Here is a 144,179-nt window from a genome sequence, read left to right on the forward strand (position 1 = left end):
CAGAGGAGAGGGCTGCCCGGGAGAGGCACTGAGCCCCGTCCCTTTGCCGGGGAGGGTCTACAGGACTATGAGGACGAGATGCCTCGGCAGGGGACATCAGTTTTCCCCACGGGCCTGTCGGGAAGGAGCCAAATGCCTGGGAAGGGAGAATTTTGGGTGAAGTTCAATGAGGACCCCAAACAGCTGTCTTATTTCATTACAAACGTAAGACACTTCATGGAGGATTTTGGGGACCAATTCCCTTCAGAAAGCGCAAAAATCCACACGGTGGGGGCAAACCTGAAAGAAGCAGCTGCAGACTGGCTAATGCAGATGTATGATACCGGTGCCCGGGAGCTGGCCTGCCTGGAGGATTTCCTAAGAGCCCTCCGTGAGAGATTCGAAGACCCTTTGGCAGAGGAGAGGGCGAAGGCCCAGCTCAAAAGGATATACCAGGGAGGAAGGAGAGTGTCAGAATACGCCCTGGAATTTAAAGCCACAGAGGGGAAGATTAGAGACTGGTCAGACACCACCAAACTGGAATATTTCAGGGCTGGTTTACGCTCTGAGGTGCTCGAGTGGGCTCTACACAGAGGAAATCCAAGAGACTTGGAGGACTGGATTTTGCTGGCAGGGTGCGTGGAGGTGGACCAACAGCAAATCTCTCGTCATCCAAGGGAGAGCAGCAGATTCAAACCCCCGACAGCAGCGACACGGCGCTTCTCCCCTCGTCGCGGAAGGTAAACCAGCAGGGAGAGGAGAGCAGGGAGGGGGGCCTGCTTTTCTTGAGGACGCGAGGGACATCGAGCGGCAGAGTGTCCAAAAAGGACAGGCGTGGAGACAAAAGGAGAGAGGTTTCAAAGCCAGAAGCCGCTCCACCAGAACTCCAAACTAGCAAAAGGGAAAGCTGCCATGGCAATGGAAACGGCTTTAGCCCCAGGGCAGCTTCAGGCAGAAGAGATGGAGGAAGCGGAGGACCTGGAGTTACCGGGAAACGACAGAGATCTGTTTTGAACGCCCGGAAACAGATTGAACCACCAGAGGGCGACGGGGGTGAGTTGAGAAGGGTAAATTGTGACATTATGAGAGTTAGAGTGAGACTTTTGAACCCAGAGACAGGGATCCAGATAGAGGCAGATGCTATGTTGGACTGTGCGTGTACGAGATGCCTAATAACTAGCAAACAGGTTGGGAGTGAAGCCAAACCCACTAAAGACACCAGTAGTCTTCGCACAATTAGATGGAACCCCGGTATACGGAGTCCCAGTAACAGAAAAAACGGGGTTTTTAAGAATGACTATGGGTTCTCATGCTGAGACATTGCAATTTGTGATTTCAGCAATGGCACACCAGCCAGTCATCTTGGGTGTTCCTTGGCTGAGATGGCAAAACCCTCAGATTGACTGGAAAAGGGAGACTTTTACTTTCTGGGATGGGAACTGCAATTTTGAAAGTACCCCAAAAGACATAGAGGTACTGGAGCCAGAGGGGGCGATAGCAGCCACATCACAGGGGGTACCATTGGAAAGCGTTCCCAGAGTCTACCATGAATTCGCAGAGGTGTTCAGTGAGAAGGAGTGTGACCAGTTGCCCCCTCATAGGAAGACGGATTGTGCAATTGAAATAGACCCCAATGCCAAACTACCTAAACCAAAACTCTATGCAATGTCGGAACCAGAGAAAAAGGCACTCAGAGAATTTATTGACAAAAATATAGAGAGAGGCTTCATCGAGCCACCGAACGGGTTCAGAAGACCCTTAGCAGTTCCTCCGTTGCTACAGCACGAACCAGCAAGATCAATGGTCCTCGATGTTGCCGCTTGCCGAATATTGCATTAATAATTCGGATCACGCGTCCACTGGGGTCTCTCCGTTTAAAGTTGTGAACAGCAGAGATTTTCTGCCATTCCCCGCACTGCAAAAGGAATTGCCTTCCGACGAGAAGCCGGGGGATTGGGGCGAGAGGATCGCTGCCGCTTGGCCTTCGGTTCAGGAGGCCTTGCGCACAGCCAAACTAGATTACAAGAAATATGCAGATAGAAAGAGACCAGCACCCCCGGACTACAAAGTGGGGGAGTTAGTGTACTTGTCAACAAAGCACCTGAATTCCACACAACCATCCCGGAAGCTGAGCCCACGATATGTTGGTCCCTTTTCCATTTCAGCTGTTGTAAACCCAGTGACAGTACGGTTACAATTGCCTCATAGATGGCGCAAGATGCACTCAAAGTTGATAAAACAGTTTCACACAAAGTTTCCCCATAAACCTGGACCATGATCTCGAAAGGGGGGGGGGGTTGGACTCTCTCTCTTCTTTCCTTCTCCTGTCTTATTCTGCTGTTGTTGTTATTAGCTTGTCAGAACTTTGTCTCTCCCCGCAGGGTCGTCGTCCGAAGGGGGGAGTCATGTCAGGATGCAAGAAAGAACAGCATCCTCAAAGCTGTTTTTTTCACACCTTACTACAAGAAGACAGAGGAAGAAGACCATTTGGCAGGGAAGGCTGATTTATGACAGGGTCTGGTCTTCAAACGTGGGAAAGGAAAAAGGAAAGGGAGGTGTGAATGGAGAAGAAGGGAGGGGAAGAGCGGAAGAGGGGCAGTAGAAGCTTTTGCAGTCATCTTGGCAAGGCGGATTCAAGAAAGTTTTCCATAGCTACCAGCTGTGTGAGCCTATCTTTGTGTCCTACACCTTCCAGGAAAGGACACAGAGATTCTGTGATAGTATATCACAGGGGTGACTGTGGTTTGAAGTCACTGGATAGTCCAAGTTTAAGACTTTGGGAACTAATCGCAACTGGACTCACAGAGATCCATTGAAGTAACAGTTTAGAAAGGAGCAGAGGAAGAAGTTACAACTACTTTAAGTAAAAGAAGTGATACTTTAGAGAGTTTGATTCATCTCATTCTAGTATTGTAAATGTTAATAAGAATACCTCTAAGTGAAACATCTTTTGTAATCACCAAGCTTGTGCCTGAATAAACTTGATATTGTTCTTTTTACATCAAAGCCTCTGCGCTACCATTTTAACACCGAATAAAGTAAAAGGCTTCCTGTGAGCTATTGGGTGGTTGAGCACTTTTATAATCTAAAGGTGTCTCCCCACACAGTGGTGGCTGCATTTCCACTAATTGGTGGCAGTTATCTTTTATTATTTGGGACATCTATTTGTTATTAATTGGGTCTTTTACGCTACCCTCTTTTACAAATTGGTGGCAGCGGTGGAATAAAAAAGATTCCCCCTGCCTGAAAGAGCCCCAGTCGTTAATTGTTCTTTACAATATCCAATACACCCAAATTTGAATACTTGTGGGGTTGGGGGGGGGGGGGTTGATTTTGCTGTTTTGGAGTTGTAGTTGCTGGGATTTATAGTTCACCTACAAAAAAAAAGAACATTCTGAACTCCAAAAACAATGGAACTGAACCAAACTTGGCACACAGAACTCCCATGATCAACAGAAAATACTGGAAGGGTTGGGTGAATTTTGGAGTTGTAGTTCACCTTCATCCAGACAGTACTGTGGACTCAAACAATAATGGATCTGGGCCAAACATGGCATGAATTTCACAATATGCCCAAACTGGTGGAGTTTGGGGGAAATTGACCTTGATATTTGGGTGTTTTAGTTTATAGTTCACCTACAATCAAAGAGCCCCTTGAACCCTACCAATAATAGAATTGGGCCAAACTTCCCACACACAACCCCCATGACCAACAGAAAATACTGGTCTTTGGCGATCCCTCCAACACCCCCTCGTAACCCCCCCCACACACAGGGGTCCCGACTCCCAGGGTGAGAAACACTGCCTTAGTGTAATAAAAGAAAGCGTATCATCCAGTCCAACCGCTGTCATACGTGAAGACATAAACAAAGCATTCTCAACAGATGGTTATCCAGCCTCTACTTAACATCTTATGAAGAAGAAAACTCCACTGGACTCTAGGTAGCTTCCACTATCAAACAGCTCTTACTATTAGGAAATTAGTTCTAATATTTAGTTAGAATCACTTTTTTTTTTAGTTTGAATCCATTGTACCATGTCCTAGTTTCTAAAACAGCAAAAAGCAAGCTTGCTTCTTAGTAAATGTGATATCTTTTCAAATATTTAAACATGGCAATCATATCCCTCTCAGCCTTCTTTTCTCCAAGCTAAACATACCTGACTCCTTCAGCCATTTCTCAAAGGAATGGGTTTCCACACTTTTGATCATTTTGGTTGCTTTTCTCTGGACACATTACAGCTTGTCAATATCCTTCTTGAATTGTGGAACCCAGAACTGGACGCAGGTGAGATCTGACCAAAGCAGAACAGAATGGGACTATGACTTCCCTCAATCTTAACACTGTTCAACAGATCAATGTAGAATTGCATTGGCTTTTTTAGTTGCTACACAACACTGTTGACTCGTGTTCAGCTTGTGATCTACTAAAATTAAAATGTCAATTTCATATGTATTGTTGTCAAGCTAGGTGTCAAACTAGACTTTAAGAGAATGGCATAATCCCTGTGATAAACCATTTATTACTTCAGTAAATGGCATTTCCTCAAAGAGGTAGCTTGTCAACCAGACTTGCAAATTAAGTTACTGTTTTCTTTCCAATGACAAATTACAAAGCAAAGTACACCAAATTCAAGATATGACTGTGAAGGAAGTAATGTGGTACTTCCTTCATACTTGTATCTCACATTAAGTCTACTTTGCTTTGTAATTTTATGTATTTATTTGTTTGTCCTATATGTGAAAAACGTATGGTCTAAGCAATGAATAAACTACTAGTACTACTACCAAACGTAAGATACGAGTGTGAAGGAAGTAATGTGATGTGGCAAACACATTTCAGCATGAGTTGGAGCACCGCTTAGAGGAATACATTTATCTCTCTAGTTTTACTCTTTGACCCAACACTATTGATTGTTATCAGAACCATACAGGAAACAGCTGCCTAGGATATATAGGTTTCACCAAGCTTTTATAAGCTACATGTGCTGTTTTGTGAACCTACAGTTATTGAACGTGTAAATTTTCTCTACCACCATCACAAAATCTCTCTCAAATCTGGAACGACGCTCCAGCTTGCTATAGAGGTAGAGCTGAATTCTCTATATCCATGGGCACCCACTGTGGTACCCACAGTTTCATATATTTATGTCCAACAAAATATATCCTCTCCTCTATTTATTTATTTATTACAATATTTATATCCCGCCCTTCTCACCCAACAGGGGACTCAGGGCGGCTTACAAAAAACACGTATATAAAAATTATACAGTGCAATATAAATCAGTTAAAATTATTATTAACTTACATCAGTATTCATAAAACACATTATAAAATACAGATAGGCGTGTTCAGTTCAAAAAACTGGGTCTGTCGATTGAGTTCCAGCGTACGTGATAATAATTAATGCTGCCAATTAATTATCCTCCGGCATGATTCTATGCTATTCCTGAACTAGAGGGCCTTCATTTCAATGGGATTTCCATGGTTTCATGTATCTCTATGAAATGTCCAAAACATATCCCCTGTGGATACGGAAGCAGTGCCATATTTTAATAATATACAAGATTCTTAATTCTAAATATTGAGACAGGTCTGCATAAAGTTTCTTGAAGTAAAACCATATGTGGACCTTCAAGGGTGTATAAAATATAATTTTGTACAAATAGTTAAGTTTTATTGCATTGAAGAGACACATATGAGTACATGTATGGGTCTGTTGTACCCATGAACAAGAATGTACAATTCCAAATGTTGCTATATTTTTCACTTTCCACTCCACATGGCTATATAAAGTTAGTGATCAATGATAATGATGTCACAGGTATATCCAGATAAGCAAGAACATGATCCGTCCATTCAAAATTATTATGTATGCTGTAGCTTTCAGCTTCACCAAGAATGTACAATAACACATAGGCTGTTAATACTGTTATTACTGGCTTTCTCTGCCACTGCCAGTCAGACTGAGTACTTAAATGTATCCAAGTACACTATCCACTATGTGCCTAACTCTTCCTGAATGGCAAAATAGGTATGCTTGAGGCTGATCTAGATGCCTGCTACATTATTTTATTAGTCACAACATCCTTTTGGATGCATACAACTTGTGACAACCAGTACAATCAACCCTTCATAGCCATAGATTCTACATCTAAGAATTCAACCAATTATAGCTTGAACATACGTTTTTAATACTTTTTTTCATTTTGTCATTTTTATAAGGGGAACCATTTACTATGCCATATAATGGGATTTGAGTACCCACTAATTTTGGATTCTACAAGGAGTTTGGAACCAAACCTCAAAGGGTACCAACAATACACTACTGAGTTTACACGTGTTTAGCAGCAACTGTTGGGTTTCCAGGAATCAAGTTCCTGACACCCAACATTTACAAAATGCAGACTTCCTGAAGCCCGCAGATATCGTATTTTGGTATCAAGGTCTAATATAGAACATATTATAGTAGCGCTGTGGGAACACATATAAACTAAAAATGAAACAAGGTAGAAGAAACAATCAAGCTCCTGTTGCCTAGATCCTTAATAGCACCTAGATCCTTAGTCACATTATGGTGGAATATATTGGAACAAATGCTAGACTTAAAAAAAGTCCAATTAGGGATTTTCCCAGGAAGGGGAGAAAAAGGCTACCAAAACAATATGTAGTATTACTATAAAACTTCTTAGCATTTTGAGAGTTAGATCATACAAAGCAGCAAGGGGAACTGTGGAACTGTGGAACTGTGGCATAGTAAAATGGTTCCCCTTATAAAAATGACAAAATGAAAAAAAGTATTAAAAACGTATTTTCAACCTTTATTACTGTTATTGCATGTAAACCAAATTTACTAAGTTGGTTGTTTCCATTTAGGATCCTCTATATTGATCCTTTAGGATTTCAACCTACAAAACCATTGATACAAGGTGAGCATTCCTTATCCAGAATTCTGAAAACCAAAATACTCCAAAATTGTTCACATAGGTTGCTGAGATTGTGATGCTTCCAGATGTTCCAAGGCACAAAATTACTACAAATATTGTATTTCATTACCTTCAAACTACAAATTAATGTTGTATTTATGTAATGATTTCAGCTAGGTCCACGGTTAAAAGTTACAGTGCCAGGTGAGTATCTGCTAAACCAGATCAGCCAGGACAGAGAAGCAAGCTTCCTAGGTTGAAGCAAAGCCAAGCCACAGAGGTTTATTACGATTCAGCCAAAAAGAATTTAAGTAAAAGCGCTTTTCTTCAAAAGTTACATCCATAAATAAACTCAGAGAAATACATGACATTTTATACAGTTCTGAAAGACTTTCCACTTTCTTCCCTGATTGGTTGAAAAAGAGGCAAGTCCAGATTGGCTGGGAGTTTCCTTTGACATCACAGCCTGCAGGAGAAGATTTCTGTGGTGGGTGGTCAGTTCAAAAAGCCAATCTTTTGCAAGGAGGGCCCAGTCCATGAGGAAATGGTGGTGTGGGTATGCCGATGAGTCCCTGATTAACTCAAATGTTAACTCAAAGGTATAAGAGTCAAAAGACAAAGATGGTGATTTTAGACAATCAAGAGCTTGGCTGCTGGCATAGAGAGTTAATGAATGCATGGGAGCAGCCCCAGGTTGAATGGACAAACACCCTGAGCATATTTTGTGGACAAAGAGGATCATCTATCAACAGAGAGAAAGCTATCTATATTGGGAAATAGCTGGAGGGATCCTGGCCATCATCTCCTTTCCCAAGGGAATATGTAAATTAGGGGCACAGAGACGTGGCTGTCTTCAAAAGACATTTTGATACATCAATTTGATACAGTTCATACAGTTTATACTTTTAGGGATTGACATAGTAAATAAAATATATAAGTTATACAGAAATCACCAAACTGATACATTTTATTAAAAGGTTAGATACAATAGTTTGAAGGGTACAGCAGCAGCTAGGTTCATTCCAAAACCTCTAGTGCAGGGGTTCTCAATTTTTTTTTAGCAGTGGAGCACTTTTTGTAGCAAAAGTTTATTGTGGAGTCCCAATAAATGTTTATATATAAAATGTATATATTATATTATATATGCTGTATATAACGGCGCTCCATGCAGTCATGCTGGCCACATGACCTTGAAGGTATCTACGGACAATGCCGGCTCTTTATCTCTCCTTGCTGTGACATCACATCTTGGCTTCTTCAACTGAGAGTTTCCCATTTGCTTTTGTTCCTTGATAAGATCTTATTTATTTTTCCCCTCTGTGAAATTTCTACTCAGGAAGGGCTTAGCTTGACAGATGGCCCCTCCCTGGTGCCGGAGAATTGGGCACTGATTCATTTTCAATTCAGTTTTGGATTACATCTATATCCAGCTTTTCCTGCAATGAGTCCTTGGCTGACCCTTCCTTCTCCTTACTTTGTCCTATGAGATAGGTTGGACTGTGAGGAAAAAAAGGCAATTAGCAGTGCTAATTTGGTAACCTTATGAAGAGGAAAATAAGCACTCAGATGTTTAAATGTCTTAAGTAGAGTCTCACTTATCCAACATTTGCTTAGCCAATGTTCTGGATTATCCAACACAGTCTGCCTTTTAGTAGTCAATGTTTTTGTAGTCAATGTTTTCAATGCATTGTGATGTTTGGTGCTAAATTGAAAAATACAGTAATTACTACATAGCGTTACCGCGTATTGAACTGGCTTTTCTGTCAAATTTGTTGTAAAACATGATTTTTGGTGCTTAATTTGTAAAATCATAATGTAATTTGATGTTTAATAGATTTTCCTTAATCCCTCCTTATTATCCAACATATTCACTTATCCAATGTTCTGCCTGCACGTTTATATTGGATAAGTGAGATTGTACTGTACTTGTGTGAGGACATCACTCTGATTCTTGAGAGGATACCAGCAAGATCAGAAGATCTTCTCATTTTCCTTCCTTAACCTACTTTCCTCCCTCCCTTCCTCCCTCCCTTCCAAGCCAGGGCTGGTTCTAACAGCCACTCTTCCTTTTTTCTTCCATTTCCCCCAGCATCATCCTCTTCTCCAAGCTTTCCTGTTTTCTCATTATGTGGCCAAAGTACTTCATCTTTGCCTCTAATATCCTTTCCTACAGTGAGCAGTCAGGCATTATTTCTTATGAACTAGTTGGATTTTCTTGCAGTCCAAGGCACTCTCAGAATTTTCCTCCAACATCACAGTTCAAAAGCATCTATTTTCCTTTGCTCAGCCTTCCTTATGGCCCAGCTCTCACATCCATAGGTTACTACGGAGAATACCATTGCTTTCACTATGCGGACCTTCATTGCCAGTGTGATGTCTGTCCTCTTCACTATTTTATCAAGATTGGTCATTGCTCTCCTCCCAAGAAGGAAACGTCTTCTGATTTCCTGGCTGCAGTCTGAGTCTGCATTAATCTTTACAACTAGAAATACAAAGTCTGTCACTACCTCCACGTTTTCTCCCACTATTTGCCAGTTATCAATCAGTCTGGTTGCCATAATCTTGGCTTTCTTGATGTTTAACTGCAACCCAGCTTTTGCACTTTCTTCTTTCACCTTGGTTATAAGTCTCCTCAGCTCCTCCTTGCTTTCAGCCATCAAAGTGGTATTATCTGCATATCTAATGTTGTACTGTTAATGTTAATAGAATAGAATAACTTTATTGTCATTGTATATTGTACAATGAAATTCAATGCTTCCCCCAGCACACATCACAAAACAACACATCCACCCCTCCACTCTCACACTACCACCACACAGCCCCCAATGCCACATCAATGCAAAACCATGGAGTTCAATATAGTTACAGCTCTAGGATCAAAGCTGTCTTTCAGTTTGTTTGTCCTTGCCTTTTTTCACCCTTTGTCGTCTGCCAGATGGTAATAATTCAAAAAAAGAAAAAGAAAAGAAAAGAAAAAAAGAATATGCTGGATGAGATGGATCCCCAAGAATGCTTCAAGCTTTTCTTAAGGGTGTTGGACTTACAATATTTTTCCAAAGAGGGGAGAGGGCAACCAATGATTCTCTGTGCAGAAGCGATGACCCTTTGGAGCACCTTCCTGTCTGCCACTGTGCAGTTACCAAACCACGCACAGATGCAGTAGGTTACGACACTACAGAATAGCAGTAGAATTCCTTCAGTGTCGTGGAGTAAAGGGCGTTCTTATGTGTAGTCTCATACAAGCATTGACATTTATCTCCCAAAATCCTACTTCATGAGCCTGGCATAGTAATTTAAAAAAATTAATTTAATCATTAGGAATACTGCAATTTCCCGATAGCAACACTTTGTTTTTCCTGTCATTTCTCCTTCATAGTAACCCTGGCTTTTGAAATTCTGCTGTTGCTAGCCTTTTCACTTCCTTTTCCATTTTTTTTTAACCAACTACAGTAAGCTCTAATGCCTAGTAGGGTTTGGACTTCCGTGATTATGGAAACTGGAAGGAGCCCATGAAAAGAAATGTTGTCTCCCTTAAGAACAAGGCCTTGTGTCCAGGGCCGGCCCAAAGCGGAGGCCACTTGATGACCGTGGCGCCAGCTTTCAAATTGATTTGAACCCGCAGCGGAGAGTTCCGCAGATCCATCACAAAAGGAACGGAGCGGGACCGCAGCAGACTATTATTAAAAGATCTTTTTTTCTTCACTTTCCCCTTCCCTGAACTATGTAACAAATCCCCCCAATAAAAGTAGCATTCATTTTTAACAGTAACACTCTCTATCTGGTTATTTTGTGTCTTTCCCTGACTCCTTCTTTTGCACGCAATCTCCCCTCTCTCTCTCTCTAACCCGTCCGACCTTCAAACCCTGGCGGAGGCTTCCCCGCCATAGGTTAATACGGCGGACGATACAAATTGGCTCATATCTTTATCAAAATTACCCCTAGCACGCTCCTCTTTTAGTCCTAACCCTTCCTAAGGCTCCTGACCCAAGGACCACCAGCGGAACCAAAATCGGTCCAGTTCTCGGCACCTCATCAGCTGACTGTCAAATGGAACCGACTGCTCTTTTCAAGCCAGACTGCTCTCTTCCAGCCTTTCCTCTCCCCGCGACCCGCGGGATGGTTTTTAAGAGATCACTGGTCCCTTTCTGTGAACTGTGGATGGGGGATCGCTCTCCCGCTGGGGAGACATAGTTCTCCAAGGACCTTCACCCTCTCTACAGCTGCCAGGAGGGTGCCTGGACGGGCGCCCTCCACGTTTCATTCACACCTTCATAATTTTATGAATGAGAAGAACACTCTTCCCAGACCTACCCCTGAATTTATGAAATCCTATATTTCCAAAGACTGCAACCCACATGTACTTCTTCCCCATGCTATCTCTATGAATTCCTTCCACCACAGATGAACTCTTTTCCCAATGTATCCGTGGATTCTCATATTCTATGTACCTGGACACCCTCATGAATCACTGTTGTATGAATTTCTAATCGTTGGGCTAACTTCATGAATTGTAAAATCATGCTGCTAAAACTCCACTTTTATGAATTTCCATATTGGGTTCCCCAGATGTTATGAACTTCGTTCTTATCAAATGTTTTCAATTGTTTATATCATTCATGATTCCCCTTTATGCAGTGTAACCCACCTTTATGGGTTCTCCCTTATTTCCATGAAATCTATCTATCTGCCTATATGTATTTGTACTCTTTGGGATCCCCGGAGAATATGTATTTTTCCCAGCAGGGTTTATATTCCAACTTTATTTTATTTTTCGTTTTATTTCATATAATTGTCAAGTCATGAAATCAAATAGGAAATATTTTGAACTCAACCTGAACCCCAGAACCTATCCCATTTCCTATGACCCAGGCTTCCCTTCCCAAAAACAAAAGGATAATCTGCCACCGCTTAACCCAATCAAATTCAGATTGCATGGACAATATAGGGCTTGAGTCGCCGAATTCGGAGTGTTGTCCTAAAGGTGATTCGCCTCAAGGCAAACATTGTCATATCTCACCCAAAGGAAAATCCAGGACACCTCAGGAAGGCGCCCTGCAGAGCCTGTCAATTATGGCTCATCACCACCCATCTCTACTTCCACCTCTGACACCCCAAGGCATATCTAAAATCTGTGTACGTGACAGAAACCCGGACATCCTTGATTGCTGCCATTAATCCCTTTAGAAATCGGTCTAGCAGGAATTAATCCGATCTTTCCTGCCCTGTCACTTCATTGTTTCAATAACTCCCGCCTTCTCCTTCCTGACTGGCTCGAGTAGCGACAAAAAGCAGCTCCCTATTGGGCCAACAGAGCAAGGTGGGAAACGAAAGCCCGCCTCGTTCAAACTTCTAGCCTATCAGCGATCAGATGGGCGGGGGAGCGGGGCGGGAAATTCAAAGGGCTGTCAGACTGAAACTTTGTATAAATATGGCTTTATTTTGATTATGTGGTACCCTAGTAGACTGAATGATCGCTACTAGAGTCCTCTTCAGCTGAATTGCTCAATAAAGACTCCTTGGCGGAATTTTCCTTCAACTTTGGCGGACCTTCTTCATTTCGGCTTCAGGTTGTATTGCGGCTCATATTTTCCTATTGGCTCCGCCAAGGTCCGTTCTCTCAGGACCGGGTCGGGTCTCTCCTTAAGGGCCCGATCCCCTAAAACGCGGTCGACAACACACTGAGGTGGCCACTTCGGGTGCACAGTCCCCGGGGGCACTGTGGAGGTCCCCCCCCCCGGCGGGGACCATGGGCTCACTCACTGTCCGGCGGCGAGTGAGCTCTGCCGCTGCAGCTTGGCCAGCTGGGCAAAGCCAGCCGGGCCAGGGCACGCGGAGCGGGAGGTGGGACCCCGTCTGGACGGAGCTGCATGAGAGGCGGGGTCAGGGCGAGCCCTCGCCCAGCTGGCCTTGCCCAGCTGGCCAGGCTACAGCGGGAGTCCTTCCAGGTCGCCGTGGCCTGGAGGGACTTTCCCACTGCTTCCTGGCTGGCTGGCCTGGGCCAGGGCGCGTGGGGTGGGAGGCGGGGCCCCGTCTGGGCAGAGCCCCGTCTCCTGCCGCGTGCGCCCTGGCCCCGCCTCCCATGCTGTGTGAGAGGCGGGGTCAGGGCGAGCAGCACGCGACGTGGGGCCAGGATTGGCCCCGCCTCCCTCGCCCAGCTGGCCTTGCCCAGCCGGCCAGGCTGCAGCGGGAGTATTTCCCCCGCTTCCTGGCCGGCTGGCCTGGGCCAGGGCACGCGGGGTGGGAGGCGGGGCCCCGTCTGGGCGGAGCCCTGTCTCCTGTCCCGTGCGCCCTGGCCCCGCCTCCCACACTGCGCAAGAGGTGGGGTCAGGGCGAGCAGCGCAGGAGGCGGGGTCAGGGTGTGGGAGGCAGGGCCAGGTCTGGCCATGCCCCGCCTCCCGTGGCACATGGCCACGCCTCCCGCAGCGTGGGGGGTGCAATCCCCCCCCCGCTTAATAATTATAATTATCTCGGGCCGGCCCTGCTTGTGTCTCCTTGATAGTAAACAGATTGGGAGGGAAATAAGAGGAACCTAGGGTGCATCCAGTGGGGCGTCCAAACGATGCCCCACATAAAATCAAATGCTTTTAGGATAAAGCAGGAAAACTCTGCTTTGCTCCAAAATAATTTGTATCTGGAAAGACTTGGATCTTCTTGAAAAATGTGTGTCTTTCCAGCTGTGGGCAGTGCCTGGATTGCCCCCTCAGAAGTCCTGGGACTTCTGAGGGGGCTGTCTGCACAGCCCTCTCACATTTTCCGGGCTCCAATGCCCTCCCAAATCCCCCAGAAAAGCCTTTAAAAAGGAAACGAACTTACCCTGCCACCATTCCCCCTTTTCTGAAGTTCTCCTGGCATGTAGAAATGACACACCAGGAAAAAGTGTGGGCCAGGAACGATTTTTCTCCTCCATCCCCCCTCCTTTCTCCCAGCACACCATTTCTACGCACCAGGAGGGCTTTGGAGAAGGGGGAATGGCGGCCGAGTATGTTCTTTTTCTTTTTAAAAGCTGGGGTGGGGGGTGTTATTTAGTGTCATGGTGCCCTGGCCGAAAGTCCCACAGCGCATATGGACACCTCCCCCCACCACAGAAAATCATGCGATTTCTGGGGCGTATGTGGACTTTAACCCCTGCACAATCATATTTAACAAACTCGATTGCTCCTGGGTTAAAGAACCACCCCCAGAGGAGAGGTGTCTGCCTTAAGAACAATGCCTTCTGTCTCTATGGATAGTTGAGCTAGAGGCAGGAGTTGGCTATTTTGTGTGATGGGGTAAGTAAATTTTCTGTCTCCTTTAAAGACAGAATCACATGCAAAGAAGATGCTGCATGTAGACGATTTCCCCTGCTTTCCCCAGTTCCATCTGATGAAGTCCTTAATCTTTGCCTGATGAAGAAGCCAGCAAAATTCTAAAAAGTTACTTAATGTATTTTATACTTTGAAGTTGAACCAATAAATGTATCACGGCTTTGTAATATACAACAGCAGCTTTACTATTGGTTTGTTTCCACGTATTTGTTTGTTTGTATTGCATGTGAAAGACCTATGGTCTAAGTATCAAATAAATTTGGAACTATTGGTTTGTTTCCAGGCACACTTCAAATTTCTGGCTATGACTTATAATGCCTCTAAATTCAGACTTTCTGAATGACATTTTCATACAGAATGAGCCTAAAGCTGTTCCCAAGCTGTGGAATTCTCCCCAAGCCAGCTAGCTCCTTTGCTCTCCTTTCACTGTAATCTGTATAAATTCAGCTTAATAAATCCTCATTGAACTGGATTATATAGCAGTGTGGACTCAGATAATCCAGTTCAAAGAAGATATTGTGGATTATCTACCTTGATATCCTGGGTTATATGGCTGTGTGGAAGGGCCCCAAGGCATCTACACCTCCGTATAAAATACAGATTATCTGCTTTGAACTGGATTATATGGAAGTGTTGACTAATATAATCCAGTTCAAAGTAGATAATGTGGATTATATGTTTTGATAATCTAGATTACATGGTAGTATAGATCACTTTTTATTTAAACAGCCTTTTGATGACTAATCAATAGATTGTGTGCAAGGGTAGAGGATATTCTGGAGAATAGACATTCTTGAAGGTAACAACGCTCCATGCAGTCATGCCGGCCACATGACCTTGTAGGTGTCTACGGACAACGCCGGCTCTTTGTCTTAGAAATGGAGATGAGCACCAACCCCCAGAGTCGGTCATGACTGGACTTAACGTTAGGGGAAAACTTTTACCTTTTTAAAACACTGGTTGCAGTAGATCCACAAGGGTTTAATCCACTGTGCTACCAGGGGCTCCATTGTTTGAACTGAATTATATGAATCTACACTGCCAGATAGTCTGGGATAAGACGATAATCTGGGATCACCTCCTGGGATATAAAGCAGTACAGCTCCAGGCGTCATCAATGAGATCTTGGTAAATCAACATTCAAATAAATCTCATTGTTTTAATAGGAGTGGGTGAAGCCCCTGGTGGCGCAGTGGGTGCAGGACTGATGACTTGGTGGCTTCTGCTTCTACTTGGTGAAATATATTTTGGAAATTATTGGCTTCTTTTTTCTCACTAGGCTTAACCCACAGCTGCTTGGATCTCACTATCCAATGCTGCTCTAAATTGTTCAATAACACTGGTATTTAGGATTTCTAAATGCCCAAATTGCTTCTTTGTGCTCAGCTTACTTCAGGCCCCTTCCACAATGCCCCTATATCCTAGGATCTGATCCCAGATTATCTGCTTATCCCAGATTATCTGGCAATGGATACTCATATAATCTAGATTAAATCAAATAATCTAGGGGCCCATCCAGACAGTACCTTTATCCCAGGTGCTCCCGCAGCAATCAGGAAGGTGACCAGATGTCGTTACAATCGCTACAAAAGGCAAAATCGCTACAAAAGGCAAAAAAATGTGAGATTTCCAGGGGTGGGAATATAGCAGTTTTTAGCCAAATATCCAATCTTTGCATGTCTGTATTTCTCTGCAATCGGAAATCACAGAATTTTTTTATCTGGGTTTGTTCCTGGGTCTGTTCCTGATTGGTCCATTCCTAAAAATTATGTGACACTTGAGTAGAAGGCAAAAACTTTGTCCTGGGAAGAGGAATTTTGTATTTCATGTGTTTAATGAAGTTTGTGGCAGAAAAATGAAGTTCCTGGGATGCAACAAGTACTTTCACATTATGTAGTCCACCATGAAACAGGTACAGACACTTTCAAACCAGGAACAGAATGTCATCATTATTGTAATTAGTCAGACCTTGTTGTATGGCCAGGGAACAACCAGATGATGTTGCCGGGTAATACATGTTGGTTCCTCATTGGGTGTATGCTGACAACATTAGTACAGTTTCGTAAATGGCAAAAACTTACTACTGGCTGTTGGGACATGGATGTGTTGGAGAGGAATGTGAATACTGAGAGCCAAGGTCATGAAGAAATAGAAACAGCCATGTATAACCTGGAAACAGCACCCCTTGTTCCATGCCACAAGTATACAACCAAATCTGTCTGGACAGATGGCCAGGCAGCCAGGCTCTAAAAAGTGTCAATAATGACAAAGTTCTGTTCCTGGCTTGGAAGTGTGTGTTCCTGTTTCATTGTGCAGTGTTGACTTGGGAAGAAGTGGTCCTACACCATTAAGCTTGTTTGTGTGGCAGGACACAGATTTTCTGGCCAGGATAAAGAATGGAACTTTTACAGAGATCCACATATCCGTATATCTACATCCCGGGGCTTTTTAAAATAAAAGCTGCTGAAGTTTCCGGCAGAAGTCTCACAGCGGCCATCGCAGGAGTCTCTAAATCTTGGAACAAATTAGCAAGTCTGGACAATGGAGGCAGAAATCCTAGGACTAACAGGTCTGTATCTGGACTTTTTCTGAAGTCCTGGGAATTTTTGACCCTATTTAAAACCTGTGATTTAGTGCTGTCTGGAAGTGCACTAGGATCAGATTCTGGGATATAGAGCAGGGTAGATGGGGCCTCAATTGCTGCAAACGGAGTTCAAAGTGCAAATGAATTTATATCTCATTTAGCTTCAGCTATGGGTGAAATCTCATTGTTAGCAGAGTCAAAAGCAAATTGCTACATCCTCTCCTGGTTCGCATGTTTTCCCTCATTCCATCTTTCACCATCTTGCCCACACTTGGGTGCTGCTTGGTGAGTTATATCCTAGTATTTGTCTGTGAAATATGAAGGATTAATTCGAGGCAGTACATTGTTACCTGCCTTTGGCCTCTGTCAATGTTTTACATCTTGTGAGTTGAAATGTTAGCCCCATTTTAGGAGGCAACCCCTGGCAGTTTTTTTTTTCCGTGTCAGGAGCAACCTGAGTTGCTTCTGGATTGAGAGAATTGGCTGTCTGCAAGGACGTTGCCCAGGGGACGAGCTGATTTTTTTTGATGTTTTACCATCCTTGTGGGAGGTTTCTCTCATGTCCCTGCATGGAGCTGGAGCTGATAGAGGGAGCTCATCCACTCTCTCCCCGGGTGAGATTCGAACCTGGCAGCCTTCAGGTCAGCAACCCAACCTTCAAGTCACAAGGCTTTAATCCCCTAGGCCATCGGGGGCTCTTGGCAGTGAGACCAGGAAGATGCCTGTTGGCAGAAACCCAGGCAAGTGATTTACCTGAGCTGCCCATTTTTAATGAGTCCCTGTTTTGGCGAGCAAACAGATTAGGCCCAATTGAAATTAGCCAGCAAGCAAGGAGAGAAGGTGATTTTCAGCCAAGGAAGATTTTATTATCTGCAGATAAGATGCTAGCTAGTGATACATTCACAACATAGATAGCATACAGAATACAGTTTCATAGCCCTTTTTATACATAGGCTGTAACCAAGCCTCTAATTCTGACCAGTCACAGCCAATGGCCAGCATGGGCTGGGAACAAAGGATGATTAAGTGTCGATGAATGGGGTTCCTTTCACTGAACAGGAAAAATAACAAAGTGATTGAGGGCATCTTTGGCCCTACCCAGGAATGCTATTGTCTTATGAGAGGAACATGACATGGCCCCTTAATAGAGATGGGCTGGAGGTTCTAGCCTCCATAGAAACAAAACATCATATATTAATACAATCATGCAAAAATGACAAGAGGATAGGTTGGATGTAGACATGCGGATTCCTTCCGATGCGAGCGGTCCCGTTCATCAAAGGCACAGGTGGTGAAATTGGTTCTTCCCCAGAGGGGCAGGAAGAGGTGATTGCCCTGCCAGAGTAAGCTATTGTGTTGCAATGTCCAGGTAAAGTCCAAAAGATGGGTGAGGCTGGAAATTGATGAGAAAATTCCCAGCTTGGTTTCGTTCCCCCAGGCTATGCAATTGTGTGGGAGGCAAGACATCTTTGGGTTCAGGAACAAGGTTTCCCATAAAGGGAAGGAACGGGGATCTCAGGCGCATAAAACATTAGGTTAACACAACATATAGGAAAAACATGGAGGATTTAGAGCAAATTATATACATGAGAGACATAGTTTTCCAAAGTACCTTTAACAAGCCAGGCTTCTCAGAGGAAAAAGGGGAAGTAAGGCAGGCAATGTGGAAGAAAAGGAGGAAGGGGGGGATTGAGAAAGGAAGAAAAGGGGAAAAGAAGGAAAAGAGTGAGGAAAGGAGAAAGAAAGGAAGGGAAGGAAGAAGAAAGGAAGGAAAGGAGGGGGAAGGAGGAAGAAAAAAAAAAGAAACAAAGGAGACTTCAGTGAGTGGGGACCTGGCCCAGGTAAACTAGACATCCCAAGGACCTAGGGGTGGTTTTCTCATGCAACACAATGAATATTTGGCCTCTCCTAAAACACTTGCCATCTCGAGTGATTGCTCATTGAGAAAAAAAACACCCAATAAGCACTGCCCCTCAACCCCTTATGCTTGCCGGATGCTTGCTACCAGTTCCCCCTTCAAAAGCTCTTGTAGGTGTAGCAGACTGGGTTTCCGGTTCTCTCGAAACTATTAAAAGCGAAGCTTGTTGCTATCTTCTTGTTTCTTAACCCATTTCCTGTGCTTAAAGGAAATTCCCTGCTCTCCTGCAAAGTTTCCCCACCCAAAGGAAATTCCCTTGTCATAATGGCCTTGTCATAATGGTGATGAGGAACTGGAAAATATAGATTTTTAGACATATATTGTATGCACATTAGAAGCAGTGAAATGTAGAAAAACCAGACTCTCTCTGTGTTAAATTTTGTGTAAATGTACAAGCTGGCAGGACAGGCAGAAAGGGGGCCTGTTATCTATATGTACATTCCATTAGAGGGAAAGCAGACTTTTGACAGGTCTTGATGGATTTCTCTTGGTGTCTGTAACTTTCTACAGGCTTTTAGAGTGCTTAGATAGAAAAATGCTGATTCGTGCATATTTATGCTCATGTATGTAAGCATATGAAGTGATGTACTAATGACGAGATGTATGTAGAAGCATGTTCTTTGTCTGAAAATGTATAAAAGGCAATGTCAACACCTTGATCGGGGATCTGGTTTGCCTTTGGAAAAGATTCCACATCCAGAGTCTTCAGCTGAATATAATAAACTGGACTTTTTGACCTCGCAAAGGATTGCTCTTGGTGTTATCTCTCCTGTCATCTATATCAATGGGAGTGGGGAAAATGGTGTAATTCAGGGTGGCTAGAATAGGAGTTGAAGGAGGTGGGTTTAGCCCTGCTTTGAAGTAGCTATGGACACATTGACATATATACTCAAACACAAACATCTATCTATAATGCATTCCTCTGATTTTTCTCAAACACAATTGTGCCACTGTGTGGACGGGAGAAGAAACACATAGAGAATGTGACATTTTTAAGCTTGGGCTCACATTACAATCTCAAGAAAAAAGGAGCAATGTAGGAGATTTTGTAATTGCTCCTTTTTCCTTCTTACCTCTCTCCTTAGGTAAAAAGGTAAAGGTTTTTCCCTGACGTTGTCCAGTCATGACTGACTCTGGGGGTTGGTGCTCATCTCCATTTCTAAGACAAAGAGCCGGCGTTGTCCATAGACACCTCCAAGGTCATGTGGCCGGCATGACTGCATGGAGCGCCGTTACCTTCTCGCTGGAATGGTACCTATTGATCTACTCACATTTGCATGTTTCCGAACTGCTAGGTTGGCAGGAGCTGGGGCTAACAGCGGGCGTTCATTTCGCTCCTGAGATTTGAACCTGGGACTTTTCGGTCCGCAAATTCAGCAGCTCAGCGCTTTAACACACTGTGCCACCAGGGCCCCCTACCTCTCTCCTTAGTACCTTGAAAAGCCATACCTTGAAAAGCCTGACTTGGCCACGGTAGTCTACGCCTTAGTTAGTTACTTCTAGAATGGATGGGGCTGCCTTTGAAGTTGGCTCAGAAATTGCAATTGGTACAAAGATCAGCAGCCAGGTTACTTAATGGATGTAATTATAGGGAGCATACCATGCACCTGTAGAAGCAGCTCCACTGGCTGTCAATAAGTTTCCAGTCCCAATTCAAAGTGCAGGTTATTTATTACCTATAAAGCCCTACACAGTTCAGGTCCAGCCTATCTTGTGACTACATCTCCCCCTATGAACTGGCATGAGCTCTAAGATCTGCCGGACAGGCCCTCCTCTCAGTCCCGCCTCGATCTTTAGTGTGGTTGGTGGGGACGAGGGAGAGGGCCTTCTCGGTGGTGGTTCCCCTGGCTCTGGAACGCCCTCCCCAGGGAACTTAGACAAGCCCCTACACTACAACACTTTAGGAAAGAGCTATAAACCTGGTTTTTCCATCAGGCATTTGATAAAGTTTAGACAGTAACTCGAACTGATTGCCAATCACTTAGCATTTTATATCTGCATTGTGTGCATTCAGCTGGGCTGCTATATTGGTTATATGGATCTTTTAATGGATTCAATTTTAATAGAGGTTGTTTTATCCAATTTATATATGTAGTTTATGTAAAGTTATTGTTTTCATGTTGATGTAGTTTATTTTATGTATTATGTATTTTATGTATGGCATTTTTGTGTGCTGTTTTGTAAGCCGCTCCAAGTCCCTATGGGAGATGGTGGCAGGGTATAAATAAATAAATAAATAATAATAATAATAATTAGGATATCTGACTAACCCTTGCAGGATGCCACACTGGACAATTATAGCACTTTGATACCAATTTCACTGCCCTTGCTGGTTCTTATGGAATCGTGGGATTGGTAGTTTAGTGAGGCACTAGAGAAGTTCTCAGGATCTTTCAGAATTATAATCCTAGGATTGCACAGGATGGAACCATGGAACGATAGCGGTGTCATGTAAAAGCGCCCCGTGAATCAGGGACTTAGGCTGGATCTACACTGCCCTATAATTTCAGAATGTGGATTAACTGTATTGATCTGGATTATAGGGCAGTGTAGACTGATATAATCCAGTTCATCACAGATAATCCAATTCTGAAACCGGAGTATAGGACAGTGTAGATCAAGCCTTAGAGCGCTTACTAAACGACAACTCCCAGAATCCTGTAGGATGTCCTTGTGACAATTATAGTGTACCAAGGGGCAAGAATTGTGTAGATGAAACCTTAAAGGGCCTAGGCTGTGGCGCAGGCTGTTGAGCAGCCAGCTGCAGCCAGCTGCAACAAATCACTCTGAGCAAGAGGTCATGAGTTCGAGGCCAGCTCGGAGCCTGCGTTTGTCTTCTGTCTTTGTTCTATGTTAAGGCATTGAATGTTTGCCTATATGCAGCTCTTTGAGTGAACTGTTGTGGTTTTCTTACTGCCAAAGTATTAACAAAATATCCTGAACCGACTGGTGCTGAGCAGAAAGAAGGTGGGGAGGCTTGTAATTCCAAATAACATTACATTCAGAAACCTATATAAACTGTGTAAAGTTGAAAAATGACAGTTTCTCTTGATTCGCTAATACGGGGAAGCGAGTAGCCACAAAATTCCTACTTCCAGTATGTGTACCAACCCATATTTAGTCAAGCATGTGTTTTTACAATCATAACGTCTAGAAATTTGATCCCGCCCCCCAAAGTGAAAATTGATTATTTCTGGGAACTGAATTATTTGCTTATTATTGGTCATGCTTGCCAGTTCTCTTGCTTTGGCTTGGTGCACACCAAAGCAGTTATAAAGGCATCCATGAGAGCATGTTCTCTTCCCTTTAGCAGCGGATGAACGGAGAGGAGGTCCTCAAGGGCTGCTGCCTGTTTTCTGGATCAAAGCAAACATTCCCTTTCCCCATTGCTTCTGTTCTGGCCAGTCAAGAAAAGCAACTGGTAGCAGCCAAACCCTTGCTCCAGCATCAGAAAGGAGTCTCAGGCCCGTTGGTTTCCATGTGGACCTTCTCACTTCCTGCAATGATACCAGAAAATGCCTCCAGTGAAGACTACAGCCAACAATGACACAACCACCACAGCTGCGATCCAACTGCGAGACCTCTCTGTAACAGAAAACAAGAGATTGTGTTTGGCAAGAGAGACATAAAGTAAGAGGTTTCTCAGGGCAAGTAACTAAAGATAAATGTGATTAGTGATAACTGTCTTGCCAAGGACAGCTATGGTCCAGTAGTCAATCCCCAAACCAGCTAGCAAGATGTCTATGGGAGGCAAAGCGGACGGCATCTTTTTTTCACCCCAAAGGCCAAATTCAATCTCACATAACTGGTGGGCAGGGCTAAAGGCAAAAGGATCCCCCTTCCCCAAAAAGCCACAATATTTTAGCTGAAAGCTCCCATGGCATTTTGTTAACTTCTCTTTTAAACTATACTGTGAAAGCACTTTGAATCATTTTAACTGCTATAGAATGCATAGTGATGATCTAAAGCAGTGTTTCTCAAACTCTCTCCTCCAAATTTTGTTACATAGTGTTATTGTTGTCTGTTTTCAAATAGGTGACTGCTTTGTGTTGACATCATTTCACTCTCCACAACTCTCCAAAAGATGACCGCATCATCCTCACCTCCAAATTAACTCCAGATGAAATTTTAATTGCAACGCTTCTTTTTTTTCCTATAATTTTTATTGATTTTCCAGAAATTTGGGGAATTACATTACAAAAATTGTGAGGATGGGAAAGAAGAAAGAAGGGAAAAAGAAGAAAAAATAAATAAAAAAATTAAAAATAATTATTACACACAGCTAGCAGACAGCAAAAAAAGAAAAAAAGGGGTTGGGAAGCCAAAAAACAAAAAGCACACCAATAACTTCCGGTCGATTCCACAGGGGCAGTAATTCATTTACATTATGCTATAAATTTTCTCTGCCCATATCCCCATATCATTCTCAGTCTGACTCGTGTCTATCTTTGCTCTGACCAACTATTCAAAATCAATCTGATGTTTCCCTTGTAATTTTTTTTTTTACTGGTGACCAGTCCGTCCTTTGTTTTTTGGTATAATCTTGCAGTAAAAAGGTCATAGTATCCATGTCCATGTATTCCCTCAATTTGGTGATCCATGCGTCTTCCGATGGGATATCTTTTGAATGCCATCTTTGAGCTATTAAAGCTCGAGCAGCTGCTGTTATGTGAAAGAATAATATATCTTCATTTCTTTTTAAGTGAAAGTCGGTAATATTTAACAAATAATATTCAGGTTTAAAATCAAAATTCTTATCTAAGATTCCTTTTGCATAATTATGTATCACTTTCCAGAAACCTTTGACCTCTTTACATTCCCACCATACATGTAAAAAAGTCCCTGTTTTATTATTACATTTCCAACATTCTTTTTTCTGGTTTTTGTAAAATTTAGATAATTTCTGGGGGGTTAGGTACCATCAGAAAAACATTTTGTACCAATTCTCCCTTAATTTGAGTGAACTAGAATATTTCAGTTTAGTTTTCCACAATTTCTCCCAATCTTCAAATTGAATTGGGTGTCCTACATCCTGTGCCCATCTAGTCATAGTGTCTTTTACCCCTTCGGATTCTGTATTCCACTCGAGTAGTTTTTGATATAAAATCTTGATGGTTTTGTTTTCTCTAGACATTATTATGTCCCACACAGTTTCCCGACCCATAAAGTCGAATTTTTTATCTTTTGCGTAACTCTCCGCTATCTGTCTGTGTGGGTACCACGTTAGGCTACTCTGTATCTTCCTCAATTCATCTAATGATTTTAAGTTCCACATATTATCTTTTTTGTGAAGTAGTTGTTTGTAAGTGAACCAGTTTTCTTTAGCTAATTCTCTTTTATGGTGGGCCTCTCCTGGTGAGATCCAGAGTGGTGTTTTGTTGTAGAATCTTTCTTTGTATTTAAGCCACACCTTAAGTAGGGCTGCCCTAACGAAGTGATTTGTAAAATTCTTTTCTACCTTGGCCTTGTTGTACCAAAGGTACGCATGCATCCTCTTCTTAATTCATGGCCTTCCAAATTGAGAATCTTCTTATTAGCTAGAGTAGCCCAATCCTTTACCCATGTTAGGGCGCTTGCTTCAAAGTATAGTTGTAAATTTGGCAGGGATAGACCACCCCTGTCTATCGAATCAGTTAAAATTAAATAACTAATCCTGGGTTTCTTTCTTTCTTTCTTTCCCATATAAATCTTCTGATGTCTCTTTGCCATTCCTTAAATAGATTATTAGTTCTGATAATAGGTATCGATTGGAAAAGGAACTAATCTTGGGAGGACGCTCATTATAGATATTCTGCCAAGTAATGATAGGTTGAGGAATTTCCATTTATCAAATTTCTTTTTAATCTCCTTCCAAGTTTCTTCATAATTATTTTTTAAGAGCTGAGAGTTATGTGCCGTAATTTTAATCCCCAGGTATTTGACTTTATTCGTTATTTCCAGATTAGATATTTCCTGGAGTAAACCTTTCATATTGTTATTTATATTCTTTGTTAGGATTTTTGTTTTGACTCTGTTAATTTTAAAGCCTGCCACTTCCCCAAATTTTCCAATTTTATCCAGCCATTTTGGTAGTGTCTCTAGGGGGTTCTCAACAATGCAGACTACATCGTCAGCAAATGCCTTGATCTTGTATTCGTCCTTTCTCATTTTTGTCCCTTTTAGTTCCTCAACTTTTCTAATTTCCTCTAATAAGATTTCTAGAGTCATTATAAAAAGGAGGGGGGATAGCGGACATCCCTGCCTTGTTCCCTTCTTTATATTTATATATCCTGTATCTCTGCCATTAACTATTATGTTGGCCCTTTGTTTGGAATATATTGATTTAATATCATTAATAAAGTAAAACCCTGTATCCATATCCTTGATCATCTCTAAGAGGAATTCCCAGCTGATATTGTCAAACGCCTTTTCGGCGTCCAGAAATACTAGTCCAACTTCCTTTTGTGGGTTGTTCTCATAATATTCTACAATATTAATTATCGTTCTAATATTATCCCTTAAGTATCTTTGAGGTAAAAATCCCGATTGGTCCTCCTTTATTCTTACTTTAAGTAATTTTTTTAATCTATTAGAGAGAATAGTAGTGAATATTTTATAATCATTATTCAGTAAGGAGATTGGATGATAGTTCCTGAGATCTGCTGGGTCCGTCTTCTCTTTGTGAAGTAAGGTTATATTCGCGTTTTGCCACGAATTGGGGATTATTGCTTTTTTAAAACTATTATTCATTATGTCTTTTAGGTTTCTTATAAGTTCATCCTGGAATGTTTTATAGTATAATGCCGTTAGCCCATCGGGGCCCGGGGCTTTATTGTTAGGGAGCTGTTTTATAGCTTCTTTAATCTCTTCTTCCATGATTAATCTATTTAAAGATTCTCTTTCCTCTTCCGTTAATTTAGTTAACTTTGCTTTTTCTATGTATCTAATTATTTCTTCTTTTTTAATCTGATCTTTTTGGTATAATTTCCCGTAGAATTCTTTAAACTGATTAGCAATAGCTGCGTCTCCCGTATAAACATTCCCTTCTTTAATTATTTGTGATATGTGTTGTTGTCGTCTCCTTTTATTGATTTTTTTTACTAACCATTTACCAGGTTTGTTAGCATTGACGAAATTATTTAGTTTCAACAATTTTAAGTTTTTTGCCATTTTCTCCAGTTGTAATGAGCTTATGCTCTTCTTGATAAGTTCTAGTTGTAGTTTTGTTTTTGTGTCTCTTGGGTTTGTTTTTAGTCTGTTTTCTTTATTTTTTAGTTCAGCGTAAAGATTTAGTTCCTCTTCTTGTCTTTTCCTATTCTTAATCACTCCTTGTTGAATAAAAGACCCCCTTATCACCGCCTTACTGGCATCCCAGATAAATTCTGGTTTGGTTTCCCCATTATTATTTATCACAAAATATTCCCTTAGAATTTTTCTATGTAGTTCTATATCTGTTTCTGATTTTAATAGGTTCTCATTTAACCTCCGGGTGAGGGCAAGATGGAGGCTGCCACAGGTTCCTGAAGCTCCACATACTCAGGTAACCTGCACCCTTCTCAAAATGGGTGGGGGTCCTGGAAGGACTCCCCTAGCCGATGGGACGAGGTCGGTTAGTAGCAAACCCACAGCAGCAATCTCCCGACGGCAGGAAGGTGACCCTCCCTCAAGGAGGATTGCCAGACTCCCCGGCAGACCTACAGAGAGGAAGCTCCCAGAGAAGGGTGAACGTGGTTCGCAAGTTCCACTCTGCAGCCAACCGCTCTCATTTAAGTTAATACAATGATTAAATAACTAAAGCTTAAAGATAACAAGGGAAGAGGAAGCTCATACATTCACTGTGAGGCAGCTCAAGGTTAAAAGACTGACTAAAACTCTCGCTCCAAACAAAAAAAACAAAAACTAGGAGCTACAGATTAGGAACTAAATAAGCAACTAAATCACCTGGCAAGACAGAAGTGATATCAACAAAGCAAAGCAAAGCAAAGTAAAGACAAAACAAACACTGGTGAAACAAACAGCGTCCTTACCTGCGGGCCCTTTAAGAGAGAAGATCAGAGGGGTGATTAAGGAAGCTGGAGTGACGATCTTCCCAAGACGCAACACACAAGCGCCAGGACGCAGAGAAGCAGTGAAGTAAGCGGTGAAGCAAGCAAGTAAGGGAGGAAGAAGGGCATTGGAGGAACAGCTGCTTTAAGCATTTCTATTTGGTTCTCCACTCGTTTTGCCTCTCGATTTCTGGATAGAATACTTAACTCAGACTGATGAGAGAAGGTAAGAGATCCCAAGCTGAACCCCCTAATAAAGGACAGTAATAGAATGATTGGTCAAATAAACAATCTATTGGGGTAAGCTTGGGAAGCTTACATTTAACTGACTTAATTAAAGAAGATCAGAGGACTTAGAGAATTCACAGCGACAGCAAGACAGGATCTTGTCCTATCAACCTCACCTCTCCCAGATCAGGACATACACTGAATAAGCTCAATTATCCAATTTAAGATAAATTGACTTATTCCCTAAGACACAAGAGAAACTACAGCAGAAGATGGTGAAACTGGAAGAGGCTAATGTAAACTTACAGACACAACAAGAATCCCTGGCGGTAAGAGAGGCAGAATTTCAACTTAGATTCAGGAACATTGAAGAAGAGGAAAACCAACAACTTAGAAGTATAATCTTGGAAATAACAGCAGAGATGTTAGACACCTCACAAGAAATGATGGAGCTGAATTTGGACAGAATATACAGGATAAATACAAGGTACGCCCAGAAAAATAGAGTACCTAGGGATATAATAGTCAACTTCAATAGGAAAAAATAAGGGATGACATCCTGGCAAGCAACTTCAAGAACCCACCATCTTATAATGGGAAGAAAGTAATTATCTTGAAAGAATACTAAATGAGACAAGAAACAAGGGAAAAAAATACTACTTTCTCACGGATGAACTGAAAAATCAAGGAATCAAATTTAGATGGGACAAAACAGAAGGTCTAATGGCGACATTTAAGGAAAAGAAGATTTGGATCAGCTCAGTTCAAAAAGCAAAAGACTTTTATACAGAGATTCAAAAGGACAGAGAAAAAGGATCCCACCAAGAATTCAAGAAAAATAAAGGCCAAAAGAAACCTGAACCAGAAACAGAGGATAAAGACAACGCAGATATTAAAAAGAAAGCAGAGAAAAGACTTAGAGTGTTATCCCCAGAAGATTATCAAAAAGCGCCAGGCAAGGCTTTGACAACCATGGAAGGACTATGTGATGAAACACCAAATGTCAGTATCAATTTACTCGATTAACATTAACGGTCTTAATGTTCCTAATAAAAAAGAATTGTATTTAACCACTTAAAAAGGGGGAATTATGACATAATCGCCCTACAGGAGGTGCATATAAAACAGAAATTTGCATCATTACTATCACAAAAATCATTAGGCAAAGAATTTTATTCCTTAAGCTCAGAAAAAAAAGCAGGGTGGTCATATATGTGAAGGACAACTTAGATGCAAAAATAGCCTTCCAAGATCAGGAAGGGCGAATGATAGGTATTAAAGTCAAAATTAATAATCAGGTGACCTTACTTTGTAACATATATGCCCCAGTAGGAGTAAAAACAATGTTTGTAAACCAGCTTAAAAAGAAGATATTAGAACAAGAATATGAAAATTTGATAATCCTGGGTGATTTTAATGGAGTAGTGGAGAATGGAATGGACCGGATAAGGAAACAAAAAAACTCAAATCAGGATAAGGGAGGGAAGCTTCCGAACAACTTTATACAATTAAAAGATGACCTTCATCTATTGGATATATGGAGAACTAGGAATATTTGGACTAACGATTTTACTTATTTCTCTGACCGCTATCAGTCGTGGTCCTGGATCGACATGATCTGGGCCACAAAGACTATTGCAACAAAATTCACCAAGGTACAAATCTTGCCAAGGCTACATTCTCATCATTGCCCCCTAAAAGCAGTAGTGAAAGTTAGTGAGAAAGTAAGAAGATGGAGGTTAAATGAGAATTGCAATGCTTCTGAAGAAGCAACAACGTGGATATGGGTAAAAGAAGAGGAAATGATAAATTAAAGACAAAGCCTAGGAGCCTCTTTCATTACCCTACCTTGAAAGAGGATGTCAATTTGTGCTGACTTCTTGCCATAAATATTACGTGCTAGACATCGATAAGTCCCATTATGGAAGCTTTGAGCTGAATTGATTGTTAAAATCTGGATGTTGCTAGAGAACTCCACACTGCTGTTGGAGGGAAGATCCCACGAAAACTCTGGGAAGGGTTTTCCTTCAGCCTTGCACTTCACCACAATCTTGACATCGGCTTTGTACATCATGGGATTTGCAGAGACACTGACATTGTAAGGGCTTGCTGCAAGAAGAAATGAAGGTGTTAAGGAGTAAGGCTGCATTTCACTGGTCCTTCTCTCACTTAGAATCATAGATGGCCCACATGGGTTACCTAGCCATTTTGAGTCTCCTTATGGAGAGAAAAAGCAGGATATAAATAAACATCATAATCATAATCCCCTGCCATGCAGGAAAAAGCACAAAGTACCCCTGACAGATGGCCAGCCAGCCTCTGCTTAAAAGCCTCCAAGGAAGGAGCTTCCACCACACTCCGAGGCAGGTTCGTAGCTTGGGGGTGATCCTAAATTCATCATTGAGCCTGGAGCCCCAGGTCTCAGCAGGTGCTAGAGAAGCCTTTGCACAGTTAAAACTTGTGCACCAGCTGCGCCCATACCTTGGGAAGCCTGATTTGGCCATGGTGGTCCACGCTCTTGTTGCATCCTGCAATGCATTCTACGTGGGGCTGCCTTTGAAGACTGTTTGCAAGCTCTAGCTAATCCAATGGACAGCAGCCAGGCTGCTAACTGGAGCAGTGTACAGGGAGCATGCCACCTCTCAGCTCCACTGGCTGCCGATCTGCTACCAAGCACAATTCAGAGTGCTGGCTTTAGCCTATAAAGTGCTAAACGGTTCCGGCCCAGCATACTTGACCAAATATGACCAACCTCGCAGTTTAAGATCTTTGGGGGAGGCCCTGCTCTTGATCCCACCACCCTCACAAGCACAACTGGTGGGGATGAGAGATGAGGTGGTGGCCCCTCATCTGTGGAATGCCCTCCCTAATGAGATCAGGCAGGCTCCCTCTCTCTTGTCTTTTCATAAAAAACTTAAAACTTGGTTATGGGACCAGGCTTTTGAGCGACAGATGCAGCATTAACTGTATTGAACATATGACGAAGAACTGACAGACCTGGATTTGATTCGGAATGGGCCTTTAAATGTATATTATGTGGATGTTTTAATTGATGTTACTGCTTAATTGTAATTGTTTTTATATATTCTGTTTTATATTTGGTTGTAAGCCACCCTGAGTCCCCTCCACGGGGGTGAGAAGGGCGGGATTAAAATGTTTGTAATAAATAAACAAACAAATAAATAATGGTTGAACAGCTCTTACAGTCAGAAAGTTCTCCTTAATGTTCAAGTGGAATCTCTTTTCCTGTAATTTGAACCCATTGCTCCAAGTCTATCCACTTTACCTTGCTGGGCTCCAAGAACTGAGCCAACAGCAGCTATGCTGCAATGGAACTCACCCACAATATTCAAGGTCCTTGTTGCACTCTTATTCAACACCTCTGAGCCCACCTCGACCCAGGCCATACAAATGATCGCAGCCCCATCGTCTCGATTAAGGCTGGCCACAAAACTGTATTCCAATGAAGGTTCACCATAGCTGCTATTCAGGAGAGTTGCACCTCTGCTGAGGGAGATGCTGACCTTAGGTGAGATTTCATCTCTCACCCGCAGGCTAGAAATGTTGCAGATTATTTTGTCCAAGCGACCGCTCTCAATCTCAGAAGCCAGGTAGATATCTGGGGTTGAGAATTCTACAGAGGGGCAACAAAGATAGACAATGAACACATTTGTGGAAAAGGTACCGAATCCATCTGAACCATTTTTACAGGAATTGAAAAAAGTGCTGAGGATATGCATGTTTTTGCTATAGAATTCAATTTTCCAAGCCCTGTACCAAAGCAATTTGATAGATTTTGATAATTCTGATCTGTACACAATACTCTTCTCCTAGCCAACAATGTGCTGTCTCCTTTAACGCATTTTTCAATTTTTGTTCAATTTGGTGTCTTTTGGAAACAAACTCCACATTTGGGGAGGCAAGAGCATCCTTGCTGTCAGTGGGGTGTGGAAGATCTCAGACTCCATTGTATATCTGGATCTAGCACTACCTTGAAGATCTTAATGGGTTGACTTTTACAGGCATTGTGAAAGCAGCACAACATTGGCTGGATAGTTTGTTATGAAGGAATTCATAGCATGTGAAGTTAAGAGAGATGACCTGATATATTTTGTTTCTGAGCTAGGAAAGCAAAACATCGTTCTCATTTTGGTTCCTTTTCCTCTTCCTACATGCCATGTGTGTGCTTTGCCCAGGCCAAGGAAAGGAGGTCAAGGGAGAAGCGGGCACAGGAAGAGAAAAAGACACTGGGTCTGAGAAGCCGATGTCCATAGGGCACAAAGCCCTATTTCCCATAACAACTATATCCACGGTGGTACTCTTGCATAGCTTTTGTTCATCTAGGTAAAACAGCAGAGTAATAATGTGAAGTGGATTGCCTCCTATGGATCCTATCTACCTAACCTTTCCACTCACTCACCTGACATGATTGTCAAATCATTCCTCATAAGCATGGGTCCTAAAACTTTTTAAGCCGAGGGCCAGTTCATGGTCCCTCAGACTGCTGGGGGCCGGGCTATAGTTTGCAAAAAAAAAAAAAAAAAAAAAGTGAACAAATTCCTATGCCTACTGCGCATATCTTATTTGTAGTACAAAAAAACCTACAAAAGAACAATACAGTATTTAAAATGAAGAACAATTTTAACTAACATAAATTTACCAGTAATTCAGTGGAAAGTATAGGCCTGCTTTTGGCTGACAATACAGTCAAGTTAATTAAGATTGTTGTGTGCCTTCAAGTCATTTCAGACGTAGGGCGAAGTTAAGTCTAAAGTTTAGGAGCCCCTGGTGGCACAGTGAATTAAACCACTGAGTTGCTGAACTTGCTGACCAAAAGGTTGGTGGTTCGAGTCCAAGGAGTAGGGTGAGCTCCTGCTGTTAGCCCCAGCTTTTGACAACGAGCAGTTTGAAAACATGCAAATGTGCGTAGATCAATAGGTACTGCTCTGGCGGGAAGGAAACGGCGCTCCATATAGTCATGCCAACCACATGACCTTGGAGGTGTCTATGGACAATGCTGGCTCTTTGGTTTAGAAATGGAGATGAGCACCAACCTCCAAAGTTGGACACAACTAGACTTAATGTCAGGGGGAAACCTTTACCTAAGTCTGAAGTTTAGGATGAGCGCCAGGTAGGGCCATAGCCAGAAAAAAAAAAGTGTGTGTGTGTGTGGGGGGGGGGTGGGGGGTGGAACTTTTTTTAGTAAATCATGAAGAGTAGTTCCATTACGCAAAATAATTTAGAAATCAGGCTCCATTGATAAACATCAGTGGACACTCAAGACAGATAAATTTCAGTGGACACTCATGGGGATTTGGTTAAACAATTACAATTTATGATTAAGCCAAGTTTTAAAAAAATGATTTGGAGGTGGGGGTTGAACGCTTCAGGTAAATGACCTTTGAGGGCGACATCTGGCTCACAGGCCTTAGTTTGGAGACCCCTGCTCATAAGACACATGATGCCACTATTATTAATTATCTCAAGTACTGAAAAAAAGCACAGGTACTTTAAAAACATATTCAAATATAGAGAAAAGGGGGCACAGCTTCAGACCAGAATGACTTTTGACACAAGGCTTGCGACGTCCACTACCACATGAATTTGGTTTGACTACACGTACCCCAGTTCTCATCTGTGAAATTTTGGGGCCTATGCACTTTCTCTATTGTTGTTTTAAATCTGAACATAAGTTTCAGTTTTGTTACTAAATTTAATTTAAGAGTCCTGAACTTTTTGGACTTGTGTAAACTTTTTGTCACAAAAATGCAATAAATTAATAAATCAATAAAATTAGATAGTGTCCCTTTCAGCCTCCATTTGGCCCAGGAATTTTTTTACATGACCCCAGGTTTATAGGCATATGGAATAAGTATAAAAATCAAACATTCACTGATAAAAAATCAGCATTTGAAAAGATGTGCTAAATACATTGATTTTCCTTCTTATGAAGTACAGCTGAAGTATCTTCTGGAGAATTCACTGTAAACACTGTACAACTGGTTCATAAAAATGTCCAAAACAACCACTACGTGATGTTCAGAAAACTTTAGGTGTTGCCAAATATTTGAGATCCTAGCATTGAACTAAAGGGACCCCATTTGGGCTTGGGACCCACAGTTTAAGAAGCAGTGCCCTTGACTTTGTTCAGATGAGCAGCACAGGTAAGGAGAGGCATTACAAGTATAGTTGCTGTGTGCCTTCAAGTCATTTTCAACTTATGGTGGCGCAGGTTAAACCACTGAGCTGCTGAACTTGCTGACTGAAAGGTTGGCGGTTCAAATCTGGGGAGCGGAGTGAGCTCCTGCTATTAGCCCCAGCTTCTGCCAACCTAGCAGTTCAAAAACATGAAAATGTAAGTAGATCAATAGGTACTGCTTCTGTGGGAAGGTAACGGCGTTCCATGCAGTCATGCCGATCACATGATCTAGGAGGTGCCTATGGACAACACTGGCTCTTTGGCTTAGAAATGGAGATGAGCACCAACCCCCAGAGTTGGACACGACTAGACTTAATGTCAGGGGAAACCGTTATCATTAAGGGCAACTCCTTAGGCCAGGGGTGTCCAAACGTTTTAAGCAGAGGGCTAGTTCACCTTCCCTCAGCCTATTGGGGGTCAGACTATAGTTTGAAAAATGCATGAATGCATTCCTATGTACACTGCATATGTCTTATCTGTAGTGCAAAAAATTGAAAGAACAATACAATATATAAAACGAATAACAATTTTAACCCACACAAAAGAACCAGTCTTTCAATGGGAAGAGTGGGCCTGCTTTTGGCTGATGAGAGAGTCAAGTTAATTAAGACTATTGTTATTGTGTGCCTTCAAGTCGTTTCAGACAGTGGAGTCTGGTTGGAGTCTCCTTTTCTGGAGGTTTTTCAGTAGAGGCAGCATGGCCATCTGTTGAGAAGGCTTTGATGAGGGGGAGGCTTATAGTGCCCTCTGTCTCTCCCCTTTTCTTCCAAAGGGTAGAGCTTCAGCAAAAGGCAGCCTTGTTGTAAAATGCAAGGTGGCAACATGGGACAAAGGTGGGGCGGCGAAGGAAGGGAGGCTCTTTAAGATAGCTGACTTCCAAAAAATGAAGGAAATACTGAGCGGCATTCCATGGACAAGGGAGTTAAGGATGGATGGGAGTTTTTTAAAAGTGAAATACTCAAGGCGCAAATGCAAACAGTGCCAACAAAGAAAAAAATAAGACAAGTGCGAAGAAGCCAGAATGGATATCCAAAGAACTTCTAAACTAAGTCAAAAGAGACATGCACAAGAAGTGGAAAAGGGGAGAAATCACCAAAGAAGAATTCAAACATATAGCCAACTCCTATAGGGAAAAGATTCGCAAGGCTAAAGCGCAAAATGAGCTCAGGCTTGCCAGGGACATTAAAAACAACAAAAAAGGCTTTTTTGCCTACGTTGGTAGAAAAAGGAAGAACAAGGAGGCAATAGGGCCTCTGCGAGAAGACGGGGTGATGGTGACAAGCGCAGGGAAAAGGCAGAACTACTTAATGCCTTCTTTGCCTCGGTCTTCTCACAAAAAGAAAGCCATCTTCAACCTCAGCAACATGGAATGGATGAAGGATTAGGGGAAATCCAACCCCAAATAGAGAAACAAGTTCTCCAGGAACACTTGGCCTCTCTAAACGAACTCAAGTCCCCAGGGAAAGATCAGCTACATCCAATAGTATTGAAGGAACTAGCTGAGGTTATTTCAGAACCACTGGCAATTATCTTTGAGAGTTCTTGGAGAATGGAAGAAGTGAGGGCGAATGTGGTCCCTATCTTCAAGAAGGGAAAAAAGAACAACCCAAACAATTACCGTCCGGTCAGCCTCACATCGATACCAGGCAAGATCCTGGAAAAGATCATTAAGGAAGTGGTCTGAGAACATCTAGAAACAAATGCAGTCATTGCTAATAGCCAACACGGATTTACAAAAACAAGTCATGCCAGACTAATCTGATCTCTTTTTTCGATAGAATTACGAGTTGGGTTGATACAGGGAACGCTGTGGATGTAGCCTACCTGGATTTCAGTAAGGCCTTCGACAAAGTCCCCCACGACCTTCTGGCAAACAAACCAGTAAAATGTGGGCTAGACAAAACTACGGTTAGGTGGATCTGTAATTGGCTAAACGAACGACCCCAAAGGGTGCTCACCAATGCGTCGACTTCATCTTGGAAAGAAGTGACAAGTGGATTGCCACAGGGTTCCGTCCTGGGCCCGGTTCTGTTCAACATCTTTATTAACGACTTAGAGGAAGGGTTAGAAGGCACGGTCATTAAGTTTGCAGATGACACCAAACTGGGAGGGATAGCCAACACTCCAGAAGATAGGAGCAGAATTCAAAACGATCTTAACAGACTAGAGAGATGCGCCGAAACTAACAAAATGAAGTTCAACAGGGACAAATGCAAGATACTTCACTTCGGCAGAAAAAATGGAATGTAAAGATACAGAATGGGGGAACTCCTGGCTCGACAGCAGTACGTGTGAAAAAGATCTTGGAGTCCTCGTGGACAACAAGTTAAATATGAGCCTACAATGTGATGCAGCTGCTAAAAAAGCTAATGGGATTCTGGCCTGCACAAATAGGGGATAGCATCTAGATCCAGGGAAGTCATGCTACCCCTCTATTCTGCCTTGGTCAGACCACACCTGGAATACTGTGTCAAATTCTGGGCACCACAATTGAAGGTAGATGTTGACAAGCTGGAAAGCGTCCAGAGGAGGGTAACTAAAATGATCAAGGGTCTGGAGAACAAGCCCAACCAGGAGCAGCTTAAAGAACTATATAAGATCATACTTTTTTATATTTAATTCTGAGCTAGTCACATAACATCAGAGTGTGTTGAAGTGGCAAAGGTTAGTAATAGAGAAGAACACAGAAGCCAAAAGACACTTTTGCCCATGTCTGCTGGGCCTCTTCCTCGCCTGCCCTCGCCTCGCTTTCCTCTTGAGATAACTCAGTGCAAATTACTTTTGCATTTTGGAGTCAGTTTGCATCAATGAAAGTAAACAGAGGACAAAGCAAGAAGGTGAAAGGAGGAGTGGAAATGGGGTCGTTTTAAAGGCTGCTAAAAAAATGGGAGGACAGAGGGTTAATGAGGATAATCTGTGCCAAATTGGGACAGCAAGAGTGTGCACAGGGTTTTGCCTAGTGGTCAAAACTGGATCTGCACTGCCATATAAAATCCAGATACTTGGAACTGGATTACATGACAGTGTAGACTCATATAATCCAGTTCAAAGCAGATCACCTGTGATCAGCTACTGGATTATAGGGCAGTGTAGATCTAGCCTAAGATAACTGTCCAGGCTTAGATCTAGTGACAATGAGTAATGACAATCCTATCAACTGTCTAATGGGCCTCACAGAATTGAACATCTTGGTCCCATTAAGTGAAGAGGAAGTGGAAATGAATTACTTATATATAGTAGTTGGAAAGAACTGATTAGTTTTTGGCTTTATGCCAGGAGATTTGTATATGAAAAGTGCGTAAACAGATGTGGGTTAGCCTCACTGCCAGGAAAGCTGGAAGAAGAGATTGGCACCAGGAACTCTTTCCTATATTAAGAAAGATACTTGTAGGAAGTTGTATTGTCTAAAAAACTAAAACATATTATTTGAAACAATGTGTGAGCATTAACAGACATTATCGTCAGCCTAAAATGCTTTGGTTCCTCAGGAAACCCAAAAGGGAAATGGGTTTCGGATAATCGACAATGTGATTCAATATCATTCCGTATGTGGAGGGGTATTATGTTTGTACCAACTCATGTACAGCTCCTATTACTTTTATTTGTATGTGTATGCAAAAAAAAATGCAGCACCTTTGAGGCTGGAAAAAACAAAGTAGTACAGTAGAGTCTCACTTATCCAACATAAACGGGCCGGCAGAATGTTGGATAAGCGAATATGTTGGATAATAAGGAGAGATTAATGAGAAGCCTATTAAACACCAAATTAGGTTATGATTTTACAAATTAAACACCAAAACATCATGTTATACAACAAATTTGACAGAAAAGTAGTTCAATACGCAGTAATGCTTACATAGTAATTACTGTATTTATGAATTTAGCACCAAAATATCACGATGTATTGAAAACATTGACTACAAAAATGCGTTGAATAATCCAGAATGTTGGATAAGCGAGTGTTGGATAAGTGAGACTCTACTGTATGTGCTTTCATAGACTGAGCCAACTTCATCAAATGCATTTAATGAAGTAGATTCACTCTGCAAAAATATGAACTTCTTTCCCTCAAGGGTGCAACAATATCCCTTTGCCCCAGAATAAAACAGCTCTATTTTGTGTGGAGGGGGGATTATAAAAGATAAGAAAATTGTATAAAATATTTTCTTCTAAAAATGCAACCCCTCCAAAAGAAAATCCTGGTGAATAAATCTTACTCATTGTATGGGGGCACTCCACATGTGACAAATGTCTCAAGAGATTGCAATGCTCATTGATGTAGTTCTTGGATTTGGAGGGCAGTTTAAAATATTTAAATGATATTTCTGTTGTCTCTGACTTTCCTGGCAGTAGACTTATGTAGTGTAGTTAATCTGCATTATATGAGTTTCAAACTGCATTATATGGCATGTAGACGAGGCTTCAGTAGTTGAATCAAACTACAGACTTCGTCCCATTGGGGAGGGCAGGATTGGGGGAAATAATCTTCTTAGCATTTTGTTTCATGTTGCTTGTCCCCAAAGGAGAACATTCACTGCATGGGAGAGTAGAACTTCAATTTTCTCTCCCCTTGCTTTTTTTTTTTTTAAAAACTAAAGCATACAGGAAGAACTCTATGATTGCATTTTAAAAGATCAAAAAGAATTTATCCAATCCAAAAGCAACACCCCTTAGCGACTTGGGATGGGCTGAAGAACTAAAGGTTCCCTGGAAAAGGAAACTTTCCAACACAGCAAATTACCTTACTTAGGCATTGCAAAGAGCAGTTAATAAAATAAAATAAAAGTCTGGTGTCTTTAGAGTAATGGGGACAAGTGCACAGGAAAATATCACAAAACAGAAAGAACACAAGTAAAGAAAACAATTCCCATCACACCTAAATTTCAGCATTTGAAACCATCTCTATGTGGAGGAGTCGATTCCCAAGTGGCTTTAAAATCCTTGTCTTTCTACACACTCAAGAAATGGGCTCAAACGGGGAACCCATGGGACGATCTTGCTGTTGTAGATCAGCCTGAGGCTGATGGGTTCACTGATGTTTTAGAGAGGGTTGTGGGATTGCCTGTGGGCACAACGTGATGAGGATTTAAGTCAAGGGAATGATGCTTCTTTCAGTAAGAAAGCTGACTGGGAAAGTACAAGCCTTCAAGGTCAGTCAAAGCAGCCAGAGACATTAGATAAGGAATACTCGAGTGGAGAATTAAGTGATACCGAAGGCTCCCAGGAAAAAGCACCTGGAAATACAGAAATCAACACAGGCCTTCCTTTTACAGATCAGAGTGGACAACAGACATTGCAGGGCAGAGTGTTTGCGTGGGAAAGCTGGGGAGAGATTTCAGGAAGACGAAATGCTGTCATGGGGAGCTTTTAATTGGCAAGTTGTTTATTCAAGTTACTTCAGGCAAGATAGTGTTTAGAGTAAGAAGCTAGGCCTAAGTTCCTGTTCCGTGTTTCAAATCAAACCTTTGGTTTGGGGATTCAAATATATTGGAAGTTTCTATATTCCCGTGTTTATATTCATGATCAGGTTTTTCTAAATATACCTTTTGCTTGTGGACTTATGCTATTTTTGTGATTATTGGCTACTCCTGGACTATATTACCTCTGAATCTATTTGAGACATTTGGACTCCTGTTGAATTATTGCTTATTGCTAAACTCCTTTTTTGGATATACTTCCACTTTCCTGCATTTTTCCTATACTTTTTTATTTTATTTTATAGATTTTTATTGTGAAACCTCTTTTCCAAAAGTAGTACATTAAAAAGTGGGGGAACAATCATAGGGATAGGAAAGTAGGAAAGGATAGGGCTACTCTATGGGTCTATCTATACTATATGTCTAGCACCAGGGATAATGGGGTACGGGGAATCTAGGGGAGGGATAAGGGGTATCGTCTACTTCCAATCTCCTTCTTTGCGGCCTATTCTTTTCGCGTCTTTGATGTTCGCTGTGGCTTCCCCTACTCTTGCCTAGACCTTGTTTTATTTCATTCTTACATTCTCTTCTAGATCGTTATTATCATTTTCATTTTCCTCTGCAACATATATTTCTTTAATGGTGACCAATCTATTTTTTTGCATTTCACTCCTTGGAAGTGTTTTAATGTTTGGGTCAGTACATCCATATTCATAATATCCATTATCTTCAAAATCCATTGGTCTATTGTGGGTTTCTCCTTTGATCTCCAGACTTTGGCATAATTGATCCTGGCCGCTGTTGATAGAAATATATATCAGTGGCGAAACTGGATAGTGAGGGGTTTGATGTCTTATTTTCGGGAGGTAAGGTTAAAATCCTGAAAGGGACTAAATTGTATGGAACAGGGTCAATATGGAAAGGTATGTATGTGCTAGATCCAAAGGATGCAAGTAATGTAAACTTAGTGAGCAAGAATACTCCATTGCATCACAGGTGCATCCATGAATTACATAGAGTGTTAGGGCATCCAAGTTTTAAAGTGCTGTACAAGATGCAGGAGTACAGTGAAGGTCTAATTGGAAGACTGCAAACTTTTTCTAGATTGTACAGTTTGCAAAGGGACAAAAGCCCAGTCTGCACCAGTGAGTAAGAAAAGCTTGAGGAATTCAGAGAAACCTTTTCAATTGGTGCATGCAGATTTGATAGGTCCATTCCATCCTAGCAAAGGAGGGGCAATTTATTGTTTATGTATTCTTGATGACCATTCTAATTTTGCATGGAGCTTTTTGTTAAAGAATAAGAATGAAGTTTTTGAAATTTTTAAGAACTGGATTGCTTATGTGAAAAGACAGTTCGGAGCTGATATAAAGACCTTGCAAACAGACAGAGGAGGTGAATTTGCATCACACAGTTTGCAAAGATTCTTGCAAAGTCAAGGAATCAAACATAGGAAAACGTGCCCATACCAAAGTGCTGAGAATGGTAAAATAGAGAGGTTTGTGAGGAAAATCCAAACGGTCAAGGACTCTCTTTTAAAAGATTCTGGACTTTCCAGGGATTTGTGGGGCGAGGCTATGATCACAGCAAATTATTTGATAAATAGAATATGGTATGAACCTGTTCAAAACACCCCATATTTTCTGTTGTATGGCAAGAAGCCACCCTTAGGACATTTGAGAGCATTTGGGACACAAGCGTGGGTTTTAGTGCCCAAAGCAATTAGGAGGAAGGGGCAGGAGAAGTCGAGGAAGCTAGTCATGGTGGGATATGCTCAAGGAGCAAAGGCATGGAGATTTTTAGACAGGGACGGATCTATAGTGATTTCCAGATCTGCAAATTTTGCCTGTCCACAAAGTTGGGACAAAATTCATGCAAACCATGAGGTGTTTCTCCCAATGTTAAATGAGGGAACTCAAGGGAAAACACAAGCCTCGGAGGAAAATGCTAGTGCAGCAACTCCTATTTCTCCTCAACACATAAAGGGTTAAGAAACCAGAGAATTTAAGAAGTCCGAGTCAGATGAGGATCAGGTAGAGAGTGACCAAGAAGATCCTGGGGAAGGCACAAGTCAAGGCACAGAACTCAGGAGATCCACAAGGGTTAAAAGGATTCCTGAAAAATTGAGAATTGGACATGTTAGACTCAAGTTCTGTTAGTTTATGTAGATGACCTATGTGTTAAGATATTTGAAAGAGACCCTAAATTTCTGTTTAGTTTTGAACCCTGGTAATTCTTTAATTTTAGAAGGCTATGATAGATAGTGACTTTGGAAACAGGCCTGATAGAAATCAACAACAGGAATGTTGTTTAAGCTAAGTGGCGCAGTCATAGACTGGAGATCTAAGAAGCAAAGTTTTGTGGCTCTGAGTTTGAGTGAAGCCGAATTTGGTGCTCTGTCTCAGGCTTACACAGAGTTATGTGTCCTGGAGCAGCTCTTGAGGGACCTGCTGATTCTGGTGGAGGAACCAATTAATATTTTTGAGGACAACCAAACATGTATTTTGATGGCTACTCAGGCAAGAGTAAATCAGAGGAGCAAACATGTAGATATCAAGTACAATTGTGTAAGGGATGCAGTGAAGGATGGTAAAATCTCACTGACCTATTGCGAAACAGCCAAGAACTTAGCAGACATTCTAAGGAAGCCACTTGGGGCCCAAAAGCATAGTCAGTTCCAGAGAGACCTGGGAATATTTGAATTTCAGTTATAAAGATTTCTTTACACAAGGAGGGGTATTGCGCCAAATTGCTATGTGTGTGTGTGTGTGTGTGTAAAGAAATCCTTGCAAAAGTTAGTTTGCAAGGGAACTCTGCAGATGAGCTCTTTTTGCAGAGGCAAGGCCACGCCTAAGACAATGTATCTGTTTCTGGCAGGTGGCTGAGAAATGTCAGTTGGAATTTGAGCTTGCTGGGAGAGCACAGGAAAAAGAAGGCTCTCTAATAGCTACGGTTAAGTAGCTGATTAATATGCTATGCTGTATATATATTGATGCTGATTGATTAGGTTATTGATCTTATGCAACTACATGGACATTGTATGATTGCAGAACTGTTTTGTATTTCACCTCTACAAGCAAGAGTAAAGTTCCTTTGTTCTTTTAAAGTCCTCTGCCTGGTCTGAGTCTTTTGCACATGGTGTTAACTGGATACTACTGATTCCGCTATACTCTCACCTGGTAACAACCATCAGTCAGAAAATATTTATTTATTTATTTATTTACAGCATTTATATTCCGCCCTTCTCAGCCCGAAGGGGACTCAGGGCGGATCACATTACACATACAGGCAAACATTCAATGCCTTTTAACACAGAACAAAGACAAGACAAATATAGGCTCCGAGCGGGCCTCGAACTCATGACCTCCTGGTCAGAGTGATTCATTGCAGTTAATTGCAGCTGGCTTGCTCTCCCGCCTGCGCCACAGCCCGGGCCTTGAAGGAGAAATAACTTGAAGAAGCACAATAACAACATAACAGAAATAATTTACTGCAAGGCGATGTGGAAATGCCGATAACTGTCAACTCTGATAAATTTTTAGAAAGAACATCCTACTGCCTGGACCATGGATTGCTACATACTCATTCCCTCTTTGAAACAACTTTGAAACAATGAATAAGGTTGCCATATTTAAAACTGATGAGCAATCCTTTACCTTTAACGCAGAGTAATCTGGATTAATCAAACACCTGGAAAGATCCAGACCTTACTTAACAGATTTTTCCAGGTGTGGGCCTGTGGGGATTGACTCCTGGGCCCCTGTTCCATGATCCTGGGGGTCAATCTCCATTGCCATCCCAGTCCTTCAGGCTATAAGGGCTTGAAGGAGTAGGATGGTACCCCCACTCTCCCCACTCAGTCCCCCCCCCCAATTCCCCCCAAAACTACTGGAGGGTCCTGACAGGTCCTGGCTGAATCTCCACATTTTCTGAAGTTAAGAGCATAGGGCCTCTGTGAAAATGAAAAACAGCAAATTGTCAGCTCACCACAGCCGCTCCTGAATGAACACACGAGACTCTCTGTGGTATCACCAGGAACTTTTACTGTAGGAAACATGAACATCAGAAAAGCCAAGAATGGGAGGCTCCGGCCAACCTTCCTTTATATACCCTCCCCCTCATTTGAACAGTCTCTTCCCGCTCAGTAAAACCCCGCGCAAATTCCCCGCCAAGTCCATCAGCCGTTTCTCCTCCGAGTCCTGGGACGCAGGTGTCTTATCACTGTCAGTGACCCTGAAACTCAGAGCCACATCCAGGCTCTAGTAGCAGGGTTCTGACATGGCGTCCTCCTCCCCTTCGTCCTGGAAGGAAAAGATTAAACACAACTATTGTTCTCCGCTGTCCAGAGTTCCTTTATACTTTTTTAACAGGCTGCAATGGAATACCGGGTGTACCTTTCCTAGGTCCTTTGGTAGCCTCAGCTCATAGGTCACTTCGTTTATTCTTTTTGCTACCCTGAATGGCCCTATATAGCGTGGAGCCAATTTCTTGGATGGGAACCCCAATTTCAGGTTTTTTGTGCTCAGCCAAACCAGATCTCCTTCGCCCAATTTGTCCCCCTCTCGGCGCCTACGATCCGCAAAGAGCTTGTACTTCTTTTGTGTTTCCCGCAATGCCTCTACCACGGTTTGCCACCCTTGCTTGATTTTGGCCGGCCATTCCTCGTCGGTCTGGCCCTCCCCTTCCTTCCACTCGGGTAGCCTGGGGAAAGGTGCCACCTCCTGTCCGTATACTATTTCGAATGGGGCACGACCTGTGGCCGAATGTACGGCCCCGTTAAAAGCCATCTCAGCAAACGGAAGAAGGTCCGCCCAATCATCCTGTCTATAATTGGTGTACATCCTTAAGAATTGGCACAGTGTCTGTTGGGTACGTTCGACCCCCCCGTTGGTCGCGGGATGAAAGGCCGAGCTCAGGTTCCTTTCTGCTCCTAACAGCTGTAAGAATTTTCCCCAAAATTTTGCAGTAAATTGGACTCCCCGGTCACTAATTATCTTGTCGGGACACCCATGTAGGCGATATACATGCTTCACATACAAATCAGCAAGTTTTTCAGCTGAAGGGAGTTTTGGCAGAGCCACAAAGTGTGCCTGTTTTGAGAATAGGTCCAATATTGTCCAAATGTATCTGTGGCCTCTGCTGGGGGGTAGTTCGCCTACAAAATCCATGGCTACGCATTCCCATGGCCTCATGGGCTCCACCACCTTCTGCAATAGCCCCTGGGGCTTCCCCGGTGGTGTTTTTCCCTCTGCACATAATTCACACTGCGTGACGTATCCCCTGGCGTCTTTCCTCATTCCGGGCCACCAGCATTGTTTGGCCAACAGTTTAATAGTCCTGGTGGGGCCTAGATGACCCGCACCCTTGTTATCATGGTACTTCCTTAACATTTCTCGTCTTAAACATTCAGGAATATACAATTTCTTATTTACAAACACCAAATCCCCACACAATTCTCCCTTTTCTTTGTTTGTTTGTAACCATTTGTCCATTCCATACGCTCGCTTCAACTCTTCCTCCCATATTTCTCCTCCCCCCGTGGAAATGGCAGTACGTTTGTTTTCTTTGGCCGCTTGTGTTCGAGTTAGTACTGCCAGGCCCCATTGCTTATCAAGAAAAATACTCCCTTCAGATTCCTGAATTCCTCCCCCGTGCTGAGGCATCCGAGAGAGAGCGTCAGCGAGTATATTATGTTTCCCCTGGAAGAATCTGAGTCTGAAATCAAAACGGCTGAAATATTGGGCCCATCTAATTTGCTTCGCTGATAGTTTACGAGGGGATCTTAGATACTGTAAATTTCTATGGTCAGTCCACACCTCAAACGGTGTTCCACTTCCTTCCAGAAAGTGTCTCCAGCACTCTAGTGCTTTTAGAATCGCTAAGGCTTCTCTCTCCCAAATCGGCCAGTTTTTTTCTGTATCGCTAAACTTTTTTGACAGATAGCCACATGGCTTCAGGTTCCCCCCCTCGTCTTTCTGTAGCAGAACTGCCCCATATGCCCGGTCTGACGCATCGCAATGTAATACAAAGGCTTTAGACATATCAGGGTGCTGTAGGACAGGCTCCTCAGTAAAACGCTTTTTTAGGGCTTCGAAAGCTTCCTGGCATTCTATTGTCCAGGTCAGTTTGGCCCCTGGGGCCTTCACTTTGGCTGTTTCTCCCCTACCTTTAGTCTTTAACAAATCCGTTAATGGCAAAGTGAGGCGCGCAAAGTCCTTGATAAATGTTCTATAGAAGTTTGCGAACCCTAGGAAGGATTGCAGCTGCTTCCGTGTTTTGGGGGCTTCCCACCCCCTCACGTCTTCTACCTTCGCAGGGTCCATCGCCACTCCCTGGGAGGAAATCCTATACCCCAGAAAGTCTATCTGGTCTTTATTGAACTCGCACTTGGCAAGCTTCGCATACAGTTTTGCTTCTCTCAACTTTTGCAGGACTTCCCTGACTAGTTCTATGTGTTGCTCCTTAGTCCGAGATACTAACAATATGTCATCTAAAAAAACAAAGACTCCCTTGTACAACAATGGATGCAACACTTCGTTGATTAATTGCATGAACGCGGCGCCTCCGCCGCACAAACCGAAAGGGAGCACACGATAATTGAATAATCCGAATGCACAGGAGAAGGCCGTCTTCCACCTGTCCTCTGGTTTAATCTGCAATTTATGGTACGCTTCAATTAAGTCCAATTTAGTGAATATCTGTCCCTCCGATAACTGGGCGATCAAGTCCTTCACTAAAGGTAGGGGGTATTTATTTCCAGAACTGATTGCATTCAGGCCCCTGTAGTCAATGCAGAGCCTCAGCGTTTGGTCCTTTTTGCGCCTGAACAACACAGGCGCCCCTAGAGGGGAATTTGAAGGCTCTATGAAACCCCTCGCTAGGTTTTTATCAATGTATTTTCTCAGTTCCTCCTTTTCCCTAGCCGACATTGGGTATATTTTTGCCTTAGGAAGCTCTGCTCCTGGGACTAGCTCTATCTTCACTTCAACTCTCCGCTTCGGTGGGAAACTGTCTGCTTCCTTCTCATCGAATACGTCCACAAAATCCCGATACTCTGGGGGTAATTTATCTGCCAGTTCTGCTATCCTGATAGAGTCTTCCTCCCCCCTTTTCCCCGGCTCCCTTTCCACTTCCTGGCTCCCTCCTTCCAACTTCATCCTGAAGATCATGCTCTTATCCTCCCAGTTGATTTGCGGGTTGGCCTGCCCCAGCCATGGCATGCCTAGTATAACATTATAGCTGGCTATTTGTGATATCACAAATGACACCTTTCCTTCCCAACTCCCTATCTTACACTTTACATCTTCGGCACTGTACTTAGCTAATGATCCCGATGCTGTGGATCCGTCCAACTGCGAAAAAGCTATTGGGGATTCTAGGTTCGTTCTTTCGCACCCCAATCCCTCGGCTAATTCAGGGGAGATGATGTTCCTGGAACATCCACAATCCACAAATGCTTTGCAAGTTGCTTGTTTGCTGCCACTTTCCAGCTGAATGGGGACCACTATCATGGCTTTGTCCTGACTTACCAACCCCCCCGAGTGGTGCCTCATCGGTGGTTCTTCCTCGGCGCGTTTCCCTGCCACGGCTCTTGGTTTGGGCGGGCCTCCGCCTTCCCCTTTTCTCTGCCAGCACTCGGCAGCCCTGTGGCCCAAACGGCCGCACACGAAGCAGCCCCTCCTGCTGGTGCTCACGTTCCCTGTCGGCTCCGTTCTCCTCCCGGCTGGGGTTGATCCCTCCTTCCGGCTCCCCTCTTTCATCTGCGGCCGCTGCTGTAGCCCTCCTCGGTGCCTCCTCGCCTGGGCCAGCGATGTCTCGATGCGCCCCGCCAGCTGAATCCATCCGCGCAGTGTGTCAGGCTCATCACGATGCACCGCCCAGGAGAGGATCTCCCGCCTGAGCCCCTCTTTGAAGAGTTCTATCTTTGTCACTGCAGACCATTCCGGCACCTTTTCAGCGAGGCATTGGAACTCCTCCGCATACTCAGATACCGACCTCTGCCCCTGGGAGACGGTCTTCAACTCCTCCCTCGCCCGGATCTGCTCCAGTGGATCTCGGAAACGGGTCTCCAGGGCCCCCATAAAGCGTCGGAGTGACCCCAGACATGGGTCGCGCCGCGCGTGTAGTTGAACGTACCAGCTGGCCGCTCCCCTCTTCAACACTGCACCAATGGCCCGTACCCGGCTGGATTCCGTTCTAAAAGTGTGGGCATTGTCCTCCATATAGCCCCTCACCGTGGTCAGGAAAAAATCCAGTTCAGAGGACTCTCCCCCAAACTCGATCCTTAGTTCCTCTCGTCTCGGTAGGGGTCCCTGTGGTGGCAATCCCCAATTCTCCGCCCGTCGCAAGCCCCCTTGCGGGCCAGTGGGCCCCGCTGCTGCTTCCCTTTGTCCTGTGCCACGCCCGGCATTCGCCAGGGGCACCAGGGTCTCAGTTGGGAGCGTAGCCGGGATTCTCGGAGGCTTTTCCCCTTCGTCGTCACTCTCCTCCACCCGCGTCAGGCTCGTTTGGATCTTGGGCCGGGCACCGGGCTCCTTTCGCATTTCCCTTCCCTTCGGTGCTGGGAGGTCTGCAAAGCCCTGGCTGCTTCCCATGCTCACGTCCCACATTGAGCTAGCCCGGAGTTCCCTTCCTCGCTCCGGCTCCGCCAAAACCGCCAGGCGCTCCATCGCCCTCGACATCACTGCCAGGGTGGTCTCCATCGCCGACATCCTCTCCTCCAGGAACACCATCTTTTGCGGGCCTGGGGAAGGTGAACCTTCCTCTCCTCCGGTGCTATCTCCCCGCACCACTCCGCGCCTCTGGGTTACCCCATTTGGCTGGGCATAAGCGGTGGATGACGCCAGGGCCGCCAGCTGGTGGAACTCAGCGTCCGTCTCGGGAGTGGCCCTTTCCGACCTTCCTCCTCCGGCGCCCAAGAGCTCTTCATCCTCCACTTGCATGTTACACCTCACCGCTACAGCGGGATGGTGTCCGTATTCTTGGCTTAGTATCAGCTCACCACAGCCGCTCCTGAATGAACACACGAGACTCTCTGTGGTATCACCAGGAACTTTTACTGTAGGAAACATGAACATCAGAAAAGCCAAGAATGGGAGGCTCCGGCCAACCTTCCTTTATATACCCTCCCCCTCATTTGAACAGTCTCTTCCCGCTCAGTAAAACCCCGCGCAAATTCCCCGCCAAGTCCATCAGCCGTTTCTCCTCCGAGTCCTGGGACGCAGGTGTCTTATCACTGTCAGTGACCCTGAAACTCAGAGCCACATCCAGGCTCTAGTAGCAGGGTTCTGACAGCAAATAATGAAATTGCTAATTTTATTCATTTGAAAGAGCGCCTCTCAAGGATTGTCTAGGTCTTCCAGCTTGACTCTGTCATCAAAGACGGCCTGGAAGCTTCAACTAGTTCAACGAGCAGCAGCCAGATTAATAACTGGAGCGGCATACACGGAGCGCACCACCTCCCTGCTAAGCCAGCTCCTCTGGCTGCCAATATGCTACCAAGCCCAATTCAAAATGCTGGTTTTGACCTATAAAGCCCTAAACGGTTCTGGCCCAAACTACTTGTCCAAACGTATCTCCTCCTATGAACCAACTAGGGTATTAAGATCATCTGGAGAGGCCCTGCTCTTGGTCCCACCTGCCTTGCAGGCATGGCTGGTGGGAACGAGGGACAGGGCCTTCTCGGTGGTGGCTCCCCAGCTGTGGAATGCCCTCCCCAGTAATGTTCGACAAGCTCTGACTCTCCTAGGTTTCAGGAAAGCCGTGAAGACATGGCTATGTACTCAAGCGTTTGAGGGGTAACATCTGAGGTCTATATGGCGTGAATCAAGGCGTATGCGAAGGTGTTAGTGGACGAATTTAACTATATATGCATTTTAAATTTTATAATTTATGGTTTAATAGAGTTTAGTTAGCGTTTTAATTAATGTGGTACTGTTTTATTGTTTATGGATTCTGTTACTGCTTTATTGAATGTATTTTGGGCAATATAATTGCTGACTGTTGTAAGTGTCAGAGTATTTGCAGCACAGTAGTTGTTGGATGGAAGCAGTGGAGCGCAGAACGAAGAGACACTCAGAGACGTTGGTAAAACTATTTACAAAGTTTTACTGTATGCAGCAGTAATCAACACAAACAGACTTGCAGATGACAGACAAACACAGGACTGTTCTGTTCTCCAACAGAACTTGACTCGAACTCTAGGCAGACAGAACTCAACGGAACTGACGCAATCGGTATGCACAAACACTTGTGTCTGGATACTCCCTAGTTCCAGCCACACATCAAGGATATCATAGCTTCTTGACAATTAACTCTTTCCACACTATGGTACATTCTGGATGATGCAATCAGTTGCAATACAAACATGGCACAAATTGCATTTAAACACTATCAATAAACAAATCCCACAAGCCGCCCTGAGTCCCTCCAGGTAAGAAGGACGGGGTAAAAGTGATGTAAATTTAATAAATAAATAAATAAACTTCTGCTGGAAGAAGGCCATAGAATCACATTGAAGGACCTAGAGATTCCTAGAAAGGGTATAGAAGTCTCTAGGTCCTGTAACATGACTGAACGTAGTTCACCATAAAGTTATACTGGATGACCTAGACATTCCTGAAGAGGACAGTTTTAATCAAATCTGCAAATAATCCAATCTGCAAAAGTCAAAAATATAAATGTATAGGGATGATTGTGGTTCTTTGTTACTCGACCAGATAGCTAGCAACAACCGTGAAATTCCTTCTTCCATATACCAGTTTTAAAACCACTTTTTGGACTGGTAACCTTTTAGTGAACATACAGAGAGATGCTTCCAGTAAGTTTATGACTTCTAAGTACAAGAGAATGAAATATGCTGTTGGTAGAAGTGAAATATGCATTAAGAGGTAAAATATGCAGCACCAGCAGATCCCTCCCACCTCCCACATTCTTTCAGTACTTACGGTAAACATAGATTACTGCCCTGGTGTGGATGGAGTCTGATTCCTTGTATCTAGCCACACACAATGGTTGAGTGGTCCATTCTGTCACGTTCTTGATGTTCAGAGAAATCCACCCTTCTCCTTCCTTGACATCTCGTGCAAACGACACCTCCCAGTCCACTTTAGTGTAGTTGGTGCAGGTGGATGTACAGTTGAGTTTTACAGAGCCCCCAAATTCCACAATCGGTGCCTTGGGTTGGATGGCCAACTTACACGGCTCTGCTGCAAGAAGAAAGGGCAAACACCAGTGAGTAATTCAGAGGAGGGCTTTTTAATCAAGTTTGGGCATTGTTCTGAGAATAAACTCTTGATAGCAGAGACCCCCGCTTTTTCATTCATCTGACCTGCAGCGGGGAGTTCCACAGATCTGCCAGAAAAGTGGAAAAATGTTCAGACTGCAACAAATTATTATTTAATTCTTTACTTTCCCCAGCCCTGACACTGTAACAAATCCTTAAATAAAAAAATATCCTCTCCTAAACCTAAAACCCTCTCAAGTGGTTATTTTGTATCCTTTCTTGACTCCCTCGCATGAAATCCTCCCTCCCTTTAACCTTGCCGCGCTCTCCCTGCCATTGAATAACATGGGGGATGGAACAATTTGACCCATAACTTCCTCAAAAATACTCCAAGCATGCCTATCTTTTATATTTAACACTCTTTGGGGCTCCTGGTTCCGGAACAACAAGCAGTGCCAAGATTGATCCATTTTAAAACTTCAAAACAGCTGACTGTCAAAAAGCCGGTTCCAATTGCTCTTTTTGCAGCCCCGTGCCGCTTCTCGGCTCTCGCAGCTGGCGGGCTATTTCCAAAGAACATGGGCTTCTCCCCAGGGCTGCTGGTGGTGGACTGCCACCTTCCCTGAGAGAGAGATGTAGTTTCTTCAAGATCCAGCTGCGATCCCCAAAATGGCAAAGACTCTTGGACGGACTTCTTCGGTTCATTCATTCATTTTTATGAATGAATGGATTCCTCATTCATATACTCTTGCTGGACTCCCAAGGACAGAAATCAACCTGAGCTGCTTATGAACTATATGCTTATATGTTTATGAAATATTGGAATCAATTCTTTATTAACTGTTTAGCCAGATGTAACTTGGTCTATGGGTTCCCTGGAAGACCCCCAGACTCACATATTTCCCTTTTATATATGTTATATTACAGAAAAACCTGGGTTTTTTCCTTCCCTTTAAAACCGGAGGGAATCTGAATTCCCTCCTTGTCCTTAGACAAACCGCGATATGGCTGAATTGCCGATTTGCCCACCCCCAGCATGCACTTTCACTCATAACTCACTCAATTTTGCACCGAGAATTTATTTATTTATTTACAGTATTTATATTCCGCCCTTCTCACCCCGAAGGGGACTCAGGGCGGATTACAATGAACACATATATGGCAAACATTCAATGCCAATAGACAAACAACATTCAGTTTTAGACAGACACAGAGGCATTTTTTTAACATCTTCCAGCTTCATGATTTCCGACCACAGGGGGAGCTGTTGCTTCACCGTCCATTGGTGGCTGTTCTTCCTCTTCTTTTCCTCGTGAGCAGTTTTATGGTGTTGTAGATTAGTTAAATTAGCCTCCCGCATAAAGCGTCCCTAAATTTCCCTAATTGACAGATTCAACTGTCTTTCGGGGCTGCTAGGTCAACAGCAAGCCGGGGCTATTTTATTTTTTTTTATTTATTTTTTTTATGGTCGGAGGCTTAACCCGACCCGGGCTTCGAACTCATGACCTCTTGGTCAGTAGTGATTTGTAGCAGCTGGTTACTAGCTAGCTGCGCCACAGCCCGGCCCTTTTCATATTTATGACTAAAATTGCCTAATCTTTAAAATACAACCAACAGAGATCATTTTTGACCATTTTTCTCTGATCATCAGCTGATTGTCAAACTGCGTTCCTTGCCTAAATAGCCTCCCGCCCTGCGCTATCAGCGTAGGAATGGAAAATAAGCTATAAATGTTAATATTTAGTACTTTTTTCGGTAATTTTGGGTGGAAATTGATCAGATATGATTTTCTATATTCCCTAGTATATTTTAATCAATGAAGGCATAGCCTGAACTCCAGCTAACCCTGAAAATTCCTGCCTTCTCTCATCCTAGATTCTGGGCTTCACACACAAAAGAGGATAAACTGTCACCATAAAGATTGAATCTATGTTACATCTGCATGGCCCATAGCAAGAGATTGACCTACCCCAGATCGGAGCAGTCCCCGGGGTGATAAAATCTCATATGGTAATGTTGTCCACAAACCCATCCGGACCCCTGGGGAGCCAAGGAAGGCTTCCCCGCTGATCCTGCCCTCATAATCCCCTAATGTCAATATTTGCTGTCATCTCCGCCACACCACAGGTGTTCATGAACTGTGTACGTGCGTAAAGAACCCCGGACATTCTAAAATGGCCCTATTCAAAACAGCAATAATCTTAAGATTATCTTGGAAGGCGCTAGCCTCGGGTAATCGCTTTGCATGAGATAACTCCAAATGATTCATTCACCAGAACCCATTGTCTAGCTGACTCCCGCCTTCACCAACCTGATTGGCCCTGACAGAGGCGAAGGTTGTTCTTCACTGGCTAAGGCGCGGGGCGGGAAACGAAGCTCCTGCCTATTGCAGCACCCTCGACCTATCAGAAGCCAGATGGGCGGAGGGACGGGGCGGGAGATTCAAGCAGAAATGTATAAAACGGCTTTATTTTCAATGTATCGTTACATCTTGCATGTCAAATTATCGCTGCCTGATGTCCTTTCAGCTGAATTGCTTAATAAACGCTTTGGCAGTTTTTCCTTCAACTTGGCAGAGTCCTTTTCCTTTCGGTCTCAGGTAAATTTATATTCCGGATTATTTTCTGCTTCCCTAACGGCTCACCAAGGTTCGTTCCCTCATCGGAGGAAGCAATCAGATCTCCCTCACAGGGCAGATCTGGCTAAATTGCGGTCTTGATAACATATAATGAAACCATGATTAATCAGATGCTTCTGCCCTACAACAATGTGTCTATTTATTGTGCAACAACCCACCAACCTGTACTCAGCTGACAAAAGAAATAAAGAAAAAAAAAACCTCCATTCAACACTAGTGGAATGGGTGGGAAATACAGTGAGAACAGCAAAGGCAAAAAAGTAGATTATTTTCTAGATCATAGAATCATAGAATCATAGAGTTGTAAGAGACCTCGTGGGCCATCCAGTCCAACCCCCTGCCAAGAAGCAGGAAAATTGCATTCAAAGCACCCCAATAGATAGCCATCCAGCCTCTGCTTAAAAGTCTCCAAAGAAGGAGCCTCCACCACACCCTGGGGCAGAGAGTTTCACTGCTAAACAGCTCTCACAGTGAGGAAGTTATTCCTGATGTTCAGGTGGAATCTCCTTTCCTGTAGTTTGAAGGCATTATTCCGCGTCCTAGTCTCCAGGGCAGCAGAAAACAAGGTTGCTCCCCCCTCCCTATGATTTCCCCTCACATATTTATACAAGGCTGTCAGAACCCTGCTACTAGAGCCTGGATATGGCGCTGAGTTTCAGGGTCACTGACATTGTGAACCGATAAGACACCTGCATCCTGGGATCCTGAGAAGAAACGGCTGCTGGACTTGGCGGGGAAACTTCGCGGGGTTTTGTTGGGCGGGAAATATATCTTCAAATGAGGGTGAAGGGTATATAAAGGAATGTTGACCGACGCCTCACATTCTTGGCTTTTTCATGTCGATGTGTCCTACAGTAAAGTTTCTTGTGATGCTTCTTCCGGGTATGGCAGCATGGCGACTGGATGGGTGCTCGTGAAGCTTGTGAGCACCGACCTCTGAACAGACCAGGCAGGGCAGCTTTTTTCGCCCCCTCTCCTGGGCGGATCGAGTCCCTGGGAGACTGCGAACCCACCGAGACCCTTATCGCGGATCTTATGGCTGATTTCCCCTCAAGGAGATTAGCGGAAAGATCAGAGAACGGGCGGTGGCAGCGGGTCTGAAGAGGCTGGGGGCAGGAGGGTCCAAAACAGAAGTCTAGCCATACTCCCAAAACCAAAAGGATATAAGATGAATTGTAAAGGAGCGTAAGAGTGGATCGATACACAGATAAACAAAGTGCAGTCAGAAAGACTGAAAATCTGAAGGCAAAAGAAGAAAGAAAGCGAAGAAGCGAAGAACGTCTAAGGTAAACCCCCCTTAAAACTTTGGATGGGAAAACAGAAGGGTATCTAAACATTTATTCTAAGTAAACCCAAACAAGGGAACGTTAACGCAAGGGTTGAAAGGCAAATAGAACTATACCCAAAGGAGTTGCCTTTAAATCGTCCTTAAATCGCCCAAAAAGCCATGTGCACAGGACTGTGAAGGGTTAAATACCGACCTTGAGAGCTTGGTGTTTAGTCTACAGATAGCGAGCGTCACTGAAAGCCTCAAAGACCCGGATGAAAGCAGAAAGCGGAAGAAGGGATAAAGGAAAATCAAGAAGGTCAGCCCTGGAAGACTGGAGGACTTAGCTAAACAAAACAGAATAAAATAAGCAAATAAGCAAATAAATAGCAGAGCCCTGTTAAGAGGAAGGGAGTGAGAAGCGGAGCGCGGGAAATACCAGGCAGATAAAATAAGAAACACGGAAGAGAAACAGGACGAGAATATCCAGCGGCAGAAGGGAAAGACCGGGACGCGAAGCAATCGGAAAGAGGAGAGACGAGGCGGAAGGAGGCGGCACGAGAGAGGTTAAGGAGAAGAACGAGGATGAGAAGCAGACGGAGGTGAGAGGGAAAGACAAGGAGGAGAAGCAGACGAGAGTGAAAGACGGGGGCCACGAGGACGAGAAGCAGACGGACCGAGTGGAGGAGGTAGACGAGGACGAGAAGCAGACGGGGGAGAGGAGGCAACGAAAGAGAGAGGAGTAGACAGAAGAAGGAGAATAAGAAGAGAGAGACAGTGAGAGGGATTAGACGCGACGAGAAGGGGTTGAACGGTGGGGTAGATAGATAGGAGGTAAAAGAATAATAATAAAAAAAGACTGGACTGTAGGGTTTCCAGAAGGTGTGGAAGAGATAACTTAGAAATACTTCAGGAAATGGCAATGAAGAGAGTTAATGCTAAGCAAGTCAAATGCTTGTAAACTTGACAACGATTGGCACAAGATAAGGCGGAAAAGCAGTTCTTAAAAAAAAAAAGTATACGTATATAATTAACAGATTTGTAATATCAGTAATAACACCTAACTTATCTGGAATAAGAATATATATTAAGTGGTTTATTAGTGGTTTAAAACAGACCTTCTATAGACCTCCGTGGGGGAATTTATTACGAGATTGGGAGGAACTGAATAGATAATTACTGGGCGGGGGCAGGTTGAACAGGGGGAGGGGAAAAAGGAAGTGTATTTATACTCATAAGCACTTATTCTGATTAAGTATTAACTAATTAATTATTAACTAATTAATTATTTAACACAGGAACTGCATATCACACTCAACAATATTTAAGAAATAAAGCTAACTGACTGTGGATAGGTATTAACACCCAAAAGGAGGAAATACCCCTTCAACAAAATAAGAAGATTAAACCAAGCAAGTAGACAGATATATAAGAACTCAGAAATAATTAGAGTTCCCTAATTGATCGGGTGAAGAAGCCCGAGTATTATATTCAATCCCTACACCAGAACAAAACAGAGAAGATGTCAACGCAGAAACTCAAGACAGACGAAAAAAAGATAACCGGAAGAAAGGGGTCCCTCTCGGAGGAGGTAAATCTAAAAGATCTGATGAAGGAACTTCAAAAAATCTCGGAAAACCAAAGAACCCTCCAAGAACAGATGACAGACATGAGGAAAGAATTATCAGAAGAATTCATAGAAGTGAAGAGAGAAATAAAAGATCTACAAAAAGAAATGAAAGAGGTAAAAGAAGATAAACAAAAATTGGAAAAAAAGCAAGACAAGTTTCAGGCCAAACTGGAAAGACTAGAAGCTAAGAATAACAAACTAGAGGAAAGACAAGAAAAATTGGAGAGGAAAGAACTAGAATTCCAAGTAAGAATAAGAAACATCGTGGAAGAACCAAAAGAAAATCTGAAGCAAATTACGACCCAAATTTTAGCAGACCTACTACAGATACAAGATGAGGTAATGGAAGACAGTATTGAGAAAGTATATAGAGTAACCACAAATTACTCAAGAAAAAACAAGGTGGCGAGAGACGTAGTCGTACAGTTTGACAGGAGAAAAACAAGAGAAGAAGTGTTAAGAACCGGTAACAAAAACACCATCCGCTTCAAGGGGCAGAAAGTAACGATACTGAAAGAACACCCACCGAGCACAATGCAAAAACGTAAGAAGTATCTATTCCTCACAGAAGAACTAAAAAAACGACATATTAGATTCAGATGGGAATGGAAAGAAGGTCTGATGGCAACATACAATCAGGAAAGGGTCTGGATAACTTCAGAGGAGAAGGCTAAGGAATTCTATAAAAATTTAATGAAGAAAGAAAACGGACCAACCCCACCAGATCTAAACTCGGAGAGACTAAGAAAAAACCCAGAATCACCTCACCTGACAATACCCTTTACGCAACGACCCCACAAACCTCAAACCTAATCTGCCTGGAGGAAGAAGAAGCAGAAAAAGAAGAAGAAGAAGAAACCACCCAGCACTAAATTATGGAAATAAAATGTCACTCAAATAACGTTAACGGTTTGAACTCGTCTAATAAAAGAAATAGTTTATTCAAACATTTGAAAAAATCGAGATTTGATTTAATAGCACTCCAGGAAACCCACATCTGCCATAGACACACCGCATATTTAAGTCAGACAAATCTAGGAAAAGAATTTATATCCTCCGCCTCAGAGAAAAAAAGGGGAGTGGTCTTATATATAAATCAAAAATTAAATCCAGAACTAGCATTTAAAGATGATGATGGAAGGATGGTAGGAGTAAAAATTAAAGTGGGCAACCAGACAACATTAATCTGCAACATCTACGCGCCAAACGGTTCAAAATCAGCCTTCCTGGGAAAATTAAAAGATAAAGTAATAGAGCATGAATTCGATGAATTGATGATCTTGGGTGATTTCAATGGGGTGTCAGATCCAGAATGGGACAAAAAAGGGAATACAAACAAAAAGAACAAGGATACACAATTAGGTAAGCTCCCAAGAAATTTTATCAAGGCACTGCAGGACTGGGATCTTAAGGATGCCTGGAGGGCGCATCACGAAGTAGATAAAGATTTTACATACTTCTCGAATAGACACAATTCATGGTCTAGAATAGACATGGCCTGGATGACCCCTTCATTGATTCTAAAAATATCCAAAATAAAAATTACTCCCAGATACATCTCGGACCATTGCCCATTAGAATTTACGATAAATAAAACAATCAGAAACCCAAATTGGAGATTAAATGGAAATTTAATAAAATCAGAGGAAGATGTCAAAAAGAATAAAAAAATTTTAAAGGAATATTTTGAGCTGAATAATACGGAAGATATCTCAATCCAAACAATCTGGGACGCAAGTAAGGCGGTCATGCGAGGCCATTTTATTCAACAAAAGGCCCAAGAAAATAAAATAAAATATAGAGTTATCAATAACATAGAGGAGGAAATCAAAACAAGGGAAAAAAAATTAAAACTAGAGCCAGACAATATCAAAGTCAAACAAGATTTGGAATTCTTAAGGAAGCAAAAAATTCATATAGAGTTGGAAGAGATAGAGAAAAAATTAAGGTTTATTAAACAGCAACAGTTTCAAAATGCCAATAAGCCAGGCAAATGGCTAGCCTGGAAAATTAGGAAGAAAAAACAAGCACATGTTATTACTGAGATCTCAACAGGAGGAGTCAGTTACAAGACGGATCAGAGCATACTGACTCAATTTAAAAATTTCTACAGCAAGCTGTACTCGAGAGACCAAATAGTCAAAGAAAAAATATCCCAATTCATCAGTAAACAAAAATTGGCAAAAATATCAGAGACACAAAGGGAGCTTCTAAATAAAGAAATAACAGAGAAGGAAATTCAAGCAGCAATAAATAAGCTAGACGGGAATAAGGCCCCGGGTCCAGACGGACTAAGTGGCATCTACTATAAGGTCTTTGCGGAAGAAATAATTCCGTATCTCAAAAAAATTATGAATGGTATTTTAGAAAACCAAAAAATCCCAGATTCGTGGAAATACGCATTAATAACCACGATCCCAAAAGAAGGTCAAGATCTCAAAAGTGTAAAAAATTACAGACCAATCTCCTTATTAAATGTGGACTACAAAATTTTTGCGAATATATTAGCGGAGAGACTGAAGGACTTTCTGAAAGAGTGGATAAAAGAGGAGCAGTCGGGCTTTATTCCAAAGAGACAAATGAAGGACAATGTGAGAGAAATTATAAATATAATTGAATATTATGAATTCACAAGAAAAGAGGAATTGGCATTACTTACTATTGACATGGAAAAAGCATTTGATAACTTAAATTGGGATTTCTTCAAATTATTAATACAAGAATTAGACATGGGATACAAATTCACAAACGCAATCAATCAAATTTACGACAAACAAGAGGCAAAAATAAAAATAAACTCATTAGAATCCAAAAGTTTCAGTATAGGTAAAGGAACTAGACAAGGTTGCCCACTGTCCCCCTTGCTCTTCATCTTCTCTTTGGAAATCCTATTAAATAACATTAGAGAAGACCCCAATTTAAAAGGCGCCAAAATCAAGAAATATAATTATAAAATCAGGGCCTATGCAGATGATCTTATTTGTATAATTGAAGACCCAATTAAGACAATTCCAAATTGGCTATTTAAAATAAGAGAATTTGGAGAAGTTTCGGGTTTAAATTTAAATATGGGTAAGACCATGATTTTGCCAAAAAATATGACTAAAAAAAGGGAAGAAGAACTAACAGCAGTTTCAGGGATACAGACCAGGAAAAAAATAAAATATTTAGGTATAACGTTAACGGCCAGAAATTTTCAACTATTAGAGAATAATTACGTCCCCATATGGAGGGAAATAAAAAAGGACTTAGAAAAATGGAAGTATTTAAATTTATCACTATTAGGAAGAATCTCAGTAATAAAAATGTCTATTCCGCCCAAGATGTTATTTTTATTTCAGAACATCCCTATCGTTAGAAAATCACAAATATTTAAAAATTGGAACAAAGATATTAGCAAATTCGTATGGAAGGGCAAAAAACCTAGAATAAGAAGAAGTTACATGATTGATGAAAAAAAAAGAGGAGGATTAGGGCTCCCAGATCTCCAAATTTATCATGACACATGTGGCCTCATATGGGTGAAGGATTGGGCGACATTGGAGAACACCAAAATTATAACACTGGAAGGTATAGATCTACGGGCAGGTTGGCATGTATACCTATGGTATGGGAAGAAAACAACGGAGAAAAAATTTGGCAACCATTTTATCCGATCCTCACTCATAAAAATCTGGGACAAATATAGGAAGAAACTCTATTGGAAAACACCTAGATGGATCTCTCCATTAGAAGCATGTCAGAGAAGAGAAATAGGTGGAGAAATATGGCCTAGATACAAAGATATCTTAGTGAAAGAAAATGGAAAACATAATTTACAAAGCCAGGAAGAAATAAATCGCAAATTCCCCAATGTCGGCTGGTTCCAATACATGCAATTGAAAGAATATTACAATAAAGACAAAATTTTGGGATTTGAAGAGAGAGATAGCTTTTGGGATAAGGTAATGAAAATGGGAAAAAAACAAGTATCTATAATTTATACAAAATTAATAGAATGGGAGACGGAGGAAGTAACAATAAAAGAGAACATGACCAAATGGGCTAAAAATTTAGGAGAAAAAATCTATTTGGAAGAATGGGAAAAGGCCTGGAATTCCAGACTAAAAGCAACTTATGCCACGGAATTGAAAGAAAATTGGATCAAAATGTTCTACCGCTGGTATTTGACCCCTCAAAAATTATCAAATTATTATAAAAAAACTTCAAACAAATGTTGGAAATGCGGTGACCAAGTGGGGACATTTTTCCACTGTTGGTGGACATGCAAAAAAGCGAAAAAATATTGGAAGGAAATCCATCAAAAAATACAGGAGATGTTGCATATTAAGGTAGAACTGGACCCAAAGTATTTTTTATTGGGTATGCTCAATGTAGAGAATGATAAAAATAAAGAAATTTTGTTTAATTACCTTATCACGGCGGCCAGAATAACATATGCCAAGGACTGGAAAAAGAAAGAAACACCTGAGCTAAGCAGTTGGTTAAATAAAGTTTTAGATATTATGAATATGGACAAATTGACGTATTTACTAAAAAATAATAATGGCATACCAAAGAGGCAAACGGATTGGGGCTTGATAAAGAAGTACTTTAGAGAAAAACAAATAATGATGCTACTGTAAATAAATAATCACTAGAAATAGATCAAATGTAAGAGAATACAAAATATCTGTGTATGAGATGGTAGTCAACTTTTATTTTTGTATTTTTTCAATTTTTTTTCTTTCTCTCTTTTTTTTTTTTTGGTTCCTCTCTCTTTTTTTTAGCGTATTTCTTTCTTTTCTTCGAATCGGCTGTTCTCCGCGGGTTCTTTTGGCTGGATTCTCTGTTCTCTCGCATTCCATTTACCCTTGCACTCACCCCTTTCCCTACCCTTCCCTGTTTGTCTCTATTACTCAGTTGTTAATTTTATCTGAAATGCCAATAAAATTTATTTTAAAAAAAAAAGTTTCTTGTGATAACACAGCGAGTCTCGTGTATACATTCAGGAGCGGCTGTAGTGAGCTGACACAAGGCTATCATAGCTCATCCAGAACAACTCTACAATAACATCCAGCAGAAGTTATTCGTTTCATTTCAACAGTTACCCCAGTCTCATCAGAAATTCCTGGAAAACCTCACATACACACTTCCTTCTGTGAATTTTAAAAATGTCAACTATATAGAACTAGATATTTATGGAAAAGTATCCAAACAGTTAAAATATTTGGGCATTTAAAAAAAATACAATAACAGAGAAGTACAGCCAAATCCCAAACCTTATGGCTATTCTGGAAGAGCACAGCAAAATGACTTTGACTTATGCTGGATTTACACTGCTATATAATCCAGATGATTAAAGCAAATAATCTACATCATCTGCTTTGAATGGAATTATATAAATCTATACTGCCATATAATCCAGTTCAAAGGAGATAATCTGGATTCTATATGGCAGTGTCTTCCACTGTGACACTAGGGTCCACTTCCAGTAGGAGTTGACAATAGTGTTGTACTGGAGGACCTAGAGTTTCTTAAAGAAAACACCTCTCTTGAAATTGCTAGGTCCTCCGGCACAACTCTGTGGACAATGTGTTGTTGAAGGCTTTCATGGCCACAATCATTGGGTTCCTGTGATTTTTCCAGGCTGTATGACCATGTTCCAGAAGCATTCTCTCCTGATGTTTTGCCCAAATCTGTGGCAGGCATCCTCAGAGGTTGTGAGGTCTGTTGGAAACTAGGCACATGGGGTTTATATATCTGTGGAATAGTGTCCAGGGTGGGAGAAAGAACTCTTGTCTATGTGCAACAAGTGTGAACGTTGCAATTGGCCAGCTTAATTAGCATTGAATTGTCTTGCAGCTTCAAAGCCTGGCTGCTTCTTGTGTGGGGGAATTATCACTTGAGCAAAAACTGCATTGGAGGAACTAGATTCTCTCAGGTTAAAAAAAAGATAAATATTCACTTATTGCTTTCCCACTTTCCTGCACCCCTAACCTCAGTGAAGGTGGAGGGCTGACTAGATTACTTTGGTCCTCAGTCTGTTGGTAGAAACTGTTGACAACAAAGATGTGGGAAATCCAACTGAGATGTCTTGCAGCTGACTGAATGACGCACCAACAGAGGTAGAACAGGGAGCTTCTGTTTGTGGCTTATTTCCACATTACAAATGTGTTTCTATTCCTGAAATCAACCCTATCCACCTACAATCTACCACATGTAACACCTCAAATAGAAAATGAAAGTTCTCCATTCTTATTAAGTTAAGAGAGAGTGTGAAAACATTTCGTATAACTCAAAAGATGAATACGCAGCACTTTCAAATTTAAAAAGTCAGTTTGTTTTAAGTGAATTCGTTTACTGAGAAAGGTGTTGGAATAGGACTCAGGGAGGCCAGGGTTTAAATCTCTGATCAACCATGGAAACCCACTGGATGACTGTGTGTAAGTCATGCATTCTCACACTGAAAGGAAGAAGGCAACAGCAAAGTTCATCAAAGCCACTGCTTCTTAAACCGTGGGTCCTACCCACAAATGCGTCCCCTAGGCTCAATGCTGGGATCCCGAAAAAAATTTGGCACCTAGTGGCTGTTTTAGACATTTACACGAATCTGTTCTGCAGTGTTTACAGTGGACCCTGCAGAAGATGCTTCCGCTACACTTCATAGAAAGGAAAATCACCCTGTTTAGCAAGCCTTGCAAATGCTGATTTGTTATTGGTAAATGTTTAGTTGTTATACGTATTGTATATACCTATTTATTTATCATGTCAGATGCGAACCGAGGGTACAAGTTATAATGTATTTGAAAACACAAACAAAGTTTGAAAATAACCAACAACTTGACATTATACTGAATGTTCCTTGACCAGTAGCTGGCCACTTGGACTGCCTCTGGTGTTGCTGTAAGAAGGTCCTCCATGGTGCATGTGGTAGGTATCAGACTACATTGTAATAGGTGGTCTGTGGTTTGCTCTTCTCCTCTCGCATGTTGTGGACTCTACTTCGTAGTCCCATTTCCTAAGATTAGCTCTGCATCTCGTGGTGCCAGAGCACAGTCTGTTCAGCGCCTTTCAAGTCGCCCAGTCTTCTGTGTGCCCAAGAGGGAGTCTTTCATCTGGTGTCAGCCACTGATTAACCTATAAAACTGGGGCAGTGTAAAATATTATTGGTCCAAAAAAGTCCTGAGTAGAAAAAATTAAAATGGTCTAAGCAAACATTGCTAAGAAGAGGCTTCATAGGGTCCTGGATATTCAAAATACCTTGAAAGCACAAAACCAAAAAAATTCAAATAGCCAGCTTTGCAAAGGAAATTCCGTATTTACCCTCTCCAACTACTCCTACCTCCTTTACCCATTTGCCTTCCTTTCCTTGCTTTCTTGTCTTTCTTCAGCTTTTCATTTTGCTCAGTCAAAGTTTCCTCTTTCCCAAACTGTGAATATTTCTTTCTCTTTTTGTACTGTTTGAAGAGTTGAAGGGAAAATAGAGGGAAAAGTATGGATTTCTGTTCCAAAATTACTACAAATGATGGTGGTGATGATATTACCATCTACCATAGAGAAACAACCTTAAGGGGATGTTTGCTCATTTTGCCATTAAGAGCCAATCCTTTTGATGAAATGTAAAACAAATGCACAGTACAAACCTAACCTGAGGTATAGCTCCTACATGCAGCAGGCCTTAAGTCTAGCAATAAATGCATGCAGCTCACATTTGGACCCCTGCCTAGGATGGAATTTTGTAGTTAGTGGCTGCCTTCTGCAATTAAGCCCTTCTGTGTCTTTAGGTAATATCCAATGGTTTGAAAGTCATTACCTGTGAGGAGTTGTTTAGGGTATGTTTATCTGAGAAGAAAAGGTTAAGAGGAGACGTAATAGCCATGTTTAAATATTTGAAAGGATGTCACATTGAAGAAGGAGCAAGTTTGTTTTCTGCTTTTTCAGAGATCAGGACATGGAGCAATGGATTCCAACTAGGGTAAAGGTAAAGGTTTTCCCCTGACGTTAAGTCCAGTCGTGTCCGACTCTGGGGGTTGGTGCTCATCTCCATTTCTAAGCCGAAGAGCCGGCGTTGTCTCTAGACACCTCCAAGGTCATGTGGCTAGCATGACTGCATGGAGCGCTGTTACCTTCCCGCCGGAGCAGTACCTATTTATCTACATGTTTGCATGTTTTCAAACTGCTAGGTTGGCAGGAGCTGGGGCTAACAGCGGGCGCTCATTCTGCTCCCAGGATTTGAACCTGGGACCTTTTGGTCTGCAAGTTCAGCAGCTCAGCGCTTTAACACACTGCGCCACCGCCTGGATTCCAACTACCACTTAAATATTCGGAATAGCTGTTTCACAACGGAGTATGCTGCCTCAGAGTGCGGTGGAATCTCACCCTGGAGGTTTTTAAACAGAGGCTGAGTGACTATTTGACAGGATTGCTTGGATTACGTGTTCCTGCATGGCAGAAGGGATTTAGATTAAATTGCCCTTGGAGGTCTCTATGAATCTATGAGTCTATGATACTATGAACCCCATGTCCCACAGACAAAACAGATGCCACTAGCAATTCTAGGTGGTGGTGGTGGTGGGGTAATTCTGCTTCCTGAAGCCCACTCCCCTGCTGCCGCCGCCTCAAAAATCTCAGGCCCTTTTACAAAGCTTCCATCCTATGCAATCCTGGGAACTGTAGTTTAGGAGACCACTAGAGCTTTATAGGTCAGAATGGTAATTACCTATTCCTACACAGAAAATTGAAGCATCCACAAGTTGCTTGCCATAGCAATTGAAATGGAATCACAGCATTATCACTGTGAAATGTGAACCTATCTAAAGGGTAGTGGACACCAGGGATTGCAGAGGGAGGAGAAGAGGGGACTGTGTATATCACTCCTTTAGAAATGTTTTGTTACTGCTACTGGTAGCTTTACAGTTGTGTGTTTGTGTTTTCTCTTATGTTCTGCCAAAGAACACTCCATTTCCCTCTCTCACTCCCTTCTTTCATTGATACTTCTATCTTGCTTGCCTTTTGACAAGCTCAAGGCAGTGTGCACAACACTCTCTTTCCCCCACTGTATCCTCACTACAAACCTGTAAAGGAAAGCAGACTGGGGACTGAATCAGATGCGGTCTTCAATCCGGGGAACAACGGGGGCATCTTGGGGCAGCGGGGCAAATCGGGCGAGCAGCGGGGAAAACTGCTTCCCCATGGGGAAAGTGTTGCTACCCAACTTCCCCACATGCTTTCTCCAACTTACTGGATGAGAATATGGGAAGTCTCCCATGTTCTCAGGACTCTGTCCTATGACTTTGCGTCATGTGATGGGCTCCAGTGGGCTCTGTCCTGTCTCTACCCTGGAAGCATCCCAGGACAGAGCCAAAGACCAATGTGATGAGGTCCAAAGAGTCCATCTACTCAGACAACTAAATCCAGGCCAGTCTATAGCACTGATGCTTCAGACCAGCCCCAAATTCTGTAGAGTTTGTTTCACACTCTGCTCCTGAACTGCAACAGTGGCAGGAGCCTTGTCTGGCCTTATAGGATAGTCACTTTGTCATTGTTCATAGCAGCAGCCCTGAAGCATAGAAGAACTCTTGGCCCTTGCCGGGCACATTTGCTGATGTTAGCTAAGACACTTGCCAAAATTGGAGGGCGGGGGATTTGGGGTATGTTGCCAATGTAGGCAGCCCTAAGAGTAATTACAGCCATACCATTCTTTATTTACTTCTTCTTGAAGGGACTACCTGAAGAAAAGCGAAGAATACATGGACTTGGCTTTGCTATCAGAAATGACCTGGTGAAGCACCTGACTGAGGCATCCACTGGCATCAATGAACGACTCTCAACCCTCTGAATTAACCTTGCCAAAAACCAACAGGCAACCATCATATGTGCCTATGCACCAACTCTAGATGCTGACGAAGACATCAAGGAAAATTTTTATTGTCAGCTGGACACCATCCTATCGGAGAAGGACAAAATCATCCTCCTGGGGGACTTTAATGCCAGAGTTGGATGGGACTCCGACCTGTGGCCAGGGATCATAGGAAAAGACGGGGTCGGAAACAGCAACTCGAATGGCATCTTGCTTCTCACCAAATGCGGAGAGCACAACCTTGTTATCACCAACACGCTCTTCCGCCAGAAAAACAAGCTCAAGACATCATGGAAGCACCCCCAGTCAAAGCATTGGCACCTCTTGGACTATGTAATTACACGTGCCAGAGACCGCTGCGATGTGCTTCTTACAATAGACATGACAGGTCCTGATGATTGTTGGACAGACCACAGGTTAATCCGATCCACGATGGCTATCAAGATCGTCCCCAAACGCAGACTCCAAGGAAGAAAAACAAGGCGTAAAATGAACACCCAAGCACTTCAGGAGCCCTCCAAATGAGCCTTTCTCCAAACAACACTCAAAGATCATCTACCCACAGAACACCCCGAAAATGTTGAGGAATATTGGAACAAACTGAAAACCTCCATCATCACAGCCTGAGAAGAAACCATTGGATACCAAACTAAGAAACATCAAGACTGGTTTGACGATAATGACAAAGAGATCCAACAGTTAATTGATAACAAAAGGAAAGCCTTCCGAACATGGCAGAGAGACACCAACTGTGCTGCCAAGAAAAAGATCTATGCCAGTGCAAAAGCTGAGGTCCAAAGAAGGACCAGAGAACTCAAGAACATCTGGTGGACAAAGAAGGCTGAAGAAATCCAACACTTTGCAGATACCCATGATGCTCAGGGATTTTTCAAAGCCACAAAGATCATTTACGGACCAAGAAACCATGGCATACAGCCTCTACGCTCATCAGATGGAACCAAAATTCTGAAGGACAACACATCAATTGCACTGCGTTGGAAAGAGCACTACCAGAACCTGCTGAATCGCAGCTCCAATGTGGCCGAAGAGACCCTCTCACAAATCCCGCAACAACAAACCAGGGATAAGCTTGCAGCACTGCCTAGTTTGGAAGAAGTTAGCAATGCCATTAGCCAACAAAAAAAACAACAAAGCCAGTGGACCTGATGGGATCCCTGCAAAAATCTTCAAAACGGGTGGACCTGAGCTGATACAACAACTCCACCAGCTCATTGAAAAAGTGTGGATGACCGAGAAAATCCCAGCAGACTTCAAGGATGCCACCTATCATCACTCTTTTCAAGAAAGGGGACAGAACAGACTGCGGGAACTATTGCAGTATCTCCCTTCTAACCTCCGCTGGGAAAATCCTCGCAAGAATCCTTTCAAACCGCCTTCTCCCTGTCTCAGAAGACACCCTCCCAGAATCCCAGAATGGCTTCCGTCCCTCCAGAGGAACAGTGGACATGATCTTCACTGCTCGACAGCTCCAAGAAAAATGCAGGGAACAAAACCAACCTCTGTACATGGCATTCATTGACCTTGCAAAGGCATTCGACACAGTGAATCGCAATGCTCTCTGGACCATTCTCCAAAAAATCGGGTGCCCTGACAAATTTTTGAACTTCCTCCGGCTCCTCCATGATGACATGATGGCAACAGTCTTGGACAGCAACGGCTCCCAAAGTGACCCATTTAAGGTGGAATCAGGTGTCAAGCAGGGATATGTTATTGCCTCTACCTTATTTTCCATCTTCACCACTATGATACTTCACCTTGTTGACTGGAAGCTTCCCACCGGAGTGGAAATCATCTATAGGACAGATTGCAAGCTATTTAATCTCAGCAGACCGAAAGCCAAAACCAAGGTCACCACAACATCTGTTATAGAACTCCAATATGCCGCTGACAACGTAGTCTGTGCGTATTCAAAAGAAGACCTATAAGCCACTCTAAACACCTTCGCAGAAGCATACGAGAAGTTCGGCCTCTCATTGACCATCGAGAAAACCACAGTGCTCTTCCAATAGGCACCAGCTAATCCCTCTGCAATGCCAGGAATACAGCTTAATGGTGTAACATTAGAAAACATTGACCATTTCCTCTACCTTGGCAGCCACCTCTCCACAAAAGTCAACATTGACACTGAAATACAACACCGCCTGAGCTCTGCGAGCGCAGCATTTTTCAGAATGAAGCAGAGAGTGTTTGATGACCGGGACATCCGTAGAGATACCAAGGTGCTTGTTTATAAAGCCATTGTCCTCCCAACCCTGCTCTATGCCTGCGAAACGTGGACGGTCTACAGACATCACACCAAACTCCTGGAGCGTTTCCATCAGCATTGCCTCAGAAAAATCCTGCAAATCTCTTGGGAAGACAGGCAGACAAATGTCAGCATGCTGGAAGAAGCAAAGACCACCAACATTGAAGCGATGCTCCTACGCCATCAACTCCGCTGGACTGGCCACGTTGTCCGAATGCCCAATCACCGTCTCCCAAAGCAGTTACTCTACTCCGAATTCAAGAACGGGAAACGTAATGTTGGTGGGCAGGAAAAGAGATTTAAAGATGGACTTAAAAACTGTGGCATAGACACTGACAACTGAGAAGGACAAGACTGATTCTGACTAGTGAAGAAAAAAAAGTGACGACATCTTCAATGCTGCTGAAAATTTAATGATAGATTTAACTGGGAGTGAACCTGACAAGTTGATAGACTTGGAGGGTGGGCTGAAACACCAGGCTTACCCAGTCAATACCATGATTCATTGGGAACAAGAAGCAATGTCTCCCATGTCCTGATCCAACACCCTAGACACTATATCACATTGGCTTTGTCACCAGTCCATATTCACATTCATGTATGAGGAATTCCCCACTACATTCCTTTCCAATGTGTCACTCTCAATAGGGAACATTTTGAGTACAAAGAGCAGAGCATTTACTTCTGGTAAAATGAACAGAATAAGGAGAAGGCCATTCATAGATGCATAGAGCAGGTTGGTTACTTTCATTTCCCACATGCTTTGGAAAGGGTTTTGATTTCAACTCCTATGTTTTTGAAAGAATTTTGGAGTGAGATGGGGAGATAAATGAACTGCTGCATATTGGGACTGTTTTGCAATGATTCTATGAAACCGTAACTCCAAGCTCTGCTATGAATTGCTCCACAGTGTGAACAGAAACAGAGCAATTTCAAGTCTTCATTCCATTGAGAATAGAGAAAAGATACAATATAGATGTCCAACATGAACATTGTTTCCCCCTAGAAGCCAAACCTTCGATGCCAATTTTAAGAATCCCAGCCAGTAATGTTGCCAATGTGACAAATGGAGAAAACAGTGTTACTTAAATCGTTGTGTGATCGACGCCCCCCCAGGACTTTGTAAAAGATAGTTCAAAAATCAAGGCTTTATGTCCTATATTTCATATATTTATAGCAGAAGGTAACTGAGATATTTTACTGTTTGCTGTGATTCCCTGCACAAAAGGTGTTTGACCTTTTAACCTGAGGCAAGAGATAACAACTCCCCTAATCCTTTCCTGAACCAGTGACTCACAAACAAAAGCACTCCCTTTTTTGTTTATCCAGACAAAAGAGTTAGCCAATTTTAAACCACATGCTTTACAATCTTGCCCTTATTTCTCACTGCTTATCTTTCTGCTTTTCCTGTATTCCCCTTGACACACATTTTCCAATATTATTTCCTTGTGCAATGTCTTTTCCTGTTTTGTTGCCAAGCCCAGTTGTAGATTTTCTCTTGTTTTAGAACTATTGACTGGGGAAGGAAACAATTAACTGAGTCGTTAGTTCGCAGGCAGAAGGCCCTTTATCAAAAGCTGGGCTTTGGAATGGGGGCTGACAAGAGGAAAAAGCCAAATGTTGTAGTTCGGACTGCGTGCAGACACGGAGAGGATCATCCAGAGGTCCTCTTGTGCCCTGAGCCATCATATATATATTGAAGGCTGTGGACATTCAAATGAAAACCCCCTTGTCTTTTCCCTTGGATTCTGGACTTTCCTATGAAACTTCATGAACTCATTCTGGACCTTTGGGTGGGTGGGAGTAGGCAATATGATTTCTGGTTCTATGAATGTATTCTATATATTTCTATATATCTCCCTTCCCAAAATGCCTCATATATGAACTTTTAAAATAGGAAATGTCACCTTGGCATGACCCCAGCATTTCGGCACATAATCACACACGCTTAAAGAGGTCTCAATCAAGGCATTTTGCATGAACAATAAGGAATGGCTGTTCCCTTGAACATCTGAGCTTGGCCACTCAAGGTAGAGTGCCTAGAGCAGGGGTCCCCAAACTAAGGCCCGGGGGCCGGATGCGGCCCTCCAAGGTCATTTACCTGGCCCCCGCCCTCATTTATAATATAATATTTTATATCCGTTTTAATAATATAATATATTGTATATACATATTATATTGATAATAATATTATTGTATTTATTTATTTATTTATTTATTTATTTATTTATTACAACATTTATATCCCGCCCTTCTCACCCAACAGGGGACTCAGGGCGGCTTACAATAAAACACACATATTAAACCTGTACAATACACTATAAATCAGTTAAAAATTAACTTACATAAACATTCATAAAACGCATTATAAAATACAGATAGGCGTGTTCAAGTTTAAAAGACTGAGTCTATACAATTTATACAATATAATGCTAATAATAATACCATATAATAATATTAATTATATGTTATATATTACATATAATATTACAGTATAGTGGTATAGTTCAATATAGTAATATATAATGCTAATATTGTGCTATGCTAATAATATAATATACTGTATGTACATACAGCTGCTCTGAGTTCCCTTCAGGGTGAAAAGGGTGGGATATAAGTGTAGTAAATAAATGTAGTAAATGAATAAATAAATAATTTTGGACTTAGGCTCGCCCAAAGTCTGAAATGACTTGAAGACACACAACAACAACAACAATCCTAATTAACCTGACTATCTCATTGGCCAGAAGCAGGCCCACACTTCCTATTGAAATCCTGATAGGTTTATGTTGGTTAAAATTATTTTCATTTTTAAATATTGTATTGTTCTTTCATTGTTATTGTTGTTGTTTTGCACTACTAATAAGATATGTGCAGTGTGCATAGGAATTTTTCCCCCCAAATGATAATTTGGCCCCTCAACAGTCTGAAGGATTGTGGTCTGAAGCCCTCTGCTTTAAAAGTTTGAGGACCCTTGGCCTAGAGTAAAACCCTCCGCCCTCGGAAAGTGGAGATTACCCAAAACCGCCTCACTCCTTTGTCTACACACCTAGCTGATTCCACTGTCAAAAGCCTCACCCATTTGTTTCAATATTCAGCCTTTAGGAAACCGGATTCTGGCGTTTCTGCCAGACACAGATGTATATTCCCACTTCTGCAGAACAATATTTGGTTGGCTTGAGAACCCCAGGGGATCTCGCTAGCCATTATTGTCCTCCATGAATCACTTAAACCCACCCAAAAAACCATCCCTGGTTCATTGTTTCCCGCCCGGCCTGCCTCCCTGCTCCTGACTGGCTGAGGGGCCAAACTGCCTCCCCCTCCCACTGTTAGCAACAACCAATCAGCGTGAGGCTGGTCTGAAGGGACGGCCGTAGGAAATCCAAAGTTGACGCCCTGTTTTTATGTTATAAAAAGTGTTGTAATGTGTTATGTGACATGGCTCCTTGACGAACGATCGTGGGTGTCATCCTTTTCAGCTGAACTGAATAAACAACTCGGTCTTCTTTCTTCACGTCTGAGGGTGAGATGTTGTAGCGAGAAACCTTGATCTTTAGCGGCTCTCCCCTTGCCAGGATCCTCGGACCCATGGCCGGGGGCTGGAGCTAGGGTTCCCTCCCAAAGAAGGGGACCCCCCAAAATCATAACTCGATATCAGTTTATGTAGTAAAGGAATTTTCAACAGGGTGCTGCCGGTTACTTGGTTGGATGATAAGCAGCCCTAGTTAAAATTCTCTCTCCTATACAAATCCTCAATATCAAAGATCTTCCTCCAATTTTGGGCCAACCAGTCTTGCCTGCTGTTGCCATTTCCTCATCTAGGCATTCAAAAAGGCCAGAAGTGGCACTGTAGTGAAAAAAATATAGGAGATAGGTGCTTTTTTAAAGGTTCTACTGGGATCGACTGAGATCCCATCTTCGGACACTCTACTCAGAGAAAGGAATGGTTAAGATGCAGTATGGACATTGATTCATTGATAACTCAGCCCAGCTTTTTAGAGTTGCCTTTTTGACTAAGGTTTCTAATGTAAAATTACATTTGGTAATTAAAGTACACATTGCTTCAGCTTTCATATACATACATATTGCCATATAGGAAACTGTCAAAACTAAGGTATTTCTACAAATTGCAAACCTAGCAACAGGGATATGTTTGCATATCCTTTCTGACATGGAAGTGATATCACTGTGCAAAATTCATCACATGTAAAAATCACACAAATACAAACACCCTTTGTGACATTTGGTATCATCTTTCATTTGGTGCTCTTGGAATTATAGAGTTTCCAGGTTGACCACACATTTAAGAGTTTCCAAAATTACCCCTTTTAATGGATTACATTTTGGACTCACCCAAAGGCAGGCAGAAACTAAGAAGGCAGGCTATGTTGAGTAGCAGGATAGCAGTCATCTTTACCGAACTAAGGCAGCAAAATGAAGATCACTCAGGGACAGTGGAGATTTCCCAGCTAGCGTTGTGAGTGAAAGAAGCACTGAGAAGCATTACTCTTGTGGAAATTCAGTTCAGGAAATAAGCATTTCCTTTGCCCCACCCTCCATCTGACTCATCCAAGGACCTGTTGATTTTGAATTTTCGGCCTTGCCCAAACAATGCCCCCCTACAAAAAGTGAGAGAGAGAGGTGTGAGAGAAAATAACACTTGAAGCTCTGGGGGGAATCTGTGCCAGGTTTAGCTGGCATAGATTATTGCTTTCCTTCGGATTCAATACCTAGTAAACCATAGATAAATATGTAAGCAGTTCAGTTTGATTTTGAACACATTTGAAGACTGTTTCAATCTCTGGAATTAACAGCTATGATCCAATTCCCTAGTACTTTGAGGACTGTATGTAAAAATAATTAACCAGCCCTTCTTAAGGAAACAAATCAGTTGAACGTTTATTTATAGTTGGCCCTCTGTATCGACAAGTTCTGCATCCATGGATTCAATCGACCACGGCTTGGGAAAAACATTACATTCCAAAAAAGCAAATGCTGCTTTTTCAACACACTATACTAGATACCTATCAGAAGAGAATTTGTTGTTTATTTGTTCAGTCACTTCCAACTCTTCGTGACCTCATGGACCAGCCCCCGCCAGAGCTTCCTGTCTGCCACTCCCAGCTCCTTCAAGGTCAAGCCAGTCATTTCAAGGATACCATCCATCCATCTTGCTCTTGGTCGGCCCCTCTTTCTTTTTCCTTCCATTTTCCCTAGCATCATTCTCTTCTCCAAACTTTCCTGTCTTCTCATGATGTGGCCAAAGTACTTCATCTTTGCCTCTAATATCCTTCCCTCCAGAGAGCCGCCGGGCATTATTTCCTCAAGTACAGACTGGTTGGATCTTCTTGCAGTCCAAGGCACTCTCAGAATTTTCCTCCAACACCACAGTTCAAATGCGTCTATCATCCTTCGCTTAGCCTTCCTCAGAAGAGAATACTGGAACCAAAAGCTTCCCCCCAGAATGATCAATCTTAAAATTTGTAGTTCTGAGTATTAAAAATTGCCACCAATGTATTGATTTAAATATTCAGAACAGCTTAGAATCATAATTTTTAAGAACTGAAATATAGGCAGTCCCCGAGTTACAAACATCCGACTCCTAGTTAAGAATGGGGTGAACCTACAGAAAGTGAGAAAAATCTGCCCATCAGAAGGGAATTCACTCCTGGAAGACATATCATGGGGAAAAGGCATCTCCACTGAAGCTTTCTCACCAACAAGCCATATTTTTCAAAATCCAATTATCAAAGGGACAGAAAGTGAGGTGAAATCTGACAGACAGCAAAACAAACACTATAGAGGTGTGTGTTCTCTCTCTCCCCCCCCCCCCCCTCTGGACCTGGACCTGGACCTGGATTTACACTTAAAAATGTACCTGTTCCGACCTACAAACAAATTCAGCTGGAGAACGAATCTAAGAACCTAACTTGCTCATAACTTGGGGACTGCCTATAATGCTTTTCAATCAAGGAAAACATTATTAGCACAATCACTTTGTATTCTGGCTCTAATCCTGTACTTTCAACAGCATCCCGATACAAACGAAATGAAGGGAATAAATGTTGGGTCTCATTTTCGGAGAAAGGCAGGATATGAACCAAATAAATAAAAAAGGAGGATAAGTCCGTTTCTCCCACTTTTTGATGAGTCCAGTTGCTGTAAAAGACACAGAGCTGGAATTCAAAGCACAAGTTCTAGCACAAGGGATACCAATTCTTTTGGGGGACATTTCACCTTAAAAAAACTCCACTGAATCCACAGTGAATTACTGTATGTACTCGTGTATGAGTTAGTATGAGTCATGTATTTGTTGAGAACAGGTTTTGGGGACAAAATTATAAGTTTTGATAGATAGTCTGGATACATTTTTTTCAATAAGAGTTGCAAACTGGGTAGATGCAGGGAATGCCAAGGATGTAGTGTATCTGGATTTCAGTAAGGCCTATGACAAGGTCCCTTATGACCTTCTGGCAAACAAACTAGTCAAATGTGGGCTAGGCAAAACTACGGTTAGGTGGATCTCTAATTGGCTAAGTAAACATCTTTATTAATGACTTAGATGAAGGGTTAGAAGGCATGATCATCAAGTTTGCAGACAACACCAAATTGGGAGGAATGGCCAATACTCCAGAAGACAAGAGCAGAATTCAAAATGATCTTGACAGATTAGAGAGATGGACTTTTTTTTCGTGTCAGGAGCAACTGGAGTTGCTTCTGGAGTGAGAGAATTGGCCGTCTGCAAGGACGTTGCCCAGGGGACACCCGGATGTTTTGACGTTTTTACCATCCTTGTGGGAGGCTTCTCTCATGTCCCCGCATGGAGCTGGAGCTGATAGAGGGAGCTCATCCACACTCTCCCCAGGTGGGATTCGAACCTGGCAGCTTTCAGGTCAGCAACCCAACCTTCAAGTCACTTAGTCCACTACGCCATCTGGGGGCTCCGAGAGATGGACTAAAACTTTTTTTTTCACACTTACTGCTGTAGAACCAGGCATCCCCCATATTGTATCTTTGCATTTCATTTTTTTTCTGCCTAAGTGGAGTATCTTGCATTTGTCCCTGTTGATTTTGTTAGTTTTAGAGAGATGGACTAAAACTAACAAAATCAACAGGGACAAATGCAAGATACTCCACTTAGGCAGAAAAAAAATGAAATGCAAAGATACAATATGGGGGATGCCTGGTTCTACAGCAGTAAGTGTGAAAAAGATCTTGGAGTTCTCATGGACAACAAATTAAACATGAGCCAACAATGTCATGTGGCAGCTAAAAAGTCGAATGAGATTTTGGCCTGCATCAATAAGGAGTATAGTGTCTAGATCCAAGGAAGTCAAGCTACCCCTCTATTCTGCCTTGGTCAGACCACACCTGGAATACTGTGTCCAATTCTGTGCATCGCAATTTAAGGAAGATGTTGAGAAAATGGAATGTATCCAGAGGAGGGCAACTAAAAAGATCAAGGGTCTGGAGAACAAGCCCTACGAGGAGTGACTTAAAGAACTGGGCATGTTTAGCCTGCAGAAGAGAAGGCTGAGAGAAGACATGACAGTCATATATAAATATGTGAGGGGAAATCATAGGGAGTAGGGAGAAAGCTTGTTTTTTCTGCCCTGGAGACTAGGATGCAGAACAGCTTCAAACTACAGGAAAGGAGATTCCACCTGAACATCAGGAAGAACTTCTTCACTGTGAGAGCTGTTCAGCAGTGGAACTCTCTGCCCTGGAGTGTGGTGGAGGCTCCTTCTTTGGAGACTTTTAAACAGAGGGCAGATGGCCATCTGTCGGGGGTGCTTTGAAAGCGATTTTCCCGCTTCGTGGCAGGGGGTTGGACTGGATGGCCCACAAGGTCTCTTCCAACTCTATGATCCTATGAAATCTAAGATGTTTCTGCAGCGAGAGAAAAGGAGCAAGATTGCACCAGGGAGGTGGCTGCCACCAATTTCCCATCCAAGTATTCAAAAAGCCCAGAAACAGCACAAAGATGGAGAGAAAAGAGGGATTAAGTACTTTTTTTAAGGTTCTCCGGGGCTGCACTAGGTTCTTCCTTTTGCCACTTTACTCACAGAATGGCATGGTTCCTTTATATGGGTTAAGGTACAGTATTCACAAAGATCCATGGATAAATAGACTCAGTTTTTGGGGTTGATTTTTTAATTAACATTTCTAAACTTACACATGAGGATATAGGGTACTTACTCTTTTCATAAGCACACTTGCACAACCTCTGCCCTACTGAGGAAAATACTGCACACCAGACACAATATGGTCCATTTGGCCTCATTAGACCTAGTTTTGCTATTTCTTCTTCATCATCTTGTTCTTCTTCTTATGTTTATTTATGTCCCACTTTATCTCTCCCGGAGGAGACTCAAAGCAGTTTACATTAAAAGTATGACATAATTTAAAATATACCAATATGCAAACATTGAAATAGAATTAAACAGTATTAAAAATTCAGTTAACATCCATTAAAACATGTTCAAAGCTAAAATCCACAGCATCCCCTGACATAATCTTAAAAACTTTCATCTTTAAAAGCCTGTCTGAATGAGGTTTTAGCCTCCTACCAGGACAGCAGGGAGGGAGCCATTCTGGTTTCCCTGGACAGAAAGGGAGTTCAAGAGTGGAGGGGCAGCCACCAAGAAGGAAGGCCCGCTCTCTCATTCCCACCAACAGAGCTTGAGATGAAGGTGGGACTGAGAAAAGGGCCTCTCCTCTTCAGGGCCCGCACGGGTTTGTACAAGGGGATGCACTCAGCCAAACAGCCCGGACCTGAACCTACTTAGCTCAGATCTGACAAATGGGGAGAGGCAAATTGGCGAAAATACTATAAAGCTTGATGAAACAGCTGATAGTTATATTGTGATTGTCATAAAAAGCCAGGCAGTCACAAACTGCACATACCTGTTCTCATAAGAACGAGGATCTTGTTTTGAAACTAAAGGCTTTAACAGATTTTCTCCCTTTATTTTTATACCGTACATACTGTACATACAGATGGGGGGGGGGGGCGGCGCTATTTATAAAAGGAAGTGACACAACATTTGAGCCTGTTCTGGGCAAATCCACAAATTCATCATCTTACATCTACTTCCATTTAAAAATATTGCAGTTGTTGGATGCCAACAAGCAATACAAGAAAAGCATTCTTCTTCTTCAAACAGGGACTTGATTAAATCTCTGTGAATTCCTGGTTCATTGTTTGGCTCTAAAAGAGTTTCCATTCAAAGGAAAATGGTAGCAAAACACCAGAAATTGAGACTGGCTTTGGTCCTCTGAAGAGCCGCAACATATTGTATGGTCTTCAGGACATCGGATCTGGCGATGGTGGTCCATGCCTTAGTTACCTCTAAATTGGATTATTGCAATACGCTCTACGTGGGGCTGCCCTTGAAGACGGCCCAAAAATTGCAATTAGTCCAGCGTTCAGCCAGACTTCTAACTGGAGCAAATTACAGGGTGCGTTCAACGCCACTGTTCAAGGAGCTCAATTGGCTGCCGTTTATTTTTCGAGCCCAATTCAAGATGCAGGTGATCACCTACAAAGTCCTAAACGGTTTGGGACCCACCTACCTTCGTGACCGCATTTCCCCCTATGAACCTACGCTCGTCGGGGGAGGCCCTCCTCTCGATCCCACCACCCTCGCAGTCACAGGGAGAGGGCCTTCTCCATCATGGCCCCTCGGCTCTGGAACCCTCTTCCCAGGGAGATCAGGCAGGCCCCTACCCTCCTTACTTTTCAGAAGAGTCTGAAAACCTGGCTCTTCCTACAGGCCTTTGGCGATTGACTTCCACAGCAAAGGATTGACCATTTTTATTTTTACCGCACTTTATTCTTTTAGCCGGCCATAGTCCCCTTTGTTTATGCCTTCCCCAGCACTTTAATGGTTTTGTATCGTCCTCTCCCCGACTGTATCTGATACTACTAGCACTTTTATGGCCCAGTTTTTAGGAGCCAATCCAGGATTTTATCAAGCATGTTTATTTTATATGATTTTATTTGTTTTATGACTTGCTTTATTGTTGATTTGTTTTATTGTTGTGTTTTATATTGTCTGTTTTGCCTGGGCTTGGCCCCATGTAAGCCGCCCCGAGTACCCTTGGGGAGATGGGGCGGGGTATAAAAATAAAATTATTATGATTATCATTATATTGTTAACCATCAAAAACACTGGACAGTAAAATTATGAAACACTGGGCTGTGACTTGGAGTTAAATTTGTCAGGAAACAAGCTTTTCAGTGATAAACCCAAACATCCCCAGCCCACTGTGGTTTTCAACTTTCCCCCTCAACAGCAGAAGCACTCAGTGCTAGGCTCTGTTAACTTGAGCTTGAAGAGCTACTTTTTGCAACACCTACTTGTTTACTCTGTTACAATAACCCATGTTTACTCTGTTACAATAACCCATGAAAAGAAAGGGCAGGATATAAATAAAGGTTTATTATTGTTGTTGTTGTTACTGTAAAATTGGGGCCACAGTGGCACAGTGGGTTAAACCACTGTGCTGCAGAACTTGATGACTGAAAGGTCGGTGGTCTGAATCACAGAGCTGGGTGAGCTCCTGTTGCTAGCCCCAGCTTCTGCCAACCAGTTTGAAAACATGCAAATGTAAGATCAATAGGTACCACTTCGGCAGGAAGGTAACAGCGCTCCATTCAATCATGCAATCATGACCTTGGAAATGTCTACAGACAATGCCGGCTCTTTGGTTTAGAAATGGAGATTAGCACCCCCCCCCCCCCCCCCCGAGTTGGACTTGACTAAACTTAATGTCAAGGGGAAACCTTTACCTTTAGTTACTGTATGTACTCATGTATAAGTCTATAAATGTTAATAAAAAGCAATGATTGGAAACAAACAGGTGTGATCAGAGAAAACTGCTCTTGCGTTTTCCGAAATACATTAAACAAATGCAGAGTATTATCATTTTCCCTTTCCTCATATCTTTACTTGGGACAATCCCACCATTTCAGGTCTACACATCAATTTAAAGCACTGAGAAGAAGAGCTATACCAAATGACAGACAGTAGACAAGTCAGTTTTAATGTACATATAAGAAAAACACTATACTAGTTGGTGTGTGTGGAACAGGAAGTAACACTACGCAGGCAGCTGCTGGTGGGCATAGTTCATCTTTGACACAAACCCTATGGGAAGTCGCTGTAGGGCAACCGGAAGGGGTACAGTGCGGTATACCGAGTGTCATGCCACAACAATTTTTTTTCCAAGAAGGAGACTGTATCCAAGGTGAGCACAAGGGTCTCATACTTCAACATGCTATGTACATTCAGACCTATTGCAAGAAAGAAAAAAGTGGTTAGGGTGAATCTTGTGTGAAAAATGACTGCAAAAATACAAGTAGCAACAAAAAACATGGCCCTTTCTAGGAAGTTCTGTTCTGTGTGGAAACTATCTGCCAATATGCACATCTAAGAAGGATGGAACTGTATTAAGGAGTTAGAAACAGGAAATCCCTAGGCCAAACTTTCTGGATGGCTTTTCATTAATCAAACTAGAAAGATAAGGAAAGAGGAAGGAAATGACCTGCAACTGGGGCTGTCTGAGAAGGTGGCATACACCTATGATAAAGCTGAGGTAAAATCATCAGGGACGGAAGCCATTTGTGAATGAGGATTCTTTCTGGTATTTTTAAGTAGTGGTAAATAAAGTCCCTCCAGATGTCTGCATGCAACACCCATCATATTGTGCCACTGGCTCTGCAAGGGCTGATGAGATACGATGGACATTGCATTCCAACTAGGTTTTTTAAAATTCAGGTTGATTTGGACAATTTATAACACCACAAAATTATGCATTCCCCACTTTTACTTTATAAGGACCGACGTCATAATGCAGTCAACTGTGCTCTCCACTTAGATTAAGGTGGACAACTGCGTAAGGGCTAGGGACCATTTTATATGTACCACAGTGAATATAAATGCACTTGAACAGATATGATACCACTTCCAACCACCATTTTAGCCAATTTTTAGAAGTGTTTTACAGAGTTGATGGGGAGGATCACAGGAAGGAAATTGCTGTGTTTGGAACCTCCTGGGGGCAACAAATGCTCCAAATTCAGCTTGAATTTTTAAAAAAATTAGTCTGGGAACTAATGCAGCTGGCAGCAAGATTCACAGTACAAGCTGAGTATTCTTTATACAAATTCCAAAATACTCCAAAATCCAAAATTGTTCACATGGGTGGCTGAGACAGTGACACCTTTGCTTTCTGATGAATGTTTTAAAAATGCAAGATTAATAAAACTGTATAAAATTATCATAAGGCTATGTATATAAAGTGTGTATTAAACATAAATTAATTTTGTGTTTAGACTTTGATCCTATCTCCAATGTACTATACTATGTATATGTACTATACATATATGCAAATACAGGTATTCCAGAATACCAAAAATATCCAAAATATTCCTGTTCCAAATAATTTCAGGATATAGATACAAAATGTAACAGTAACCACTTTGTTGAAGAACAAAAGAAAGGATTCCTTATTTTGTTGGTTCTTTGTGGAATATGACTTTTTCTTCATGTCTGCATGTTTTTTCCTGTTAAGATGATGCTGGGATGAGCAAAGCTTTGAGGCAATCAAGGATGACACAATACAAAGAAATGAACAGGAACAAGAATGGGTCATCATTCTTGCAAAACAAACCTTGATGCTGCCTGGGAGAGACAGAGACAGGGAGGAGTGCTTGCCCAGGACGGATTAAACATAATGCCCAACTTTAGCATGCTAGAGGAGTCACCTTTCTAGAGATTCCTGGCCACCCCAATGTACCCGTTTCCTCCACTCACCTGTGATGGGCAATATGGTGATGGTTTTAAGATCATTTGCTGCAGACTTGATATTTTCAGGAATTTCATTGCTGGAAGCCACAAAAAAGTGTTATTTATAAACGTGTTACAAGTTTATTCTGGTACAAATACCTTCCATTTTGGCTGGGTGATGTGTGTTGACTCTGATGACTATAATAATAATAACAACAACTTTTATTTATAACCCGCTCTATCTCACCAAGGGCAGTTTCCAAACAAAGTGGCAAACATTGAATACCATAATAAAAATAGAACAAAAAACATGCCAAATCAAACAATAAGAAATGACCCTAACTATTTCCTGCTCGAGTCTCTCCGAGAGGAGCATAGTCCAAGAGTGTGCTGCATTTCATTAGTGAAGAGACTCAGTCTTTTTGGTAAATACAGTAGAGTCTCACTTATCCAACATAAACGGGCCAGCAGAACGTTGGATAAGCGAATATGTTGGATAATGAGGAGAGATTAAGAAAAAGCCTATTAAACATCAAAATAGGTTATGATTTTACAAATTAAGCTCCAAAACATCACGTTTTACAACAAATTTGACAGAAAAAGTAGTTCAATACGCAGTAAAGCTATGTAGTAATTACTGTATTTACGAATTTAGCACCAAAATATCACGATATATTGAAAACATTGACCACAAAAAGGCATTGGATAATCCAGAACGTTGGATAAGCGAGTGTTGGATAAGTGAGACTCTACTGTATTCCCTTTTGGTTCTATAGGGCTGGATGTGCCACTTTATTGCAGAAAGCATCAAAAAGACTAATGCTACTTGCAGTCTCATGGAACTGTAAGCCAGTTCTTATAGATTGGAATCAGCTTCAGAACAGTTAAAAAACCTCAGCTTATACTACATATGATTGACATTTTCACAAACTCATTGAATTGCTCATGCAATTTCAGGATCTGAATATTACCTTCATCACTAAGATGAAGAGCCCATCAAATGCACTTTATTGGGAAACTCAATTTTCAAGTCCATGCAGTTATATGATGCCAAGCATGGTGCCAAGGGAAACTGTATGTCCTGCCCCCCACCTCTCCCCAGACTTATAACCAAGCAGAATCTGTATACCTGCACAAGTAGGAGTTGCACATAACAACGCCATGGCATTTATTCATGAAGTAAAGTCATCCCTCTGTATCCATGGATTAAACCATGCACAGCTTGAACATATTTTTTTTAAAAACCAAAAAGGATATTTTAATTTTGCTCATTTATACAAGGGACACCATTTTATCATATCATTCTATATAATGAGACTTTATTTCTACAGTTTTGGTATCCATGATGGATCCTGCAACCATACACCAATACTGTATATATGAAGGGCACAGTGTACATAATGGAAACTTGTTCTAAGGCATGTAGAAACATAAGAAGCGGATATAATCAATCTAAGTGATCAGCTCAGGTCAGAGTTTTCCAAGACATGTTCTTGAGCATACAGTGAGATCACAGGGGCAGACATGATGGGTGTCTGGTGCTAAATGCACCAAGCATGATGCCCAGAATACACTCAACACTTTCTTTTGGCTCAATTCAAGGTTGCAGCAGGGAACTTTGTTGGCCATCATTAATATTCTCGTTTAGGTTCCGAAATAATCTGCCAAACTCCAAGATTCTCTAGAAGACAACTGGAAAACTATGCATTTGGGCAAAAATGATTGTAAGCTAGTAGGCTACTCTAGATCTTCGTAATGCATTAGAATGCATTGGTCCAACAAAAAATGCTTCATTCTCATTCTAAATCTAAGCAAACCCAAAGCTTGAATATCTCAGAAGCACCATTCTTGCCCCACAAAGTGGAACAATTGTTGAAGGTCTCTCTCCTCAAGCATCTCCCTTATGCCACTGATAAAAACTCACACATGTACAAACAGCACAGATGTTCCCCAGTGCCTGTAGCGGGCCAAGTCCATGAGATATTGGGGATCGGAGGTTGGGATCTCTAGAGAGTCTACGACATGGAGATTGTCCTACAGACGTGGGGAAAATAGAGAATGAACAGTACTATGAACACAGTGTAAGCCAGGAAATCACTCTGCTCATCTCTTACAACCTATATAGCTCTATAGCAGTGGCTCCCAACCTTTGGGCCTCCAGGTGTTTTGGACTTCAGCTCCCACAGTTCCTAACAGCTTGCAAGCTGGCTGGGATTTCTGGAAGTTGAAATCCAAAACACCTGAGGCCCAAAGGTTGAGAACCACTGCTTTATAGTTTGAATTTATCAGAACCTGGAAAAATTCACTCTTGAACTGTATGTGTTATGATTGAGCCTCATGGCTCTGTTTCTGACAGACGTGGGCGTAAGACTCCTCGAGAGTCAGATACTCTCGAGGAGCGAGAGAGAAAAAGACTGCGAGACATATTTGCAGCACCATCTGACGAAGAGTCTTTCGAAGGGTTTACGGAGAGAATGGAGGAGGGACTGGTTAGCTCAGAGGAGGATGAGATGGATTGGACTCGGGTAAGGGAGGAATTGGGTGCCACTGGCCATGATGGGACAGAAGATGAATGGGGACCTTCAGGATTAGACCCATGGCTTAGCTGGAGGGATGGGACGGGATCCACAGCTGGAGATGCTGTTGGGCGTAGTCAGAGGTGTTCCAGCTCTGACGAGGAAAGTGATGAGGAAACGCCCGGGTTAAGGAGGACAGCTGACAGTGATGAAGATTTGTAACTGGCATAAAATGGGGCTTGGGAGCAATTGCAAATTGCGTCGGGCAAGGTAATCTGGGCAAACGCTTGGGATCCGTGTGTGTGTGGGACGCTTCCCTGAAGACTTGTGTACTTTCCTGTGCTGAGACGTAAGTTGATTGGAATCCAGGGTCAGACGGCGGGAGGGATTGTGTGGGCATTTGTTTGTGCAAACCTGTGCTTACTCTTATTAGCTTGACCTTCCGTCGTCTTCTTGACGGACGCCATCTCCTGCTTTGAGAACTCGGACTGAACTGACCACGGCTTGTCTTCCCCCCTTCTTGGACTTGGAAAAACTACAAACGTCTGCTTCTGGCTTTGATCTACGGAACGGAACTGGTCTACTCTACTGCTAAAATCCCTGGCTGATTTGTTCGTGTTGGAATCCTGTCTGCTGTGTGTGTGTGTGGGAGCGACGCAAGTTACTCTAAACACAGTGTTGGCAGCAGAGAGGAATCTGCTGCCAATTAGTTGCATTCTTTGTATCTTTTGTTCTTTGGCTTTCGTTTTGTTTATACCCAGGCTGAAGAAAGCAGTTTGTTTTTACCCGGATTAAACTCCGGTTTAATCCGGTTTATCTTTTGAACATTTACTTTTGCCCCTTTTTGCTCCTAAAGGCAAAAATTGCCTGGCCCTTGTGTTTTACGGGCATTTTTGAGTTCTGTAATCTAATAAACTCTGTTACTTTGAATCTTGTGGCGTTCTGTCCTTGACAGATTGCCCGACGCCCATAAAAGGTTTATTGCAGCAATAAACCCGTCAGGAAGACGATGGATGAGTTAAGGGTCAAATTAGACCAATTGCAAACGGCTTTTACCGTTAGCCAAACAGCTCATGCCGTGAAAGGACATGTTTTGACTCCTGAACGCTTTGACGGAACCAGGTGCAAGTTGCCAACCTTTTTGGCACAAGTGGAGCTTTATTTTTCTCAGCTCAGTGCTCATGCTTTTCCTACAGACACTAGCAAGGTGGCCTTTATTTTGAGTTTGTTGACCGGTCCCGCAGGACAATGGGCCACTAATTTAATTTTGGGAAATGACCCAGTCAAGGACAATTTGAATAATTTCAAAAAGTTGTTAACTGATACTTTTGGGGATCCTCTCCGCACGGAGAACGCTGGGTGGGCTTTGTATCGGTTGAAACAGGGAAAGGGGACTGTTTTGGATTACTTAAATAAGTTTAACCTGTATCGCCACCAGCTGGATTGGGGGGAAAATGCATTCATGCTTTTATTTACTGCCGGGTTAAGTGATATGCTCCAGGATGAATTAGCACGCTTGGAGCCGGCTGAAAGCTGGGACGCCTTAGTAGCTAAGGTGCTGCGTTTAGACGCAAGGTTCGAGGCTCGTAAACATTCAAAAGCAATGTGTGCGCCACCCATGCATGTAACCAGGGCACCTGTGGTGATGGGGGAAGAGCCCATGGAGCTTGGGGTCTTTAAAAAGCTGTCTACAGAGGAAAAGAGCCGTAGGAGGCAGCTGGGCTTGTGTTTGTACTGTGGGAATGCTGGGCATTTTGCCAAAAATTGTAATGTGAAACCTTCCCAGCTTTCGGGAAAAGGCCAGCCCTAGTGCGACGTGAGTCCAACGCACTAGGGCTCCTCAAGCAGTCAACTGAGGGGAGGAAGCATGTTTTCGTACCCATTACATTATCTGTTGGGGGAAGGGAACTTGTTTCTACTTTGGCACTGCTGGACTCAGGGGCTACGGTCTCTTATGTAGATATTGAGTTTGCTAAGAAGCATGGCATTCCTAGAGTGCGCAAGGCATGCGACGTGTGGGTGGAAGGAGCAGATGGGAGACTGCTGGAGACTGGGGTGGTTAACCAGGAAACCTCAGCAGTAACGTGGGAGGTGCAGGGAGTAACGGGAACGTTTGTGTGGGATATTACGAGCTTGCCTAGATATGATGTGATCCTGGGGATGGATTGGCTAGCTGTAGTAAACCCACAAGTAGATTGGGCAACACGTAAAGTGATCTTAAAGAGGCAGGATTGTTGCACTTTAAATGTTACTCATTCTGATATGGAGGGAGTGCCTGCTGAGTATGGGGAGTTCTCTGATGTATTTTGTAAAAGAGAAGCGGACAAATTACCACCGCACAGGCCATATGATTGCGCCATCAAGTTGGCAGAAGGTGCGAAACTGCCAGCAGGGAGGCTGTATGCCTTGACTGTACCGGAAAGGCAAGCTTTGCGGGAGTTTCTAGATGAAAATTTAGCCAAGGGGTTTATTCGCCCATCTAGTTCTCCAACTGCGGCACCAGTATTCTTTGTAGCCAAAAAGACTGGGGAACTTAGGCTGGTCTGCGACTATCGGATCCTAAACAAATACACCATTCGGGATAGGTACCCGCTCCCTTTAATCTCGGAACTGTTATCAAGGGTGCAAGGGGCTAAGGTCTTTACCAAGCTTGACCTGCGGGGGGCCTATAACTTAATCCGTATACGGGAAGGGGATGAATGGAAGACGGCATTTAACACGTGTTTCGGATGCCACGAGTTCCGAGTCATGCCTTTTGGGCTTTGTAATGCTCCTGCGGTCTTCCAGAGGTTCATGAACGATGTGTTCAGGGACCTAATTGACCAATTTTTAGTGATTTATTTGGATGATATCTTGATTTTTTCTAAGGACGAGAAAGAACATCGTCAACATGTCAAGCAGGTTCTGCACCGACTGCGGGCTAATGGGCTTTTCGCCAAGGCTTCCAAGTGCGTCTTTCATGTGCCTGAAGTGGAGTTCCTAGGTCATGTAGTGTCAGGTAGGGAACTTAAAATGGACCCACATAAGGTTGACGCCGTCAACTCATGGCAGGAGCTGAGGACTAAGAAGGATGTACAAAGGTTCTTAGGTTTCGCTAATTACTACCGGGAGTTTATTCCGAATTTTGCAAAGCTCACGGTACCTTTGACGCAGCTTCTGCGCAAGAAACAGCCATTTGTGTGGGGGCGGGAAGCTCACGAGGCGTTTCTACAACTTAAGTCTAGTTTTCAATCGGACAACATACTAACCCATCCTGATGTTGACAAACCGTTCGTGGTAGAAGCGGACGCTTCTAGCTACGCGTTGGGGGCTGTATTGTCTCAGAAGGATTCCTCAGGGACCTTGCGTCCCTGTGGATTTTACTCGCGGCAACTAACACCCTTCGAGCAGAACTATACCATATGGGAGAAGGAGTTGTTGGCGATTAAGGTGGCGTTTGAGGTGTGGCGGCACTGGCTTGAAGGGGCACGGCACCAGATCGTGGTCAGGTCTGATCATAAGAACTTAGAGCACTTGCAAACAGCAAAGAAGTTAAACCAGCGTCAAATCCGCTGGGCTTTATTTTTCTCCAGGTTTAACTTCAAGGTGCAGTTCGTGGAGGGGAAGGCAAACTTGCGGGCCGATGCTTTATCCCGCAAGCCAGAATTTAAGACCAATGAGCAGGTAGTATGTCAGACCATCTTGCCTACTGCCTCGCTGTGTGTTGTAGATAATGAGCTCGGGTTACATGACCAGATCCTTGAGGCTCAGAAAGATGATGTGTGGACACAGGAGCAACTGATGCTGCTCTCAGCAGGTAACCGTACTATACTGCCGCATCTCCAAGATCAAGACGGGGTATTGGTGCGTAGGGGGCAGGTTTACGTACCAGTGGGGGCCCTCAGGTTGGAGGTGATTAGAGCCCACCATGACGAACCCATGGCTGGGCACTTTGGCAGGTTCAAGACCGTACAGCTTATCACCAGGAGCTACTGGTGGCCAAAGATGCGGCAAGACATTCTGCGCTTTTGTGACAGCTGCGCCGTTTGCCAGCAGAGTAAGACGCCTGTTGGGCGCCCTAGAGGGTTGTTGTCGTCTCTACCTGTTCCGGAGAGGCCATGGCAAATCATTTCCATGGATTTTATTTCAGATTTGCCTAAGTCTGGGGGTTATACTTGTATTTGGGTGGTGGTGGATTTATTTAGTAAACTGGCTCATTTTATTCCTTGTTCAACCATTCCGGCGGCCCCTACGTTGGCCTTACTATTTACTAAGCACATCTATCGCTTGCACGGAGCACCCGAGGTGATTATTTCAGATAGGGCTCCGCAATTTGTGTCACGCTTTTGGAAACACTTCCATGAGTGCTTGGGGACCAAGTTAAACGTTTCTTCAGCCTTTCATCCGCAAACGGATGGACAGTCGGAACGGGTTAATGGGCTCTTAGAGCAGTATCTGCGTTGTTTTTGCTTGGATCAACCCACGGCTTGGGTGAAGTGGCTACCGGTGGCGGAGTTTGCTTACAACAATGCGGTGCACACGTCTAGTCAGCATACGCCGTTTGAACTAACTTATGGTTTTCACCCACGGGGAGGTGTGGCGCCGTCGACCAATGTGGTCTCTTCGGACCCTGTGTACCGCTCTTCGGAAATGGCTGCACTGCATGATGTTGCCCGTCGCTTACTGTTGGAAGCTAAGGCAACGCAGAAGACTCAGGCTGACCGCCACAGGCAGGCAGGGGAGGAGTTGGAAGAAGGGGATTTGGTGTGGTTATCTTCCAAACATATTAAACAGGCTGGGGGAAAGTTTGCGCCTCGGTATTTGGGTCCCTTTCCTATCGTTAAAAAGATTTCTTCTGTTGCGTTTCGTTTGCGTTTACCGTCTAGTTTAAAGGTCCATCCAGTCTTTCATCGTTCGCTGTTGAAACTTGATACCTCTAGTCGTCGTGGTGCTATAGCGGAGGGTATCACTGCCACTTCTCCGCCATCGGGGGAGGAGGCCTTTGTGAGAGGGGATAGTGTTATGATTGAGCCTCATGGCTCTGTTTCTGACAGACGTGGGCGTAAGACTCCTCGAGAGTCAGATACTCTCGAGGAGCGAGAGAGAAAAAGACTGCGAGACATATTTGCAGCACCATCTGACGAAGAGTCTTTCGAAGGGTTTACGGAGAGAATGGAGGAGGGACTGGTTAGCTCAGAGGAGGATGAGATGGATTGGACTCGGGTAAGGGAGGAATTGGGTGCCACTGGCCATGATGGGACAGAAGATGAATGGGGACCTTCAGGATTAGACCCATGGCTTAGCTGGAGGGATGGGACGGGATCCACAGCTGGAGATGCTGTTGGGCGTAGTCAGAGGTGTTCCAGCTCTGACGAGGAAAGTGATGAGGAAACGCCCGGGTTAAGGAGGACAGCTGACAGTGATGAAGATTTGTAACTGGCATAAAATGGGGCTTGGGAGCAATTGCAAATTGCGTCGGGCAAGGTAATCTGGGCAAACGCTTGGGATCCGTGTGTGTGTGGGACGCTTCCCTGAAGACTTGTGTACTTTCCTGTGCTGAGACGTAAGTTGATTGGAATCCAGGGTCAGACGGCGGGAGGGATTGTGTGGGCATTTGTTTGTGCAAACCTGTGCTTACTCTTATTAGCTTGACCTTCCGTCGTCTTCTTGACGGACGCCATCTCCTGCTTTGAGAACTCGGACTGAACTGACCACGGCTTGTCTTCCCCCCTTCTTGGACTTGGAAAAACTACAAACGTCTGCTTCTGGCTTTGATCTACGGAACGGAACTGGTCTACTCTACTGCTAAAATCCCTGGCTGATTTGTTCGTGTTGGAATCCTGTCTGCTGTGTGTGTGTGTGGGAGCGACGCAAGTTACTCTAAACACAGTGTTGGCAGCAGAGAGGAATCTGCTGCCAATTAGTTGCATTCTTTGTATCTTTTGTTCTTTGGCTTTCGTTTTGTTTATACCCAGGCTGAAGAAAGCAGTTTGTTTTTACCCGGATTAAACTCCGGTTTAATCCGGTTTATCTTTTGAACATTTACTTTTGCCCCTTTTTGCTCCTAAAGGCAAAAATTGCCTGGCCCTTGTGTTTTACGGGCATTTTTGAGTTCTGTAATCTAATAAACTCTGTTACTTTGAATCTTGTGGCGTTCTGTCCTTGACAGTATGGCAGATTCTTGAATCTGTACACCAAAAAGTAACATTTTCAGGCTTTGGAATACTGTCTTCCCGTCAGATATATTTGCAAGGAGTTATAATTATAAGTTGCTGTCACTTCTCTGCATTCATTGGATTCGGAGCACAGAATCCATACAAAAGTGGGAAAACATGGATTTTTAAACCTGAGAGAACACCTCTGTATGAATCTCTAGCTCCTCCACTACAGCTCAATGGTCACCTTCTGCTGGAAGCTGACCACAGAATTATACTGAAGGAACTAAAAATCCCTAAAGAAGAGACTTTAATCAAATCCGCAAAAGACAAAACATGCAAGTGCAGAATGATTACTACACTACTGTCATAGGAATTATCTGCATATACTGTAGATCCAGTGGAGAACAATTTATTAACATGTAATAATATCAGTGAAAAGAACATCAATTTCTACTTTAAATTATTGATTTAACAATCATGCCTACTATTCATTACAAGAAAGAGAAATAGACATGAAAGGAAACAAATCTTTTCAGGCATTTACATGCATGTTGTTCTGGAAGGGTTTTAAGGCAATCAATCCATTTTAAAAAACAGAAACAATAGACCAGATACTTTAACATTTGATTCTATAGGACAGCAGTTCTCCACTTCTGGTGACCAGACTTCAGTTCCCAGCAGCCATAACCAGTAAGGCTAATAGTCAGGAATTCTGGGAATTGAAACATAAAATATCCAGAACACCAAAAGTTGAGAGCTGCTGCTGTTGGCTCAGTTGTGTATTAAAGCTATTATGGTGACAATCTACCAGATTGCTCTTGCTTTTACAGCATGAACCAAACCATCTTTGCAGGCACAAATGGTGAGGACTCAAGAGAGCCTTCTCCATGGGGCTCCCAAATTGTGGAACCTCCTTTCATAAGTTTGGTTGACCCCCTCCCCAGTCTTTTTCCGCCAGCAAGTGAAACTATTTTTATTTTAAATCTTGATTTATTTAGTTATGAAGCTACAGAATGTGTGTAAGTGATGTGCTTTTTAAATATTTTATTCGGAGCCCCCGATGGCGCAGCGTGTTAAAGCGCTGAGCTGCTGAACTTGCGGACCGAAAGGTCGCAGATTCGAATCCGGGGAGCGGAGAGAGCTCCGGCTGTTAGCCCCAGCTTCTGCCAATCTGGCAGTTTGAAAACATGTAAATGTGAGTAGATCAATAGATACCGCTCCGGTAAGAAGGTAACGGTGCTCCATGCAGTCATGCCAGCTACATGACCTTGGAATTGTCTACGGACAATGGCGGCTCTTCAGCTTAGAAATGGAAATGAGCACCAACCCTCAGAGTTGGACACGACTGGACATTAAGTCAGGGGAAAACCTTTACCTTTACCTAATATTTTATTATTTTCTTGAAAATATGCTTAAATGTGTTTTGACTATTTTAGCATGTTTAATTCCTTTTTAACTGTTTTAATTGTATATTTTTAAAAACTGTAAGCTGACTTTAATTCCATTCTGGGAAAATACAAGACATAAATACAATAAATAAACAAGATAGTTAAAGTAGGATTAAAGTGATATAACTCTGAATGCACCCTTGATTTTACCATGAGTCACCCTGACACTCATTTAGGGAGTAAAGTACGGCATCAAATTAAAATGCATTTGTCCACATATTTGCTTTGGCATCGCTCAAAAATAGCTGGGTAGATTTGGAAAGTGCGTCTGGAAGGTTATGACTGAAAAAGAGCTAATCGATGCAAAATCCAATTTTGCTGGAGCACCCCACTGTTTTCCTCAACAACGCTTAATACATCTAAGGCACTTATTCATAAATAATGCAGCTATAATTTTTTACTACAGTATGTGTACAAGACAGTCTGAATACAGTTCAGACAATTTTGTGCACAAAATATTCATTTTAGGGAGGTCACTAGTAGGGCACCACAGTAATCAAACAAATCAAAGATGAATACCTCTGCTACTTAGAAGAGTATATAATAAATTTGTTGACATGACTAAGCAAATGTGCCTCTGAATGAATTCACGGCTTGATGTCTGCTCTTAGCATTTGATATTCAGAAGTATATATGGTATTATCCCCAATACACATAAAGTACCCATGGTTTCATCTGCCAAAATATGCCTTTAGAATTTGCTAGGCCCTCCGGGTGATTCTATGGTACACTTAGGCTGGAAATTACCATAGAGTTGTTCTGGAGCACCTAGCAAATTCCTACAGAAGACGCCTTCTGGCAGAAGTTGTTTATTTCAATAAGGTTCTCTATTAACCCTAGTTTCCTGTTTCCACAGTAAGTTCAGAAACATATATCCAGCAGATAAAAATGTACTTTATAGACAGAAGATCCAGTTAGCTAATATAGTCTATAGCAGTGATTCCCAACCTTTGGTCCTCTAGGTGTTTGGAACTTCAGCTGCCACAATTCCAAACAGCTGGTAAGTTAGTTGGGATTTCTGGGAGTTGAAGTCCAAAACAACTGGAGGACCAAAGGTTGGGAACCACTGGTCTATAGTAATTCATATGCCTCTCTCTCCAACATTGTGCCTTTACATTTTTGGATTACAAGTCCTTGCTAGGCAGAGGGCAGAAAAGCTTACATTCCCACAATATTCGAGCAGCCATACCTGTGCCAACTTGACTGTCAGTGCCACCTTGAGGCCCTGGACCCTTACTTTCATGGGCAACATGTAGAAGTAGCTGGTGGGACCCCGTGGGCCATGGGCCACTCCCCCTGGAAGAAATGTAAGAAAGGAAAAAACATCAAAGGATGTTTCATTGGAACACACATTCTCTCTCTCTTATGTGCTGACAAAGTAAGTAAGTAAGTAAGTAAAAGTTTATTTGTATATCGCCCTCTCTCCCAAAAGGGACTCAGGGCGGTTTCCAATATAAAATCAGCATAAAATATTGTACAATAAAACACCGAAAACACTATAAAAATACAAAAAAGAAAAACCACATAACAATTGACTAAGACAATCACATAAACAGGAGCAGTATAATCACACAAATAACATATGAATCACAGAAGAAGAATATATAAAACAAAAACAAAAAACACTGGGATGGACGAGAGGATGGCCTAGAGGGGCCACTACAACTAAAGTGCAATGTGATATTCTCAGCTGCTTTGGGGCAGAGGAATAAGGTGCAGTGTTTCAAAGAATCAAGCATGGTGTTTGGAGATCATCTGTTGAAAGAAAACTCAAGAGCATTGCTTCAGGGCCCACATTTTAGCCATAAGGAGAAATAATATATAGTAGCTTACAAAATAATAAGCTAATATAGCTTACAAAAGATATATGCTCCATATTGTTATGAACAGACAGTCACTTACCACCACGCCATATTGGTGAACGGATACTGCCATGCCGGGCCCGTCCACTGCCTTTCTGTCTCCAGGGCTTCCTGCCACCACCACGAACCTCTGCACGTGTTTTCGTCTTGGCATAGCTCTGGAAAGTTAAACCAGGTCACAGATTATGCCTCGATTAGACACAGGCAATTATAATGTTGAATGAGGTTCGTGTTGGTTCAGTATTTCTCATAACTTTGTAAACAGTCAGCTTCCACATTCATTAAGGTTAGAAGCACGGGACCCTCACTAAAGCAGGGAAACTGTCTATTAAAAAAACACGTGCACCTTTTTTCCCTGAAGGAAACATCTCTCTAGGAATCACTGGGTCTTCCACTACAGGTTGACCAGAGTTGAGCTGAAGAAAATACAGTTCATTCTAGCAATCCCCTAGAACACATCTGTCAAACTCAAGGCCCTTGAACCAAATCTGGCCCACCATGTCATTTCATGTGGCCCTCCAAATGCTGGACTGCAACTCCTTTCTCTGGGGCTAAAACCAAATTCCAGCAGATACGAAAGACACACTGTAGTTAGAAAATGTATGCATGTACAAAATATAACTTCCTAAGAATCATTTTTTTGCGCCCTTCAGCAATCTGATTGAAAAGTCTACAGCTTGTCCCTTTCTAAATAACTTAATTCCCGACGTATTTTCCTAGCAACACTTAAAATACTCACAATTCTCTTGAAATTCCTCTGCCAAGTAGCCACTGTGTGCAGTATATCAATTCTGTGGACAAAGCAAACACAGAAATGCTGTGTTAGTATTATGTTTATTTATACCCCTCTTTTTCTCTCCACAAGGGAGACTCAAAGCAGCTTACATGAAAAGCATTTCAATATAATTTAAAATCCAAAAATTTACAAACATTAAACTAGAATTAAACATCAATGGTATTAGTTAAAAATTAAGAGCAAAAATCATTAACACTAACGTATTCAAAGCTAAGAGGATATCTGGGAAATGGGCAATGAAAAAGCAGCCCCAGAGATAGAAATAAATGAGATCAAAATATTCTGCAATTTAAACGCAAAGTTGTAATACAGTAGAGTCTCACTAATCCAAGCTAAACGGGTCGGCAGAAGCTTGGATATAAGCGAGTATCTTGGATAATAAGGAGGGATTAAGGAAAAGCCTATTAAACATCAAATTAGGTTATGATTTTACAAATTAAGCACCAAAACATCATGTTATACAACAAATTTGACAGAAAAAGTAGTTCAATATGCAGTAATGTTATGTTGTAATTACTGTATTTACAAATTTAGCACCAAAATATCATGATATATTGAAAACATTTACTACAAAAATGGCTTGGATTATCCAGAAGCTTGGATAAGCGAGGCTTGGATAAGTGAGACTCTACAGTATTGATGTCTCCTCACAATTTCCTTTCAAACAAAGAAGGGGAAGGAAGGGGAAGAGACTATCTTTCAGTTTGTTTGGGGTAGTCATTAATGTCACATTTCATCCTAACCTCTTGCCTTTGTTTTTATTTGCTGCCCTACCAGACTGGCTTGGCTCATAAAAACCACATGGAAAGCTCAAACACCTTTATTACCTGTCGAATTGGAGCAGAATTCATGTATTTTGATGCTCTGGTACATTTGAACAGGTCTAGCCTAGTCTGTAACATTGCCAGATGTTCACCCAGATATTTTTCATATAACTTTGTGACATAGTTTGGGAAACTTTGGACATCAACACCTTTTGGTATACAACTCATAACATTCCTTATTACTGGCCACACCAGCTTGGATTTCTGTGAATTGAAATCCAAATATCTAGAGGGCCAAAGTGTAATGAGCTCAATTTTAAGATCTCCCAAAATTTACCAATGCCAAGCATTACTCCATTTCTTTTCTGTCACATCTATGCCATCATTATTTCCTTGAAATTCTTGAATTCATACAAATTTATGACCCAAATCCTGTTATTAGTTCTGAACACAGTAAACTCATTGAATCAACAGGATTTACCTATGTGTTGACTCCCTCAATAACCGATTCAGTGGGTCTACTTTAGTTGGGACTGGCCAACAGGATGTCACTCTAGACTACTTTCTAATTCTTTTAAAATACAACCTTATTTTTATATATCTTAAGAAAGTCAGAAACCCAAACCCAACTTCAGTTCATACCGAGGCATCACTGCAAATACATCTGGATGTAGATCTGCCAAGCCCATATGCCTGGCATCGTAATGTTTCAGTGACTCCACCCAGGCCTGGACAGGTGCAAGGTGTTTGGGGATGGCAATGTTGCATGTCCGTAGGATCGGATTACTGGAGACTAGATCAGGCTGTAATTCTAAAAGGAAGCAAAAGAAACAACTCTGTAAATATTATTTTCTGTTACTACTACATAAAATCATCTTTATATCTTGCACGTATATGAAATGGCCAGCACTTATACAGATAGTCCCCAAGTTACAAACACCCTACTTACGAACGAGTCATAATTAAAAATGGGGGTGAGACAACAGGGAGAGAAATCTGCTTCTAGAAAAGGAAATTGACTTCTGGAAGAATTATCTTCCAGATAACACAGGTGTGTTAACACTTCCCTATGCTATCCAAGACTAAAACAAAATATTTTTTGCTTGGAGTTACTCTTGAAATATGTACCTGTTTCAACTTATATATTTTCCACTGGTCTAAACTCGGTGCCCCTGATGGCGCTGTGTGTTAAAGCGCTGAGCTGCTGAACTTGTGGACTGAAAGGTCGCAGGTTCGAATCTGGGGAGCCAAGTGAGCACCCACTGCAGTTCGAAAACATGCAAATGTGAGTAGATCAATAGGTACTACTCTGGTGGGAAGGTAACAGTGCTCCATGCTGGCCACATAACCTTGGAGGTGTCTACGGACAACGCTGGCTCTTCGGCTTAGAAATGGAGGTGAGCACCATCCCTCAGAGTCGGACACGACTGGACTTAATGTCAGGGGGAAACCTTTACCTTACATAAAGTGCCCTAAGAGTGCCATCCTATACATACAGATGGTGCATTCCCTTTTGAGAGCCCACAAAATATTTGCAGTGATGTGAAAAAATAAAGTGAAACTTTTTTTTCCAATCATGACATATCAGATTTAGAATACTTAATATATATCATCTATATCTATATCTATAATAAAAGTGAAAACCTGTATGTGTGCATGTGGCACGGGTGTCCGCTCACATAGACAGCCTCCGGCCTCCCCAAACAGGCTATAGTTTCCAGTGCTAAGGAGCCACTAAGTCACTCCTGTCCACTGACATTGCAGTTACAGTGAGTGCCATGAACATGTAGCCCAACCTCTGCCAGTGTCCTCCCCAAACACTACGGCCCACCACCCAAGGCATGCTTTCATTTCGGGACCATTTCATCCTAGACTTTGCATTTTCCTCCACCACAGGCAGGCATCCCAGGGTTTTCCATTCATGTGGAATTTACATGACCCCGCCTACTGCCCTTCCCTTTCAAATCTGTCTGCATAACAAACACAGCAGAACTGAGCAGCTTACTGGAGGAGTACTGTGACTCCTACTGGGATATCTAGAGTAGTTGTAGTTCACCTACATCCAGAATGCTATGAACCCAAACAATGATGGATCTGAACCAAATTTGCCATGCCCAGATTTGAATACTGGTGGGTTTTGAGAGGAATTGGCCTGGACATTTGGGAGTAGTAAATACTGGGGTTTATAGCTCACCTGCAATTGAACCCCACCGATGATGGACCAGAACCAAACTTGGCACACAGAGCCCCCATAACCAATATTGGACATGTTTGGGGAAAAGGGACTTATAGTTCACCTGGATCCAGAGAAACAGTCACCCCACCAACAATGGACCAGGACCAAACTTTGCACAAAGAAGCCTCATGATCAACTGAACATACTACAGGGGTTTGTGGGAATGGGCCTTGATTTTAGGAGTTGTAGTTCACCTGTATCCAAAGAGCACTGAACCCAGCCAACGACGGATCTGCACCACACTTGGCACACAGACTCAACATAGCCTACTGTGGATACTGACAGATGTTTCGGGACAATTGCCCTGGGAATTTGGGAGTTGTAGTTCACCCGCATCCAGAGAGCACTGCAGCCAGGCAATGACCAGCCAATGACAGATCTGGACCACACTTGGTACAGACCCAAAATGACCAAATTTGAATACTGGCAGGGTTTGGGGAGGATTGACCCACGATTCCGGGAATTGTAGTTCACCCACTCCAAACTGAGAATACATAACATTCAAAGACAATTAATGCCTTTTTCAAATAACCCGGGCACTACCGGGTCCCCAAGCTAGTTATATACAGTATTCAGGTTGAATATCCTTTATCTATAATGCCTGAGATCAGAAGAGTTTTGTATCTTGGAATACCTACATCTGCATATAAATTCCACAATTAAAGATATCCTGTAGATGGGACTCCCATTTCATGGTTTAGACATCTTTCTCCATTCTTGAAGGTAAATTCTGCTATATTTTATTGTCCTTGGGCCATCTTTCAAGAAGTACTAAATGATCGGCTTAAGAGTTACATTAAAAACCCCTTAATTCTAATTTATTTTTATTGCAGTTCTTCCAAACATTCTAAAACACTTCAACAGCGTATATTTTGCTGTATTGTTTTTAAAATGAAGGCACTCAAAAATATTCATGCTTACATAAAAAACTCAACACATAACTGGATAGACATGTTCTACCACTACTTTCAAATACAACTTTAATTTTAGATCTCATTGGTATTAGATCAATTCCATATGCCACTCATTATTTTCATGATATCATACAATCATGGAGAACATAGTGAGAGAAAATTCTTACTACAAATTATTCCCAAAGCTAACACACATTTGTTGATATATTCAGAACAATGTTACATCATAAAACCAGAGAGTGCAATCAGCAATTAAGCTCAGTTACTTAACAGACTGAGGACCAGTGACTATCTCTCAGCCTCATCTTCCTTATAGGGATGTTGGGAGAAAGAGAGGACACTTGTGTCTAGATGTTCTTGGAGAAAAGGTGGGATAAATGCTGCAAATAATAAATAATGGTTTATAATATGAAAAGGACTCACCTCTTAAAGAAACTGTGCTAGAGTTGCTTAGAGTATCTGCCTGTTTTGACGACGTCATTGAAAAAAGCTTGGATGGAAAGCAGAATAAATATATGAAGTCACTAATCAACTCCAATACACTGGATTTACAAATAGGCTCAATCTAAGGATCTTTCTTCCAACTATTTGCAATGCTGTTCATATTAGGAACTGTCCAATGGAATATCAATGGAGTGCCACCTCTTTCTCATGATACTATGAACTCTCACTACCCCACATGAAACACAAAAGAAATTGCCTTCAAAATCATTTGTCCAATTATTACAATGACCTGCAAAACTGAGGGTCATAAAAGCTTTTTAAAGAAATGTATTGTGGTTTTATAGGAGTTTGGCCTTCTAAATCAAAAAATGACTTCTGATGTACTCCACCGTGTAGTTTTTTTCAGAACTGGCACTGACATTTTTATGTTGATAAGACGTGACATTTGACAAATGATGACATTTGGAGAATTGAATGTGATCAAGGCCCCTTCCACACAGCTGAATAAAATCCCACATTTTCTGCTTTGAAATGGAATATAAGGCAGTGTAGATTCAGATAACCCAGTTCAAAGCAGCCATCTACCTTGAAATTTGTGAAAAATCAGACAATGTGATTTTCTGGATGTGTTTTCTCATGTTGTCTCTCATAGTTGAGGTCTACCTATTACCCCAAGGCAGCGTTCTTGCACCAACCTTATTTAATATCTTCACGAACGATCAGCCACAACCACCACTCACAAAGAGCTTTATATATGCTGATGACCTTGGCCTTACAACACAAGCAAAAGATTTTGAAACAGTTGAAAAGCAACTCACCAATGCCTTGAAAGATCTCTCCAGCTACTACAAAGAGAACCACCTGAAGCCTAACCCTGCCAAGACACAAGTGTGTGCTTTCCACCTACGTAACCGCGAAGCCAACAGGAAACTGAAAGTTACTTGGGAAGGCCAAGAGCTCGAACACTGTTTCCATCCTAAATACCTTGGTGTCACCTTAGACCGAACACTGCATGAACGCCAAGCACAAAGTAGCTGCACGCAATAACATCCAGCGGAAACTGACTGGCAGCGCATGGGGTGCAGACCTACAAGTAATAAGAACATCAGCCCTGGCCTTGTCTTTCTCAACTGCTGAGTACACCTGTCCTGTTTGACACAAGTCTGCCCATGCAAAGCAGGTGGACATAGCACTGAATGAAACATGCAGAATCATCACGGGATGCCTTAAACCTACACCTGTTGATAAACTCTACAAGTTAGCTGGCATTGCCCCTCCTGACGTGTGACGAGAAGTTGCTGCTAACGGTGAGAGAAAAAAGGTTGAACATAGTGAAAGTCACCCACTGCATGGCTATCACCCTCCTCCCACCAGACTCAAATCAAGGAAGGGCTTCATGAGAACCACCACTCCTCTTGATGTTCCTCCAGCAGCAGCAAGGGTGTCTCTCTGGGCAGCTAAACCTGGCAATTCTAACTGGATGGCCCCCCACGAGGGTCTTCCTCCAGGGGCAAACCAAGAATGGGCAACTTGGAAGTCCCTGAACAGACTCAGAAGTGGAGTGGGCAGATCAAAAGACAACTTGGCAAGGTGGCACTACCTGGAGGAATCCTCCACCTTGTGTGACTGTGGAGCTGAACAAACAACTCAGCACATGTATGCTTGCCCACAATGCCCTGCCTCATGTACGGAGGAGGAGTTGTTTAAAGCTACAGACAATGCGGTTGCTGTTGCCCGCTTTTGGTCCAAAACTATTTAGTTGCTTGTGATTTCTTTTTTTTTCTTTTTTCCCCATTATTTGAAATGTATTTGTTGTACAATGCTTTTGACACGAAATAAATAAACCTATTATGTCAATTGCAGCCTCTCTCATCTTTTTAAGTGGGAGAACTTATACAATTGGTATCTGACTAAATACTCCCCCCCCCCCACTGTATTTTGCTTTTTGAATTCAGCAAGCATGCACAAAACTATTAACATGAGATATATTACACTAGGTAACAAAATTTACTTTCTGTTCCCGTTTTGAAAGTGTTATTTCCTGGTTTTAATTTTTTTAATGAATTAGCAATGGATTTTATTATTATTATTTAGTTCACAAATCACAATGCTGGCAGGTTTGTAGTTTGGTTTATTCCTTAGCCTTCCTGAAAAATAGTATGTTCATGATTACTGAATGGACAATTTAGTTTGCTCGTTATTTTTCATGAGTTATTTGATTACTAATCTAATAAAGAATATTAGGCCTGTGATTCATCTCAATGTAGCTCTTCTGATTTTATATATTAATATGGGTTTTTAGTTATTTTATGGCTTGTGCTATGATTTTGAAAGGCATTATAACAGTTTTGATGCTCTTGTAAGCAAGGTGTTCTTAAAAATTTTATCCACAAAAATATAGACATGATTCTTCTTGAATATGCATATACATTTGGACAATCAAACCAGAGTAGGGGTTGGGCCCTCAGTTCTTTCTAGCATAAAGAAGGATATAAAAATATTTCTGGATATTAACTGGCTGTAACTTCATTCTGGTGTCCCAGTTTTGATTAACTGCAACAAGTTGTGAGACTAGAAGTATAGAAGTTTTTATAAAAATAGAAAAAAGAAACTGGCGCAATCATGTGTGTGCATTAATTTAATTACACTGAAGAAATTAAAATGTATTAGATAAAATGAAGAATAGTTTGGGCATTTGGATAAAAGAGCAATGAACAAAGGAATTAAGGAAGTTTCTAGGGAAAGTGATAGCCTCACTAGAAAAGATGAAATTGCTATTGCCCTTTAAAATTGTCAGCCAGTATATTATTATAATTAAAGAGACTGAGGCATAAGTATTGCAGCACTTGATCCTGCTATGCCTGCACTTGGAATGATACAATTGGCAGTTGAGTACTTAGTTTGAGATGAAGGCAATATAAATGAGAAGTCAAATGATTAAAGTAGGGGTGGGCAACACACGACCTGCTGGGCCATTTTTCCCACTGTGTTTTTTTTTATTATAAAAATAATTCACAGTGTACAGTAGGGAGGTGGGGGAGGGAAGGTAGGATTTATTCATGTGATTGATAGTAATTTAATAGATTTATTTAAGAGATTTTAACAATGTCTGATAAATCATCCAAAAAAGGAGGGTGGTGAGGAGAGGAGGCAAGGAACCTTTTAAAACATTATATTGCATTATATTCAATTTTGATCTCTATTACTCTAACAATCATACACTACTTTAAACTTTGGAACGTCTGAATAAAATCACACATTATCTGCTTTGAGCTGGAATATATCGCAGTGTGGACGCAGGGGCCTTCCACAAAGCCATATAACCCAGAATATCAAGGCAGAAAATCCCACAATATCTGTTTGATCTGGGTTATCTGGGGGCCCTTCCACACAGTCATATAACCCAGAATATCAAGGCAGAAAATCCCACATTATCTGAGTGTGGATTGAGATAAGCCAGTTTAAAGCAGATATTGTGTGATCTGGGCATGAATATATTGCACAAGATTTTTCTAGCCTAAAATGATGCACTTTAATATATTGGGTTTATGGTTCCCGTCCTCTTGATCACTGGGAAACCCTGGCCCTTGAGCGCTCTAATTGGAGGTCAGCTGTGACCAGCAGTGCTGCGGAGTTCGAAGAGGCACGAATGGAGGGCTTAAGTGAGAAACGTGCCAAGAGGAAGGCGTGTCAAGCCAACCCTGACCGGGACCGCCTTCCTCCTGGAAACTGATGTCCTCATTGCAGGAGAACATGCAGATCAAGAATAGGTCTCTTCAGCCACCTAAGAACCCACCCCCAAGACACCAGAGATGGAAGACAATCGTGTTCAAACTATGAGGGATCGCCTAAGTAAGTAATTGGGGTTATGGTTCCTGTCCCCTTCATCAGGTTGTGTGTTATTTATTCTATAATTGTATTGTTTTACCTTGCTTAATAATGTGTTATTATGTTGCTATGTAATGTATGTGTTGTTTTTATGATTGGAAACCGCCCTGAGTCCTATTCAGGAGATAGGACGGTATATAAATAAAGTTTATTTATTTATTTATTTATTATTATTTTCTGCCTTGATATTCTGCGATATAGGGCTTTTTGGAAGGGCCCCAAGTTACCTGAGTCCACACTGCCATATATTCCAGTTCAAAGCAGCTAATGTGGGATTTTATTCAGCTGTGTGGAAGGGGCTATAGACGTTCCAAAGTTTAAAGTAGTGTATGAATGTTAGAGTAATAGAGATCAAAATTGAATGTAATGTTCAATGTGGATTCTATATAGCTGTGTGGAAGGGGCCTAAGTTCCAGGGCTGGGGGAAAAGGATAAGGGCACAAACACCCCATTTCGCCATGAACCCCACTAGGTGACCTTGAGAAAATCACACCATCTCATGTACACTGGACAACGAATGCAGTTTGACAGCACTTTAACGGCCACGGGTCAATACTGTGGGATCATGGGAGAGGTAGTTTTACAAGATCTGGAGCCTTCTCTTCTAAAGAGGGCTGTGCCTCACCAAATGACAACTCCCATTATCGTACAGCACTGATAAAGTGGCATCAAAGTTCATTAATTGGACGGTGTAGCGGCGCTCTTTGTCTTTGAAAACCAAGGTTGGGCTTGATGTTACTCCCCCCTCCCCTCTCTCCCAATCCTGATTTAGGGGTTCTCGAGACGCACTATCTGGGCTTGGATGTGCCTACATGGCGGCTACCCCTCCGGGCCATGGTTCCCTATCTTCGTCCTTTTCTTCTCACCCGCAGAGCAGCTCCTCGGCTCCCGGAGAACCCGACCCGGAGCATCGCTGCCTTTCCGCCGTCTCCGTCCCACAAACACCACGTAGGTTCCCAAGAGCTCTGCGACTTCCGGCTCTGGGAGGAAACGTCACGAGGCTTTCCCGCCTTCTGCTGACAGAACTCTTCAAAGAAGGGAGGGGCACACGCACTCGTTCAGCTCCACTCTGGAGGTACATTTCTACACGTTGTGGAAATAATGCAATTTAGCACCACTTTATTTGCTATGGAATCAGGGAGCGGTAGTTTGGTGTGGCACCAGTACTTTGGCAGAGAAGATCTTGTGACACTACACCACCCAGGATTGCATAGCACTGAGCCATAATGGCTCAAGTAATAACAAACTGCATTAACTGCTTTCTACAGTTAACCATATTTTTTGTGTGTGTCAGGAGCGACTTGCAAAACTGCAAGTCGCTTCTGGTGTGAAAGAATTGGCTGTCTGCAAGGAGGTTGCCCAGGGGATGCCCGGATGTTTTGATGTTTTTACCATCCTTGTGGAAGGCTTCTCTCATGTCCCTGCATGGAGCTGGAGCTGGAGCTGATAGAGGGAACTCATCCACACTCTCCCCAGCAACCTTCAGGTCAGCAACCTAGCCTTCAAGTCATCAGTCCTGCCAGCACAAGGTTTAACCCACTGCGTAACCAGTGGCTCTGTGATAACCAGTGATAACATCTGTGTGCATTCAGAAGAAGACCTACAAGCCACTCTAAACACCTTTGCAAAAGCATATGAGAAGCACGGCCTCTCATTGAACATCGAGAAAACCAAAGTGCTCTTCCAGCAGTAATTGGCCAATCCCTCTACAAGGCCAGAAATACAGCTTAACAGTGTAACATTAGAAAATGTTGACCATTTCCACTACCTTAGCAACCAACTTTCTACAAAAGTCAACATAGACAACAAAATACAACACCGCCTGAACTCTGCACGTGCAGCATTCTTCTGAATGAAGCAGAGAGTGAGGATCAGGACATCTGTAGGGATACCAAGGTGCTTATTTATAAAGCAATTGTCCTCCCAACCCTGTTATATGCCTGAGAAAAGTGGACTGTCAACAGATGTCACACACGACTCCTGAAACAATTTCATCAGCGTTGTCACTGAAAAATCCTGCAAATCTCTTGGGAAGACAGGTGGACAAATGTCAGCATGTGGACAGCAAAGCATTGAAGCGATGCTCCTTTGCCATCAACTCCACTGGACTGGCCACATTGTCTGAATCACCGTCTCCCAAAGCAGTTGCTATACTCCCAACTCAAGAACTGAAAATGTGGACAGGAAAAGAAATTTAAGGATGGGCTTAAAGCTAACCTCAAAAACTGTGGCATAGACACTGAGGACTGGGAAACCCTGGCCTTTGAGCATTCTAACTGGAGGTCAGCTGTGATCCGCAGTGCTGCAAAATTAAAAAAACAAAAACAAATGGAGGGCAAAAAGGAGAAACATGCCAAGAGGAAGGTGCATCAAGCCAACCCTGACCCTGGCCTTCCGTCTGGAAACAGATGTCCTCACGGTGGAAGAATACGCTAGTCAAGAATAGGGCTCCACAGCCACCTACACATCCACCACCAAGACACTACACTTGGAGGGCCATCATACTCAGACAATGAGGGATCGCCTGAGTAAGTAAGCATTTTGCAGTGTTCAGATGTACCCTTAGGACTCTTAGGGCCCTTCCAAACAGGCCCTATGTCCCAGGATCTGATCCCAGGTTTTCTGCTTTAAACTGTATTATATGAGTATGCGCTGCCAGATACTCTGAGATAAACAAGAATCGTGGAATAAGATCCTGGAATATAGGCTGTGTCTGGAAGGGCCCTAGGTTATCTGAGTCCACATAGCCATATAACCCAGAATATCAAGACAGACAATCCACAATATCTGCTTTGAACTGGGTTATCTGAATGCACACTGCCATATAATCCAGTTCAATGTGGATTGCATACAGCTGTGTGGACAGGGCCTCATATAATCCAGTTTAATGCAGAAAATCTGGGATAAGATCCTGTGATTTTAGGGCCAGTCTAGAAGGACCCATCTATATATATAAAAGAGTGATGGCATCACGGCAGCGGACAAAACAACAAAAGTAAACACCCCACAACCTCGAAAATTGACATCACAACCCCATATCCATGCCTCTAGGTTGATACAACAAAAAGAAAAGAAAAACAAAGTCCTAATTAGAGGGAGAGGAATAATTGTTTTTATCCAATTGCTGCCAGTTAGAAGGCTAAGCTCTGCTCACTTGGTCTCCTAGCAACCCACTCAGCCCAGGGGACCCTTTACCTTAACTACCACCAGTTCCTCAATACTTTATTTCCCATAACACCATACTTCGCCACAGCAACGCGTGGCTGGGCACAGCTAGTAGAATAATAGAATAATAGAGTTGGAAGACACCACATGGGCCATCAAGTCCAACCCCCTTCTATTTGCGGTCTTAATATTGTCTTAATTCCTTTGCCTGCGGTCTGGTTACTGCACTGCTAGAAATTTGGCGTCTGAAGGAAAAATCCAGGGGTGGCAGAACGAGTATTGTGGGTCAATGCCCTGATTTTGCCCTTCTCAGATGTATCCCTGCTAATAGCACTGTATAGTTTGAGTTATATGGTAGTGTAGATGGAAAGGAAGAAGTAGGAAGCAAAAGCAGGCATGTTTTCTGTGATCCTGGAAACTAAAGGGCCTTTCACACAGCCATATAACCCAGAATATCAAGGCAGATAATCCACAATATCTGCTTTGACTGGATTGTCCGAGGACTCTTCTACCCATTTGTATAAAATCTACATTGAACTGGATTATATGGCAGTTTGGACTCATAATCCTGTTCAAAGCAGATATTGTGGGTTAGCTGCCTTGATGTTCTGGGTTATATGGCTGTGTGGAAGGGCCCTGAGTCCACACTGCCATATAACCCAGTTCAATGTGGATTTTATACAGCTGTGTGGAAGGGGCCTAGGACTTGGAGCAATGAGTTCAAATGACAGGAAAAGAGATTCCACCTGAACACTAGGGGGCTTCCACACAGCCATATAACCAAGAATATCAAGGCAGGAAATCCCACAATATCTGCTTTGAACTGGGTTATCTGAGTCCACACTGCCATATATTCCAGTTCAGAGCAGAAAATGTGGGATTTTATTCAGCTGTGTGGAAGGGGCCTAGGAAGAACTTCTTGACCCTGAGAGATGTTCAACAATAGAATTCTCTGCCTCGGAGTGTGGTGGAAGATCCTTCTTTAACATAAAGACATTATGTCTAGTCGTGTCCGACTGGGGGTTGGTGCTCATCGCCATTTCTAAGCTGAAGAGCCGGCATTGTCCGTAGACACCTCCAAGGTCATGTGGCTGGCATGATTGCATTGAGTGCTGTTACCTTCCCATCAGAGTGGTACCTATTGATCTACTCACAGTGGCATATTTTCAAACTACTAGGTTGGCAGAAGCTGGAAATTAACTCCGGGAGCTCACCCTGCTCCCTGGATTTAAATTGGTGACCTTTTGGTCAGCAAATTCAACAGCCCAGTGGTTTAACCCGCTATGCCAGTGGGGGCCTTCTTTAGAGGCCTTTAAATAGAGGCTGGGTTTGCTTGGGTTCTGTTTGACTGTGTTTTCCTGCATGGCAAAATGGGGTTGGACTAGATGGTCCATGTGGTCTCTTCCAACTCCATAATTTTATGACCGTAGAGAAGGGCTTTACTGAAGTAGCTCTGATTCTATGCCACAATTCATGATGCCCTTTTCATGGGTTATTATTGGGATGAATGTGTCATGTTATTGCTGCAAATGTCACTTCCCCTTTCCACATTGTTGGCTGTCACTTGTAGGAGGCATGGGAATGTTTACTATGATCACATCATACATCTATCACAAGGGGCCACCTGATGCCCCATCTTCACTGCCATATAATGCACTTTGAGAATGCAGTTGAACTGCACTGTATGAGTCTACACTGCCATATAATCCAGTTTATTGTAGTTAAATTGCATCCTGAAATGGTATTATATGGTAGTGTAGATGGGCTGGAGAGTTGTATGTTGTGCAACCCTGTAACACTCAATTTGGATCTATCTAAAGCAAACCACACCAAACTACACAAAAATACATTTCCCTACTGTTCCATTATGCTTAATGTTGCATTTCCATTCCCCTCTTTTACTGCTCTGATAAAGGCTGGGCCTATAGTGCCAAATAATATAGTTTGAATTGCATTATATGGGTCTGCACTGACTATACAGTGCAGTTCAAACTGCATTATTTGACAGTGTAGAACCTGCCTTAGCAACTCTAATATTCTGTGTGAACAATATATTTTTTAAATGAAATGTTTGGAAAAGTTTTAGTTGTCAAAGTTGATATCTCCATCATTCTAAACTTTTCAAAACTTTTGAAATAACACACAAACCTACCAGACTTCATGTGCATACATTCTCTGCCATGGCTCCATGCGATGGAATCCTGGGATTTATCGTTGGTGAAACATTGTTTGGCAGGAGTTGTAAAACTACAACTCCTGGATTCCATAGCATTGAGCAATGACAGTTAAAGTGTTAAATTACATTATTCCACACTGGCCCCATCTACACTGCCCTATAATGCAGTTTCATTATATTCATAAAGCAGTTTAACTGGATTGAATTATATTATATGAATCTACACTGCCATGTATAATGCAGTTCAATGCAGTTAAACTGCACTATGAAACCGTTATAGGGCAACTAGCTGTGCCCGGCCACACGTTGCTGTGGCTGATGGGAATCATTTGTTGACCAGGTGGAATAGCAGTGAATAGCCTTGCAGCCTTAAAGTCTGGGTGTTTTCTCCTTATGTGAATCCTTGTTTGGTGAGGTGGAATACAATGGAATAGGTTTGCTGCTTGGAAGTCTGGGTACTTGCGTTGTAGGGAAATGGTTTTTAGCCCATTTGAATTGTACTGAATAGCCTCGCTGTTTCAAAGACTGACTGCTTTCTACATAGGGGCATCCTGTCTTGGGCAGGCTGAATGAGACAGAGTAGCCTCATGGCTTGAAACCCTGAGGGTGTACTATGAAGGGGAAATGTTGCTTGGTTAGATAGAACAGCACTGAATAGCCTTGCTGTTTGGAAGCCTGGTTGCTTCCTGGCTGGGGGAATCCTTTGTTGGGAGGTGTTAGCTGGCCCTGGTTGTTTCCTTTCTGGAATTCCCATTTTCAGAGTGTTGTTCTTTATTGAATGTCCTGATTTTAGAGATTCTATTGTTCTGTATTATTACACCACAGTAATTGTAGATATGATACTTGTTGCCTGAGAGTACAGGCAAGCGGCCCCTCTTTTCAATCCTGGGAAGAGAGACAGAGGCCCAGGCAGCTGAGCTTGGAAGGCAGGGCCTGCCTTCGCCTCTGGAGGCCTCCATCTAAAATAAACAAAAGAAATAAACATTGCGGCCTGGCGGCCTCCCTCCTGGCGGGAGACAGAGGTGGCTCTTGGGGGGGGGGGAAGGTTCGCGCTCCGGCTCTCTCATGGCTGGGGCTGCCCTGAGGCCTGCGGGGCACGGAGGAGACTGCGGTGGTCTTTGTGGGGGGGCGCCTTTCTGGAAGCTCCCCCCCCTGCCTTCGCCTCTGCAGGCCTCAACATCCAAAAAAAAGAAAAAGAAAAGAAAAGAAAAGAAACCTTGGGGCCTCGCGGCCTCCCTCCGGCTTGTGGGAGGCTGAGGTGGCTCTTGGGGGGGGGGGGGCGGCCTCCCTCTGGCCTGTGGCGCATGGAGGAGGCCGCAGTGGCTCTTCGCAGGGGGGGGGAATTGTTCCACGCCTGCTCGGGCCCCTGACAATTTTGACTCCGCGGCCCCGCCGCGTGGAGGCCCCTCCTCCTCCGACCACCATGGGGCCTTCCAGCCAGGCTGAGGGCTGGGGTTTTAAGGCCCCGTGGGGTTTTTTGACGGGATTTTTTGTTGTATCAACCTAGAGGCGTGGATTATGGGCTGTGTTGTCAAATTTCGAGGTTGGGGGTCCTTTAGTTTAGTTGTTTTGCTCGGTGCCGCGATTCCATCACTCTTCTATATATATAAAAGAGTGATGGCATCATGGCAATTCACAAAACAACAAAATACAGGCCCCCCAACCTCAAAATTTGACAACACAACCCATCATCCACGCCTCAAGGTTGATACAACAAAAAGAAAAGAAAAATAAAGTCCTAATTAGAGGGAGAGCAATAATTTTTTTATCCAATTGCTGCCAGTTTAGAGGGCTAATCTCTGCCCACTTGGTTGCCTAGCAACCAGCCAAGGGACAGCCAGGTTTCAGTTAGGGGACAGGCAGACTTAGGCTTCACTTAGACTTCTTCCACAGATTATCTAATTTGCACTGGATTATATGGCAGTGTAGACTCAAGGCCCTTCCACACAGCTATATAACCCATTTATAATCTTATATTATCTGCTTTGCACTGGATTATCTTGACTCCACACTGCCATATAATCCACTTCAGTGGGCATTTTATACATCTGTGAAGAAGGGGCCTCATATCATCCAGTTCTAAGCAGATAATATAAGATTATCAATATAGAGTAGAGTCTCACTTATCCAACGTAAACAGGCCGGCAGGATAAGTGAATATGTTGGATAATAAGAAGGGATTCAGGAAAAGCCAATTAAACATCAAATTAGGTAATCGTTATACAAATTAAGCACCAAAACATATTATACAACAAATTTGACAGAAAAAGTAGTTCCATGCGCAGTAATGCTATGTAGTATTTACAGTAGAGTCTCACTTATCCAACACTCGCTTATCCAACGTTCTGGATTATCCAACGCATTTTTGTAGTCAAAGCTTTCAATATATCGTGATATTTTGGTGCTAAATTCATAAATACAATAATTACTACATAGCATTACTGTGTATTGAACTACTTTTTCTTCCAAATTTGTTGTCTAACATGATGTTTTGGTCCTTAATTTGTGAAATCATAACTTAATTTGATGTTTAATAGGCTTATCCTTAATCCCTCCTTATTATCCAACATATTCGCTTATCCAACATTCTGCCGGCCCATTTATGTTGGATAAGTGAGACTCTACTGTACTGTATTTACAAATTTACCACTAAAATATCACAATGAATTTAAAACACTGACTACAAAAACATTGAATTATGAAAAGGCAGACTGCGTTGTATAAGCGAATGTTGGATAAGTGAGATTCTTCTTTAATATGAAATAATTACTGGGATAGAATAATGCAGAACAATATAATCTCTAAAACCAGGACAGTAAATAAACAGGGGAATTCCACACAGGAAACAATCGGGGCCAGCTAACACCTCCCAACAAAGTATTCCCATCATCAAAGTCTGGCAAATCCTCTGTTTTCTCAGGGCCACAGACAGTAGAAGCACATAAAATATCGCAAACAACACCACTCTGAAAACAAGGGAATTCCAAACAGGAAACAATCAGGGCCAGCTAACACCTCCCAACAAAAAATTCACTCAGGGAGGAAACAGCCAGGCTTTAAAGCTGCAAGGCCATTACATCCTAATCATTTTTCCTAATTGCAGCATTCATACTTGCCTCCAACAAACAAAAAAACAACCAATCAGAAATATTGTATATTCACAACCTTTAGGAAATAATATCCCCTGATGGCGCAGCGTGTTAAAGCGCTGAGCTGCTGAACTTCTGGACTGAAAGGCCACAGGTTTGAATTGGGGGAGCGGAGAGAGCCCCCACTGTTAGCTCCAGCTTCTGCCAACCCAGAAGTTCAAAAACATGCAAATGTGAGTGCATCAATTGGTACTGCTCCAGCGGGAAGGTAACGCCGCTCCATGCAGTCATCCCACATGACCTTGGAGGAGTCTACGGACAACGCCGGCTCTTCGGCTTAGAAATGGAGATGAGCACCAACCCCCAGAGTCAGACATGACTGGACTTAATGTCAGGGGAAATCCTTTACCCTTTACCTTAACTACCACCAATTCCTCAATACTTTATTTCCCAGACCACCAGACTTCGCCACAGCAGCGCGTGGCCGGGCACAGCTAGTTTATATATATAGATGTAGATGGGGCTTGGCCTTAGAAAACCCCATGAAATTCATGGGGTCGCCCAAGTCAACAGACAACTTGAGGGCACACAGACACGCACAATTGGTTATTGAAGGCGCACAGACACACACAATTGGGTGATCTTGCCCAAGTCACACACTCTCAGCTTCAGAAGAAAACAACAGCAGATCCCCTCTGAACAAATCTTGCCAAGAAAACCCCTGAAGGTTACTATAAATTGAAAAGGGCTTGAAGGCAGACAGACAACAATAAAGCAATGCTGCATCAAAGAACCAGCAGAGGGCAATGCAGTCTTATTTATACACTGGCAAGCAGAAGAGCTTATTGGAAGTTATCTTTCTTTTTCCCTAGGAGCCCCGGTGGCAAAGTGCGTTAAAGCACTGAGTTGGAGACCGAAAGGTACCAGGTTCAAACCCCGGGAGCACCAACCCCCAGAGTCAGACATGAAACTTTACCTTTTACCTTAAGTAGAAAAAGAAACTGAACAGTACAAATATCTGGATTTTGTATTGTCAAAAATGCCAGCCACAGATCCAGGTGAAGCATCAGGAGAAAATGCTGCCAGAACATGGCCATACAGCCTAGAAACCAAACACAACAATGGATTTTTCCATTGGATAATGCTCTTCTTGCATACATGAAGTCGCCTAGTTTTATACACATCATACCCTTAGGTTGAGAGATAGTGACAAGTCCAAGGCAATCAAAATCAAGAGCTGTATTGGGAGAAGGAAAAAAAACCCAAGCAAAACAAAAAGTCACCATGAGATCCGAAATTTAGGAATGCGTAAAATATCTGTTGGATCACTAAATGTTAGAAGTTGAAGGAAGGAGGGGTTAATTGGGATTAGAAAAGGACAGGGGAAATGGTTCTGGAGTAAAAGCACATTTTTGTTCATTGTCTCTGTAGGCCAGGGGTCCTCAAACTTTTTAAGTGAAGGGCCGATTCACAGTCCCTCAGAGTGTTGGGGGGCCAGACTATGATGAAATACTCCAAAATTAGGATTGTTTTTGTGTGCCTTCCAAGTCATTTCAGACGTAGGTCAACCCTAAGTCTAAAGTTTAGGACAGAGGCCAGGTCAATGACCTTGGAGGTCCATGGGCCTTAGTTTGGGGACCCCTGATCTAGACGATCTCATAAGACCATAGGTAAGCAAAGAGACCTCCAAAGACCATCTAGATGATCTCATCAGACCATCAGAAGCCCATAGATAAGGAAAGGAACCTCAAAGACCACCTAGATGGTTTCATAAGACCATAGGTAAGGAAAGAAGCCTCCAAAGGCCATCTAGACAATCTCATAAAACCATAGGTAAGGAAAGGGACCTCCAAAAGCCATCTAGATGGTCTCATAAGGCCGTAGCTAAGCAAAGAGACCTTCAAAGACTATCTAGACAATCTCATAAGACCATAGGTAAGCAAAGAGACCTCCAAAAACCAGCTAGACTTAGGTCAACCCTAAGTCTAAAGTTTAAGACAGGGGCCAGGTCAATGACCTCGGCGGGCCGCATCCGGCCCCCGGGCCTTAGTTTGGAGACCCCTGCTGTAGGCAGATTGGTTTGCCATATGGAAATTGCAGATGCAGAGAAGAAGGAAGTTTAGATCTGCAACTTCTCTCTTCTTTGCAGACAAAAGCAGTCAGTGTTGTCAAAGGCTTCCATGGCCGGATTCACTGGGTTACTGTGAGTTTTCCGGGCTGTATGTCCATGTTCCAGAAGCATTCTCTCCTGATGTTTTGCCCACATCTATGGCAGGCATCCTCAGAGGCTGTGTAAGGGATATCATATTACCACTCCATTATATATAATGGGATTTTTTAATCCATAGAACCAAGCCTTGTAAGCAAATGCAGTTTGTGTTCTGTTTTAGAAGAGGAGAAACTGCAACCAGACACTAGATACTCAAAAGAATAGTCCAAACATACTGGATCTGGATACCAGCAGATATCAAGATTTCTTATCCTAAGGCACTGCCATATAATGTAGTTTGCATTATATAGCAGTGTAGATGGGTCCTAAAGCAGCATCCCAAAAGATCTTGTTGGTGTTAACTGTCTACCCTTCAAAGAGAACTTTTTCAATGCTGACACCTCTTTGAAGAATTAAGAAAATCTCATTATAAATATAATTAAAGGATGTAATACGAACTAATCACAAGCAATAGTGATAAGTTATAATATCAATGGTAATAGTGGTAATAATACTGCATTTTCAAAAAATTAAGTGTTTTGTTCCCACACTTTTTTTGGTTCGTATTGGGGCATTCTTGTTTCCAGCTGACTGGAAACAAGAACTTGGTGACACAACACCTTCTTACTTAATAATTCCAAACAAACACTCATGTGACTTCCTTTCTTTCCATCCTCTGCCTTTTTGACCTAAGATACTACCTAATTTACATGTGGTGTTTTTTCTCACAGGAAGATATTTGTTAAGGTCAATGGAAGAATCAGTGGATTTAGCAAATGATCCTGTTGATGCCCTTCTCTTGGTATCAGATGGTTTTGACTTATTAATGCCATTGTTTTTAAGCCTGCTCCATATTATTCCAGGCAAAAAAATTTCCATCTAGGCAACCCTTGAATATCTATCTATATTTTTGTTGGTCTTCTAATGCTTTAAAATGGCATTTTCAAATAGGACTGTTCATGTATACAACCAATCTTCCATTACTGTCTTTTCAATTAAGTCAATTCCTAGAGGCTGTCGCGCAAGCTACCTACCAGGCCTAAACGAAGAATCGCTAAATCAGCTACAGGAATATCTCAGACTATTTCAAGAGAATCCATACAGCGATGAGACTATAGCAGCAGGCTAAAAACTATCTACAGCCTTAGCTAATGCTAAGAAAGGCCGATGGATAGAGCTGCTTGAGAATCTTGATATGTCCAAGAGTAGCCGAAAAGCCTGGCAATTGCTGAGACGCCTGGATAGTGACCCTCTGGTCAACTATGGACACGCAAACGTGACACCAGACCAGATAGCTCACCAGCTAATTCAGAATGGGAAAACCAACCGCAGCAGAGTAAAGATGAAAATCAACAGGCTGCCATAACTTGAAACCTACCAGTTGTCTTCTCCTCTAAACCTGAAAGAACTCAGAGAAGCCATCAAGCGATGTAAGACTAGTAAGGCATCTGGCCTAGATGACTTAATGATGGAGCAAATCAAACACTTGGGGCCCAAAGCTGAAAACTGGCTTTTGAAATTCTACAATCAATGCTTGGCACACAAACAGATTCCCAGACCAAGGAGAAAACTAAGATCATTGCCATTTTAAAACCTGGTAAAGATGCCTCCAATTCCAGGAACTATCAACCAATCTCCCTCTTATGTCATCTATATAAAGTCTATGAGAGGATGCTATTAAATCAATTAGGACCTGTCATTGAACCTAAGCTTATTGCACAACAAGCAGGTTTCAGACCAGGGAAAAACTGTACAGGTCAAATTCTCCATCTAACTGAGCATATAGAGGAAGGCTATGAGAAAGGCTGCATAACAAGAACAGTTTTGACGGACATTACGGCAGCCTATGACACGGTGCAACATAGAAAAATGCTGCATAAAGTTTACGATATCACCCGGGACTTTGACTTTACAAAAACTGTCCAGACCCTCTTAGAAAACCGCAGCTTCTATGTGGAGTTTCAGGGCCGGAAAAGTAGATGGAGGAGACAAAAGAATGGTTTGGCCCAAGGCAGTGTTCTTGCACAGACCTTATTTAACATCTTCACAAACGATCAGCCACAACCACCACTCACAAAGAGCTTTAAATATGCTGATGACCTGGGCCTAACAACACAAGTGAAAGATTTTGAAACAGTTGAAATCCAACTCACTAATTCCTTGAAAGATCTCTCCAGCTACTACAAAGAGAACCACCTGAAGCCTAACCCTGTCAAGTCACAAGTGTGTGCTTTCCACCTACGTAACCGTGAAGCCAACAGGAAACTGAAAGTTACCTGGGAAGGCCAAGAGCTCGAACACTGTTTCCATCCTAAATACCTTGGTGTCACCTTAAATCGAACACTATGAACACCAAGCACGAAGTAGCTGCATGCAACAACATCCTGCGGAAACTTACTGGCAGCGCATGGGGTGCAGACCCACAAGTAATAAGAACATCAGCCCTGGCCTTGTCTTTCTCAACTGCTGAGTACACCTGTCCTGTTTGGCACAAGTCTGCCCATACGAAGCAGGTGGACATAGCACTGAACAAAACATGCAGAATAATCACAGGATGCCTTAAACCTACACCTGTTGATAAACTCTACAAGTTAGCTGGCATTGCCTCTCCTGACATGCGACAGGAAGTTGCTGCTAACGGTGAGAGAAATAAGATTGAACATTGTGAAAGCCACCCATTGCATGACTATCAGCCCCCCCCCCCCCCCCAGTAGACTCAAATCAAGGAAAAGCTTCATGAGAACCACCACTCCTCTTGATGTTCCTCCAGCAACAGCAAGGGCAGCTAAACCAGGCAATCCCAACTGGATGGCCCCCCATGAGGGTCTTCCTTCAGGGGCAAACCAAGAATGGGCAACTTGGAAGTCCCTGAACAGACTGAGAAGCAGAGTGGGCAGATCAAAAGACAACTTGGCAAGGTGGTACTACCTGGAGGAATCCTCCACCTTGTGTGACTGTGGAGCTGAACAAACAACTCTGCATATGTATGCTTGCCCACAATGCCCTGCCTCATGCACGGAGGAGGAGTTGTTTAAAGCCACAGACAATGCAGTCGCTGTTGCCCACTTTTGGTCTATTTAACTGCCTGTGATTTCCTTTATTTTATCACTTTTAAACTTATTTATTATGCAATGCTTTTGACCCGAAATAAATAAATAAATAAATAAATAAAGTCACATCTGACAAAGATTTAACTATAGAGTGGCATTGGGTAATCAAGAGATCCTAAGGCCACATCTGTACTGCCGTATAATCCAATGAAACTGCATTATGTGGTCAGTGTAGACTCATAGAATGCAGTTTAATTGCAGTGAACTGCATTTTGATGCTGGAACTAGCCTGCCAAATAATGTAGTTTCAGAATGATGTGCTACTGAACTGCATTGAACTGGATTATATGGCAGTGTAGACTTATATAATCCAGTTCAATACAGTTAAACAGTGTGTTGTCGAAGGCTTTCATGGCCGGTATCACAGGATTGTTGTATGTTTTCCGGGCTGTATGGCCATGTTCTAGAAGTATTCTCTCCTGACGTTTCGCCCACATCTATGGCAGGCATCCTCAGAGGTTGTGAGGATACCTTACAACTCTGAGGATGCCTGCCATAGATGTGGGCAAAACGTCAGGAGAGAATACTTCTAGAACATGGCCATACATCCTGGAAAACATACAACCCAGTTAAACAGCGTTCTGAAACTGTATTATTTGGCAGTGTTGATCCTGCATCATAATGCAGTTCAATGCAATTAAACTACATTCTGTGAATCTACACTGATCATATAATGAAGTTTCAATTGGGATTATATGGCAGTGTAGATGGGGCTCTAGAGCAGTGTTCCCTTGGGTAAAAAGACCATTTTTAATTCAGTTTTCCCACTTTCACAGTTTTTCCATGAGGGTCAGCAAATGTGGAGGGCTGATTATATTTCATTGTACTTTATGGGATATTTCATTGTGCTCCAAGGTAGAATAACCTGAGTCCCCCACGTTGGAAAAAGGATGGGATAGCACATTAATAAGGGAGTTTCACACAGTGAAACAGGGTGGATGGCAAAGAAAGCTAGTGATAAAATATATTGTTCAAAGGTTGACTGGGGTCCCTTCCATACAGCCATATAGCCCAGAATATCAAGGCAGAGAATCCCACAATATCTGCTTTGAATTGGGTTATCTGAATCCACACTGTAATATATTCCAGTTCAAAGCAGAAAATGTGGGATTTTATTCAGTTGTGTAGAAGAGAAATGGAACCTGGCGAGGAGTGTAATTCTGCCTAGTATGACATGGCTGTGTAGGCTGTCTCCAGCTGAGCTCTCAGGTACCTTGGCCTAGTCATTTTTATTGATGCTCACAGTGGGAAAGGCTCTGGACCTCTCCTATAACCACTAGGACTCCCTTGGAAGCAAATCCCCTTGATCCCATAATGACCAAGGCATCATGATTATCAACAGCTCAGGCATCACCTTAGTAGCAAGTACTGTGAAATCAGTTTCCATTTGTTTGGCCTGTAGATACAGACATATTTCTTGCCATTGTTTGACCAACAAGAAATTTGTTACCTGTGTCCCCTAAGTGGTAGATTATATTAATGAGAGGCTAAATGAGGGTGTAAAAATGCATCTTGCCCTTAAAGTAAAGTCAGACTTGGAGCATCTGTTACTGCCCTGACTGAATCTATTAATCTGCAAGGATATCTTCCGACCTCACCAGAAAGGCCAGGCAAAGCATCCTACTTCTCCTGACTTTGGGTGAGGAAAGAGAGAGCAGTGGGGCAAATCTGTCGCCCCACGTGCGACTCCCTCTTGCAATGCTTTTCCCATCACATGGGGAAAGTGTTGCCCTCACGGGAAGGCCCCGTGCTGGCTCCAATGAAAACGTCCTGTGTTGGGCCTACACCGGAAGCCACACGATGTCGTGTGATGTCCTGCATCAGCCTCCGTCCCCCAGATGGGGTGAAAGCATCCTAGGACGTTGATTTCACATTGTCTGATGAGGTTGTTCCTCTTTTCCTACTGCCTTCTACCTTCCTGCTGCCTTCTACTATAATTCCATCATCTTCTCCTACTCCTATCTTTGTCATTTCTAGTGAGTCAGGACTTCTTAAGATATGGCTAAAGTATGACATATTAATTCAATCATCTTGGCTTCTGAGGAAAGTTCAGGCTTGATTTTCTCTAGTACCCATAGATTTGTCTTTTTCCATAAAACTCTTCTTCAGTGTCACATCTCAAATGAATCGATTTCCTTCCTTTCAGCTTTTTTCACTGTCATAAAGTCATACTGTCATATTATCATACTGTCATACATAAAACTTGGAATGTGATAGTATGCACTATCCTAACTTTATTATTGAATGGTTTATCTTTACACTTCAGGATCCTGTTTAATTCCTTCCTTCCAAATCATAGACGTTTTGATTTCTTAACTGCAATTTCCATTCTGATTAATGACTCAGCCCAAGTATGGAAAATCTTGAAATATTTCAACAATTGCCAAGTCACAAATTCCCCCGATTTAAAAAAGGGTGTTGGACAAATTATTGGTCATGGAATTGCAAGTGTTCTTGGAGGATATTGTTCATGTGGATTCAATCAGTCCAGGTTCAGATCTGATTTTGGGATTTATTTGGTTGCCCTTTATTGAGATTATTTGATTCCTGGAATACTGTGTCCAGTTCTGGGCACCGCAATTGATGGGAGATGTTGACAAGCTGGAAAGTGTCCAGAGGAGGGCGACTAAAATGATCAAGGGTCTGGAGAACAAGCCCTATGAGGAGCGGCTGAAAGAGCCTGCAGAAGAGAAGGCTGAGAGGAGACATGATGGCCATGTATAAATATGTGAGGGGAAGTCATAGGAAGGAGGGTGCAAGCTTGTTTTCTGCTGCCCTGGAGACTAGGAACCAGAACAATGGCTTCAAACTACAGGAAAGGAGATTCCACCTGAACATTAGGAAGAACTTCCTCACTGTGAGAGAGAGCTGTTCAGCAGTGGAACTCTCTGCCTCGGAGTGTGGTGGAGGCTCCTTTGGAGGCTTTTAAGCAGAGGCTGGATGGCCATCTGTCGGGGGTGCTTTGAATGCGATTTTCCTGCTTCTTAGCAGGGGGTTGGATTGGATGGCCTGTGAAGTCTCTTCCAACTATATGATTCTAGGTGAAAATATTTTTACCAGTTTTTTAAAATCTCTATATATGTGTGTTTTAGATCCAATTATACTGTCAGCCCCCCACATTCATTGGCATTAGGGGCAGAAGACCATTGCCAAAGTAAAAAAAAAACTATTAATAAAAATGTATCTTTTAATTTGAGAGAACATCTCTCTAGGAATGTCTAAGTTGTACAGCACAACATGGAGTTTCACTGGAAAACTACCACCTCATCAGACAGGTAAAACTGCCTACACCAATTTCCTCCTCTCAGGGAGAGAGCCCACCGGCTCCCATCATATGACACTTATTTATTTATTTATTTATTTACTTACAGTATTTATATTTCACCCTTGTCATCCCGAAGGGGACTCAGGGCGGATCATAATGTACATATACATGGCAAACATTCAGTGGCATTAGACCTACGACATACAGATGCAGACAAAGACACAGAGGCAATTTAACAATTTCCAGCTTCTGGCTTCATGAGGGTATGCTTGATTCCGGCCACAGGGGAAGCTGGTGCTTCATCGTCCACTGTGACACCAAGTCCTTGATGGAATACTTCCTCATTCTTCTGCACACTGCTGGACAATTTTTACAGTGTCGTAAATTAGTTAAATTAGCCTTCCTGCATAAGTGGTATCTAAATTTACTTCTTGATAGATGCAACTATCTTTCGGATTCCTTAGGTCAACAATGACCTAGGCTATTTTTTTATTGGTTGGGAACTCAATCCGACCCAGGCTGGTTCAAACTCATGACCTCTCGTCAGTAGTGATTTATTGCAGCTGGCTACTAACCAGCTACTAGGGTTGTCCAAATATTCGTTATGTTTCTCGTTTCGTAATTATTTCGGATTGTTCTCGTTTTTTGAAACGAGTATTGAAACGTTTTCCCTGGGCGCAACTGGCAATGTAATTCGAACCATCGTTGGCCCATTCTCTAATTGTTTCTTAAAATTTTCGTTAATTTTTTTCCTTCCAAATTTTTTTTTAAATATTTGTTTAAAATTTTTTTAAAAAAATTTTTTGTTTCTGCAACCTAACATGGATGGGAGCCTAGCGCAGCCTAACATGGCTACCGCTCCCTGGCCAATCAGAGACTTCCACGATGGCTGAAAAAGGTGGGGGCTAGCGTCCTCCACGTCCACGTGGAGGATCTCTCCCCTCCCCAACTGAGCCAAGCCATTCTGGGTTGGGATACCGTAGAGAGAGGGTGTTTCGCGCGCGCTGGGAAGCTGCTTGCTTGCTTGGGGGAGAGAGGGCTAAGTGACTGGGGGTAGATTGTTTCTGTTGTTGCTGGTTCGATATTGTGTTTTTTTGGGGAGAAATTGGCTGGGGGCTTGGGGCAGAGTCCTTGCTGTGGCTGGCTTTAGGAAACTTTTTTTTTCCAAAGGACATCTGCGTCCCTGCTAGTGCTGAGCTTGGGGTGCTTTCCATCTACTCCTGAGGGAGACCTTTTGCCTTTCTGTTTTCTTTTTTGGAATTTAGCAATCACCACATCAGCCCTTCTTTGCAATCCTGAAAGGGGGGGGGGGGACTTGAAAATAAGGACGTCTGCGTTCCTGCAAGTGCATTGCTTCCCTCCCGCTCCATTTGTAATTTCAAGCCCCCGGGCTGAGTGTTATTGCAGCAATCACAAAGACACACATTGTTTTCAAACCTAAAGGGTACATTGGAAGAAATAGTTTCCAAAGGACGTAGGGCACCCGCCAAGGCATTGCTTCCCTCACGCTCCATTTCTATTCCCAAGCCTTGGGCTGAGTTTTATTTCTGCAATCACAAAGTCAGACATTGATTTGATTCAATAGAGGGTCCACAGCAATTTATAGTTTCCAAAGGACGTTGCCAATCCTGTCAAGGCATTGCTTGGCGTGTGCTGCATTTCTAATCCAAAGTCCTCAGCCAGAGTTTCATTTTTGCAATCACAAGGTCAGCCAGTGGCACCATTGATCAAAAGGTTCAAAGGCAATTTATAGTTTCCAAAGGACGTTGCCAATCCTGTCAAGGCATTGCTTGGCGTGTGATGCATTTCTAATCCAAAGTCTACACAAGTAGAAGAGGGACTTTTACAGTGATAAGAACCCAATTGAACAGGAAATAAGACTTTCAAACCAGGAACAGGTTTCTTCAAATATTGAAAAATAGTTATAAAAAGTTATGAAAATTCGCTAAAAATCATAGGAGACAGAAAACATTCTGCAATTTGTTGAGCAAAGAGTGTGGAATGTGTTCTCCCACTGTACCAAATTTGATGAGAATAGCTCAAGAAATGAGGGTGGGAGACCCCCATTTCCTGTTTTTTTGGCGATTACGCATGCGCATCCGCCATTTTAGAAACATTTTAGAAACATTAAGAATTTTCGGAAATATCTGAAAATTTTGGGTGAAACATTAAGAAATAATTTCTACATCGAAGAGCCAGCACCCCCTACTTTAGAAACGAGAATTGAAACATTTTTTCCATCGATCGGACAAGCCTACCAGCTACACCACAGCCCAGCCCTATTGATCTATTTCCAGTGGGGCTCCGTGCCTGAAGGTGGCTTAAATCAGCGTAGGTAGTAGCAACATTAACATGGGAGGCTTCCTGTGTTCCATTGAAAACAACGGGGGGGGGGGGGGGAGGGGCAGGCAACAACACCTCCCCCATGGGATGAGGTGAAGGGGAAGGTGTGAGATGCAGGGTGTGTGGCAACGGTTTCCCCATGGCTGCCGCACCCCACCAGATCTATCACAATGGCGAATCGGAAGTTTAATGTAATAAGGCCCCTAGAGATTCCCAAAGAGAACATTTTCATCAAATCTCTGAATAATAATCTCTGAATAATCAAACCTCCAAATGTGGAGGAACAATTGCATTTTATGTATAGACTTATATTTTAACTGTTCCTTTTGTTTTATTTATTTATTTATTTCCAGCATTTATACCCCACCCTTCTCACCCGGGGGGACTCAGGACGGCTTTAATTCAGTCTTGCTTTATGTTGCCCTGACTCCCATTCTGAAGGGGAAAGATAGGATATAATTTCAGTGGGTCTATCAGGTGGACTTTACCTTAACATAGCGAGGTCTGGCACCAGCACTCAATTAAATTAAAATGTGTGAAAAAGATGCAAGCATCATCTTGAAGCATTTCCTTCTGATGCAGGAGGCTATGCCTTTTTTGAGAAGATGCTTGATACAACACAGGGAACACTCTGAATATAAAGAAAGTAGGCTTTCTTTTCTCCAGAACTGCCTTTACTTGCAGGGGTTGAGAACCACTGGTCTAGCTGAACTTTATGTCTTCCTACACCAGGAGTTCCTAATTTCAGGCAGTCCACAATTTATGAACAAGATAAGCTCTATAGGTTTGTTCTTGAGTTGAATTTGGTGGTAGCTCATAACAGGTACATTTTTAGTGTAACTCCACCCAAAAATATATACATTTTAACGTTGGATAGCATAGGGAAGGGTGAACAACCCTGTGGTGTTTCTTTTGCTGTCTGTGCCCCTGTTCAGAAGATTTCACCTCACTTTCTGTCCTTGTGATAATTTGATTTTGAAAAATGTGGCTTTTGGAAACAAAGATTGGTGAGAAAGTTTCAGAGGAGAGAACTTTTTCCCCTGGTAATAATTCTTTCAGGAGTGATTTTCCCTTTTTATGGGTGTCACGACCCAGGCTGCAGAGCACCAATAACCATACACAGAGGCCAGAATCTATCTAATATCTTTATTAAGGAAATATATAAAGTTAATAAAAACAAGTATAGGAAATAGTCCAGAAGTAGACCTTTCAGGAAAGGTCAAAATTAGTCCAAAAAAGCAATGTCCAATATGAAATATTAAGGTCCAAAGTTGTAATCCAATAACCGAAACACTCACTTGCCAAGCAAGTGAGGGGAGATGACAAGGTCCTTTAGTCCATGAACTTGAGCAAGGCTAGGAAATAACTTGATTCTTGGCACACAAAGCTTGATTCAAGGCAACAAGGAAAACGAGGAGCAAGAACAAGATCCGTGGCAATCACTTGGCGAGGTCCGGGAAACAAGGCAAGATCCGGGGAGAAAACAAGGCTGAGAACGAAGGCTTGGAACAGGAACAAAGGCTTGGAAGCAGGAGTAGCTGTCCACACACGCTGCTCCGGCAGCTGACGAATTGACTCTGCAAAATTCCTTCGGGAGCAAGGAACCTAAATAGGCCTCGTTTTCCCACCAGAGAACACTTCTCTGGGGAATCAGAAACGAAAGTCAATCTCTGTGTCCAGATGTATGACTCCCTAAAATTTCTCATGGCAGCAGGCTTAATCATCTGAATGCTTTGCTGCAATTCTCAAACTCCTGCAATTAGCTTGTTGCACTCCTTTCTGCTGGAGATAATAATTACGGCGCGAAAAAGGGGGAGAACTCGACTCAGGGCTTGTTTGGCAGATTTCTGGAAGACAAGCCTCCTGCAGGTGCAAAGGCTCAATTTCTGGCTGGGATAGTTCCTTTTCTGGCTGAAATGGTGGAAAACCCAAGTTTTCCTCTTCATCATTCACAACAGCACTAGGAACGGGACTACATGGCCCATGAGTCATCACACTATCCCCCTCCTCAAGCCCCCTCTCAAACTGGGACTCTCTCCCCGAGGCGCGAGGCCGCGGCTTGGCGGGATAGGTCAGATGGAAGCGGCGGGTTAAATCGGGGGCATGGACTGTGGAAGCGTCTTCCGAAGAACGTTCCTCGGGGCCAAAACCCACCCAGTCAATGAGATATTGTAGGCGGCGGCGGTGAAAGCGAGAATCCAAAATGTCCTGAACCTCGAACTCCTCCTCCCCATCCACCAAAACAGGAGTGGGGGCCGGCCGGTCTGCATCAGGGCGCACACCATCCGCCGGAAGGAGCAGGGAGCGATGAAACACTGGATGAATGCGCATAGAGCGCGGAAGTTGGAGTTTGAAAGTCACGGGGTTAAGTTGCGCCACCACTGGATAGGGGCCAATGAAACGGGCATCTAACTTCCGGCAGGGACGGTGGGAGGGCAAAAAGCGAGTGGACAGAAGAACCCGGTCTCCTACCTTGATTTCGGGGCCCGGCTGGCGATGTTTGTCAGCGTGGCGTTTATAGTCCTCCTTGGCTTGGTCCAGTTGCTGGAGTAAAAGTTGTTGCACCGCTGTGAGTTCCTGCAGCCAGTCTTCCGCTGCGGGAACTTCTGAGGTTTCAATGACAGGAGGAAAGAAACGTGGATGGAAGCCGTAGTTTGCAAAGAACGGGGTTTCTTTAGTTGAAGCCTGGACCCCATTGTTGTAGGCAAACTCTGACAGCGGTAACAGGGAAGCCCAATTGTCCTGCTGGTAGTTCACATAACAGCGAAGGTATTGTTCCAAAGTGGCATTGGTGCGCTCAGTTTGCCCATCCGTTTGGGGATGATGAGCCGAAGATAAACGAGAGTCTATGCCCAATAGTTTTTGTAGTGCTTTCCAGAACCGAGAGGTGAATTGGGACCCACGGTCTGTGACCAAACTCTTGGGCAATCCATGCAGTCTGAAAACATGTTGAAGGAATAGATCTGCAGTCTCTTTGGCCGTGGGAAGGCCATCACAGGGAATGAAGTGGGCTAACTTGGTAAAAAGGTCCACCACCACTAGGATCGTGGTGAATCCACAGGAAGGTGGTAGATCAGTGATAAAATCCGCAGAGATTATTTCCCATGGATGGGATGGGGTAGGAAGGGGATGCAGAAGCCCTGAGGGCTTTTCCCTTCTTGTCTTGGAGCGCTGGCATACTGGGCAGGTGTTGACATATCTTTCCACATCCTTGCGGATCTTGGGCCACCAGAAATCTCTTAGGATCAAATGCATGGTTTTAAATAGTCCGAAATGCCCTGCTGGCTTGCAGTCATGACACAGACGAAGTGCTTTTTCCCTGCCCGGTCCTGGGGGGATATAAACATGATTTCTATAGCAAAGTAGCCCATCCTTAAGCGAGAAAGGAAAATGTAGTCCTTGGCGAAGTTGGTCCTGTGCCCAGGCATCTGCTTGCTGGCTAGCCCTGATTTCCTGAGCACAAAGGGGCCCTGGAGTAGAGGGAGTTGGTTCAATGGGAGTGGATTTGGTGTTTCCCACTGTGAGCGTGGCAAAGTTCTCGGGTTGTAGCAGCTGGGACTCAAAGGTTTCCTTACGCCCTGCAGCGTATTCCGGTTTCCGTGACAGAGCATCTGCTTGCTTGGTCTGGGCTGGGGTTACATAATGGATTTGGAAGTTAAAACGTTCAAAGAATAAAGCCCAGTGTTGTTGCCTCTGATTTAGCTTGCGGGCGGTTCTTAGATGCTCTAGATTCCGATGATCAGTATGTACTTCAATGGGAAATTTGGCCCCTTCTAACCAATGTCTCCAAGTTTCAAAGGCTGCCTTTATGGCCAAAAGTTCCTTTTCCCAAATAGTGTAATTTCTCTCTGGTGCGGTCAATTGACGGGAATAAAAGGCACAAGGATGGAGATGATCTCCCACTGGTTGTAGGAGTACAGCCCCAATCGCCACATCGGAGGCGTCCGCCTGCACGACGAAAGGGGTTTCAGGGTCTGGATGCTGAAGGATTGGCTGGGACGTGAATAATTTCTTTAGTTGCTGGAACCCTTTCTCTGCTTGATCTGTCCAGCGGAAAGGCTGTTTCCCACGGATGCAGCTGGTGATTGGGTCAGACCAGCGGGCAAAGTCTGGAATGAACTTGCGGTAGTAGTTCGCGAACCCCAAGAATCGTTGCACCTCTTTCTTGTTGGTTGGCGCCCGCCATTCCAATACTGCTGCAACCTTTGCCGGGTCCATGGTGAGCCCTAGTGGCGAGACACGATATCCCAGGAAATCTACCTCTTGTAGATCAAAAGCGCATTTTTCCAACTTGGCATAAAGTCCGTGGTCCCGCAATCGTTGTAACACCATTCTGACGTGATTCTCATGTTCTGATTGTGATCTAGAAAACACCAAAAAGTCGTCCAGGTAGATAATCAGGAACCGATCTAGATAATCCTGAAAGATATCGTTGACAAAATGCTGGAACGTTGCGGGAGCTCCACATAAACCGAAATTCATAACCAGGGTTTCGAATAAACCGAATTTTGTCTGGAAGGCAGTCTTCCACTCGTCCCCTTCCCTGATGCGAACTAGATTATAAGCTCCTCGAAGATCCAGTTTGGTGTAAACTTTAGCCCCTCGAAGCCGGTCTAAGAGGTCTGAGATCAAAGGCAGGGGATACCGGTTTCGTTTAGTGATATTGTTCAATGCTCTATAGTCCACCACCAAGCGTAGGTCCCCTGACTTCTTTTTCACAAACATCACTGGGGAAGCGGCTGGGGATTGAGAGGGTCTGATAAACCCCTTGCGGAGGTTTGTCTCTAAGAACTCCCTGAGAGCTTCTTGCTCTGGTTCAGTCAGGGAGTAGAGGTGTCCTCGCGGAATCGGGGCCCCCTCCACCAAGTCAATGGCACAGTCATAAGGTCTATGTGGGGGTAGTCTCTCGGCTTCTTTTTCATTGAATACATCCCAATATTCTGAGTACTTCTTGGGCAAGGTGATGATGGGTTCAGCGTCTGTGGCATGGCATACCTTGGCTACAAGGCAATGGTTTTGGCAATATTTTGAAGCAAACTGCAGTTCTCTGTTGGACCAGGAGATGCTTGGGTCGTGGAGTGTCAGCCATGGAATTCCCAAAATCACAGGGAAGTGGGGAACCTCGGTAACAAAGAAGGAAATCTCTTCCATGTGTTCCCTTATCCACATTCTGGTGGGTTCCGACCACTGGCTTACTGGACCTGTCTTGAGGGGGCGGCCATCGATGGCTTGCACCACACGGGCGTTCTTGAAGTCGTGATATTGTAATCCCAGAGAGTCGGCATACTCTCTGTCAATGAAGTTGTTTGTGGCTCCTGAGTCTATCATGGCATGGACCATGACGGGTCCTTTTTTTACTGACCACAAGGTGACCACTAGAAGAAATAGGACCCCGGTTGGCGGCTCTTGAGTGGGTTTTTTGACCGGGTTGGCGAGCCTCTCTACGCCCGGTCGCTGGCTTCCCCCGCCGGCTGTGCGCCAGCCGCCTCAGACGTCTTCGTCTCCGTGGAGGACGCCGCCGCCAGACGAGCGGCGGGCTTCCCTTTGGCTGGACACTCTCTGGCAAAGTGGCCCCCGTTTCCGCAGTACCAACAGAGATTTAGGCGTTGGCGACGGGCCTTCTCGGCGGCATCTAATCTGGGACGCACATTGCCCAACTGCATCGGCACCTCCTCGCTTCCTCTGGGGTATGGGGCTGGTGGCGGGGGTCTCCACACTGGGCGCGGCTGGACGCCGGTGGGAGCGGGAGGTCTCGCTCCGATCCTACCGCTCTGGCCTCGGATCCATTGTCTTCTGTTGGCAATCATGACTTCAGCTCGTAAACATTGATCAATGAGTGCTTCAAGAGAGTGTGGAGGATCCACCTTGGAGATTTCCTCCAGCATCTCGATGTTGAGACCCTCCCGAAATTGTCCTCTGAGGGCTATATCGTTCCATCCGGTGTTATGGGCCAGCACTCGGAACTCGGCTATGTACTGGGACATGGGTCTGTCCCCTTGGGAGAGGCGCCGGAGTTTGTGGCCGGCTGCCTCCAAATTGTCCTCAATCCCCCAAGTCGCCTTAATGTGATCCAAGAATTGTTGCGCTGATCTTAGATGTGGGGAGTCTTGGTCGAACAGTGCCGTCGCCCAGTTGGCCGCTGGCCCGTCTAGGAGACTGTAGATCCACGCCACCTTGATGTCTTCTTGGGGAAACTCGGCATTACGGGCCTCTAGATAAGCCTGGCATTGGCGACGGAAAACATGAACCTTAGAAGCTTCTCCAGTAAACTTGGTTGGCAGCGCCAGGGCCGGGAGACGGATTCCGCGTTCCTTCAATCCCCTTATTTCTCCCTCCTGCGCATTGAGCTTATCACGGATGCGGTCCACTTCATCCTTGTCGATGGTGTAGCTGAGTGGCTGGGCCCCCGGTCCGGCTCCGGTAGACATTCTGGCCTAGGTTAATTGGTGCTTAGGGTGGCGGAGTCAAACTGTCACAACCCAGGCTGCAGAGCACCAATAACCATACACAGAGGCCAGAATCTATCTAATATCTTTATTAAGGAAATATATAAAGTTAATAAAAACAAGTATAGGAAATAGTCCAGAAGTAGACCTTTCAGGAAAGGTCAAAATTAGTCCAAAAAAGCAATGTCCAATATGAAATATTAAGGTCCAAAGTTGTAATCCAATAACCGAAACACTCACTTGCCAAGCAAGTGAGGGGAGATGACAAGGTCCTTTAGTCCATGAACTTGAGCAAGGCTAGGAAATAACTTGATTCTTGGCACACAAAGCTTGATTCAAGGCAACAAGGAAAACGAGGAGCAAGAACAAGATCCGTGGCAATCACTTGGCGAGGTCCGGGAAACAAGGCAAGATCCGGGGAGAAAACAAGGCTGAGAACGAAGGCTTGGAACAGGAACAAAGGCTTGGAAGCAGGAGTAGCTGTCCACACACGCTGCTCCGGCAGCTGACGAATTGACTCCGCAAAATTCCTTCGGGAGCAAGGAACCTAAATAGGCCTCGTTTTCCCACCAGAGAACACTTCTCTGGGGAATCAGAAACGAAAGTCAATCTCTGTGTCCAGATGTATGACTCCCTAAAATTTCTCATGGCAGCAGGCTTAATCATCTGAATGCTTTGCTGCAATTCTCAAACTCCTGCGATTAGCTTGTTGCACTCCTTTCTGCTGGAGATAATAATTACGGCGCGAAAAAGGGGGAGAACTCGACTCAGGGCTTGTTTGGCAGATTTCTGGAAGACAAGCCTCCTGCAGGTGCAAAGGCTCAATTTCTGGCTGGGATAGTTCCTTTTCTGGCTGAAATGGTGGAAAACCCAAGTTTTCCTCTTCATCATTCACAACAGCACTAGGAACGGGACTACATGGCCCATGAGTCATCACAATGGGTAAATTTCTCTCACTTCCTGTTGTCTCACCCCTGTTCTTAACTAGGAGTCATTTGTAACTCAGTTGTTCATAACTTGGGGATTGCCTGTATTCAAGATCAAGAAGCCTTGACCTTCAGTCTGGAAGCTTTAGCAGGGTCCCCAAACCTTAACAGCTTTATCATCAATATTGTCCTTCAGCTTGTCAGAATGGCTACAGCAGCACATCAAGCACGGGGCCCCTTTATAGTCCCCTCAAAATGTCACCTTTTAATTTTGAACAAGATCTTACAAGTGTGAGAACTGGCAACCTTTAAAACTGTTAAAGCGGATAGATCAAGTAATGAAATCTGCTAAACTTAAAATGCATTTATATCTGGGGACTGAATTCATAACTCACTTCATGTCTTTGGGATACATCAAGTCACAAAACTGTTTTCAGGGGAATAAAACAATGTAAGACTTCCTTCAACATTTCCACAGTGTTGTTGATCAAGGAAGAGAAGATTCAGATATTTCCCCATCCATTTGTACAACGAGAAATAGGGAACTGCCTGCTTCTTGGAATTAGATGCCCGAAGACCTTCATTTTGCCTGTGACATCTCCAGATTAGTGGAGAAGACGGATCTGGGAAAAGGTTAGGCTGGTATCTCCTGCAGTTATTTTTGCCTGTGAAAAATGTTGAGAAGCTGGCAGAGATGAGAGAAAGAGAACACAAGCTGCTAATTTTAGCCCTGTTTGTTTTGGAGAAGAGGGTCCTGTTTCTCCCTGAAGGCCAGACATCTGCAGCCAGGAAAACTCTACGTTGCTCTGGTGACCATCTTTCAAGTCTAGTTAATTCAGTTGTCAAAATGAGAGCTTGTGTACATGGTGGGAGGAGATGGAAATAGCCACCCTCCTGACACCCATCTGAGGAGGTGAGGCTATGTGGCATCATGGCAGAGAGAAGAAATCAGCTTGGTAGTATGGATTCTTAGGGCACATCCACACTGGAACGCTTTGGCTTCCTCAAGGAACGCTTTGGCTTCCTCGACCATGGTCTGCTTTTTGAGGAGGAAGGCCTACTGGCAAGGAATGGGGTGCATCTCACACACGTAGGAAAACACTTTTTTGCTCAAAGAGTAGCAAACTTCATCAGGCACACTTTAAACTAGGTCAGCCGGGGAGGGGGACAATATAGCCTTGTGAACAGTATTTTACCCATGACCACAGGGAATCGCCATAAGGCTACATGGAGGGTTGCACAAACACAACAAGGACCAATTACCAAGAACACAATAATCCCAAAGGAACAGCTCAGGGGAAGGTCCTAGGGGCTTACATGTCTTTACATTAATGCACAGAGCATGGGGAATAAACAAGACGAACTCCAACTTTTAGCACAACACCACACTTACGATGTCATCGGCATCACTGAAACATGGTGGGATGACACCCATCACTGGAATGTAGCCATTGAAGGTTATAACCTTTTTCACAGAAACAGAACAAAGGGGAGAGGAGGGGGAGTATCCCTATATGTCAAAAACATTTACATTGCAGAAGAGATGCAAGAAAGCAATCCGGGAAACCAACTTGAAAGCATCTGGATAAGAATCAAGGGAACTGGGACTCAAAATGATCTCGTCGTGGGTGTCTACTATAGACCTCTGAACCAGGATGAAGAACTTGATGAAGCCTTCTGTCAGCAGCTGACCAAACAGGTACAAAGAAGAGATATAGTAGTCATGGGTGATTTTGAAATGGCAGACAAAGGCTTGAGGCAATGAGACAAAGAGAGGTCCGGTGGCTGTAGAAAAATGACGTCTTTATTCTCAATGGCCAGTGAGAATACAGCAATAAAGAAAAAGACCTTCTCCTGTAATCAGGAAAGCGAAGGTGCCGGAACAGAGAATCACAAGTTCTTATATACCCTTTTTCCTCCATCTATTGCGTCACACAGGTATTATCAATCACCAATTAATGTCAAAAAAAGTCTTACAGGGCACTTAACTAAAAGCTATCTTGGCATTTTCCTAAAATATAGACTAATTTCAAGACCTCTAACCTTCCATTAGGCGTTATCTTTGGAATCCTCGTCTCACCCATTAGGGTTTCTCATTAATTAAGGAGAATCCCCTTATCTCAGCTGTCAGAGACCTATTAGCATTGGAATCCTCGTCTCATCCATTAGGGATTCTCCTTAATTAAGGAGGATCCCAGTTATCCTAGCTGTCAGAGACTTAATGGCACTCCCCTCATGGCGCCAGGTCTTATCTTGACATCCCAATAAACCTTAATTTGTCTCTTGTCCATTAGCTTATCTATTCTTGTTGACACTTAACAGATGTCTCTGGCACTTGAGTGAACTTTGGTCTGTTAGGGGTAGACAGTTATTTTGCTGAGTAGAGTATAATTTTAAGGCTAGCACACAATCTGCTGGTGATTACATATTTTCTATCTCTATTTCTTTAACATGATTACATTCAATATATGGTTTCCAATACAAGTATTATATTTTCCCAATACACCTTCATCAATTTCAACTATCCTGATATCTGCTGGAAAACAAACTCAGCCAAGAGTACAAAGTCCAACAAATTCCTCACTTGCTTTGCAGACAATTTTATGGTCCAGATGGTAGAAGAGACAACAAGGGGATTGGCTACTCTTGACATCCTAACAAACGCAGAGGACCTGATCAATACAGTTGAAGTGGTTGGATCCTTAGGGTCAAGTGACCATGTGCTCCTGCAGTTCGCAATACAAAGGAAGGCCGAAACGAAAAAAAAGTCAAACCCGCATTCTGGACTTTAGGAGAGCTGACTTCCAAAAAATGAAGGAAATGCTGAGTGGCATTCCATGGATGCCAATACTAAAAGACAAGGGAGTCAAGGATGGATGGGAGTTTTTCAAAAATGAAATACTCGAGGCGCAAATGCAAACAGTGCCAACAAAGAATAAAAACAAGACAAGTGCAAAGAAGCCAGAATGGATGTCCAAAGAACTTCTAACTGGGCTCAGACTCAAAAGAGACATGCACAAGAAGTGGAAAAAGGGAGAAATCACCAAAGAAGAATTCAAATGAATAGCCAACTCCTGTAGGGAAAAGGTTTGCAAGGCTAAAGTGCAAAATGAGCTCAGGCTTGCCAGAGACATTAAAAACAATAAAAAGGGCTTCTTTGCTTACGTCGGTAGGTAAAGGAAAAACAAGGAGGTGATAGGGCCTCTGCGAGGAGAAGATAAGGAAATTCTGACAGGGGATAGGGAAAGGGCAGAACTATTTAATGCCTTCTTTCCCTTGATCTTCTCACAAAAAGAAAGCCAGCCTCAACCTCAGCAACATGGAGTGGATGAAGGGTTGGGGGAAATCCAACCCCAAATAGGGAAAGAAGTTGTCCAGGAATACCTGGCTGCTCTAAATGAATTCAAGTCTCCGGGGCCGGATCAATTACACCCAAGAGTATTGAAGTAACTAGCGGACGTTATTTCGGAGCCACTAGCAATAATTTCTGAGAGTTCTTGGAGAACGGGAGAAGTCCCAGCAGATTGGAGGAGGGCGAATGAAAGGAAAAAAGGATGACCCAAACAGTTACCGTCCGGTTAGCCTCACGTCGATACCAGGCAAGATTCTTGAAAAGATAATTAAGGAAGTGTCTACAAACACTTAGAAACAAATGCGGTCATTGCTAATAGTCAACACGGATTTACCAAAAACAAATCATGGCAGACTAATCTGATCTCTTTTTTTGATAAAGTTACAAGCTGGGTAGATGCAGGGAATGCCGTGCATGAAGCATACCTGGATTTCAGTAAGGCCTTCGACAAGGTCCCCCATGACCTTCTGGCAAACAAGTTAGTCAAATGTGGGCTAGGCAAAACTACGGTTAGGTGGATCTGTAATTGGCTAAGTGAACGAACCCAAAGGGTGCTCACGAATGCATCTTCTTCATCTTGGAAAGAAGTGACGAGTGGAGTGCCGCAGGGTTCTGTCCTGCCAGTTCTGTTCAACATCTTTATTAACAACTTAGACGAAGAGTTAGAAGGCACGATCATCAAGTTTGCAGACGACACCAAACTGGGAGGAATAGCTAACACTCCAGAAGACAGGAGCAGAATCCAAACTGATCTTAACAGATTAGAGAGATGGGCCAAACTAACAAAATGAAGTTCAACAGGGACATATGCAAGATACTTCACTTCGGAAGAAAAAATGAAATGCAAAGATACAGAATGGGGGACAATGCCTGGCTCGACAACAGTACGTGTGACAGTGTGTGCGAAAAAGATCTTGGAGTCCTCATGGACAACAAGTTAAACATGAGCCTACAATGTGATGCAGCGGCGAAAAAAGCCGATGGGATTCTGGCCTGCATAAATAGCGGTATAGCATCTAGATCCAGGGAAGTCATGCTCTCCCTCTATTCTGCCTTGGTCAGACCACATCTGGAATATGGTGTCCAATTCTGGGCACCACAGTTGAAGGGAGATGTTGACAAGCTGGAAAGCGTCCAGAGGAGGGAGACTAAAATGATCAAGGGTCTGGAGAACAGACCCTATGAGGAGCGGCTTAAAGAGCTGGGTATGTTTAGCCTGCAGAAGAGAAGGCTGAGAGGAGACATGATCGCCATATACAAATATGTGAGGGGAAGTCATAGGGAGGAGAGGGCAAGCTTGTTTTCTGCTGCCCTGGAGACTAGGACGTGGAACAATGGCTTCAAACTACAGGAAAGGAGATTCCACCTGAACATCAGGAAGAACTTCCTGACTGAGAGCTGTTCGGCAGTGGAACTTTCTACCCCAGACTGTGGTGGAGGCTCCTTCTTTGGAGGCTTTTAAGCAGAGGCTGGATGGCCATCTGTCAGGGGTGCTTTGAATGAGATTTTCCTGCTTCTTGCAGGGGGTTGGACTGGGTGGCCTGTGAGGTCTCTTCCAACTCTACGATTCTATGATTCTACTGTAGAATTATTGAAGTTCTCAATGCTATGGAGTCCTGGAATCTGTAGTTTGGTGAAGCATCAGCGCTCTTTGGCAGAGAAGACTAAAGACCATGTAACACTATTACGCCCATGATTACATGGCATTGAGCCATGGGAGTTAACTTTTGGTCAAACTGCATTAATTCTACAGTTTATTCTGCTGATTATGAAAATCTGAGCATTGTTATGAGGTGTGCCAGGACTCAAGACTGGACCATTGCTATCTGGAAACGACAGCATGATGTTCCCTCCGCTATTCCTTCTAGAGAAGCTGACTTGATCAGCAGTACATTCTACTTCAGCACTGGTAATAAAAGAAGGCTTTCCAATCCACTTTAAGGAGTCTAAAAATAGCCATAGGCTGTCATGATTTCCCCACAAGGCCAGTTCCATTTGGTCTAATTGCAGGTGATACAAATACTTACTTCCAAATTCATGTTATGTACATTCTGCACATATATTTGGTAAATTTGGCTCTATGCCTTGGATGAGGAAACTTTGCATTCCCAAGATGTTTTGTACCACCACACAGCCCTTGCCATTTTCCATGCTATCAAGGGCTTTGAGAATTTAAATCTAATGTATTTGGAGGGCCAAAAATATTCCACTCCCATCCTATTTCTTTGTTGCATCCTTTCAAGTCATTTCTGATTATAGCAATCCTGTTCTCTACAGTTATCATCCAATGCTCAAATAACTAAGCTCCACTCCCTCTGTTCTACAAATATTGTGCAAATATTGTAAATATTGTGTTTTATTGTATTTTATATGCCTTTAATTTTATATGTTTATATGTTTTAAATGTACCTTGTTGTTGTATTTTGTGGCATATTTTGAGCTTGGTCCCCATGGACCAAGGATTCCATAGGATATTATCATGGCAACAAAATTGGAATAAAAGTGCTCTAACTGCATAGTGTGAATGGGCCTCAGATCTGAGGCCCCATCTACACTGCCATATAATGCAGTTTCTGAATCCAGATTGTCTCAATTGGAGTGAAGTGTATGGCAGTGTAGACTCATATAATCCAGTTCAAAGTAGATAATCTGGATTGAGAAACTGAATTATATTGCAATGTTGATCCAGCCTGAGTATTTGTCCTTCTAGCCCAGTACTAGTCAATTGAACTGAACACTCCAGAGTCTGAAGGAGAGGTATTTCACAATACTTTCCTATTTTTTTAACAAGACATGCTGGTGCCTACAGCCTTTTCCTTTAACAGCAATCATTAACAAAACGTAACCTGCTAATTCCAGACCTGTAAATCTGTACCTGGATTTCAATAATAATAATAATAATAATAATAATAATAATAATAATAATAATAATAATAATAATAATAATAACTTTATTTTTATACCCCGCCCCATCTCCCGGAAGGGACTCGGGGTGGCTTACATGCGGCCTGGCCCGATAAAACAAACAAATAACAGTAACAAAGCAATAAAACAATTATCCCAGTAAAAAACATCAACATCAATAAAAACAATCATTAAGGATGGATCTGTAATTGGCTAAGCGAACGAACCCAAAGGGTGCTCACCAATGCGTCGTCTTCATCATGGAAAGATGTGACAAGTGGAGTGCCACAGGGCTCCGTCCTGGGCTCGGTTCTGTTCAACATCTTTATTAACGACTTAGACGAAGGGTTAGAAGGCACGATCATCAAGTTTACAGACGATACCAAACTGGGAGGGATAGCCAACACTCCAGAAGACAGGAGCAGAATTCAAAACGATCTTGACAGACTAGACAGATGGGCCGAAACTAACAAAATGAAGTTCAATATGGACAAATGCAAGATACTTCACTTCGGCAGAAAAAATGGAATGCAAAGATACAGAATGAGGGACGATGCCTGGCTCGACAACAGTACGTGTGAAAAAGATCTTTGAGTCCTCGTGGACAACAAGTTAAACATGAGCCAACAATGTGATGCGGCAGCTAAAAAAGCCAACGGAATTCTGGCCTGCATAAATAGGGGTATAGCGTCTAAATCCAGGGAAGTCATGCTCCCTCTCTATTCTGCCTTGGTCAGACCACATTTGGAATACTGTGTCCAATTTTGGACACCACAGTTGAAGGGAGATGTTGACAAGCTGGAAAGCGTCCAGAGGAGGGCAACTAAAATGATTAAGGGACTGGAGAACAAGCCCTATGAGGAGCGGCTTAAAGAGCTGGGCATGTTTAGCCTGCAGAAGAGAAGGCTGAGAGGAGACATGATAGCCATGTACAAATATGTGAGGGGAAGTCATAGGGAGGAGGGAGCAAGCTTCTGCTGCCCTGCAGACTAGGACACGGAACAATGGCTTCAAACTACAGGAAAGGAGATTCCACCTGAACATCAGGAAGAACTTCCTCCCTGTGAGAGCTGTTCAACAGTGGAACTCTCTCCCCCGGGTTGTGGTGGAGGCTCCTTCTTTGGAGGCATTTAAGCAGAGGCTGGATGGCCATATGCCGGGGGTGCTTTGAATGCGATTTCCTGCTTCTTAGCGGGGGGTTGGACTGGATGGCCCATGAGGTCTCTTCCAACTCTACTATTCTATGATTCTATGATTCAAGAGTGCATCTAATTTGCCATCACTTCTGTGCACTATATCTCTAGTTCATTGGTTCTCAACCTGCCTAATGCTGTGACCCCTTAATACAGTTCCTCATGTTGTGGTGACCCCCAATCATAAAATTATTTTTGTTGCTATTTCATAACTGTAATTTTGCTACTGTTATGAATCGTAATGTAAGTATCTGATATGCAGGATGTATTTTTATTCACTGGAACAAATTTGGCACAAATACCTGATACACCCAAATTTGAATACTGGTGGAGTTGGGGGAATTTATTTTTCTCATTTGGGAGTTGTAGTTGCTGGGATTTATAGTTAACCTACAACCAAAGAGCATTCTGAATCCTACTAACAATGGAATTGAACTTGGCACACAGAACTCCCATGACCAACAGAAAATACTGGAAAAGTTTGGTGGGCATTGACCTTGAGTTTTGGTGTTATAGTTCACCTATATCCAGAGAGCACTGTGGACTCAAACAATGATGCGTCTGGACCAAACTTGGTACAAATACTCAATATACGCAAATTTGAACACTGATGGTGTTTGAGAAAGATAGACCTTGACATTTGGGAGTTGTAGTTGCTGAGATTTATATCTGACCTATAATCAAAGAGCATTCTGAACCCCACCAATGATGGAATTGAACCAATCTTGGCACACAGAACTCCCATGACCAACAGAAAATACTGGAAGGTTTTGGGGTTGTAGTTTACCTACATCCAGAGAGCACTGTGAACTCAAATGATGATGGATCTGGACCAAACTTGGCACAAATACTCAATATGCCCAAATTTGAACACTGGTGGGGTCTGGGGGAAATAAACCTTGAAGGGAAGAACAGGTGGAGAGATCTTCAGCCTTCTTAGCCATAGTGGTTCCTAATTCCATCAGAAATACGTGACCCCCCTCAGGGGCCCCGACCCCCAGGTTGAGAAATGCTTCTCTAGTTCATACCACAGTTGTTTTATGCAAACTTCTATTTGTATACCAGGTCCCTTTTTTGTTTTCATTGGCTTAATAAAGATAAGAATATTGCCCTAATGTGTTTTTGGCTCCGTCATCTAACACAACTTCTTTTGCCTTTAGTGCTTCCTTGTAGACATTCCAGCTGCCAGACAGTTCCTAATAGTGTTGAAATGTTAAGATGTTCAGTAATGAATTGCCTGGAAGTCACACACACTGGTACGGATGTTCTGGGGCAAAATTGCAATGCGATGCTTTTGTGATATTCACAGTATGTATTCTGGGATGCAGTGTCCTGGCACAAAAAGTGGATGCCAAGGCTTTTGCCTGGCTCAGATAAGTACAGAAAAAAGGGATTTGTGGATAATTCAATGTCATACATAACAAATTATGGATTGATATGTTGCAATTTGGGAATTGAGCAAATTTATCCAAAATAGGCTGAAGTTTACTCTGATTCTCCATAGTTTTTTAACATTAAGTCACAGTGATGACCGTGGCGCCAGCTTTCAAATTGATTTGAACCCGCAGCGGAGAGTTCCGCAGATCCATCACCAAAGGAACGGAGCGGGACCGCAGCAGACTATTATTAAAAGATCTTTTTTTTCCACTTTCCCCTTCCCTGGACTATGTAACAAATCCCCCCAATAAAAGTAGCATTCATTTTTAACAGTAACACTTTCTATCTGGTTATTTTGTGTCTTTCCCTGACTCCTTCTTTTGCACGCAATCCCCCCCCTCTCTTTCTCTCTCTAACCCGTCCGACCTTTAAACTCTGGCGGAGGCTCCCCCGCCATAGGTTAATACGGCGGACGATACAAATTGGCTCGTACCTTTATCAAAATTACCCCTAGCACGTTCTTCTTTTAGTCCTAACCCTTCCTAAGGCTCCTGACCCAAGGACCACCAGCGGAATCAAAATCGGTCCAGTTCTCGGCACCTCATCAGCTGACTGTCAAACGGAACCGACTGCTCTTTTCAAGCCAGACTGCTCTCTTCCAGCCCTATCCCGGACTTTCCTCTCCCCGCGACCCGCGGGATGGTTTTAAGAGATCACTGGTCCCTTTCTGTGAACTGTGGATGGGGGGATCGCTCTCCCGCTGGGGAGACATAGTTCTCCAAGGACCTTCACCCTCTCTACAGCTGCCAGGAGGGTGCCTGGACGGGCGCCCTCCACGTTTTATTCACACCTTCGTAATTTTATGAATGAGAAGAACACTCTTCCCCAGACCTACCCCTGAACTTATGAAAACCTATACTTCCAAAGACTGCAACCCACATGTACCTCTTCTCCATGCTATTTCTATGAATTCCTTCCACCACCAATGAACTCTTTTCCCAATGTATCTGTGAATTTTTATATTCTATGTACCTGGACACCCTCATGAATCACTATTATATGAATTTCTAATTGTTAGGCTAACTTCATGAATTGTAAAATCATGCTGCTAAAACTCCACTTTTATGAATTTCCATATTGGGTTCCCCAGATGTTATGAACTTCGTACTTATCAAATGTTTTTTTTTCCAATTGTTTATATCATTCATGATTCCCCTTTATGCAATGTAACTCACTTTTATGGATTCTCCCATATTTCCATGAAATCTATCTATCTTTGTACTCTTTGTATTTGTACTCTTTGGGATCCCCGGAAAATATGTATTTTTCCCAGCAGGGTTTATATTCCAACTTTATTTTATTTTTCATTTTATTTCATATAATTGCCAAGTCATGAAATCAAATAGGAAATATTTTGAACTCAACCTGAACCCCAGAACCTATCCCATTTCCTATGACCCAGGCTTCCCTTCCCAAAAACAAAAGGATAATCTGCCACCGCTTAACCCAATCAAATTCAGATTGCATGGACAATATAGGGCTTGAGTCGCCGAATTCGGAGTGTTGACCTAAAGGTGATTCGCCTCAAGGCAAACATTGTCATATCTCACCCAAAGGAAAAACCAGGACACCTCAGGAAGGCGCCCTGCAGAGCCTGTCAATATGGCTCATCACCACCCATCTTTACTTCCACCTCTGACACCCCAAGGCATATCTAAAATCTGTATACGTGACAGAAACCCGGACATCCTTGATTGCTGCCATTAATCCCTTTAGAAATCGGTCTAGCAGGAATTAATCCGATATTTCCTGCCCTGTCACTTCATTGTTTCAATAATTCCCGCCTTCTCCTTCCTGATTGGCTCGAGTAGAGACAAAAGGCAGCTTCCTATTGGGCCAGCAGAGCAAGGCGGGAAACGAAAGCCTGCCTCGTTCAACCTTCTAGCCTATCAGCGATCAGATGGGTGGGGGAGCGGGGCGGGAAATTCAAAGGGCTGTCAGACTGAAATTTTGTATAAATATGGCTTTATTTTGATTATGTGGTACCCTAGTAGACTGAATGATCGCTACTAGAGTCCTCTTCAGCTGAATTGCTCAATAAAGACTCCTTGGCGGAATTTTCCTTCAACTTTGGCGGACCTTCTTCATTTCGGCTTCAGGTTGTATTGCGGCTCATATCTTCCTGTTGGCTCCGCCAAGGTCCGTTCTCTCAGGACCGGATCGGGTCTCTCCTTAAGGGCCCGATCCCCAAAAACGCGGTCGACAACAACAGCACAGTCAATATACTGCAATCAAACCTTACAACTTGAAGTTTCTCATTGCTTCAATTCTTGCTATAAATTCCTCTAAATAGAACCTCTCTGTTGGTCAGACTTTTAATTTTCTGAATGGTTCAGCTGTTTCCCAAGTTCTTCAAAGGTATGGGTGGCACTGGATTAGTCAAGGAAGACAACTGTTGCTCTTTTGATTCACAAGATTTGAAGGAACCTCCTTGTCTGATTTCTAGACTGATGCTCCTTAACTCTTCCAGCTTTTTAGAAGCCACAACCCACCATGATCCATGTGAAGCAAGTTTTATTTCCTTACGGATAAGTGTTTTCATCACTTTTACATTTTTTTAAAATCACTTCTCCATGAAACACAGGAAGAAATCAAAAACAAAGTATTAAAACATGTTGGTTGGAAACAAAACAATGTTAAAAACTAGCAGCAATAAAACATTTGTTTAAAATGTCTCACTGGCTGTGCGTTTTGCATTTTATCATCCTTTAGCGTCACTGTGTACACTTTTTTCCTCTCTGAAAGCATGTTCAGCCAAGTGTGGAAAATATTTCATACAAGATGTGGAAAGCTTCATCCACAACACAATCCTGTGCAGATTTACCTGGAAGGAATATGTATGATGTTGAATAGTGGGATTATTTCCTGATAAGAGCCATTGATTAGAACACACCAGGATTCAAATCCCTGCTTAGCCATGGAAACCTACTGAGTAACTCTAGGCAATTACCTACTCTCAATTTCAGAGGAACGCAATGACAAACCCCTTTGAACAAACCTTGCTAATAACACTCTGTGGTAGGTTCGTCTTAGGGTAGCCTTAAGTCTGAAACAACCTAAGGATACACAACAACGAGTTCTGCAGAAATGACTGAAAGCACGTCAGATTACCACTGCATCCATGCATAGATGCCAACTTCACTATTACTTCTATAGCCTTGTCTAATCTTAACTAGGATACACCTATTGAATAAACCCCCAATATTAATTTTTATATTTATATTTATTTTATTGTTTACCCCCTCCCCCCTGGATATACAATTTATACAATAAACTACAGAAATTATATTTGAAATATCAGTCTTAATCTCAGTTTTTCCACAACACATCTTAATACATTCTCTAAATAACTTCTAACTGGACCCCATGTGTTCTTAATTATTATAACATTTTATATTTTGTCTAAATTTACAATTTACAATTTGTTATTTCCACATTTAACATATTTACTATATAATTATACCAATTTGTTAGAGTCCACTTTGTTTTATCTTTCCAACCCTTCACTAAAACAATTTGCAGACATGTTATTAATTTGTCAACCACTCTTTCCTTTTGCCCATTATACACTCCTGGTAGCCTTGCATATAGTACTATTGGCTATTGGCTACTATTATTTGAAGATTTAACATTAATTAATTTCTCCTTCAATCATTCTGCAATATGCCTGTACTCTGTCACATTCCCATATTGTGTGATTAAACACACCTCATTGTTTACAAACAACCCAACACCTGTCCTTTATTCCTGGTTAAAAAAAAAACGTGAAAGTTGTGCAGGAATCCCCAAATATTAAATCAGCTAGTTTGGAATATGATTGTAGCCATAATCTGTTACTACAGGACTGTTCATCATGTTGGTGCCTCTCAAGTTTGCTGCTGTCAGAAATCGTCCCAAATGAAAACACTTTTCAGCCCCACAGAAGGAAATACATAAAAATGGAGCATGGCATCCTTTTCAGATTCACATACAATATAGGAAAGAAAAACGGCACAGCACTAAATGCCTTAGGTCCCTTCTACACTGCCACATAATCCAGTTTAAAGCAGATAATCTGGATTTTATATGGCAGTGCAGAAGGGATCCTACTTTATGCCCGTGAAATTCTAGCTGTATTAAAGATGATGATGCCTATTTACGGCCTGGGTGCTCTGTGTCAATGGGAAAGTAGATAGGGCTGATGCCATTACTTAAACTATACCAGGCTTCGCAGGGTTTTAATGATGATGGACATGATGGACATATAGCACCATCACAGTATATGGTGATTTACAAGAATAAGAACAATAAAAAGCAGACCCTGTCCTCAGGCTTTCCATCTAAAGACACAACACACAAGAAAGAAGAATGGCAATGTGGGAGGGGATTAAGCCCAAAATATGCTGCTGGTTATTTCCCTCCAAAATAAGGGGAGATGCAGTTGGGATGGAGGGAGATCCTTAAAATAAAAGAACCAGTACTTGGCACCCCCGATGGTGTAGTGGACTAAAGCCTCGTGACTTGAAGGTTGGGTTGCTGACCTGAAAGCTGCTAGGTTCGAATCCCACCCAGGGAGAGTGAGGATGAGCTCCCTCTATCAGCTCCAGCTCCATGCGGGGACATGAGAGAAGCTTCCCACAAGGATGGTAAAAACATCAAAACATACGGGCGTCCCCTGGGCAACGTCCTTGCAGACGGCCAATTCTCTCACTCCAGAAGCGACTCAAGTTGCTCCTGACACGAAAAAAAGTACTTGGAATTAAGGTGTTATTCACACGAGGCTGGAAAAGCCCAATCACAGTAGAATAGTACAGTCTCTGGCTAGTACTTCAACTCAAGAGCATCTTCTAACAGTGGTTCCCAGCCTTTGAACCTCCAGTTGTTTTGAACTTCAACTCCCAGAAATCCCAGCCAATTTACCAGCTGTTAGGAATTACTGGAGCTGAAGTCTAAAATACCTGGAGGACCAAAGGTTGGGAACCACTGTTTTAATGATGGAAAAACACAACAATGGCTCCTGTTCCAATACTGCCTCTGGTGTTGTGGGCTCCTTCCGATGCAGTTCCGAAATTCCATCAGTCAAATGGTGTGGGTTGGTGTGATTCTCCTCCTCCTGCTTGTTATTCCCAAGCAGAGTGAGGTTCCTTTTACTTCATTTTTCTTTCTTTTGATTTTTAAATCATTTTGCTGCAATTGGGCAATTGCAGCAAAATTAGTTAAAAAGTGTAAGGTACACATGAATTGGATAGGGCATACGAGATAGGATGTCAGGTTGTCAGTGCAGAAGAGTGACGTGAGTCAGTGTATCAAGCAGCACTGTGAGACAATTGCAGAGAAGCATGATAGTGATTGTTTCCATAATGATATGCTTCTGTTTGTTCCACAACACGCTTGCTGCAACAGGCTGATGTGATAAAGTCCTATGAGCATATATAGATACCACACCTGGAGCCCTTTACTACATATTCTCAACATTCATTTCTCCAGATAATAATAATAAGAACAACAACAGTTTTATTTCTTACCTCATGAATTGAGTCAGGATACAAAAGATGTTTTGAACGTCACTTCCCAGAAACCCAACCAATACAGTCCAACAGGAATACTAAAATTTAGGAAGATCCACCATCTATATATATAAAAGACAAATGGTGTCCTCCCCTGCCACTAAACAACAAAAGTACAAGTCCCTGAACCTAGAAATTTGGCAGCACAATCCACCATCCTTGCCCCTACTTTCCGACAACAAAAAGAAAAGAAAAATAAAGTCCTAATTAGAGGGAGAGGAATAATTGTCTTTAGCCAATTGCTGCCAGTTAGAAGACTAAGCCCCGCCCACTTGGTCGCCTAGCAACCTACTCAGGCCTCACTCTCTCTTCCACACTGCCTATAAAATACAGATTATTTAATTTGCACTGGATTATATGGCATTGTAGACTCAAGGCCCTTCCACACAGCTATATAACCAATTTATAATCTTATATTATCTGCTTTGAACTGGATTATCTTGGGTCCACACTGCCATATAATCCACTTCAGTGTGCATTTTATTCAGCTCTGTAGAAGGAGCCTCATATAATCCAGTTCTAAGAAGATAATATAAGATTATAAATATACAGTAGAGTCTCACTTATCCAACATAAACACCCTGGCAGAACATTGGATAACTGAATATGTTGGATAATAAGAAGGGATTCTTGAAAAGCCTATTAAACCTCCCATTCCCTCATGACCCTATCTGCTGCCAAACTGCCATCCATGTCTATGCCAGGCATCCTCAGAGATTATAAGATCTGTTTGAAAACAGACAAGTGGGATGTTTATTTCTATCTCAGCAATGATATCCAGGATGGGACAACTCTGATCTGTCTCAGGCGACTGTGAATATTCCCCTTGGCCACCTTGATTACCATTGAATGCCCTTGCACCTTCAAGGCCTGCCTGCTTCCTGCTTCAGAGAGGAATCCTTTGTTGGGAGATGTTAGCTGGCCCTCAGTGCATCATGTCTGGAATTCCCTGATTGCTCAGTGCTGTTCTTTAGTTAACTGTCCTGATTTCACAGATTTTTTTTAATACTGGGAGCCACATTTTGTTCATTCCAGGCAGGCAGGAACCATCCAGGCTTTGAAGCTACAAGGCTATTCAGTGCCAATTCCAACATTCACACTTGCCTAAAGCAGACAACAGTTCATTCTTCCACCCTGGTCATTCCACAGATATATAAACCCCACTTCCTTTCGTTACAACACATTTCACAACCTCTGAGGATGCCTGCGAAACATCGGGAGAGAATACGTTTGGAACATGACCAGGCAGACCACAGAACTCAGAGCAACCCAATACAAAGAGAAACAAAAATAATAAAATAAATACAAAAAACAAAATAAAATAATACAATTAAAAAAACATAAATAAAAATAATATAATCAAATAATAAAATATAATACATACAAATAATAAAATAAAATAATAAAAACACAAATAATAATGAAAGAATAAAAATAAAATAAATACAAATAATACAAAAATAATAAAAAACACTAAAAAATAATTAAAAACACTAAAAATTAATACAATAAAATACTATAATAACACAAAATAACTAACAATAATACAAGAAAATAATAAAATATATTAAATAAAAAGATAAGTTACAATAAAATTAATTTAAAAAATACAAATAACATCAAATAAAAATTCCACAACAATTTTTAACCAATACCACCACCACTTTGCCACAGCAACGCGTGGCTGGGCACAGCTAGTTCTTTATACATCTTATTTTTATTCAGTCCAGAGTTCTAAAACGCTCCACTTACAGACCTCCCTTAAGAGAAAGAAAA

General features: G+C 42.8%; 3 protein-coding genes and 1 long non-coding RNA gene across 5 annotated transcripts; 1 reads left to right on the top strand and 3 right to left on the bottom strand.

Moving 5' to 3' along the window:
• Nucleotides 1-17,632: 17,632 nt before the first annotated feature.
• LOC103281251 (intercellular adhesion molecule 3) lies at nt 17,633-73,274 on the bottom strand. Of its 2 annotated transcripts, none has more exons than XM_008122427.3 (5): nt 71,797-73,274; nt 49,524-49,784; nt 30,302-30,595; nt 28,810-29,070; nt 17,633-22,294 (listed from the first exon to the last, which is right to left on the bottom strand). In XM_008122427.3, the coding sequence occupies exons 1-5, from the start codon at nt 71,852-71,854 to the stop codon at nt 22,200-22,202; spliced, it is 969 nt and encodes a 322-aa protein (XP_008120634.2). In that variant the 5' UTR covers nt 71,855-73,274; the 3' UTR covers nt 17,633-22,199. The 2 variants fall into 2 exon arrangements, with proteins under 2 accessions (XP_008120634.2, XP_008120635.2); XM_008122428.3 differs by lacking the exon at nt 17,633-22,294 and adding an exon at nt 22,301-23,371.
• LOC134296414 (uncharacterized) lies at nt 42,599-47,871 on the bottom strand. The gene is made up of 2 exons (XM_062971325.1): nt 46,107-47,871; nt 42,599-42,878 (listed from the first exon to the last, which is right to left on the bottom strand). The coding sequence occupies exons 1-2, from the start codon at nt 47,652-47,654 to the stop codon at nt 42,837-42,839; spliced, it is 1,590 nt and encodes a 529-aa protein (XP_062827395.1). The 5' UTR covers nt 47,655-47,871; the 3' UTR covers nt 42,599-42,836.
• Nucleotides 73,275-78,471: 5,197 nt separating the features above from the next.
• On the bottom strand, nt 78,472-102,257 carry mrpl4 (mitochondrial ribosomal protein L4). Its single transcript, XM_008122429.3, has 9 exons — nt 102,109-102,257; nt 97,334-97,400; nt 94,403-94,571; nt 92,940-92,991; nt 92,241-92,358; nt 91,528-91,634; nt 82,162-82,271; nt 80,265-80,335; nt 78,472-78,742 (listed from the first exon to the last, which is right to left on the bottom strand). The coding sequence occupies exons 1-9, from the start codon at nt 102,151-102,153 to the stop codon at nt 78,597-78,599; spliced, it is 885 nt and encodes a 294-aa protein (XP_008120636.1). The 5' UTR covers nt 102,154-102,257; the 3' UTR covers nt 78,472-78,596.
• An 8-nt stretch (nt 102,258-102,265) lies between these two features.
• On the top strand, nt 102,266-115,075 carry LOC134296415 (uncharacterized). The gene is made up of 2 exons (XR_010003146.1): nt 102,266-103,770; nt 112,882-115,075. It is a non-coding gene; the product is annotated as an uncharacterized LOC134296415 (long non-coding RNA).
• Nucleotides 115,076-144,179: the final 29,104 nt, after the last annotated feature.

This window comes from Anolis carolinensis, chromosome 2 (genome assembly GCF_035594765.1).
Source record: "Anolis carolinensis isolate JA03-04 chromosome 2, rAnoCar3.1.pri, whole genome shotgun sequence".
Lineage (NCBI taxonomy): Eukaryota > Metazoa > Chordata > Lepidosauria > Squamata > Dactyloidae > Anolis > Anolis carolinensis.

Excerpts from the sequence above, each read along its gene's own strand:
- LOC103281251 (XM_008122428.3), bottom strand. The coding sequence starts at position 71,854 with ATGACTGCTATCCTGCTACTCAACATAGCCTGCCTTCTTAGTTTCTGC. Across the intron at positions 30,596-49,523 it reads GGCAGTAATCTATGTTTACC|AATTCTCAACCCCAGATATC; the intron begins GTAAGTACTGAA and ends GCCCCTCTGTAG. Across the intron at positions 29,071-30,301 it reads AAGGACCTTGAATATTGTGG|CAAGCCCTTACAATGTCAGT; the intron begins GTGAGTTCCATT and ends TTCTTCTTGCAG.
- mrpl4 (XM_008122429.3), bottom strand. The coding sequence starts at position 102,153 with ATGCTCCGGGTCGGGTTCTCCGGGAGCCGAGGAGCTGCTCTGCGG. Across the intron at positions 92,992-94,402 it reads GTATTTGCAGTGATGCCTCG|AATTGATATACTGCACACAG; the intron begins GTATGAACTGAA and ends CTTTGTCCACAG. Across the intron at positions 92,359-92,939 it reads AGAGGAATTTCAAGAGAATT|AGCTATGCCAAGACGAAAAC; the intron begins GTGAGTATTTTA and ends TTAACTTTCCAG.
- LOC134296414 (XM_062971325.1), bottom strand. The coding sequence starts at position 47,654 with ATGTTCATGTTTCCTACAGTAAAAGTTCCTGGTGATACCACAGAGAGT. Across the intron at positions 42,879-46,106 it reads GGCACCACTCGGGGGGGTTG|GACGAAGGGGAGGAGGACGC; the intron begins GTAAGTCAGGAC and ends TTTTCCTTCCAG.